This window comes from Vigna angularis, chromosome 1 (assembly GCF_016808095.1).
Source record: "Vigna angularis cultivar LongXiaoDou No.4 chromosome 1, ASM1680809v1, whole genome shotgun sequence".
In the NCBI taxonomy this organism is placed as follows: domain Eukaryota; kingdom Viridiplantae; phylum Streptophyta; class Magnoliopsida; order Fabales; family Fabaceae; genus Vigna; species Vigna angularis.
In genome coordinates this window covers 47,723,464-47,867,642 of record NC_068970.1, presented here as the reverse complement: position 1 = coordinate 47,867,642, position 144,179 = coordinate 47,723,464, and the positions used below count along the sequence as shown (strand labels likewise).

Genomic DNA, 144,179 nt, shown 5'->3' with positions numbered 1-144,179 from the left:
TACTATATGCTATGCTATCCTAAATACCACGGAGACCTAAAAACAAAAGGATTACTCAAGACATTTAAGGAAAGCAATAAAGATGCAAGAATGTAAATGCTAGACGACCCTAAGTGAAAGTGCAAGTGACACTTGGAGCCCCTTGACACACTTTCACACTAAGAAAACGAAATTGGACTATTACAATGTTCAATTGTGAGCTTGGAATTGCTTCAAAAGCATTTTCCCAAGTCACTTGGCACAAAAACAGAAATATAATTAAAAACTACAAGGTTCCATGATATGAGTACTCAAACAAGCTCAATTAAATGTGTAAAAACAGTGTGGACTTCAATCTTCAGCTGCTGCCAAGTGTATCTCAAAAACAGTATGCAAGTTGTTCAAATTCTGGTGGCAAATTATGCTGCTGTAATGTATTCTGCAGCTGCTGGACAGCAGAGTTGCATCTACTCAAGAGCTCCTAATTGCTTTTCATTTCAGCTTTCCCCTCACTTCCTAGTATGCTACCATTATAAGTAAAGGTTTCTGCAACTGGATGCTTCACAACAGCTATCACAGTACCTTAAATCCACTCAAACAAACCAAGCCAGAGTTACCATTCTGCACCATTTTTCCACACCAAATTCCATCAATAATTGACAATTTTGGAAGCCAAAAATGTGGTAAACAAATGAACTAGGTATGGAAAAAACAGCAAGTACACAAAAGGAACCTACCAAAGGTGCTAGAACAGATTAAGAAAGCAATTAAAAACGCAAACACAGTTCATAAATGATTCCAAATGCAAACTGTTTGATTATTTTCAAAACTGTTTGATAAAATGCCCCAATGACTTTCAGATTTTTGAATTTTGATTTTTCAGGGCCTGTAATCTGGATTGCACAGTTCAACAGCTTTTTATCACTTGATATTACTTCTTTGAGTCATCTATTTTCATTTTTAATCATGGAACCAGCTTTTTCACAATCCAGTAATGATTTTTGCATCAAAATTACCAAACAGCAGCTGGAAAACAGAACTGCACCAGAAAAATTAAACTGAATTTGGTGGTTTGAGATCCAAAACTATATGGAAATGTTTCAATCTTTGTTTGGACAGTTTCAACAATTTTTAATGATGATTTTGAACATGTTCAGACCTTAAAACAACTTAGGAACTGCCTATAATTCGAAATCATTGTTTCACTTCCATTTTCACTCAAAAATTGATGGTTTCAAATGCAAATTTGCATATAAGTCATGTTTTGACCAAATGAACAGTACTAGCAACTTTGAACCATCAATTGAAACTTGCTCAAGCTATAAAACAGCAAGGAAACAGCAAATTTTCGAAATTCCCTACTGCTGTACCACTTATGCAGTAAAATGGCACCAAAATAACCAACCAAATTCAGTTTTATGGAATCAAAGTTTGAATCAGCAAGGAAAAGACTCTAGGAAATGTGAATACATAGATCTAAGCTGGAATTAAAGATGCTTAGCATGACCAAACTCAGATTAAACTATGCAATGAAAATTGGCACGGTGATAAACCAAATTTAAATATGAAATAGCAAATGACTAGTGTCTATGCACAACCAAGCTATGCAAATTGCATTTCATTGCTTGTTATGGTTGGCTACACTCTTAGCATCATTCAACAACACTAAACAATGTTGTATCAAGCTTTAGAATCAACCACAACCAGCTGAAAACAGATTTGATGATTTAGAACAGCAAACAAAATTCTGCATCAGATTTAAACAGAATTTTAAAACCAGTTTGGCTTATTGGATGCTTCAGCCTATATTACCAAGGCTAGATCAATTCATCACTGCCTCTAATGGTAACAAACAGCTTGTATAGCACTGGTAAGCACAGAACTCAGCAGAAACAATTTCAAAACAGTGACAATGATAAAACAACAACAGTAGTTTGCACAAGACTTTAGACAAAACAGAATTTAAAGTTCAAAGATGGAATTGACTCAAACAAGAAATGATTCACCGTTTAAAATGAAAAATGGACATAAAACACTATAAGAACACAGAATTAAAGGCTGGAACAAAATTATAGAACCAGAATTAAAAGAACAAAAACTGAAACAGAATTAAAACAGAAACAGAAACAGAAAACAGAAATAGAGATGGAATTCAGCAGAATTAAATTGCAGAATGAGAAGAAATGCTTAGCTCCTTGGTGCGTGGAGAACCTAAGCTCTGATAGCACTTGATGGAGCCAAATTCCAGAGGAAACCAGTGGCCTGAAGCTCCCAGATCAGAGGTGTGGTAGATGTGTTGGTGTGCAGCGGAGTTGATGGAGTAAATAGTGATGGAGATGTTTGAATGAAGCAAGGTAAAATGAGTGAAGCCTCTCAGCTCAGAAAGCCTTCATATAATGGAAGGAAGCTTGAGAGAAAATGAAGAATTAGCAAGCAATTTTGACTTTAGAGCTATGCCCAAATGCTGAGAAATATATTCCAGTCTTGCATTCTGCTCTTGAGTCAAAATTGCTTGCTAATTCTTCATTTTCTCTCAAGCTTCCTTCCATTATATGAAGGCTTTCTGAGCTGAGAGGCTTCACTCATTTTACCTTGCTTCATTCAAACATCTCCATCACCATTTACTCCATCAACTCCGCTGCACACCAACACATCTACCACACCTCTGATCTGGGAGCTTCAGGCCACTGGTTTCCTCTGGAATTTGGCTCCATCACTACCATAGAGAGCTTATGGATAAACTCCAAAGGCTCCAACAAAGAACCATGAGTGTGGAAGAGTATAGGCAAAAGATGGAACTCTACATGATGAGGGCGGGAATTAGGGAAGAAGAAGGAACCACAATTTCTAGATTTCTAAGTGGTCTTAATCTTGATATTAGAGATAGAGTGGAATTGTTGCCCTATCAAGATCTCAATGATTTGGTACAAATTTGCATAAAAGTTGAGCAACAACATTTGAGAAAAGGTTTGAAAATTAACCACTCTAACTCTAGTGTTAAGAAAGACTATAGGAGGGAAGGTAAGCAAGTGATGGAAGAGGAACCCTCTAGGAATCTATGGAAGGAGAAAGAAAAAGATAGATCAAGGGAGGGAACATCATTACACACTCGTACTAGTGAAATTAAATGTTTTAAATGTCAAGGTAGAGGTCATATGGCATCACAATGCCCCACTAAAAGGACCATAATCTTGAGGGATGTTGACTCATATAGTAGTGAAGAGGATGAGGAGAAAGGCACAAGTAAGGATGAGAGTGAAGGAGAAGATTCCTACCCATGCGAGGGAGATCTCCTCATGATGAGAAGAGTTTTGAAGAATCAACCTAGTCCCCAAGTCCAAACCCAAAGAGAGAACATCTTTCATACAAGATGTCAAGTTTTAGAAAACACGTGTTCTCTTATTGTGGATAATGGCTCATGTTGCAATTGTTGTAGCACTAGGTTGGTTGAAAAGTTAGCCTTAACTATATTGCCTCACCCCCAACCTTACAAACTTCAATGGCTTAATGATGGTGAAGACATGATAGTTAATCAACAAGTGAAGGTTAAGTTTTCCATAGGGAATTATGAAGATAGTGTGCTATGTGACATAGTACCTATGGAAGTTTGTCACATCTTGTTAGGAAGGCCTTGGCTTTTTGAAAAGGAAACCATACATCATGGTCGTACCAATGAGATAACCTTCAACCATAAAGATAGAAAGTTTGTACTTCATCCTCTCACACCATCTCAAGTTGAAACAGACCAAGTACAAATGAAAAATAAGAGAGAAAAGGAAAGAGATGACACTAACATATACAAAATCAAATGTTCAGAGTGTCAAAGCAATACACACATGTCCAATGAGTGTCCCAACAAAAGAGCCTTCATGTTAAGGGCCACAAGCTTGTGTGAAGATTCAAAAGGGGTATTCTTTCCATCTTCCTTTAGTAGATTGGAAAGACAAGACCAAATGAGACTTGGTGGTAAAAAAGGAAGTCACTCCAAATGCATATGCATTCAACACAAGATAAGCTGGGACTTAAAGGGAAAATACATAATTGGGTTGATTATTCTAATAACACTTACTTTATCTCTTGTTTTTTGCAGAAAGTTATTTGACCCCGGAGGGTTTTGTTGATACATAAGTTGATCAATATGAAGAAGAGGGTTTTTGAAGAAACTTAAAGATTTGAGGACAAATCCTTTTTAAGAGGGAGGGTATGATGGCATATGCCCTAGCCATGGTAAAATTGTGTGTATTTTAGACCTTGTATTAAGGGTCAAATAGTATAGTATTTAATTTTAGGCCTTGTATTAAGGGCTAAGTATTGTATGGTTTGTAATCTTATTTTTAAAGAGTGTGTCCCACCATGGGACATGATGGCCACATGGCAAGCTCTTAGTGAAGACACTTCTTAAAAAGGAAGTGGCCATGTGTCACTTTCCAAGTGGAGAAACGCTTCCTAAAGTGGATTGCCACATGTCACTCTAAGAGTGGAAAGCTTTTGCAAAAGTGGATTGTCACATGGCACTTTAAGAGTGGAGGAACTTTGCAAAAGTGGATTACCACATGAGTGGAGAAGACTTTACAAAAGTGGATTGCCACATGGCACTCTAAGAGTGGAGAAACTTTGTAAAAGAGGATTGCCACATGTCTCTTTAAGAGTGGATAGTTTTTAGGGTTTCTTGTCTACTTTGGAGACACCTTTCTCTATAAATAGAAGGGTCTCCATCCTTGTAAAATCACTTGATGAATTTGAATGTTATTATGCCAAAATGTGTGCAAACATATCTTGTCTCAAGTCAAGGCTAGAGCATCCCATGAGGTCCCTCTAACAACCCTTCTCTAGAGTTGGCCCAACCTCTCCGGAGATCCATCAAACACCTCCATCCTACCACAAATACTCACCAAAAACCTCACCAAAATTGTGAGCCCACCACCATATCCATCGCTTCCGCACAAATCCCACCTCCATAGCTTCATCTTCGTGCTTTGGCCCAACCTAGCTCGAGGAGGTAGTCTTGTAACAACTGAAAGACGTCGAAAGAAATAATATTATAAATTATATAAATGCATTCATATAGATTTTTACACGCTAAATTAATTATGATTTTCATTTTTTTCAATTTTTTAATAACATAACTTTATGAAATATTATATATATCACAAAAAAACTTAGATAGAGAGACGTTTTATAAGTTTTAGATAGTTGTAAATTGTCCAAATCTTAACAAGATTGTGTGTTTGAGCTATTTTCATCACACTATTTATATAAATGGATAATGATTTCATACATATTCGATACTATCTTTATCTTTCATAAATGTCAATAAATTGATAGTCTTATAACAATTGAAAGACATCAAAAGAGATAATAATATAAATTATATGATTGCTTTCATATAGATTTTTATATGCTAAATTGATCATGATTTACATTTATTCAATTTTTATTAACATACCTTTATTAAATATTATATATATATATATTGGACTTTATAAAGTCATATATTTTTAAGTATATTTTTTTTTATCTTAAAGTAAGTACATATTATACTATATTATGATATAATTATTTTTTATAGATTTTATTTTATTTCTAAGACAAGATATTGTGATATAAGATCCCATGATAGAATAATTGATTATCTAATATCTCTAAAATATAATACTTCATTATATTTAAGTAACATAATTTGTTTACTCATAAATACAATACTAATCCACAAATATTCAAGTGTGAGACTCAACTTTCTTATATTCTCATATTACGTTCATTATCATTATACGGATTCTCACTTTCTTACTAAACTTAATCAACTTAAGCATTGAAAAATCTCTTGTAAGAATCTACTCTTTTGATTATATCTAGAATTTAGTCTAAACTACTTAGATATAACAACTTTCATTTAAGAAAGAAAACTATTGCTAATCAACAAAATATGGTAGGAAAGTAATACACTATTTTTTTTTTCATTTGAAAAACACACAATATTTACTCACACTTTCACATTTAATAAAGATATTTAAAATATTTAGTTATATCAAATAGTATCTTCCTTTATAATTTTCTTTAAGGTTCTTCTTGAAAATACCAATGTAACACATTTTCTTAAGTAAAATTTACTATTTTTATCATTCTGGTTTCTATATCTTTTTCAATCACTCTCTCTATACTATATTATATATATATATATATATATATATATATATATATAGGGCTTTGCTAACGTGCGTACGCCTGTTTTTCTTGGTACATTTTAGCAATGTGTACCGAGTTTTAGTAAACAAAAATACCTTATATATCATGGATTCTAAGTTTTAAGGTTAAGGGTATTTTAATAATTTTCATTCTCAAAACTTAAAAAAAAAGAAACCTCAAACCCTTGCTCACCTCCCTCAATCCTTTCTCTTTCATCTATCTCACTCCAACATTTTCTCTGTCATCCTATGGTAGTCCCAACAAAAAAAAATCAGAAAAACTGGCGGTTAAACAATCTTACAAAAAATAATTTTATAATGAGTTTTCATTTTATAATTTTTGTCTTATCTAATTTTATCCAATTTTCACAAGCATAAAGGAATTGGTAATTGACCTGGAAAAAATCAGAAATACTTGTTGTTAAACAATTTCTTACAAAAAATGATTTTATAATGAGTTTTAATTTTATTTGTCTTATCTAATTTTATCTAATTTTCACAAGCATAATAACATTAAAGGAATTGGTATTTGGCCTGAAAAAATCAGAAACACTCGTTGTTAAACAATTTCTTACAAAAAATGATTTTATAATGAGTTTTCATTTTATAATTTTTGTCATATATAATTTTATCTAATTTTCACACGCATAATGACATTCGGAGGAATTGGTAATTGGCCTAGAGGGTTTTTGTTTTAGAGATGATGATTCAAGATATGCAGATGCTGAAATTAGAGAGGTTAATGAAGATGGTGAAATTAAAGAGATCTTGAAAGAACGTTTGCCTGAAAGTGAATATGTCAATGACTCAACTCTTTACAAAGACAAATTGTTTAATGACAAGTGTTTCTGATTTTTTCAATTGGGGCTACAGAGTAGGGATGACAGAGAAAATGTTGGAGTGAGATAGATGAAAAAAAAAGGTTGAGAGGAATGAGAGATGTGAGTAAGGGTTTGGAGGTTTCTTTTTTTTTTTAGTTTTGAGAATGAAAATTATTAAAATACCCTTAATATTAATCTACTAAAACCTGGTACACATTGCTAAAATGTACCAACTAGAAAACAGGCCAACTAGAAAACAGGCGTACGCGCTTTAGCAAACCCTCCCCCCCCCCCCCCCCCCCCCCACACACACACACACATATATATATATATATATATAGGGTTAAATATGTTTCTCGTCCTTTAAGTATCACTGATTTTTAGTTTTAGTCCCTACTCAAAACATTGATGGCATTTAGTCCTCGTAGTATTAAAACATGTAAAAATAGTCCTTAAAAATGGACGGCGTCAACTTTTGGTTGATCTGGCAAACGACAATGTCACGTCCTCCGCGAGCTTCACTGTTCTCTATCTGCCACATCAAGTCACCAACACATGATGTCGTTCGAACCTGATTGGAGGTGTTGCCGAAGATACGGGTCGCCACCGCATGGACGTTGCTGCCTCAGCCACCACTCAAACAGCCACCATGCCGCTGTCCATGGTGTTACCGGTACTTGCGCCGAAAAAGCCACCGCCCTTCACCGTGGACCACCACCACTTTGCCCACTTCTCCTTCGCGCGAGAGGAAGACGCATTCACCCTCTGCAGCGCATCCAACCCATCTAAAAAGACACTAAATCTTGTTTATATAACAGAAGGGGAAATTAATGAAACTGCATGAATCAAACAAAAAATGGCAAAGGTGTGTATGTATGTATGAATGAAAATCATTGGATTTGGATAGAAAAAATTGAGTAAAAAGTTAAAATGAAAGAGTAATGTTAATTGTGAATGGCAGATGAAGTTCCTTTGTGAGAAGTTGCAATGAACCCTTCTCTCCTCATCTTATCTTCCTTGGATTTTCTACAGAAAACGACCCAAGAATTGACCTCCAAAGCAATGCAAAGGCCAATGAGAGTAGAGAGTCCTAGGCAACAGGTCAACTTGGCGTAGGACCTGCTTGCACCCATCACCTCAAATCCTTGAAAGACATTCACAAACCCAAGCACCACACGCGAGTACCCTACAAAGTGGTGATACGATTTCCAGTACTTTCTGAACTTGTTCCTTGTGTTAGGCCTAAACAACAGTGCTAGAGTCTGCAACGCCCCTAAGCAGAACACTCCGATTCCAAGCTTCCGGTGAAGCTTGTACTCCACTCTCGGCGACAGTTGTGTTGGAACAATCGGTACCGTTATAGAGTTGCGCAGCGGAATAAAATATTCGGAAAGCGTGTTACGGTCACAAATCAAGTTTTGATGGTTCGTTTTAGAAAAACAATTTTCTTAGAGAAAATTAATCAAACAGTTAACATGCGTAAAAGGTAAAGAGTATAGAGAGTAGAAAAATTGATACACTGGATTTTTATCCTGGTTCGAATCAAAAGATTCTACGTCCAGTCGTTAATCACTATAAATAGTGATTAACCTTTTTCACTAAAAATGGTTTCACAGATTACAACTAATAGTGAATAAAGCAGATAAATAAACCTTCCTTCGACGAACGAACAGGAAGAAGAACACTCTGCCAACTCGAAGAGAAACGCTCCGAATATCGACAAACGAAACGCGAGCTTCTCCTATTCACGAGACCAGGCAGAGCACCTTGCTAACTCGAAGAGAGCTTGCTCCGACTATCGACACACGACACACGAGCCTCTCCTGTTCACGAGACCAAGCAAGGGAACTTGAACTATAGCTTCTGATAACTTCCTCTGACAAACAGTATTCTACAAGAGCTTCTGTTCAACAACGTTACTATTGATCTTCACAGAAACCCAATATATAGCTAGCTGTTCTGAATATTTAAGGTTAAGTCTCAACTGCCACGAATAATCGATTATTGTAAGTGATAATCGATTATTTAAGTCCGTTACAGGGTTTTCAAAATGTGATAATCGATTATATGAAGTGATAATCGATTATTCCTGTATGACTCTGTGATAATCGATTATTGTCATTCCATAATCGATTATTGCAGTTAAAAATGCAAGTTTACAAGGTTTACACGAATTTCCTACTACATTTAATTTCTACAAATTGCTTTTAACTAATTCTAATATCTTCTTCAACTAAAACTTCTTGTAGCATCATCAAAACAAATTTCTTCAAGATTTACCAATACTCCTTATTGGTAACAATCTCCCCCTTTTTGATGATGATCAAAAATTCAATTTTAAAAGCAAGTTTGGCTTACCTGCAAAACATACAAGCTAACAAACAACAAGGTTAGCAATACCTGTAATAATTTATACTTCTCCCCTTGTATTATTCTTCTCCCCCTTTTTGATCAGAAGCAAAAAGACCGGATGTTAAAGGCTCCCCCTAAATATGATCTCCCCCTCAATTAAACAAAGGATGCATATGATCAAGAGATCAGTTTATTTATGAAAATAAAGATTACATTATAAGAAGACACATAACAGACAAAATTATAACATAGATGAAATGGCAAGTAAACAACAAAACAGTCTCCAAAAAAAAAAAGTTTTTTTTTTTTTTACGCTGTGACTTAAGATAATCGATTATTACTTTAAATAATCGATTATGTGCGAGCCAAAATGTTAAAATCCAAATTTTTGAGGACGAGATAATCGATTATTACCTTTGGTAATCGATTATTTACGTTAATTTCCGAAAAACACAAATTTGGGCCAAATTTTCAACTTTAAGACACATCTAACATTCATAAATCATTTCAAAGCTCTTAAAAAATACCAGGATACCATAGAGTCTTCTTTTCCTTTTGAAAAATTAACCTGCAAAACCAAACAATAGAGTTTTGGTCCCCATAATCTCATTTGGGTCCTTTAAGATTAGAGACAATTTACTTTATAACAGGAATCCAAGCATATTTTCCATTTGGAACATCAAAATGTTTAATTCTACATTTGTTAGAAGTGTGCCCCTTTTTCATACAATAAAAGCATGTGACAACATTTGGGTTTCTATAAGACACAATTCCTTTTTCAACCCATACCCTACGAGTTCTTATCACTTTAGACTTTTTGTGTAAATGCGTGTTTCCACTTCTAGCATTGCTTCTCTCAAAGTTTGTTTTGGCATGTGACTTAGACTTAGTTGCCTTTGCAAGTAAATTCTCAAGAATGTCAATATCAAACATATGACTTTTACACGATAAACATTCAACAGGTTGTACAACAACATCAGATTCAGATAACTTAGTTTCTAGATTACTAACTTTGTTTCTCAAAACAACTTCGTCATCTAGTACTTTTTCATACTTCAATTTCAATTCATTATGCTCTTTCTTTAACTTTTTATGAGCAACATCAAGTTTTTCAGATTCATTTAACAAATCAAGAAATGCCTTTTGTAAATCAAATTCATCACTTGACTCTAAGCTAGAATCACTTACTTGGCTTCCTGCATCTTCTGAGTCTGCCATTAAGCACAAATTAGCTTCTTCATCTGAATTGCTTGAACTTGAAGAACCAGAAGCATTGTCTTCCCAAGCTATGTAAGCTTTCTTCTTCTTTGAAAATTTTCTCTCCTTCTTTTCTTCACTTTTCCTATTATTAGGACAATCAGTCTTCATATGTCCTCTTTCTCCACATCCATAACATTTAACGCTTGATGGAGATCCTTGATTTTCTTTCCTTTCTCCACGGTATTTGTCTTTTCCCTTTGCTTTCATAAATTTAGCAAACTTCTTAATCATAAGACTCATGTTTTCCTCATCGTTATCGGAATCATCATCCTCAATTCTCTTATAACTTTTTCCTTTTGAAATTTCAGATTTGAAGGCAAGTGTCTTTCTTTTGCCTTGATCCTCTTCTGTAGTTAATCTTTTCAGCTCAAGCTCATGCTCACGAAGCTTTCCAAAGAGAATCGCCGTTGACATCTGAGTGAGGTTTTGAGACTCCGAGATGGCAGTCACCTTTGGTTGCCAAGACCTGTCTAATGATTTCAAAATTTTCACATTCAATTCATCAGTGTCAAAAGTCTTACCTAAACCTGTTAGGTGGTTCACAATGTGAGTGAAACGCTTCTGGACATCAGAAATTGGTTCTCCAGGTTGCATTCTGAACATCTCATACTCCTGGATGAGTGTATTCTTCCTTGCACGTTTCACGTCGTCTGTACCCTCATGTGTGACTCTGAGGACCTCCCACATTTCCTGTGCTGTCTTACATATTGAAATTCTATAAAATTCATCAAGTACAACAGCAGATGAAATAATATTACGAGCCTTAATATCAAATTGGGCTCTTCTATTTTCCTCAGGAGTCCAGTTAAAGTATGGTTTTTCTACTTCTACACCATCAACAGTTCTTTTAGGAATATAGGGACCATTTAGCACAGCTTCCCAGATGCCTCTATCAACAGACCCCATAAATATTTCCATTCTGACTTTCCAGAATGCATAGTTATCACCAGTAAAGAGTGGTGGTCTATTGATGGAAGCACCCTCGGCATATACTTGATTTTGATGACCGGCCATTTTCGAAAGAATTTGAAAAAATATCAAAGCAAGCTCCGATACCAATTGTTGGAACAATCGGTACCGTTATAGAGTTGCGCAGCGGAATAAAATATTCGGAAAGCGTGTTACGGTCACAAATCAAGTTTTGATGGTTCGTTTTAGAAAAACAATTTTCTTAGAGAAAATTAATCAAACAGTTAACATGCGTAAAAGGTAAAGAGTATAGATAGTAGAAAAATTGATACACTGGATTTTTATCCTGGTTCGAATCAAAAGATTCTACGTCCAGTCGTTAATCACTATAAATAGTGATTAACCTTTTTCACTAAAAATGGTTTCACAGATTACAACTAATAGTGAATAAAGCAGATAAATAAACCTTCCTTCGACGAACGAACAGGAAGAAGAACACTCTGCCAACTCGAAGAGAAACGCTCCGAATATCGACAAACGAAACGCGAGCTTCTCCTATTCACGAGACCAGGCAGAGCACCTTGCTAACTCGAAGAGAGCTTGCTCCGACTATCGACACACGACACACGAGCCTCTCCTGTTCACGAGACCAAGCAAGGGAACTTGAACTATAGCTTCTGATAACTTCCTCTGACAAACAGTATTCTACAAGAGCTTCTGTTCAACAACGTTACTATTGATCTTCACAGAAACCCAATATATAGCTAGCTGTTCTGAATATTTAAGGTTAAGTCTCAACTGCCACGAATAATCGATTATTGTAACTGATAATCGATTATTTAAGTCCGTTACAGGGTTTTCAAAATGTGATAATCAATTATATGAAGTGATAATCGATTATTCCTGTATGACTCTGTGATAATCGATTATTGCCATTCCATAATCGATTATTGCAGTTAAAAATGCAAGTTTACAAGGTTTACAAGAATTTCCTACTACATTTAATTTCTACAAATTGCTTTTAACTAATTCTAATATCTTCTTCAACTAAAACTTCTTGTAGCATCATCAAAACAAATTTCTTCAAGATTTACCAATACTCCTTATTGGTAACAAGTTGCCCTAGCTGGATTCCGATGCCAAACCCCACAGTCTGCAGTGCATCCAAGTCATTCACGCCGCACCCAGTTGCCGCCTCTCGGAGGATTTATTGGGTTAGGCATTTCTCTCGGAGGAAGATGGCCGTAGGGGATTTCACGATATAAGCAACGTGGCAGATAGAGAACAGTGAAGCTAGCAGAAGACGTAGCATTACCGTTTGCCAGATCAACTAAAAGTTGACGCCGTCCACTTTTAAGGACTATTTTTACATGTTTTAATACTACGAGGACTAAATGTCATCAATGTTTTGAGTAGGGACTAAAACCAAAATTCAGTAATACTTAAGGGACGAAAAACATATTTAACCCATATATATATATATGTATATATAATTATTATTATTATTGTTGTATAAAGAGTAAATATATAATTGACAAAAAAGATTAATAATGTTTTTAATTTTAAAAATAATAAGAAAATCATTAAATAACAATCAATTTTAAAAAAAATAATTAATTAAACCAATTTAGATATTATTTTATAAACTAAAAATTATTTATATTCAAAATAAATTCTATTATAAAAAATAATTAAAATTGGTTTATAAGACTAATTTAAATTCATAATAATAATAATAATAATAATTAACTAAAATCTTAATAACTAATGATAAAGATTAATTTATATTTTAATCGATAAACCAATTATAATGTTTTATTCATAATAGAATCTTGAATACCAAATAATTTTAGTTTATAAACTGGTATTTAATTTAATCAATATTAGAGTTGCCAAAATGAGTCACAACCCGCGAGGCAACCCAACCCACCACGGGTTTGAGCCGAGTTGGATTTGAAAAATTTGTGTTTTTTTTATGCGGGTCAAATTTCAACCCGGCTCATTTAAACCCGGTTTATGTGGGTTGAACCCATGGTGGGCCGGGTTGGTCCACCAACCCACCTACTTAATTTTATTTTTTTTAAATTTAATTTTAATTTTATAAAAAAATATTTATTATTTTGTTTTTGCTTGAAAAAATTATTTAAGTTTCTTATTTTCAAAATTAGTTAAACACTCATGTTGGGAGTAAAACCGGTTTAGATTTGAATTATAGAAAGTTTTTAATTTTTTTATTTAAAAATATTGTAATTAAGTGAGCTAGTGAGCCAACCCGTTTACCCCCAACCCGTGGCGGGTCGGACCGGGTTCGAATTTTTCTGGCTCGCTAATAAATGAGCCGTGTTAGATTAGCTCACTAAGTGACCAACCCGTGGTGGACCGAGCCGGGTCGAGTCGGGTGACCCGTTTTGACAGCTCTAATCAATATATTAACTAATTATTTTGATTTCTAAAATTGGTTGTAGGTGATAATTTTCTTGCAATGGGTGATTCATCTAAGGAAAAAATATAATGGAAGGAGTAATTCTTTTTAATCAATTGAGGTGTTATTTTAGTAGTTTCCTTTAATTTATAGCAATAATGAATTAAATGATATTGATTCCTTTAATTAATGTTAAAATTAATTATCTAGCTCATATTGTTTAGTGCATGTGTTAATTAAACCTTTTTATTTATGAATATCTGGCTGGGCAGCAATGATGCATGCATAGACTAAGGATATAAACAAAGTCTGTTAATTAGTGAGGACTTATCTTTTGAGCAAAGAAGGTAAAATAAATACCTAAACCAAACAAATACTTGAGGCACAAGCCAACCAAACGTTTACATTGGTACAACACAAGACAAGGTGGCAGTGGTGACTGGTGGGTGAAGCAGAAGCACACCACATGAAACGCCAAACCAAATTCTACACCGCCCTTTAATTCTTTTCAGAACCCCACCCTTAATACTCTGCGCAGCTTCGTTTCTTTTCTGTCACCCTTTTTCGATTAAACCCTTGCCCTCTTCTCCAAGCAATCACACCCTCTTCTTTCTGCTCCTCTGCGTGAAGCCTGGACACCCCTTTTCGCCTCTTCACTCTTTCCCACCCAAAGTCTCTACCTTTATCAGTTTACCCGTCTTATAATCTCCGTACAATGTACCCCGTGTCCCTTCTTTCGTCTAATTCCTCAATTTGAGTCACTGGGTTGTTCTTAGTTTTTGCTGATGGTTGAGGATGTTTGACTTGTGTTTCTCACTTGTTTGATTCTTTAGTCCTTTTTTCCCCTTTAATCCTTCAGTTTTTCTACCTCATAGACCTGGCTTGCTGCGCCTTCTTATTATTCTCTCTGGGTGTCGGAGGGTTTATTAAATTTAAGCAGATTGCCTGAAGGTGTTTCTGTGGTTCAATTTATGACTAATCGGATTAGACACTAGGTTAGTGGTTACAGAGAGCAGGGAATTCTTGTAATATAGTATGATTTTTTGTTTTATTCTGTGTCTTTGATTCAGAAATATTCATTTTGTTGGCCCTTTTTTAATGAAGCTAATTGCTTCCGGTGAGAAGAACTTGAGACTGAAATCGAACTCTTCATTTTTTGAGGGCACGAGGGGTTAAATGCAGACATTGAGGGGTATTGCTTTTTATTGAAGTTTCCTCATCGTCACCCAGCGTACAGTGAGTTTTGTACATTTGTACATTGATAAAGAGTGAACAGGTTCTTGTTGCAGTCTGCAGAACATCATCACTTTTGATCATTTGCAATTTGGGAATTTGAAGAAAGACCTCAGTTTGTGAGAAGTTAGTTATTTTAGCATCGATGATATTAACCAAGTGCTAATAAGAAGTATTGGATTGGTCATTAGGAAAAAGTGAAAGGAATTGCACTGATAATTTACACATTTAACGTGAAGCACAAATTAATTCGATCCTGGAAAAGGATTGGTGTATTTGATATGAAGAATGGAAGGAGGTGATCATACATTGGCACCGCAATGGTTGAAAAGCAGTGGAAATGACAGTAAAGTGACTGGTACAAACAACCAATTCACATCACCATACTCTGGTAAATGTTTATGCTTAGTGCTGAATACCCCATAATACTTAATAGCATGCTCTTATGTTTAAAAATAAAATTATGGAAAGTAAGGAAGAAAAAATTGAGATTCAATTGTTCTTTTCTATACGTTAGTTGAAAACAAAAGAAATGGTATGGGGCAGGAAGCAGCTTTAAGTTTGATCCATGATTGTAGCCAATTTTCCATCCATTCCCATGCCCATTCTGGAAAGAAAGGGAAATTCTCTTGAATCTTTTAATGCTTGACAGGGAAATTCTCTGCATTGGAAAGCAAATTTTATTGGTCTTTTATTTTCTTCAACAAAGTTTCCTATTAGGAACATTTATTCTTTTTCACCAACACATACCAGAGTCGTTATTTCGAAGTTAGGAGCGTTTTATGCCAAATGTGAAATCTTGTACTTTGGTTCATCATGTATGATATTTAGTCCCCAAATATTGTGCTTGAGAAGATACTGTCATCCGTGATACTGCATAACTGAAATGGTTAGAATTTTTATGGTTTTTGAAAATATGAGATATAGAAATATGTTCTATAGAGAAACTTGTTTTATTTTATTTATCTACTCTGTATATAGAGCATAATGTGTTAAAATATCAAATATTTATCATAGATTTTCTAAATCTAAATAATAACTGAATATTTTCCTATCATTATAGGAAATATATTTCTAAAACTGAAAGATTTCCTAAAAATAATTGAAATAAAAAAAGATATTAAGTAAATATTCTCAATAGAAGTAAACATCTATGAACAGTTTTGATAGTGTCAAATATCCTTCTTATGTCAGATCAAATGACTTACACCAGTCGGAATCCTAGCTTCTCAAGGCCACATAGTAGTTATGAGAGAAGCTGGCCTGGTATGGATGGGGAGAAAGATATTGACAATGACGGCCTGACCTCAGCATCACATGATATTCCTATGACAGTTGGAATCAGAAGCAAGGCTATGATGATGCAGCAGTATAATATTTCTTCAAGCACATCTTCTATGGGCCTCAGTATGGCTGAGACATTGGCTCAGAGTCCACATCACTCTTACTCACCATCACAAGTATGTTTGATGTTGAACTCTATTTTAAGTTTTGCAATTGTTGAAATGTGTTTAGTGCTCTTATGGTATATTTTCCATACAGTTATCTTCTAGTACTCAAAAGCTTGAAGAGTTGGCCCTTAAGCAATCTAGGTTATTAATCCCAGTTACACCATCCACACCTAGATCCCTGGTAAGTGTTTCTTCTGCTTCTTTTTTCTTAAAATAATATAGTTATCAAAGCATTAATTTTAAATATATTGACTTTTTTCATAGAACAATTTATGGGTTTTATGCACAATAGAAAACTTCATGGTACTGTTATATGTTGGATTGTGATTGATGTTCCACCTGAAAATCTGCTAAACCAGAAACATTTTACATGTAAAATATATTTTCTTCCAACTTTAGTGATCTATGTTCTAATCAATGAATTATTTTGGAAGTGTTGAAGTCATAAGCATCTGTTTGTGGTATATACTTTTGATTGATTTTAGTTATGATTTATTTAACTCAATATATTGCCATATGCCTTACTAGAAATAATTATTAGTCATATTATTCAAGTTTGGATAGATGATATCATTCTCCTCCTTGCTGTCTATGAGGAGGTATACTACACCTGACTCATTCGGCTTTGTACTATTATGGAATTGACAGTTGTAGTCTACATGGCATAAAATCCTTTTTTCTTTTATTGTTCGTTCCTTTCGATGCACAAAATGTGAAAACTCATGAAAATAGGTAAAAACTATATTAAGGCTGCCATGCATTTCTTCACCCCTTCCAACCTTTACCTTATTCTTAGTAAGAAAGAAAAATATCAGTGACCCAACTATGATGGGATAATACACCAAAGACATTTGTTTACTGATGCTGGAGGTTAAAAGATATGGTGGACCAATCGGATTGTAGTTGCACTAAAGTTCTGTCTACTTTGATGTATTTGCTTGCTTATTTTCATTTAATTGCTAAGAAGAGTTGTCTTTGAAGAATAACCAATAAAGCTTAACCATGAAAAGCTCAGAAGTACCTTCTGGATCAATTCTGTGTAATATCACGTTTTTCTTTAGGTATTGATTAGAGTTTGAACTACTGCAATGCAATAAAGGGAAAACACAGTCCGTGGTCTAATCCCTAAACTTTAAACTTAGTTATTTTCTTGTTAACATTGGTTATAAAGGCATATCTTTTGTTTCACTTCTGAAACATTTAAGATTTTTATATTTTCTGATTTGGATTGTATCATTTTTTCCAAAATAATATTGGTTTTTTGTACATGACCAATCTATAGCCGTTGAATCCTCTTATAGTATGCTTGATTGAGGACCCTCACCTTTGCTAAAGAACTTCTTATCTCTGTATTATCTAATCTCTGCTGTGCTTGGTGCATTGATGCTCATTTCTTAGAAGTAAACAGTAATAACTTGGAGTCTTGTACCTAAAAAGGAAAACCATTGTGCGGTTCAAACTTTCTTGGACTGAATGTGTGGCTTGCTTTGCAATTTAAGTTCAATAACTGTGAGGAAATTTAGCATCACTAACTAGCAGTTAACGATTGTTGGAAGTTTTTGATGTATTACTAACTTTGGAATATGAATATGGTGAAGGCTGCTAGCTCTTTGGAGAAATCAAAGGCCAAGACAGGGCGGCAGCAGTATCCCTTCTACTCACGGCGACTTGGTTATTCATTACAGGGTGCTCATCCAAACTCAGATATACAGAAAACTAGTTCTGTTAATTCCCATAATTTCAGTGCTTCAAGAGAGTTGAATGGTGTCTCTTCAGTAGTGAAAGACAACTTATTAAGTCCAAATAGTAGATCATTGGCCGCCCCAGTTGGTGCCACTAGATCCACTTCTATAGCTGCTCCCTCTAGAAGCTTAGGTAACAACAATTCAACCCCTTCTTCATGGATAACATTGGAGAAGAAACCAACTTTTCCTACCCAGAGCAGGAATGATTTCTTCAAGAATCTTTCAAGGAAGAGTTCCATGGAAAAACCTTCTTCTGACGTGTTGCCAATTGACATGTCTTGTTCCTCGGAGAAGTCTGAAGCCAGCACAACAAATGTCTCTAGTTCTCCCATTCTGAAATCTAGAGATGCTTCTTCAGTGGATTCCTCTTCTCTGAACACGGTGAGTGACTGCAGCTCCATAATTACAGTGAACGACAATGCTGCCAATGAACCTCTGAAACCTTCAAGCAGTGGAGAGAATCAGCATATCAGCAATCCATTTCCTTTTACAGAAGAGGAAGAGATTGCATTTTTACGTTCACTTGGGTGGCAGGAAAGTGCTGGAGATGATGAAGGCCTCACTGAAGAGGAGATACAAAACTTCTATGAACAGGTTATTATTCTTCTTGAACTGTTTCATTGCTGTAATTAATTTACAATAGTTTTCTTATGATCTGTGCATTTGTTTCCTCTTGCAGCACATGAAGTTACAGCCATGAACAATTATTCTGCAACATGTGCTTCAATGACAGAATGCACTGCTACTTGATTCCGTTGCTGGAAGATTAGGTGGAACTCCACAAGTAAATTATGTTTACAACTTAGAAGTTTTTCTATTTTTTACTGTTATTTGTTAAAGATACAAACTCTGCTACAGGTTTTAGTAGGCGAGTAGAACTAGTAGGACAATAGAAATGCTTCACCATACTTCATTATCATTAGAAATAGAAAAAGGGCAAGAAATTAGTTTATTTTGTTCTTTTCTTTTGAAACCCTAAACTTGATTTTGATCCCGAATTGATTAGGTTAAGGTTGAGATATGCTTACACTTGTACGCATATTCTGTGTTATAAAAGTATAAACTTCAAAAGAAAAGTATTTAAAAACCTACAAGTTATATATTGTATCTATGAATATATGGACACTTCTTGAATTAAATTACTTAATTATATTTCTTTAAATTAGGTAGGGTCTAAGATAAATGAATTTGCATGAAAACATGTGACTCCTTATTTATTATGAGTTACATTATTTATTCAATATTGTTAAAATCTTATTTTTACAGTAATTGTTTAATTATACAGTTACTTTCTTTCTTTCTTTCCATCTCTATTTATTATATAAAGAAATCAACCATTCATCATTAATTATTTTGCAGAAAGAAACCATGTGCATACAGTCAACGCTATCTATATCCATATGAAATTAGTATATTAAAGATCATATTAAAATGATATAAGTCCTCAAAATTTTCAATAATTGAATTTTGCATTTTTTTTGTTATATAAAATTTTAAAGAGAAAATTATGCATAACTACAAAAATAAAGAAAATTTCTAATCTTAATTTTTTTAGTAAATTTATATTTATCTCACCTCAAATAAATAAGAGTTAGCAATCCAGTTACATAAATTTATAAAAAAAAATGTTCTATAGCTTTCTTAATCAGTTATTAAAAAACTTTTAAGTTATTCACTTTTATATAATAATCTAGCGAGATGATTTTCTGATGACGTTCTTTCTCATTTTGTAGGACATGCCTTTTAAACTTATCTCAAGTCAAATCAATCATTTCAATCTTTTAATTACTTATTTAATCAAGCAGTTGGAGGTTGAGTTTATATTCAACTTCTTCCAGCATTTTAAACATTATTAATTGGAAGGTTTAATGTTTTGGTAGGTTCCTATTTTCGTCCAGAATCTCAAGTAGGTCCCTTTCTTTTTTTGCGTCTCAATTGGGTTCTTATTTTTGTAAAATTGAATCAAATAAACCCTTACCGTTAAATTTAGAAGACGCCGTTAGGAAGAGTGTGACATGGCATGTTGATGATGTCTTTTTAAATGATGTGGCATTAGAAATGTATGTGAAGTGTATTATTTTAATTTTTGAATTAAAAAATGGACTGTAAAAAGGGGAAATAAAATTTAAATAAGGACAAAGTAGTCATCTGCCATCTCCTCGAATGCCATCCTTCATCTTCTCCAGTGCCCAGCTTCCATGGCAGCCACCTTAGACTGCACAGGAACCCAATCGTTCGTTCAACATTTTAACCACTGCAAGACAAAATAAGAACTGAGAAAATTCCCAAATCAAAAACCAAAAAAACCCTAATTACAAAAACCCTAACTCGCACCTTAATCGCAAGTTTCTTCACGTCGTCGTAGATTGACCATGGCGTGAGTTTTATGTTGTTAATGAAGGTTGCGCAATCAGATGGAGAGGTTGTGACAGTGAGAGACTGACCGGGGAGCGTTGTCGGGATCCTTGCGCCGACGCTTAGGAGGCGGAGGCTGGACGAGGTGAGCAGGAACGGTGCGAGGTGGAAGCGGAGGAGGTCAAGGGACGGCTGACCAGATTTCTTGAACAACTTCTAGTGTTAAAGCCATAGATACGAACCTTGAATCCAAGAGGACATCGACGACGTCAAATGCGGCTTCGTGCGGTAGTGCATGGCATAGAGAGGATAAGACGAAGGAGGGGATGAAGAAGAGAACCGCGAGTGACGACGCCATTGATGAACCTCGAGATTTGGTGGGATTTTGGAACTTTCTACTATTGAACCTTACGAAGTAGTTACAAAAACACACCTTTCAATACCTTATATGTAAGTTAATCTGAATGGTGGTAGAATCGGAGGAGGGAGAGAAGTCTCCGGTGGAACTTTAGGAAAAAATTCTAACCTGTGAAAGAAGATCTGCGGTGGGTGGCTATCCCATGAAACTCTCAATTTTTTAATTTTAAAATAAACTAAATCCACGTCATTCAGCATCAGTTAGTTCACCGTGACACGTAAAAAAAAAATCAATACAGTGTGTCACGTTTATCAGATACTGACGCCATTAGGTTCAATTTAACGGTAGGGACCAAATTGTTGCAATTTTCACAAAAATAGGACCCAATTGAGACGCCAAGAAAGAAAAGGACCAAATTAAGATTCTCCTAAAAAATAAGGACTTATTGAATGATTAAACCTAATTGGAAATTTAACAGTTTTAAGCAACTTCAATAAATTTGAACGATTTTATTATTCTTTTTAGCTTTTTCATAAAGTAATTTAAATTATGAAGTTTTAACTTTCATACTGTTATTATCTTTGAGTGTTGGATGGAATAAAATAATTTAAATTTGATGAACTTACTAAGAATATTTTAACTACTGTCAAATATAAAATGTATTGTAATATTAAATAATATTTAAAAACATCTTTTGTTAGATTTATAACTAATTTTTGTAAAAAGTTTCCGACTAACTTTAAAATTATTTTAATTAATATTAATTATAATTATTTTTATGATGTTCTTTTATCAAAATTTTACTGTTTTATTTTTTATTAATATTGATAAAAAAACTATCCATTAAAGTAAAACATCAAAATTAACCAAAAGTCCATGAAAATTAGTTAAAAATAGATTAAAACAGTAACATCTCAAATTTCATCGAGTCGGATATATCTTTTTGAAAAACGAACAATGTACAAATTAATTTTAAGTCAATGTATACTGACCAAGTCAATAAAAAATAGTACGGAGAGAAACATGTCTATATAATATAAAAGAAAATATAAAAAAAAATTCAAATTCTTATATTTTATGTAACATCCACTATATTTATTAATTCATTATTTTTTATCAAATTCAAAATATATGCTAAGTCTAAATAAAGTATTATTAACTTTGTGATACAATTCAAATTCTTTAAACTTATTTAAAGTTAATCATATTTAAAATGAAAATATTATGAGTTGATCCTACCTAACACAAAAATTCTTCAAAAACTTAGAAAATATATTTTTTAAATTGTGAAATGTATTCTTATTTATGTAGAAAATAATATATTCCACACGTAATTTATTTACGAGATCATTGCAGTCATTACTAACAATAAAATAAAAGTAAGTTCAAAATCAAACACAATATATATAACTATTTATAAAAAAGATCATCTTACACAATATTTTCAATCTACATAATTATTTAATTAATTTATTTATTAATCAATTTTCAAAAATAAAAATTTTAAGTAAAATTTGTATTAAAGTTCCTTCGTACTATTTCTCATGAATAAAATGTTCTACGCAGTCTCCTTAGGTGGAAATTTCAGCAGTAATTAAACCTCCTTGATGCCCTCCTCTTCCTTCGGTCACAGTAAAAATGACAGCTCGGGGCATAAATCGACATTAAATTACTTATTTTTGAGACGACTCAAATAAATATGGTTTCAAAATTGTTTTTAAAGGTTAGTTTTAATCGTTGTTGGTAGCCTTTTTAGCTAACATAGCTCTCTATTCTACTCAGCTTTGTGTTGTTTAAAGCAAATTTTATATTAAATATCTTTTTTTGGTACTAAAAACACTAAACATATTCCAAAAGTTTTATTGTTGATGGCTTCAAAAGTGATGTGACAAATTAAAATTGGATTTGCATCTTGTTATAAGTTTTGTCTTGAACATTACATCTTCTATCAGATGAATGAATGTCATTTTAAAAGTAGATAGTTTGATATCTTCATAAAGATCGAGATTGCTTTCATTGATGTTTGATTCTTTATTTTACGAGAACACTTTAAAATTTAAGATTATTTATTATGAAAACCATAAAACAGTTTTTAATATGAATATAATTTATAAATATTAGATTATTCTTAATGATAATATTAAAATAAAAGCGTTTTGATAATTAGTGATGGTGGGTGTGTGATGGGAAAAAAGTATGGGTTCTGATATTCCGTTCGGCCCATAATAGGTTTTGCAATAAAAACGATAAAAGGAGGAAGTCAAGGTAGTTTGGCAATGTTTAGACTAATTTTAAGAGTCCATGGATGGTCCCAACCACGCATGGAGGCAAAAGAGGCAAAAGAAAGTTGAAAATAACAAAAATAATTACACAAACTTTAAAATTTTCTCTTCACGACTCACTTTTACCTATTCGTTGAAATTCAGTGTTTATAACTAACATTTACTTATGTTCAATATCAATATATTTTTCAAACCCCAAATGTTGACTTCCTCTTTCCTAAAACGTTTTCATGGATTTGAAGATGAATTTATATGAGAGTAATTTGAGTAAATTTAGAAAGAAAAAGAAGTGATACATATGTGTTATGTGAGATTTATATGTCACGTGTGCCATTTTTCCATTTTATTTTTATGTTTTTTTTTCCTTCTCTTTCAAACAGCATAAATATAATTCAAATAACAATCTGATTTCATGTGATGAATGTGACGTTTTTCATTATAGAAACATGGGAGTAAAAGATAAACACAAGAAAAATATTCAATCTTTGATCTTTTTCACTCCCCATTTTCTTTCTTATATATTTTCATCCTTTCACACTCACTCCCTTCAATTTAATTTTTCCCATCTCTCTCTTTCTCCATGGAGTGTATATTATAGATCCACGTGTAGTCATGAGAAGTATATAAATGTATATAGTTGAATCCATGAGAACAAATCCGACTTTGACAGAAACATGTGTTACGAATAAAATTGAGCATTAAATTTCAAATTCATATGTCAAATAAACCTTTTTTATGCAAGGATGGAGATGGAAAAATCTAAATTCATATAGTCAAGATGGGTGTGGAAATTTTATTTAATGGAAACATAGATCTATATGTTCACAATAGCCTGAAAATTGGGTGGGCAAAGAGGATTATCCTGACCTTCCATTTTTGTTTAATAAATTAAAAATCAACCTCTCTCTCTCTCTTTAAAGAAGAAAGAAGTAATGTACAATTGAACATCTTTTTGTTAGTTGAGTAATTAATAACAAACAATACAGTTTTTAAAAGTATTTCCTTTTATTTCAATGGTTAAATTATCTACATGGTTTACCATGTTCAATGTTCTTTTTCTGGTTTTGGTGTATTCATCACGTAACTTATCTTTATGTATCTCGTTAAATTTGACCTTGTTGGACTAATGTATTTGGGTTGGAATACCATTTCTACTCTCTTTTAATAATATTTTGTTCACAACTATAAGAAAATACGAAACTATATATATATATATATATATATATATATATATATATATATATATATATATATATATATATATATATATATATATATATATATATATATATATATATATATATATATATATATATATATATAGATACACCTTATTCTTTTATATCATTAAATTAAATTCTTTGTAACTTCTGCAGCCTACAACTATATATAATTATTCGGGTGTTATCAATCTACAACATTTAAAAATAAATCAGAAACAAAATCCCAGTATACAACATAAAGATAATTGGCCAAGAAGAAGAGGAGAAAGTTCGTTCAAAGTACAAATATACTTTGTTGAAAAGAGTGACGAACGGTCAACTGCATCAACGAAAATAAAATAAGCAAAAAATCAAAACCCAAAAACGAAAACAACACAAATTTAAACACCACATGAAAAATCCAAAGTCAAACCCAAAACGCAATGAAGAAAATGGAGGGAGAATGCATTTAGCTTGCTCGAAGACCATGGTCACCGAAACTTGCCATTTCGCACAATACCCTCAACAAACAAGACCATGTTGACCAAACAAACAGATGGAACGAAAACGAAGATCGACAATGACAACGAAGAATGAGAACGAAGAAGGAGAGCGAGAACGAAGATGGAGAATGAGAAGGAAGAACGAGAACGACAAGGAAGAGGGAGAACGAAAACGAAGAGAGAGAACGTTGATTTTTAATGAAACATGGCAAGGAGTATCTTTGAAATTCTAAATTTATGAAATCCTCCTCAATTTCAACGTCACATTTTAACAATAAAAATAAAGAAAAAACGGACCAATAAGCTGCTGACACGTGACGTTGTAAAAAATGTGTTAAAAATTAGTTGTGAAAATATCGGGACCCTAAAGATAATTGGCCAAGGGAAGAAAGTTCGTTTTCTAGTTAAAGTTCGATGAAAGAAAATAGTGCGTGGGACACGATAGCATGATGTAATAAATAAAGAGCTAGAAAAGTGTGGTGTGTATGTTTGAAGGTCCAAGAAAATATCATAAACAACTTTGTATATAAATAGATTAATGTATAATAAATAAATCTGTTTACTTTACAGAAAGAGTTTACTGCGAAAAAATGGATATTTTTTTTGTTGATTATTAAAGTATAACGTGGGAGGTAGTATAGAACTAAAGTATATATTATATACAACTAACTATAAAGTAGGAGCTGAGATGTAAGGGAAGTTAAATATGGTCTTAGAGTTGACAAAATCAAGATCTGATCCCAAGGTTTTTTTTTTTTTTTTCCTTCATATGGGATTTCGTACGGGGCTCATATTCCGTGGTAATAGATGATGTAACATTAACTCAAATATTATAATTAATCAGCTGCATGTTAAGGTTTAGAATAATATATTTTTCTGTATTTTTCAACTGTATAAAAAAGCTGGAATGAATCTCGTCAAATTGTTCGCCATTAGCAGGCACATGCAGCACGAGTGCCCCTTCAATGTTGAACAAATGGCTTCTCTTTTCCAGTGTAAAAGGGCATTGGTTTTCATGCGAGTCATGCCCTAACATGCACAGATAGAGATAAAAAGAGAAGCATGCAATTCATGATATAGTGCATGCCCTAGCGTGTGCCCTAGTGTTAGTAATGAAAAAAGGTTTGTATTATTAGCACGCTGGCTTCAATTAAACATGATGTTAGGCGGCTTAATTACGTGGTCTAAAAGGATAAAAATAAAGCCTATATATGTTATTTTATGCTATGTAATAATGTCAAAAAATCACCTTTTTTTCAGTGCACTGGTTGATTTGATTCTTGATCACAGAAAGGGCAATTATAAAAGGTCAATGACCCAGGATGGCAATGGTTATTTTTGTCTTTTTGGCATTGGGAGAGGATTCACTTATCAAATATAGTAGGGTGCCCACTTGCCTGTTTTTATTAAATTTTAACATAGAAGCTTATAGAGTGATTAATTTAATTGGAGGTTCATTAAGAAGCCAACTAAAGTCAAATCATAGATGCGTCCTTGTGTGTCCAAGATATAAGAAACGTCTTCGGGACGAGGGAATTGACTTTGGTGCCTCAAAAGTGGCGTATATACTTTTTATATATAAATCATAAGAGAGGACAAAGGAGGAGATTCTTCAGAACCTCTCAACCTTGTCCTAATTCATGGGTAGAAGCCAAAACCCCACAAACATGGAAATTGATCTATCTTTGAAGATAGATGCTGATGATGAACAAAAACCACAACTTGATGAGCAAGTCAAAGAGTATAACCACGAACAAAAAATGCCACAGATTCTTGATCATAACAAGGAAGAAGTCCCTGAAGCTGCAGCTGGTGAAATAGAAGATGATGCATCAGTGGTACAAACATCTTTTCAAGATAACACAAAAACAAAAGAGGTACTTATAATTATATTTTCATTATCAATAACCAGATCCAAAACCATATCCTCTTTCTTATACCTCTTCTACCTCCTCAATTTCATTATTCTGAATGAGTAAACAACAGCTAAAAATGAATCTTTTGACTATCTATTTTCTCAGTTTTTCTTATGCATATGCCTGTGTAACTGATCTTGAAAACACAGAATTCTTTTGATAACTTTGTTTGAATAAATACCATATATGATACATATGCTAGACCTGTTCGATTAGAACGTTAAAGAGTATGGTATTTTCCTCCAGTTAAGTGTCCTACAAATGGAGATGGAGAGCATGAAAGAGGAAAACAAAGTTCTGAGGAAAGTTGTAGAACAAACAATGAAAGACTATTATGATCTGCAGATGAAATTCTCAGCTATCCAGGAAAACAATAAAAGAAAGGTAAATCCTATTATATTCATATTTTGACTTTAATCTATATTTATTTTTTCTATATATAATAATACACAGATCCCATTTTTATAGGATCATGAAATTTCTCTCTCCCTTCAAGACATTGCCACCACCAGCGGTGAAGGACCATCGAGAATTCTTGAGATCGTGAATAAGAAAATTCAAAGGGCTCCATCTCCACCAAACACTGATGATGACAGTTTAAGCGAGAGTGAATTGGGTTTATCACTGAGGTTGCAGCCAAGCACAAGTCAAAAAGAAAGTGATGTGGGAAACAAGGAAGACAGAAAAGATCAGCAATTGGCAAGTTTTGTGTCAGTGCAGAACAAACTACAGCGGACACATGAGTTGCCCGGTATGACTACCCATGCTATCTCCCCTCCAAACAGAAAGGCTAGGGTTTCGGTTAGAGCAAGATGTGAAGCTGCCACAGTGAGTTCAAAATCTATATATGTATTCATAATTAATGCAGTTTTCATGATACCATCATTGTCTGCATGATTGGATTCACATTGAACTAATCATCTTAATGTTGTGACAGATGAATGATGGGTGCCAATGGAGAAAATATGGACAGAAAATTGCAAAGGGAAATCCATGTCCACGAGCCTATTATCGTTGCACTGTAGCCCCAGGCTGCCCCGTTAGGAAACAGGTAATTCTTTTACATGCACACTATCCCCGTGTTTGTTTTCGACATTAAACTTTCACACTTTTCAAGAAAAAACACATTCTATGTATACCTTGTTAGGGTTAATTTAAGCACATGTTTCAATTAAGTTCAAGCCTTGTCCTTTTTTTTTTGTGAAGGTTTCGTGTTATTTAATATCTCTTCAATTCTTGCGTTTGTTAAATTTATATGTATAGGTACAAAGATGCATAGATGACATGTCGATTCTTATTACAACCTACGAAGGGACACATAATCATCCACTTCCTGTGGGTGCAACTGCCATGGCTTCTACAGCTTCTGCAGCAGCTTCCTTCATGTTGCTAGATTCAAGCAACCCTATTTCAGATGGCACTTCTAGTTTCACTCAAGCACCCCTTCCTTACAACGCCTTCCACCCATTAAACTCAGCTTCGAATTTCAGGAGCATAAACCCCAATGATCCATCAAAAGGGGTTGTTCTTGATCTTACAAGCAATCTCAGTGAACCACTACGTTTTTCAACCGGTAGCTCCTCAAATACCACAACTGACACCCGATTTTCTTGGATGCCAAACAAATACCATGGTGGTGGTGCAATCTCAATGAACAACAATTTTCACAAGCCTAGACCAGTGGACATTCATGATAGAATGTGGAAAGGAGAAGAAAGCAAGCAACTTGATGAGAATGTTTCTGCAATTGCCTCAGATCCCAAGTTTAGGGTTGCTGTTGCTGCAGCCATAACATCTCTCATGAATAAAGAGAGCCACAATGCTAATCATCCTATAGGGACTTCATTTGGTCCTAGGAGTGGCCAAAATGGTAGCTAGCTTTAGCTCTAGCTGGTAACACCAACTGGGTCGTAGAAATCTCTTTCAAAAATTGATAAGCCACACTTGATTTTTCAGCTTGAAGATAAGAGTAAGTTGAAGACAAAAGGGAAAGTTATACTTTAGACATGTTCAATAGACTTATCAGACATTACATTTTATATATGTATCTTCGTATAAATAACATACAGGGGTGGTTTCTTCTGTTTTCCTTGTAAAATTTTTGTGTTATTAATTGTTGTTGGTTGTTGTGAAGTAAGGTTTGGGTAATTAACTAGTTGGAGGCCATACACGTGGAAAAGGGCTTTTAACTAATGCAGTTAGCATGGCTCAATTATTAAACTATTGCACAGTCTTTCTTAACTGTGTTTTAAGTCTATATAATTGCACTAATGTGGTTTCAAGTTGATAGTTAAAGATATTTTATTCTTGTGTATTAATTTTTTTTTTCTTTTTTGGAGGGATCCGTGATATATAGAAAATGAATATGGTTACGCGCTTCAATTAATTAATTGAGAAAAATTGCTACCTTAAGTTCAAATCCAGTTTAAAAGCAAGTGTTAATTAATGTGCATGTGTTCACACAGGTAAAGTAATTATCTGTCACTAATTAGTTCTTTGTATTTAGAATGTGAAGATGATGATGAAAGGGAAGACTAAAGGCGTATTTGATTTTTATTTATTTATTTTATTTTATATAATAAAGAAAACAAATAGTTATACTATAGTAAGTATTAAATTCATACTATCACTTTGTTATGAAATCCGTTCTTCATTATTAGAAATATAGTAAGTGTTAAATTCATACTATCACTTTGTTCTGAAATCCTTTCTTCGTTATTAGAAAGAAATCATGATAAACTTACATACAAAAATAAATTCGTAGGTAATAATATTCGTATTGTAAATTTTAATTTAATTACAAAATTAAATTCATAGGTAAATAACAGGAGTTACAACTTAATCTCTTATAGTGAGATGATCACTAGAAAAAATAATTTGTGATATTAGACATGCTTCCTTCCCACATGCTCATGATAATTTGTGTAATGATACGGAAAGACTTTTGTATTAAGAATGTATTAAGTTAACTCTATCATCAATAGTATTAAAATTGTTTAATGTGAAGACAAAAAATGAGTGAATTAATAAAAACTTCACAAAATTGTTTGTGTTATTGAATGATGTGTTTCCTAAAGGTAACACATTGTCAACACACAATTATGATCCGAAGAGATATTATATCTAATGGGTATGGAGTATCAAAATATTCATGCATGTCTAAACGATTGTGTCTTGTACAAGAAGGAGTTTGACAAATTACATCAACATCTCACAACGTGGAGTATCACCATACAAATAGAAAGATAACAATTCTAAATCTAATAGTAAGAGTTCTCCTACAAAAGTCTTGTGGTATCTTCATGTAGTCCACGATTGGAAAGTTTATTCAATAATACAAATGATGCAAATCTTAGTAGATGGCATGTAGATAAACATAAAAATGATGGTCACTTTAGGCGTTCGACGGATGGTTTGCAATAGAAGAAAATTGATTCCATGTTCCCAAAATTTCTTCAATGATTAAAGAAATATTAGGTTTGGACTTGTTACAAATGAATTATGTCAGAAAAGGCTTTTTATATCGATTTTTGAACAAATATAGAAACATGAGATATAAAAAGTATTTGAGTTTTTATACCAATTCTAGGACAAATATAAAATATTTCACTTTTATATTGGTTATTTCTATAAAAGTCACTTTTTATAATTGTTATTGTCAGAAAATATATAAAAAGTCTCACTTTTTATACTTGTTATCAGAAGATGACAATAAGAAGTTTTCATTCACAAAAGTAAAATTATCAATGAGGTTTACGTTATTGTTTAAATAAAGTACAATTCTTGTAATCTAACAACAAAAAAAGAGCAAGTGCAAAAATAAATAAAAAACATCTTTATTATAAAAGCATGGGTAGTGATATAGAGTTTTATTGTTTTCCTTGTCCATGCCAAGAATTTCTCATTCCTTGTGATTTTTATTGTTTTTCAATGGAAACTTGCAATGCTTTATTCTCAAACAAAATATTTTTCGTGAGTTGTCTTTCTTGATGAATAATAGGAGAAAAAACCTTTTTATATTAGGAACATCAAAATGAATCTGAACTTTAATAGTTTCATATATTTCTCATAACCTTTTCAAAAATCACATTACATGTTCAAAGTATCTGGATTTAACAAAATCTTACTTAGAGCACAAGAACAAGGAGTTTTACAAATACAACATGGCTATAAGTCTTAGAGATTTCAATTCTTCCCAAATAATTTTAATTCCAACATGGAATATTAAAGATTTGTGCAAGAAAGGAAATACAAGACAAAAACAAGTAAAATTGGGCAAGAAACTAAAGGAACTTCAAAGTTTTATTAAAATCAAGAAATGTAGTACAAATTGTTATCAGAAATTACCAAAGGAAGGCTCGCGACAAAGAAAAGGAAAAATTCACTCTCAACTCTGATCCTAAGCAAGAAAGAAGACTAATTTTGCCAAAAAAGAACTGAAGAAAGATAAGAACTACACTACTCTTCTCAACAACCAGCATCTAACTCTGAGTAAAGACTATGAAAAGTTAGCCTAAGAGACTATATACACTTATTTTTATAGGAAACTAAAGAAAAGAAGAAAAAGGAAGGATCAAACCCAAACCAAGCTTCGCGCACACCCTTCTCTTCTTTCTTCGAACCACTCGTTCTTCAATCACGCACCACTTTCTTTTGTTCACCCTTTGATCCATTTCAACTCTTGAAAATAACCTCTAATCAATTTGATTTAAGCCTCAGGTGCATATTCTCAAAGCTCCTCTTCGCGTTTTCTCTTCATCACCATGAACCCTAGCTCGAAGGGTTTCAAATTTGGGGGAAAAATCCAAATGCTTGAGCCATTTTTTGCCTCTTGCCTTCAATTAGCTCCCTCATCACCTAAAACTCATCGTTTCATTAACACCAAAACGCTGTTATTTTGCTCTAGGGCATTCAACCCTCTTTGGTTAACCAATTTCAACCCCTTTGAGTAGTGTCTTATTTGCAATAAGAGGAAAGTTAGAAAGGTCAATCAACAAATATGCAAAGAAGAGGCCTACTTAAGCAAAAAAGGATATTTTTATTTAGAGTTTGGCTTAATGTCATTTCTGGTCCCTATATTCGTCAACTTTGTTTGATGTGAGACTCATTTTATTTGAATGTTCAATGTAGTCCCTAATTTCATAATTTATGTTCAATTTGGTCCTCTTTTGCTGACGACGTCTAAATCGTTAACGACGTAGAATCCACGTAAGAAAAATAGAATAAGTTGTTACACAATAGTGTTCATAGTGGCTGACTCATATCATCATCTCGTCACGTCATCACATCTTCCCTAAATTAAAAACCCTAATTTATGTAGGTTGTGGTTGATTCTGATTTCTGTAGGTTTTTGTGATTTAATGGAAAACGATTTGGGGGTTTCGCTCCTTGCAGATGGTTTTGCATCATCAATGGAGGTTGAACGAGTTCAATGGTGGTGGAATTTGGAATTTTGCAAGTTTTCTCATAAGAGGCGTGATTTCGCGAATTAAGGGTTCATTTCGAATTGGGTTTTTGGAATTTGTGTTGATGATGGTTTCACTTTGCAGGTTCTCACGAAATTGAAGTTCTCTAGTTCACGATAGAGAAGATCAAGATGGTGAGATGTTGATGGTGGTCCTCATGGTGCATAACTATTTGGGCTCACAATTTGGGTTTGATTGGTTGTAGTGGAAGGTTTCTTTTGCAGATTGGGTTTCTTGATTGATTCGTGGTGGCTCGTGCGGTTGTTAACGGTGAAACTCATGGTGGTCTAACAACGTGAAGAAGATGATGGCATGAGTGTGGTGCACACCGACGCGGTGGTGGAAAGAAAATTATGATTCTGTCTTAGGGAAGATGGTGATGACGTGGCAAGATGTGTGACAACTCATTCCATTTTTTTACGTGGACTGTACGCCGTTAGCAATTTAAACGTCATCAACGAAAAATACTAAATTGAACACATTTTACAAAATAGGAATTAGTTTGAACATTAAAAAAATGAGTCCTACATTAAACAAAATTGACGAATATAGGAACGAAAATGATATTAAGCCTCATAATTTCTTTCTAAAAATGTAAAAGACAATTTATTTAAAAATATTTTAAGCATCTAAAAACACACAATTAACAACATTTTTACAAAAATCAAGATTTAAATCAAAAACTCAAAACTAATCTAATTCTAGAAACTTAACTAAAATGAACTAAAAAAGAATTCTAAGACTAGAAAAAGAGGGAAATGTGGAGAATTATCATAGGGTTCGTGCTTCCAAAGAAAATCAAGGTGAATCCTTTGGAGGGTCCGAGCAGAGTTGAACCAGAATTTGAACCTTGAATGAAGCTGGCTATAAGGGTTTTCCAATGGGTGCGAGCTAAGGAGTTGAAGAAGGCTGGCTCGGGTTCTCTTTCCTCCCTTTTTCCAATTTTTGTTCCTTTAAATAGATGTAGAGAGTAGAGAGTGAGGTGTGTGTGATGAAACTTCTTGTGTGTGTAATCCGGAGTTGTGTAGTATAGTGCATAATGTAGATAGAACATAAATGTGATTCATTTTCTTCTTTCAATATTTTTCATAGAAGTAGGATAAAGTTCTCCATTTGAGAGGGGTGTACAAGTGAATCTTGTTTTGTATTGGGTTCAACAGTTTGATATAATGAGAGTGCAAATGCATGACTGCAAAGTAACCTTGCAAGTGTTCTTGACCTACTGTATTGAGGCTTAACATCATAGGATCTCTAGAGTGAAAAGTAACCTTGAGAGCCTCAATGTAATGTTCTGTAGTTTTCATCTCAGAATTTAATACAATACAATACAATCTTTATTCTTTATCTTGTTCTTCTATTCAAGTTTTTGTTATTTCCTTTAAATTTTATGAGTTTCTTTTATTTTTCTTGCCTCTTTACATGTTTCAATCTTGAGTTTTGATGTATCCAGTGCTTTTATGCGTTAGTGTTCTTGTCCATTTTTAATTAGTTTCTTTCATTGGATTTCAATTGTTGCCTTGTTCTTTAGTTTTCTCTAGAAAAATGAGCAGTATCTGATTCATGTTTAATGCAGCTGTTATGCCTTGTTCTTCCTTTCATTTTTCTTGCCTTTTAATCCAAACTAAACCTTTTGAATGATTGGAAATTTGAATTGGTAAAATCTAAACTTTTTGGTCTCTAATCAAGAACCTATACACTAGTGCAGAAAGGGCATTTAACGTTTGTTATTTTGACCTTTTAACGTCAGCTCTAGAACCGATGTCTTTGTGGGTGACGTTAATTAAACGTCGGACATAAAACAGGCCCGACGTCTATAAAGACGTCGGTTACTACATGACCCGACGTCTAAAGGGCTTCATAGACGTCGGTTACTATATGACCCCGACGTCTAAAGAGCTCCATGGACGCCAAACATTGCATTAACCGACGTCTACTGCACCTCGTGTCTTTGGGTAGCGTAGTAGCACCTTCTTCCCTTTGCTAGTTTCGTCATAGAAAAGGTTGCGTCTTTTGAATCTCTTATGGCATTTCAACCGAAAACCGAATCTGGGTCCTTGCCTAGTTCCATTAAAACCGACAATGAAAACGAACGGTGACAATAAAACTAGGCAAGCACCGAAGTTCGGTTTTGGGTTGAAACGCTATAAGACATCCAAAAGACGCAAGCTTTTCTTACGAGGAAACTAGCAAAGGGAGAATGCGATACAACGCTACCCAAAGACACGAGAAAAACAGCACCAAAACACAACAAAAATTCATTTTAATCGGTTCAAATGAAAGATAATCAACCAAAGACTAATATAATCGGAATAAAAGTACGTTTAAACAGTTCAAAAGAGACAAAAACGCACCTGGAAAAGCAATGCCGCGGAGAGAAAAGGAGAGAGAAGGAAGAAGATGAACTGCTCGTAACAGCGGGTTTCATGTCTCATTTAACAGCAAACTAGACGTCGGCTCCCCAGGTGAACCGACGTCTATTCTAAACTAGATGTCGGGGCCCTCACTAATATGACTTCCAAAACAACTTTCATCTGGCCATTTAGATGTCGGTTGGCGTGATCCGACGTTTGTACGGCGGAAAAAAATAACTTTTCATCTTCTTGTCAGACATATACACGTCCGTTAAGAGGGGCACCGACATCTATAATCGAATGTCTCTAAGGCGGAAAAAAATGACTTTTCACCTACCTATCAGACATTATAGACGTCGGGGCCCCTCCTAACAGACATCTTAATGTCCACTTATTTACGAAAATGCCACCGGTCAATAATTTACGTTGGTTATTTAGTTGTCCGACGTCTACGGAGTGACGTTAAAGCCCAATTCTACACCAGTGATATGACCTCAAAAGTGGGCCTTTCATACCCAAAATGTCTTTTTGAGAAAGATTTCAATCTAGCAAACCAATTAAGTCAAAATTTTAGTTCTGGTTTTGATTTGCTTTCTCTGTTTCTGTAATATCTTGTTATTAGTAGATTATAGGTTCTGATTTATTTTTAATTTCTACTACAAGATTAGGATGATTTGGTTTCAATCTTATTGTAGTGGTAACCTAAGCCTAGTTCATTGTGCATTTCAGATTCATTGATAAGTTTCGCATCTGCATTATTACCCATGATTTTAATTACTTTGCATAACATATCCACAATGCATAATCTCCATTTTCCATTCTAGGATTGGGCTGTTAGGCATTGGTTCTGTTTACTGTTATTTGGTAGGTTCATTTGGTGACTTTGATAATCTAACCCACTTTCATATCATGGCTATAGCATTGCACTATTTTTGTACAAGTCCGTGACAGCACATGCACTTCATTAGATGAGGCCCAACAATAAATATTTACTTTTGCATATACCCACTTAATCATCTTGCATTTTCCATTTATTCCATCTTGTTGCATTTGTTGAATCATCCCTTACATGTTCTTTTGCCTACTTGCATCATATAGTCCATAACTTTAGACATTGATGCATCATTCATGGTATTGCATTAGCATATGCATACATTTAGAACAATTTTAGTAAATTCTTATAGATATTTTCATTCTTGCATTCTGTTATTCTTACATTCATTTCCATTCCCCCAATGCATTTTCTTTTCTTTTAGAACCTAGGTTAACTTAGCAAATCTAAGAACTTAATAAAGATTTAGATTGATTCCGAGGTTTTTTTCTATCCTACATTAGGGGATACTTTGGTTTGTTGGTTTTTTCAACATGAAAAAGATTTTCAACACCCTTGAGACTCTAATAAAGTTTTACTAACCATCCTTTAAGTATCTTTTTCTCATTTACCATCATAATACCTTATTAAGTTTCACTAGTCACTATTGACGACTTGAAAAACATCAAATAAATAAAGACAAGTTAAACTCAAATAAGATGAAAATCTTAAATATCTTAAGTTTTGTAATTTGATAACTAAGTTTTAATAAGAACAAATAAAGTTTTGGCATATCTAATATGTTTTATCTAGTATGCAACAAGCTTAAACTGAAAATCTAAATTAATACTTAATCAGGAAAAAAAAGTCATTATTTAAGGTATAAGTTATGATCAAAGTAAAAAAGAAAGAAAAAGGAAAAACAAAGAACAGAAGAAACCATGAAAGATTAACTTCACAAAGAAATAGTTGAGTGCTCCAATAATACAAGAAGCATCTTTATGCTACTTCAAATAAAATAAGAAGTGTTAGACATATGTTATGAAGGAGTAGAACAATGCTAGATGATAATGTAATCTAAAGACGGTCATATTCTTCCTAAGCTTGAAGTTATCCTTATGATATAAAATGTGTCATTTAAGAAAAAAAAAGAATAGAAGTTGTAAAATCCATGATAAGACAAGTTTCCATCAAGAAGCATTAGAAGAACACAAGTTAAAGAAGCAATAAGAAGATTATGAGAATATGTTTTTAAGCTTGTAGAATGATGTAATGATAAACACTAAGTTACGGACATAAAAGTGACCATCTTTCAAATGGCACAAGTCCGGTAGAATAGATACAAATTGAAAAGTGTTTTTCATTATATGCATTCATAAGATGTCATATAGTTTACGGATTATAAATATGTTAAAAATATTCTTTCGTATTGTTAGTGTTTCGGTAGGGTTGGAGGTTCCTTGCTCAAAACACTCCATGTTGTCTTTAAGAACGGACGGATCTTGAAGACTGGATGGACGTTGAAGACTGGATGAACCTTGAAGACTGGATGAACCTTGAAGACTGGACGAACCTTGAAGACTGGATGGACCTTGAAGACTAGATGAACCTAGAAGATCGGACGAACCTAAGCACTCTAGGTTGTCCTGAAGGCCAGACAGACCTTACTCGTTGTCTCTAAGACCGGGCGGGTTCGTTGAAGGCTGAACAAGCTCCCTAGTCGTCCTCGTACTCCAAGTTATGATGTTTGTTCTCCCTCCTCCTTCTTCAAGCCGAATGGGCAGGTACCTGCTAGAGGCATTCCGACGCTCAAGTTAGCAATGTAACAGAGCGATTGGCACAACAAGTAATGCATATATATTGTGCATCATGGTCTAAAGTCACACCTAAGACCTTTATTTATACTAGTTGTAATGGGCTTTTACCTTTTAGTGGCCTAATAATGGCCCAATCCCACCTTAATCTGTCTTTAGGGGCTTAATGAGTCATTACTAGTGGGCCTGGCCTAGGTGGACGACCTTGGGAGGACGGTGGACGACCTGGGCAATCAGATTGGATGGTTGGTGGGCCTGGGAAGAGACGTTCGACCTGGATGGTCGATCTGGATGTCGGTTTTGATGGTCGGTTAGTGGGCCTGGCCTAGGTGGGCGACCATGGAAGGACGTCCTAGGAGGACGATGGACGACCTGGGCAATCAGATTGGATGGTTGGTCGACCTGGGAAGAGCCGTTCGACCTGGATGGTCGATCCAGATGTCGGTTTGGATGGTCGGTCAGCTTGGATGATAGACCTGAAAGGTCGGCCTAATGGTTGACCTGAATGGTCGGCCTAAGAAGAGCCATGTTAGAAGGACCATGCGGTATGTCGGCTTTGAGAGAATCGATCTTGGGAAAGCCATTCAATTCACGAGATTGAGAGAATCATCCAGTATAGTTAGTAATACGAAAACAATTATAAAGACATAAGTGCATGTTTCAACTGTCTCAAAGTATTACAAGTTAAAGGATATCAACAACAAATAATGATCTCTAATAAGAAAGTTCTAACAAGCAATATCAGTAAAAAAACATTTTCCTTTTTTAGTAATTTTCCCATCTAATTTTTCTTCACCATCATCCTGATTTCTCCACACTTGGAATTAGATAGTGTACCGTACGGTACCTGGGTACCGCACGGTCTCGTTCCGAGCCGATCGGCCGAGCCAACCATCAGGCCAATCATTCTGGCAGACCGCCCATGATCAAACTACAAATGATAAATGACTCATTAAAACCCCTAATGGAGAATTAAGGTACGATTGGGCCGTCATCAGGCCCACGAAAGGTAAAAGCCCATTACATCCAGTATAAATAAGAGTCTCAGGTATGATTTCGGACAGATTGCCCACGCTGCATATTATGCATTACTTGCATCCTTCATAACCGTTCGGTCATTTTACTAACTTGAGCGTCGGAGCATCTTTAACAGGTACGCCCCCGCCCCGCTTGGAGAAGGAGGGAGAGCGAGATACGTCCGACCAGGCCTCAACACCTGTCCGTTACAAGAGCCGTCCGTCGGCTTCAACGTTCGTCCAACTCCAACGATCGCCTGCTTGGAGCAAAGCCCGACCAGTCTTCATTCTGAAGCGCTTTGAATAGTGTTCGCCCGTCCGGTCTCTAGCATCCACCCAGTCTTCAATACAATCAGGAGTGTTTTAGCAGGGTCACACAAACCCGACCTAAACATTTTGGTGCCCACCGTGGGGCCGAGCTAATATTCCCTATTGTACCCACAAGGAACCAATGAGTGGTGCCTCAAAAGAACGTCAACTCAACCTTTCGGCCTCTTTCGCTCGGCCTCGTCAACCCTACAACTCGGTCTCGACCGCTCGATCACTTGGCCTCGTTCGCGCGGCCATTCGGTCTACACCACTCGGCTTCATGGCCTCTCAACTTTTATGATTGGCCATTCGAATTCATCCGTTCGGCCATACCTTGATCTCAGATAATTCCTCGAACCTAGCCTCGCAAGTACTTGGCCAAATTTGTGATCAAGTGTTCGGCCTCGCAGATACTAAGCCGACCACTTGGCCTTCTCGGCCTCCATAGGCCTCAGCCGCTCGGCCGTAGTAATTAGGTACTTTCTTAAACCTGGCCTTCAGGTACATGATGAAAATTGGCATAAATGTCAGATCATTTGGCCATGCGGCCGCAAGTACATCCGCCATCCGGCCTCCGCCATCCAGCCTCGCCAATTTGGCCTCAACAACCTGGGTAGTGAACGGCGAGTTCTTTATTGAACCACTACTGCCCGACTCCAGACAAAGACCAAGTTGATAAACGACGAGTTCTTTAATGAACCACTGTCAGCTTGGCCGGGGAGTGAACGACGAGTTCTTTGCTGAAGCACTATTGCCTGACTTCAGACAAAGACCAAGTTGATGAACGACGAGTTCATTAATGAACCACTATCAGCTTGGTCGGGCAGTGAATGACGAGTTCTTTGCTGAACCACTGCTGCCCGACTCCAGACAAAGACCAAGTTGATGAACGACGAGTTCTTTAATGAACCACTGTCAGCTTGGCCGGGCAGTGAACGACGAGTTCTTTGCTAAACCACTGTTGCCCGACTTCAGACAAAGACCAAGATGATGAACGGCGAGTTCTTTAATGAACCATTGTCAGCTTGGCCGGACAGTGAACGACGAGTTCTTTGCTGAGCCACTACTGCTCGACTCTAGACAAAAACCAAGTTGATGAAAGACGATTTCTTTAATCAACCAATGTCAGCTTGGTCGGGCAGTGAACGACGAGTTCTTTGCTGAACCACTGACTCCAAACAAAGACCAAGTTGATGAAAGGGGCGCCATGTCAACTTGGCCTCAACCTCTCGGCCTCCAATGGTCCCAATCGCTCGGCCATTTCTTGGCCTCAACGTGGCCTTCTCGGCCTCAACTACTCGGCCTCCAAAGGCCTCAACAACTCGGCCTCCAATGGCCTCAACAACTCGGCCTCCAAAGGCCTCAATCGTTTGGCCCCCTCGGCCTCAAATTGGCCTTCTCGGCCTCAACTCCTCGGCCTCAGCCTTCACAGGTCTTGACCGTTCGGCCACGACTTGGCCTCAACTTGGCCTTCGTATGGCCTCACCCGTTCGGCCGTTAAAGGCCTTAACTTGGCCTCCAAAGGCCTCAACATCTCGACCTCCGCGGCCTTAACATCTCGGCCTCCGCGGCCTCAACCATTCGGCCTTGAAATGGCCTCAAGTTTTTGGCCTTCAAAGGCCTCCACTTGACCTTCACAAGTCTCGACCGTTCGGCCTCCTCGGCCTCAACCTCTCGGCCTCCTCGGCCTCAACCTCTCGGCCTCTAATGGCCCCAACCATTCAGCCATTGTTTGGCCTCAACGTGGCCTTCTCGGCGTCAACTACTCGGCCTCCAAAGGCCTCAATCATTCGGCCTCCTCGGCCTCAAATTGGCCTTCTCGGCTTCGACTCCTCGGCCTCCAAAGGCCTCAACTCCTCGGCCTCCAAAGGCCTCAATCGTTCGGCCCCGTCGGCCTCCAAAGGCCTCAACTTCTCGCCTTCCAAAGGCCTCAATCGTTCGGTCTCCTCGGCCTCAACTTCTCAACCATTTCTTGGCCTAACCTTGGCCTGTGGCTCGTTTTTGTTTTCCATCCACTCAACAAGCAAAAAGGACTCAGAAACGAAAGCAAAAGAAAAAAACCCGTCCTTTCAGGAAGGCCATGCACAAAAACCCCTTTGCATCATTAACATCATGCTTGGGCTTGGGGGGCTGATGTACCGTACGGTACCTGGGTATTGCACGGTCTCCTTCTGAGCCGACCGGTCGAGCCAACCATCAGGCCAATCATTTTGGCCGACCGCCCGAGCCAACTATGAGGCCAATCATTCTGGTCGACCGCCCATGATCAGACTGCAAATGATAAACGACTCATTAAAGCCCCTAATGGAGAATTAAGGTACGATTGGGCCGTCATCAGACCCACGAAAGGTAAAAGCCCATTACAACCAGTATAAATAAGAGTCCCATTCAAATTTTGTTAATAAGAATTTCACAATTTTTTTTTTGTTAAACACTACCAGTTTCACTTTTTCTTTTTATATATTTTTTTTCAATTTAAAACTTTAGTTTTCATATAAATATATAAATGTAAGAAATGAAGATCAATATACTTAGTAATAACATTAGTATATGTATTTATTAGCGTCGAAGAAAAAAAAAACAAAAATGATAAGATAACACTTGCATTTCAAAGAATTGAATTCTGATGTCAAATAATATAAATATAATTTATGGATCATATTGAAAACAACAAAAAGAATGATATAAAGATTAAAATAGATTCCAATTTGTATGTCAAACTAGATAATCCTCAAGACAATTAATATATTTCCATCGATCATCTAACTACACATTCATTTCCCATTTACCATAAAAAAACATTAAATCATGACATCATTTGAAAATTACATAAATAAAAGTAGAAAATGATATTAACTTACTATTCTAAATAAGCACCATCCCGTAAATATTTATTGTTTTGTAAGTTTTCCTTTTTATATTATATCAATCCAATAGTCTTCGTCCACTTGTAAAAAGGTGATTCTTTGTAATATAGTTTCTAATTCACCATAAACTTGCTTTATCTTCAAACTTATAAATCTTATTTCATTATAAGTTCTAGATTTAGTCATGAGACCTCGATAATATACAAAGTGTTTTTAAATTGACTTCCATCAATTATTAAAATTTGAAACGCTAAAATTATACAATTACAAAAGTTGGTGGAGTGAAAGTTCCATAAACACAAAATTCAAAAACAAATTCATATTTTCAAAATAATTATATCATCAGGAATTAATATTTAATTTAATGTTTTGACACTTTATATATAATTACATGACGTAAACTCACAATTCCCACATTCTTAAAATTAAAAATTATTTTATTAGACACGTCCTGTTTAATCTAAATTTAAAAATTCAGTATATAATACAAAAACAAACAGAAAATTTATTAATTAAAATAAACAAGAACATGTCCTTGACTTGGGTATCCACAAAAGAAGATAGTGACGAAGAGACTCAGAAGCTTTTTCTTCTGTTTTTTCGCTGGCTGCCACTGCTTCCTTCCATCATCGAGGAAACATCCTTTTGCATATGCGTCCAAATCCAGCTAATTTCTTGTTTATCATATGCTAATTTCAAAGAAACTCTAAATATCGTAAATTTCAAACATTACCCCTTTTTATTTGACTTCTCATTCTCCAAATTCAATGACATAACACCATTCACAATGCTAAACATTTTTCTTTTATGACAATTGCATTCCAAGAGTTAAGTTTGATGTGATTGGTGAAGTTTAAACAAAAATAGTTTCTCATTTGTGTGATTCATGATAAAAATAATCACTTTTTTTTTAAATTAAGGGTATGTTTGGTTGAGCTTTTTTCTTTAATAAAAAAAGTGGTTTCAAAGTAAATTATACATCTAGAAATTATAATTACTGTGTAAGTTTACTAGAAATTATTTAATTTTTTTCCTAAGAGTCCCTACTGATAGAACTTTTTGAGGCAGCTTATTTATCCGTTTTTTATAGATGTTTTTTTTTCATAAGTTAAAATTAAAAATATATAAACTATTTTTACCAATTAGTTAATTTTAGTTTATAAATTAATGATTTTACTTTTATTCCTTTTCTTGAAAACAGTTTATGTAAAGACTCGACCAAATAGGTCGTGAAGTTAATTTCGATCAGAACTGAAATAAATAGATGTTGTCATGTTTCGCATTAAATTTCGAAGTAATTAATGAAGAAGGTATAGATAAAAAGATTAAATGCATGCAACGTGTTGAAAATATGAACATATACATTATATTTGTATTTATTAATCGTGATTTTGTTAAAATCTTTAGTTTACATGAATTGGCTGAATAATTAAGAAGAAAATAATAAAATTGAAAAAGCTAAACTATGATTTAAAAAAAAAGTGTTGCGAGTAAAAATGGAACTAGATAAAGCCAAAAGAAAGGGTATAAAAACAGTATGATTGGTTTATTCATTATAATATTAAAAGAAAAAGAAGACTGAAAGACCATAAAAAATAGAAAGAAATAAAATAATTAAAAAGGAAAAGAAGAGAGAGAAGTAGAGGAATATCAATTGGGTGAGGAGATTCGTTTTCAGTTGGGAGCATCTGAACCAATGGAGTGGAGGCGTCGGACCAAGAAGCAGGCTCAGGCTCAGCCGCGGTTGCAGCGCCTCAACGCCAAAAAGGGCTTTAATTACCAACCACCACCGTCTCCGCCGTCTCCTTCTTCAACCTCTTCTTCCTCCCATTTCGATCGCCAAACCAGCTTCCGCCTATTCGGCATCGAGGGCGAGTTCGACCGCATCTTCCAGACCTTGGGTCTGTCCGGCCCGGAAGACTTCGCCATCCCAACAGCAGACTGGGAAGCCCGCAAGGTCCGCGTTGCTTCTTCCAAGGCCCCCGGGCCCACCCCTACCCCTAACGCGCTTATCCACTCTTCTACCGAGATCCACCCTCTTTCCGTCACCACTACTTCTGCGACTACCCTCCAAGACGATGTCGTTTCAGTTCACGTTTCCGTTATGGGTTCCTCCCCTTGGTCCTCCGGGGAGCATGACGCGGGTAGGGGTAGTGTCGGCAGGTTGAGGAATGGAGAAAGGAGCGTGCTTTTCACCGATTCAGGTTCCTTCACCACTTCCCACGATGATGACAGTGACATTGGCGGCGAGAGGGTTAGTTCGGTTTCTAATTCCGCCGCCCCGGATGAGCTGGTTGTGCCTTTTGTTTCCTCCTTTTCCTTTGAGTGGTTCAGACAGACTTTCTCATCCTGGCAAAAAGGTGACGTCTTGGGAAATGGGTCTTTCGGGACCGTCTATGAAGGCTTCACTGAGTAAGTGTTTCCTTTTTTGTACTTCACTCTTTTATTAGTTGGTGGCTTATTTAATGACTTGGGTTAAACCCTTCTTCTAATATCCGTTTGGGGTAGTAGTTTTTTGTCGGTGTTGTTTGGACTAACTTCCACTTTCAAGGAAACCCTGATGACCTTAGTTTCTTTATGGTTGTTGACATGATTTAAATACCATTTTTGCGCTAGGGCTGCATTCAATTTGCAGAGAATGTTCACCAGTCAGAAAATATTATAGATGAAATCTTATAATTGCTCATAAATTCTTGCGCACCATTTCATGCTTAATTGTATTTGCAAGAGTTGTGATGGAGATCCCACTACATATATGGTCAAGTTATAGTGAATAAAATATGCCCAAATTTTAGTATATAAATATATGGTCAAGTTATAGTGAATAAAATATGCTCAAATTTTAGTATATAAATGGGTGTAAATCTTAAAATCAATTTTATATGATTAGTTAGACTTAAATTTCGCTTTAGTTAAGATGGAATGATAGTTTTCAGAATCTATCTTAGTAAAGTTTGTTGAGTTTATACTATCATTCACTATTGAGCTTCTCCTAGTTTCACACTAGGGGTTGTATTGGAGATTCCACTCGACAAGAGATATAGGAAAACACTTCACTCAATAAACCCCCTTAGAAAATTTGACTAACCATGCAAGGATATATATCTATTGTATAGTAATTAATCACCAAATGGCTATTTTTGGTTCAGCTTAGCTTTTTCTTAAGATGCACTTTTGATCAGTTGGTCAGCTTTTAGAAGTTCTTATAACTTGATACGACCTCCTAGTGAGTTTGTTGCTTATCTCCGTTTAGAAATGTGACTCTTTATAGATGGCATATGATAAACCACAACTATTGGTGCCAAAATTAGGACAGGAGACTGTTTGGAAATTATCTAAGGATTAAGGAGGAGTTAAATATGTTGGAAAGTAGGTTTACCTGGTTTAATGGTGTGTCAGCTCTATCTTTGTGCTGGCCGTTTGTAGGATTTGGTTTGCAAAATTTATTTGTGGCAGATACCGCAGTGGAATCTTATGTCGGAAACAAAGAATCCAATTATTTTATTATCCCAATTATTTTATTATCAAACTTGTTTCCAACAGACCATCCAGAGGTCCAGTTTTTTAGTTTTATAGTTTACATTGTTTTTAGTGTTAACATTTTCATTTTCTTTTCCTGTAGTGAGGGATTCTTTTTTGCGGTAAAGGAGGTGTCTTTGCTGGATGAAGGTAATCAGGGAAAACAGAGCATTTTCCAACTTCAGCAGGTTAGGGCACCCGAGATTTTCATCAAGACTTATGATTTAATCATTAATTCTTATATGGAAGTATTCTTATATATGATGTCTCTGGCCTTCCTTTCAGGAAATATCTCTTTTGAGTAAGTTTGAGCATAAAAACATAGTTCGATATTATGGCTCGGACAAGGTATGCTGTGTTGTCTAGGAAGCAAGTCTCTTTTATTCTGAAAGATTATGAATTCTAGGAAGAACATTTGCGTTTCCATCACTTGGGTAAATAAGCATATACTTGTCTGAAAATCACTTTGTTCATTAAGCATCTTGGGAATTGTGGCAAGTCTAACAAATTGCTTTTTTCCTACTGATATGTATGTGGAAGGAGGAAATGAGACCATTATGTTACAAAAAAGAGGGAATGAGATATAACGTTCTTTTGGAATCGTACATGAAATGCAGCAAAACATAAAATGTTTCATTCCCCAATCAGTTTAATGTCAGTATGTCACTAAGCTTTTGTAGACCAAGTCGGGCGTTCTAATTATTTTTCAAAGAGTAAATTAGGGATTTACTAAATTTTTTGTTGTATTTTTAAATGAATTATTTTTCTTATGTTTTTATTGATTCTCTTTGTTATTTACATTTGAATTTAATATTTTGCAGGACAAAAGTAAACTATATATCTTCCTTGAGCTTATGTCAAAAGGATCATTATCAAGTCTCTATCAAAAATATCGTTTAAACGATTCCCAAGTTTCTGCATACACAAGGCAGATTTTATGTGGCTTGAAGTATCTTCATGATCATAATGTGGTCCACAGGTAACTTGGATGAATTTCCTATCATGATACTGAGCAATAATTGTGCCTATGATAACAAAACTATCATTTGATTGAGTTCCATGAGTAAGTTTTATGGTTGGGTTAATGATGTTAAAAGTGATTTGTGGAAAAGGGTCAACATGTTTTTGTTTCGTTTATAATATTACAGGGAAAAACCCATTTTAAGAACTTATTACAACTTAATCTAAGAATTTAAAAGTTTCAAAGTGAAATGGGGATGTGTAAGAAGAGTAACTTGGAGAAAGTTGGACGCAGTGCTTGGAAATTCACTTCTGAAATATCTTGAATTGCCCTTGATTTGCTATATTCTGAATATTTCAATTCAAATATTGAATTTTAAAGGGACATCAAGTGTGCTAATATACTGGTTGATGTAAGTGGGGCAGTCAAGCTTGCAGATTTTGGGTTGGCAAAGGTAACCTTAAACAAAGCTAAATTTCTCTTTTAAGCTTCTAATCTTGCACAATCTAAATATGTTGCTTGTAAATTGTAATAATTTAATTTATATTTTTCTGGTCTTTAACCTTCTCAGGCAACAAAATTTAATGATGTTAGATCAAGCAAAGGCTCCCCTTACTGGATGGCCCCTGAGGTTTGCCTCTGCACTTGTATCGTTTATCTAATACAGTTTTAGTCTGTCGTACATATTCCAAATGTGCCAGAGTGCAGATTCATCATTTGTGATTTCTGAGATATGCTTCAGTGAACTGGCAAATGAATGTTTATACTGGTGAGCTTTTTGTGTGACAGGTTGTTAACTTAAGGGACCAAAGTGGTTACGGGTTAGCCGCCGACATATGGAGCTTAGGGTGTACAGTTTTGGAGATGTTGACACGCCAGCCTCCTTATTCGGATTTGGAAGGAGTATGTATTATAAATAACAGCACTTCTTAAGTTATCGTTCATAATCTTAAGTTTGTTACTTTCCTATTTTTCATTAATATTGATTTATAGAGACTGTATTTACCCTCCTTAATTTTTCACTCCTTCCAATCATGTGTGGATATTCAGGATTTTAGTTTAGTTGGTTACTGCGCTAGGCAATTGGATAGCTGGTAATACTGTATCTAAATGTCTTTTCTGTCGCAACAGATGCAAGCATTATTTCGGATTGGCAAGGGTGAACTTCCAAGCATTCCGGATTATTTATCTAAGGATGCCCAAGATTTCATTCGTGAATGCTTACAAATTAACCCAAATAAACGTCCAACTGCAGCTCAGCTATTGGATCACCCATTTCTAAGGAGAACATTACTGTCTCCCTTAAGTTTTGCTTCTCCTCAGAGGAAAATGTCTCGGTCATAATTATTAGAGTTCTCAATGACTATCGAAACTGGCACTGCGAAGTTCAAGTTTATCCATTCTCATCTTGGGTCTACTGGTGGAATGTCCAGGAAAAGTTTAATGGGTTTGCAGATCTACAGTTGCATCTAACAACTCTCTGTCTTGAATGTTGATCCCATGTTGAATTAATGGAGGGAGAATGCATCATTATCAGAGTCTCACAGAGGTATAAGTTTGACCTCTATGCAAAATGAGAGAGCAACGGCTCTGTAATCCAACAATGTGGATCTCTTACTAAATTGGGAAATGGAGTATTGAGAAGTGCCCACTATGGCGTTGCTATGGCCAAGTACAGTTGTTGGTCATCTGATCCTGTTGCACCTACTCACTAGATTCTATCAGGAGCTCATGTTCTTGCGGAAAAATTGTACATCACCACCTCATTCTCTACTCATCCTATCAACATGTAAATAGATGGGAAAGGGGCAGGTGCAAGCATTGTGCTATGATAGAGCAACAATTAAAGTAGAAATTTTCCACTTTTTTTTTTTCTTAGAACAATTAAGCAGTACATAATTGCAGCACTACTCTCCCCACCCACTTGTATTTATACTCTTTTGTAAAATGATGACACGTGTAATATTTTTGTTATATGTGGCTATTTCTAGATGTATATCAAATTTTGATAATTACCTAGGGGTGTCTGTGTAAACTTTTATTTATATGTATCAAAAGAAATTGTTCACTTAATCATCACGTAAAATGAGTTTAAGTTAAGAGAATTAAAATGGTAGGTTAAGTTGGATTTTAAAATTTGCTATTCATGAGAGAGTGAATATGATTAAATTAATATTTTTAACTTCATTTGTGGTGAGCCAACTTAAAGGAGTTGTAATGACTTACTTTCATACTTCTAATTACCAATGTCAAGTGTCAAATCTCATAAGTTGCAAACTTTGAAAGAAAAGAAAAATGTTGTATAAGTTTGGTGGTGTTTATAGTGGGAAGTATGGTAGTTGCAAACACAATAAATATTGGATGTGTTGACTTGCTAGTCATTGGTAGGGAAAGACCAAAACAAGCTAGTGCCACAATTTGACAAATTTGTGAAATTCAGGATTTCTAACATTTTGGCTACGCGTAGAAAAAGTTTCAACTATTAAAAATTACAATAGTATTTTACGGAAAGTAGCATACTGTATCTTCAAGTTAAATTAGCTACTTCTTTTTAATTTCCTTTTCTCCTTTCACTATTTGCAGCTACATCCGAAGGTTTATGTATCCATAAGGTGTAAAAAATAATGAACCGTGACATTTTCACATAATATGTAAAATTGTGTCTATTTTTTCTTTCACGAAAATTAATATGGATGGAGTTATATTAAAATTTGTAGAGAATATATAAGTAGAAAGCTTTTATGATTATATAATAATATCACAATTCGAGTTGGGAATTTGGGTTGGATAGAAAGGAAGTAAAGAAGTGTTTGGAGAGTGAAAGAATAAAGACAGCGCATTCCGGTCAACGCGGAAGAATATTACGTTATAATGACAACATTTGCTTCAGTTCACTCGGTTGCACTTTTTTTTAATGAGATAATCCATGTTAAGATGTAAAACCTATCATTTATATATATTTTTATTATGATGTTGGAAGTTGCATGTCGATTAGAGATAAAGTCAATTTATGATATATTAGTCGATGTAAACCTCACCTTACAAGTCGGTTTTGCGGGATTAAGTTAGGCTTAAAGTCCACTTCTTAACATGGTATCAGAGCTATATTAGAGTCTATCCTATCTATTTGTTATTTGTTGGGCATGTTGTTCCACCCGCTATCGGGTCTCTATTGGACCACCCATTAATGTCTAGTCTTACGCTCGAGATGATGTTTATACCTCGGTGTGAGGGGGTGTGTTGAAAGTCCCACATCAACTAGAGATAAGGTCAATTTATAATATATAAGTGGGTGCAAACCTCATCTTTACAAGCCGATTTTGTGAGGTTGAGTTAGGCTTAAAGTCTACTTCTTAACATAGTATTAGAGTTGTTGTTAGAGCCTATCCTAGCGATATTTGTTATTTGTTGGGCATATTGTTTCACCCATTATCGGACCATCCATTAGTATCTAGTCTCACGCTCGAGATGTATATACCTCCGCGTGACGAGGTGTGTTGAAAATTCCACATCGACCAGAGATAAAGTCAATTTATAATATATAAGTGGGTAAAAATCTCACCTTACAAGCTGATTTTGTGAGGTTGAATTAGGCTTAAAGTTCATTTCTTAACATATGACATATATAAATATATATTATAATTCATTTTAGTTAATTTTTAATTTTCGTATATTATAAAAATGTGAATACTCATATATTGGTGTATGTGTGTTCCAACAAGTAACAATGAAATTAAATTATCACATTTTAATTAAAGCTATTGAATTTATGTTACATCAAAGAAAAATCGCTACTTTTCTAGTAAGCTCTCATTCTTGTCTTATTATCACACACACACACACATATGGTGTTTTAAAAATGATGGTAGTCTAAAAATAGTGAGACTCGACTATTTTAATGTTAAAGAGTTTTATTATAAATAGTTTTGTTATAAACGAGTTTCATTATTTTAAAACGTATAATCTTTCTAGAAACCATTTTTCTAGAGTTCTCTACCTTCTCTTTAAGATTCTAACTCTTGAGTCATCTCTTTGACGATCAGGAGGTGCCTAATCGACCACGACGACAAGGTCTACATTCCTATCCGATCAATTTCAAGAATAAAGCAAGTAAGTTTTGACTCATTTTTCCCTTCCGTCCCAAATCTATTTTAGAAGAATCTGGTACTGTTGCATGTGTAATCCTACATCTTCTACTCGTTCTTGGTTCATCTAGAGTTGTAAGGACTCTGTCAATTTTCAATTTTGGTGTTTCGTAGGTTTGTTTAGGTATTCCTTGCAGTTCAAGTAATCGGCACAGAGCCTGATTTGAGTTGGGGTTGTTTCTTGTGAGGTAAAGGAAGCTAGAACTTGTTTTAGATTATTGTGTTGATCTGAATTTAATATATTTATCTAGTATAAAAAGAATTGCATGTATTTGTATTGGTTGTTGTAGTGATGTTTGAGTTTAAATGATGATCCAAGGTGGTTTGATGTTTGAATACTTGGTGTGATATGTTTAGATTGTCTTACTATTATAATTACGTGTTTGGAGGTTGTATTGTGGTTTAAATGGTGATCTTAAAGTAGTTGGAGTAATTGAGAGTGAATTACTTGAGTTTCAAGCTTTAAAGAGAGGTTTTGGTGAGTGAAATTGAGAATTTGATATTGGAGTGAGATGGCAACTGGTTTAGCACTGTTATGTTGTTAATTGGGACTTGTTAGAAGAGTTAGATGGTTGAAAACTGATATGGAGCAAAGATTGGGGTTCATTCACTAGTACAGAAACAACGTATAACATCACGCGTTTAATGTCCAACCATTGAATAGCCAACTTTAAAAATGAGCGGTGACATTTTTGTAAATAAATTCAATTATTAAAGGTCGTTTAGAATTGTAATTCGACGTATAAGGATATAAAACGTCAAATGGCTTTTAAATTCGATGTCAAAAGGTTAGTGAATTCAATAAAAAATTGAGCGAGAGATTGAAAATTCATTCACTTTATCTTAGCACACGATACCCTCTTATCTCTTCAAACTTTTCTCGAACGAAGTTTGACGAGCATCACATGTAATCTTTCTTTCATTTGATACAAATGCAATTTAATTAATTACTTTATGTATGATTTTTGTTTGTTTTAACCGATTATTTTTGTGCTCTTGTCCTTCATAGGTGCATTCTGCTTTCTCTCTCACTAGTGACGAACCTTTATTCCAATGAACCCACCTTTTGAATGTTAGTTTTCATTTTTGTTTTGAAGAACTTATGTGTTGAACTTGTTTGTTGTTGTTGTTTGGTTGAACTTGTTTGTTGTTGTTTGATTGAACTTGTTTGTTGTTGGTTATTATTGTTTGTTATTGATACTACACTACACGTTCATAGTTCATGCTTTATAAGATACCAAAAACTGAAATTTGATGTTTTTCTACTTTTCAGGTTTCGTAGAGTTGTAAAAAAAGATTACAATTAATTAAAAAAAATTAATTAACGCCGAATATTGACAAGATTGGATGTTAATGTTAATGTCGTATATTGAGAAAATTCGACATTAATAGTTAGTCTTGTGATATGACGTTGTTCGCGATTTCTTCGTTAAAAGCCCAAAATATTTGATGTTGTACACGATTTTTATACTAGTGATTGTTGATGTTTTGAAGTGTTTTAGTGGAAAAAAGACAGGTTTTGAGTAGTGAGAATTGGAAGTAAGAGGTGTTGACTGTTTTGGATAGTTGGGAGTGTGTTAGTAATTAGTTTGGTAAGCATTGGTATAGCAAGGTTTGAGAAATTAGTTTGGTTTTGTGTGTCAGTAATGTTAGAGGTCAGGAGAAAGGAAGGTGTTGGTGAGTAATGGAGTAGCAAATGGTTGAGAAGGAAACATGGTTTGGTATATTAGGGATGTTTGAGATCTTAAGAAGAAAAGTGGTGGAAGGTTTGAAGCTTAAGTTAAGAAAGGAATTGGAACTCTGAAGTGGACCAAGGGAAATTGATATCTAGAAATGAAGTAGAAGATGAGTTTGAGAAGCAAATGTGTAGGACATAGAGCAGATTAATGAGAGTTTAGTAGAAGGTAGAATTTTCAAGTTGAGAGAAAATGAAGTCTTTAAGGAGAACTAAAGTGTTGTTAGGGTTTTAAACTTAGTGATACTTAAAAAGAGATGGTTAGATATTCTCAACAAGTGGATGCATCAGAGTCATGTTTTGAGGGATGTTTCAAGATTAGTGACTCGCATAAAAGGAATATTTGATCTTGGGTTGAGGTGGAAGACTTCAAGCATCGAAGGAAGAAGTGCATCAGAAAGTCAATTTAGTAAGAAAAGGTAAGGCAAGAGTATTGAAAGCATGATGAATCAAGAAAAGAGAAGAAATATTTTTGAAGTAGGTGAAAAGGGTGTTTGCAGTATAATCGGCTAAAGCGGTTATTGAGACGATAAGAGAATTTGGGTTGGTTGAGAGCTTTAGGGATATTAGGTTACACATTAAGTTGAAGTTAGTTTTCATCGGGTGTGGTTTTACGGCGGTGTTGAGTTACCGACCGAATTTGATCAAGAGAGAAGTAGTTGTTGAATGTTGAGTTATAGAAGACAGTGAGACTGTGGGATTCAGAGCAGGTCAGAAAGTTGGTTTGAGGGCTGACGGTACTCTTTGGTTCAGAGGTTCAGAGGCAATGTTTGTGTTACTGAAGATTTCTATGTTATGTGGCATTTGAAGAGGTGATAAAAGTGCTTTGGTTAAAGGTTTATGTGAAGTAATTTCTTAGTAGGGAAGGAAAGTGATGGTTGTGCATCAGTGTAGTTGAGCGAAAGACGGGAGCAAGTGTTATGAGAATCCAAAATGTATGATAAACACAAGTGAAAAAGAGATAATGTTTTCCTTCATCAATTTTAGGGTGTGATCACTAGGGAGGTTTAGTTGTTTTCAAATAGTTCCCGGTGGATTATGGTCTTCAAGAGAAGCCTTGTGTTTCAAGAAGGAATGTCAGTGGTGATACATCAGTCATGGATCAAGTTAGAAAGTGAAGAAATAGGGTAGTGAGAATGAAAAGAAGTTAACACGGATATATGAAGAACAAAAGATCAAGTATTGATGGCATAAACTGTTTTTGGTTGGTGTTTGAACCAGAGCTAAGGGTAACAATTCCTTTTTGGATAATTTCTGTGGAGGATGTGGAGTACAAGAGGCAGGTGATGGTTGGTTGAAGAAGTAGTGGTTTGGACTTAGTGTAATCGTCGAAAGAACTATAAGTTTGGTATATCTCTGAAGAAAAATAGGTGACCAATTGGAATCGTTTAGTGTAAGTCTGGGTAGCTAGAAGTGGCTTTTGGAACATACGTTTTCAAGGGAATAGGAACAGTGTTGAGGAAACAAAATGATAAGGTTTTTGCAAAAGAGAAGAGTTCTCAGGGTTTTAGCAAGATCATAGCAGTTTTGAAGAGAGTATCATTTTCAATAAACAGATGAGCAAGGAAGTATGGAATCAGAGTAGCGCAACGGATGATGGTGGACATGTTCTTATCTAAAAGTGGTATGTATGAAGAACTTTCTTAATCATGGGTTGGTGGTTTGTGAGGGATGAGTTTCTTTAAAACAGTATTGGTGTTGTTATATGAGAACGAGTTGAGAGTGTTTGATGATCTTCAAGAGTCAGATGTGAGTTTAGGTATGGAAGAAATAGGTATGAGGCAGAGAAGACAAGTGAGCCTACAATTTCAAGATGTAGTTTCAACCTTGAAGTGAGAGTATAAATGGACGTTGAGCATGGGAAGCGGGTTAGTGGATGAAGGAAATGAATCAGGATAAGGTTTCAAGTTGTAGCGTCAATGTTGAGGTGAGCAAGCGTTACTTGTTGAAAGCTGAAAGAAGATTCAAATTTTTAGTTTGGTAAGGATTAAGTAAGAGTTGGTTGAAAAGTATGAAGAATGGAATCTGAGGTGAAGTTGTAAAGAGATTTTAGTGGTATAGTGGAAGCACTATAACTAGTGGGTTTCTCAAAATGGTTGAGAAAGGATAGTTGAGACAATCTTAGTTTGAGATGTATCATGTTAGGTATTGATCAAGGTAGTGATTTCTAGTAGTGAAGGATATAGATTTATGCATGTTCACAAGCTAGTGGGTCAAGAAATGCAAATGATTCAGGTTGGCAAGTTAAAAAAGTGAAGATAGAGAGTTCAATTTGGTTTCGTCGTTGCAACGGTTGAGAGAGTTCTACTTTAGTAGTTGGAGAACATAGTTGGAAACTATGTTATTCAAGTGTGGAGATTAGTAAAACAATGTAAGGTCCTCAAAATGATTGCGTTTAAAAGCAATTAAGAGTGATTAACAGTTGGCAATAAATCATAAGTTGTAACGATTAAGTTAGTGGTATGGTGTTTTTTAAAGAGACCAATAGAAAGTCAAGAGAGATCAGTTAGCTGTTGATCTAAAGTCAAGGATATCAGAAGTTTTAGAAGAGGTTCACAAGAGGCACTAAAAGTCAGATGAGAGGTTGGCAGTGTGGCAGACAAAATATGGTTGGTAATGTGAAAGAAAGATTTGTAAGAGTTGAAGTTAAAGGTTGAGAATTGGTGTTGAGGGTACTGGGTAGACCAATCTACACTATTAAACACTAGAGCATTTTAACACAGAGGCAAGCTTCTTATCTCAATAAAGTTGTTGGGGAGTAGTATATGTTTTCAATAGGGTGAGAGAGAATGAGGAGAGAATATCTTTTGTCTATTCGACGAGTGAATTTTCGAGGACGAAAATTTTTCTTGTTTAGGAGAATGTACAACCCCAGAAAATGGTATTTTAGAAATGATGGCAGTCTAAAAATAATGAGACTCGGTTATTTTAATATTAAAGAGTTTTATTATAAATAGTTTTTTTATAAACGAGTTTTATTATTTTAAAACGTATCATCTCTCAAGAAACCACTCTTCTAGAGTTCTCTACGTTCTCTCTAAGAGTTCCACTAGTGCAGAAAGGGCTTTAGACGTCCGTTCGTTGGGCTTTTTGACGTCCGACGTTCGACCGACGTCTTTGTGGGTGACGTCTATGTGGACGCCCCTTGTGTCAGGCCGGACGTTTATATAGACGTCCGCTGTGAACCTCTCGGACGTCTATACACTAATGCAGAAAGTGCTTTATTAGATGGGTTATTTAGGATTACGGGGTTTGGACGTTTGTTTGTGCACTGCAACACGTCTGAAGAGCATATTCGAAATGAAAATGGAGGGAGACGGAGGAGTAAATGACCTAAAACGTAGGCCAAAAAACGCCGCCTAAGAACACGCAACAAACTGCACCAAAATGCACTGAAAACGATTTTTAATCTCGGTCCAAATGAAAGATATTTCATCACTGAACAATTTAATCGGAATAAAAGTAAGATTAAATGGTCCAAAACAGATAAAAACCAACCTGGAAATGCAAGGCGCAGAGGGAACTCTCACAGGTTCGCATAACTCCTCGCGGGTTCGCGTTTTGGTGTGTATGTCCTTATTTTAAACATCTTTTGAACGTCCGTTATGGCGGGGGACGGACGTCTATATATAGTAGACGTCCGTCCCCCTCCAGGACGGACGTTCAAGAGGCTGACAGAGTAGTTGAACCCGTCAGCCTCTTGAACGTCCGTCCTGGAAGGGGATGGACGTGTACTATATATAGACATCCGTCCCCCTCTAGGATGGACGTTCAAGAGGCTGACAGGGTAGTTGAACCCGTCAGTCTCCTGAACGTCCGTCCTTGAGGGGGACGAACGTTTACTATAGTACACGTCCGTCCCCCTCCAGGACGGACGTTCAAGAGGCTGACGGGTTCAACTACTCTGTCAGCCTCTTGAACGTCCGTTCTGGAGGGGGACAGACGTGTACTATATATAGACGTCCGTCCCCCTCCAGGACAGACGTTCAAGAGGCTGATGGGTTCAACTACCCTGTCAGCCTCTTGAATGTCTGTCCTGGAGGGGGACGGACGTTTATATATAGTACACGTCCGTCCCCTTCCAGGACGGACGTTCAAGAGGCTGACAGAGTAGTTGAACCCGTCAGCCTCTTGAACGTCCGTCCTGGAGGGGGACGGACGTGTACTATATATAGACGTCCGTCCCCCTCCAAGACGGACGTTCAAGAGGCTGACAGGGTATTTGAACCCGTCAGTCTCTTGAACGTCCGTCCTTGAGGGGGACGGACGTTTACTATAGTACACGTCTGTCCCCCTCCAGGACGGACGTTCAAGAGGCTGACGGGTTCAACTACTCTGTCAGCCTCTTGAACGTCCGTCCTGTAGGGGGATGGACGTGTACTATATATAGACGCCGTCCCCCTCCAGGACGGACGTTCAAGAGGCTGAATCTTCAACTCTCCCGTCAGGCTTTTGAACGTCCGTTAGAGGGGCCGGACGTCTACTATATTATAGACGTCCGTCCCCTCTAGGACGGACGTCTCCACACTCAATTATTTACACTTATGCCACCGGTCAATTATTTACGTTGGGATTTTGGTGGACGGACGTCTATGGGGTGACGTTAAAGATCAATTATGCACTAGTGTTCTAACTCCTGAGTCATCTCTTTGACGATCAGGAGGTGCCTCGACCATGGCGACAAGGTCTACATTCCTATCCGATCAGTTTCAAGAATAGAGCAAGTAAGTTTCAACTCCTTTTTTTCTTCCATTCCAAATCTGTTTTAGAAGAATATGGTATTGTTGCAGGTGTAATAATGCATCTCCTACTCGTTCTTGGTTTATCTAGAGTTCAAAGAACTCTATCCGTTTTCAATTTGATGTTTTGTAGGTTCGTTTAGGTATTCATTGCGGTTCAAGTAATTGACAAAGCGTTATTTAAGTTGAGGTTGTTTCTTGTGAGGTAAATGAGGCTAGAACTTGTTTCAGATTATTGTGTTGATCTGAATTTAATATATCTATGTAGTATAAAATGAATTGCATGTATTTGTATTAGTTGTTCTAGTGATGTTTGAGTTTAAATGATGATCCAAGGTGGTTTGATGTTTGAATGCTTGATGTGATATGTTTAGATTGTTTACTGTTATAATTATTTGTTTTGAGGTGGTATTGTGGTTTAAATGTTGATCTTAAAGTGGTTGGAGTAATTGAGAGTGAATTACTTGAATTTCAAGTTTTAAAGAGAGCTTTTGGTGAGTAAAATTGAGAATTTGGTGTTGGAGTGAGATGACAACTGGTTTAACACTGTTGTGTGGTTAATTGGGACTTGTTAGAAGAGTTAGATGGTTGAAAACTAATATGGAGCAAAGATTGGGGTTCATTGTTGAAGTTTTGAAGTGTTTTAGTGGAAAAATGAGGGGTTTTGAGTAGTGAGAATTGGAAGTAAGAGGTGTTGACTGTTTTGGGTAGTTGTGAGTGTGTTATAAGACCCATTAGGACTTGTTTAGGTTGTTAAATGAGAAAAATCTGGTATAGGACTATTGGTGTCATCTTAGGGTGAGTTCTTAGAGGTTTTTGGCTCAATTTGAGGTTTTGAATGGTGAGATCTTGAAATAGTGATTGTGAGCAATCTGAGGTGTTAGGGTGTACTAGCAAGTGTATTTGGACCTGATTATGCAGTTGGGAAACTGATATGAGGGTTAGAAAGTGTAGATTTGAGTTTGGGTAGCTTATAGGAGTGAATTTGGGTTTTCATAGGACAATTTAGGTTTGGAGTGGTTAATTAAAGTTAGAGGTCTGTTTTTAGATGTTTCTCAACACCTAAGAGGGTCACCAAATTCAAAATAGGTGTATATTAGAACCTGGTGCAGCGCTGAGCGCCCCCTAGGTTACCCTGTTCCGGGGGTCTGACGCCCGAGGGACCCTCTTGGGCCACTGTTGGCCACTTAGGTTTCGGTTATCGTTTTTTGAAGTTCTTTAGGTCGTTTTGGGGGTTTTCGACCCTTTCGGAGCTGTTGGTGAGGGTTTCAAAGCTGTTTTTCTTACCAAAATGTGAATACTAAGATGCCATGAAGAAATGGTGTTATTGTGTGATTTCTAATGACTTGTATGAATGTTTTTATTTTTTAATGTATGATCGATAATCTCATCTATTGGTGTACTATGTGAATGTGAAGTGATCTTAATGGTTTCAAAGGTATTGATGAGAGTTCCAAGGGGGAACTTCTCAATGGTGGTTTCAAGTATTGTAAGTATAAATATGGGAAGCTCAGTCTTGGAGTTCATCTTGACATTCTAATGGTCACCCATTCTCAAGTAGAGAAGGGTGAGGCATGTCGTGAGAGTAGCAGAGGTCCTAGTCTAGGGGTTTTACCTTAGCCTAAGGCGAGTGATAACGAACTAACCTTGTGTGGTAGCTTGGGGTGGGCCAACTGTTTCACCACAACAAGTGCATGAACTGACATAACTCAATATTCATATTAATCTTGATGGTCATACATAAAGTATGGTCATACATAAAGTGTTTGTTTGGTTTGATGTATTGTGCATCTTAGGTGAATGTTTAACATATATTAATATATCTAATTATTTGTATTCTAGCTTATTCTTGTTTTTGTGTTGTCTTTTATGTGTTGTTTTCTCTTTGCAATGATCACCTTAATGGTGTAAGCTTAGGGAGACAGTCTTTTCATTTGTTTTCAGTAAGAGGTGAAAGTAAAGCAATTGGGAAGTTAGATGATTCTACATGTCTAGATCTTATCTTTCGTAGATTTGTTTTCTTAATAAGGTTCAATTTTCATATGTGTAATATTTTGTTTAGTAGTATTTTAATTAAAAATGGGATGTTAGTATGTATATTTAAATAAATATATAAAATTAAAATTAAAAATAATATAAATATTAAGTTTTAAGTCATTAAGATGAGGTAAAATAAAATTTAAAAGATATTTTAATCTTTTATGCACGCAGTTAAATATTTTTACTTATTTTATTTTTGTTTGTAGGTTGATGTTTTTGTTTATCTCACATGTTTATGAGCATTTTGAGTTGAAAACTACCGTCTAAGAAAATTATTTCATAACTAAATTAAATTAATTAAGGACATAGTTTGTAGTATTGATTTAATTTTAAATATTTGCAAAAAATATAATGCATCTACTTTTGTTTGTCGGAAGTTGAAGTTTGTTTCACCTAAAAATATATTTCTTAATAAATATTTATAATAATAAATAATAAGTCTCCATTTTGTACTCATATTTATTCTTTAATATACTTTAAAATTATATTTTTGTATATACAATAATAAATAAAAGTAAAAAGATAAAAATAGTAGATATAAATAATTCATATAATATCAATAATATTTTCACACTCAAAATAATTTTACATTTCATATTATCTTTTATTACTTTTTAAAGAATTATTTTAGACCAATTATTACCATTTAACAATAACAAAATTTAATTTTTGTATTTGTTAAAAGTAAAGTAAAAAAAAGTGTCAAATTGAGTGTAAAACAATTGTAACTATATTCATGTAAAATAAAAGTATGTCCATAAATACAATTATACTTCCTCCTTTTTCTTTTTGTAAACTTTTTAAAACTTTCATTTAAATTATACATGACTATGGGAACATTGCGTGTTTGTTTCCAACAATAAATACGAGTTTGGATATGCAAAGAAAATATAAAAAATCAATGTATAAAAACACGAAAAATGATGTAAATTTGTTTTTGAAAACTTTTTCTGCAACCTTGGAATGAACGTCATGAAATTCAACATATTAAAGAAAGACATAATTGGTTATAATAATTAAATAATTAATATTAAAATATTTAAAACAATAATTAAAATTAATTTTATTTATTTGAATTTTGATAATATATTTTGATTAGACTTACATTTTTTAAAGTTTAGTTTTTACATTAAATTATTTTGGAAACTTTTGTTTGTAAATTATTATTTAAATATATTAATATATCAATCAAAATATTCACAATTTTTTATACAAACAACACTATTTTCCACTCTTTTTTTCTCTCAAATCTATTATTTTTCACTCTCTCAAATTTCCACTCTTTTTCCTCTCAAATTTATTATTTTTCACTCCCTCAAATCACTCGTAGAAATAGAGCAAGCACGACTTATCTTTATGTTTTAAAACAAATATTAATAAAAATGATTGAAAAGTAGTGATGATTAAAATAAATCATGGATAAATTGTAAAATATCAAACATAGTGCCGTAAAATGGGTTGAAACCCGTGAGTCAACTCGGTTCATCACGGGTTTGAGTCGGGTTGGGTTGAAAAAAAAATGTAAAAGTTTTTATACGAGCCAATTTTCACCCGGCTCACATAAGTTGAACCCGTGGTGGGTCGGATTGGTCACCTAATTTTTTTTATCAAATTAATTAAATTAATTATTCAAATCCTATTTTTTATTGAAATCAAATTAATCAAATTAATTATTTAAAACACACAACCTTTACTTAGCAATAGAGCCTTTCGCCTTGCTGTCTTTCCAAAAGTTCCCCTTTGCAAATAAAACCCTAAAATTATAGATTAGATAATATTATAGATGGAGATAAAGAAGAAGATGCTTCAAGAGAGCATAATAATGTGGATTTATCCATTTAGGACTCCAATTTAATAGATGGATAATATTATAGATTGGATAATTCAGGAATATATCATTTGTTTTATCTTGTTTTTGTTGTAAAAGCTGACAAAAGTAGAATAAAGATCACGAACAAAAATACTTCCTGAGGCGTGTAGGTCACTGCCCTTAAGGACTTATCCGCGGTGTATTGCGCAAGCCCCCCAGGATACAACAGGAACTTCTCAGAATTTCTGAGGATCTCAGAACTAGCAAGGAACTCTAAATAGAGTATAAGAACAACCCAGAATAATTTTAGAAGAGAAAAAGAGCTAGAGAATGAAACTCAGAAAAGAGGAGAATAAGAAAGAATGAAATTTTGTGTGTATTGGAATGGAGGAGGAGCTCCCTATTTATAGAGTTCATGGATCAAGCCCATGATCCCAAAAGTCCAAAATATCTTTTAGAAAAATAATATTTTAATTAATTTAAACGTTGCAAAACGTTGGAGCCCTTTGCTTGCGGAAAACGTTGGCAGCACGTTGCATAACAAAAATAAATTAACGTTGGCAACTGCACGAAACTTGCGCAACGTTATATTTATCTTTTGCAATAAATAATAACAATCCCCCACATATTGCAAAAGATAAGAAACAATGATTGAAAGAAAGAAAGAAAAAATATCCTGGGTTTTATAAGATGTAATGCATCAGAGCTGGTATAACAAGCTATATGAACCAATCCTAGAATGAAAAACTTAACACACAATATAGTTGGTATAGCAAGCTATATGAACCAAAGATACTTGAGTGTGTTAGAGGTTTATCAATCACATTACACCCCCACAATCCTTGCTGTTATCGCTGTGATGCACTTAATAGGCCATGCGCGTGCCCGGTATTCATGAGTGCTCTAGAGATCATGCCAAGATCTTATGCAAGCGGCCCCACTTGACACTCATATAGGTGATTTCATCAAGTGTATGCTGCAATTTATACACCACCCGTAAGGGATATGAAGATCATTAAAAACTTTGTTTAATTACAAAGTTTAACCTCTCAATTATGCAGTCTCTAGCACTTTCACACACACCATAGGAATGGACATATTTGATTTAAAATCAAATTAGTGCTATCAGAACTAACAAATGACTTGTTTTTACCCATATGAACCTTATTCATGGGATCTCCAGTCACAAAGGTTGGGTTACCATCACTTGTTTGTTTGCTAGTGGCTTAAGTCCCATTCCCCTCGATGTTTCTAAGATCATATTTCTTCCCAAGGGTTTTGTCAGAGGATCGGCTAGATTCCGTTCTGACTTCACATAGTCAATGGAAATAGTTCCACTCTTTAGCAGTTGCTTCACCAAATTATGTCTCAATTGAATATGTCTATTCTTTCCATTGTAATTCTTGTTTTTAGCTATAGCTATTGCCGATTGGCAATCACAGTGTATTGACACTGATGGGGTTGGTTTCATTCCTAGTGGAATGTTTGCTAAGAAGTTTTTCAACCACTCAGCCTCACTTCCAGTCATCTCAAGAGCGACAAACTCAGATTCCATTGTTGATCTTGCAATAATAGTTTGTCTCGAAGATCTCCATGTAATCGCACCACCCCCAAGTGTGAATACATAACCACTAGTGAATTTTGTCTCATCTGAATCAGAGATCCAGTTAGCATCACTATACCCTTCTAGTACAGCGGGAAATCCACTATATTCAATGGCATAATCCATTGAACCTCTTAAGTATCTCATAAGCCTGGAAAGTGCATCCCAATGTTCTTGATTTAGACATTGAGTGTACCTACTTAGTCTACCTACTGCATAAGCAATATCGGGTCTAGAAAAGCTCATCAAGTGCAGTAAGCTCCCAATTATCTGGGCATACTGAGGCTGAGATAATGATTCTCCTCTATTTTTCATTAATTTGGAGTTAGCATCATAAGGGGTACTCACGGGTTTGAAATCATAATACCCAAACTTCTTAAGAAGCTTCTCAATGTATTGTTCTTGGGATAGTAATATACTATCTCCCTTCCTTATGATTCTAACACCTAAAATTACATTGGCTTCACCCATGTCTTTCATTTCAAAGTTCGATCCTAGAAATAATTTAGTTCTAGTAACAATCTCATTGCATGTACCAAAAATTAACATGTCATCCACATACAAACATATAATAACACAATCACCATTTTCAAATTTAGAGTACACACATTTATCAGCATCATTAGGTGAAAAACCATCACATAACAATACATTATCTAGTTTTTCATGCCACTGTTTTGGTGCTTGTTTCAATCCATACAAAGATTTTAAAAGTTTACATACCTTATTCTCTTGACCAGGTACAACACACCCTTCAGGTTGAGTCATATAAATTTCCTCTTCTAAATCACCATTTAGAAAAGCAGTTTTAACATCCATCTGGTGTATCACTAGCTTATGGATTGCTGCTAAAGCTAACAAACCTCGAATAGAGGAAATCCTAGTCACAGGGGCAAAAGTATCAAAGTAATCTATGTTGGGTTTTTGAGTAAAACCTTTTGCTACTAATCTTGCCTTATACTTCTCTATAGATCAATCAGGATGATACTTTTTCTTAAAGATCCACTTACAACCAATGGGTTTTGCTCCTTTAGGCAAATCTACTAAGGTCCAAGTATTATTTTTCTGAATTGATTCAATTTCAGTCGTAATGGCTTTATCCCACTGTTTTGCATCAGGAGCACTAATGGCTTCTACAAAGTTACTTGGATCATTATCAACTAGATAGGTATAGAAATCATTACCAAATGAAGTTTCCTTCCTCTGTCTTTTACTTCTTCTTAATTCCTCACACAAGGCATCACTATTATTATTATCTTCTATAGGTTGAGACGTCTCACTAACCTTTAAAGGAAAAACATGTTCAAAAAACTCAGCATTTTTCGTCTCCATTATAGAATTTCTTTCAAGTGTATCACTTTTAAGAACTAGAAACCTATAGGCAGCACTATGTTCAGCATAACCTAAGAACATACAATCAGAGGTTTTAGAGCCTATTTTCCTTTTCTTAGGATCGGGTAACATCACCTTAGCTAGGCACCCCCACACTCTTAAATATTTAAGGTTAGGTTGATAACCTCTCCACATCTCATACGGAGTTTTACCAGTTTTCTTATGAGGTATTCTATTTTGTAAAAAACACGCAGTAAGCAAGGCTTCTCCCCAAAGGTTATCAGGTGCACTAGAACTAATAAGCATAGCATTCATCATCTCCTTAAGAGTTCTATTCTTTCTCTCAGCTACTCCATTAGACTCAGGTGAATACGGTGGGGTTACTTCATGGATGATACCTTCTTTAACACAATAGTCATTAAATAACACATACTCACCACCTCTATCTGATATAATCCTCTTAATTTTCTTATTCAATTGATTTTCTACTTCTGATTTATAGGTAAGAAACACATCAAAGGCTTCATCTTTATGTTTGATTAAGTATACTTTGGTGTATCTAGAATAATCATCTATAAAGGTCACAAAATAATTTTTACCTCCTCTAGACATTGTTTGTTTCAAATCAGCTAAATCAGTGTGAATTAACCCTAACAATTCAGTTTGACGTTCTACAGTAAAACATGTTTTCTTTGTTATTTTAGATTCTACACATATATCACATTTACTACTCTGTTTATCATGCATATTAATTAATCCTAGTTGTTTTAATTTCATAACATATGAAGAATTTAGATGTCCTAATCTAGCATGCCATATATCATATGAGTCAATAATATAAGCAGAAGAAGATAATTCATTAATATTTTCAGTAATGTTAAGTACAAAGAGACTCTGATCACAATATCCCTTCCCCACAAAAACATTATTTTTTGTCATTACAATCTTGTCAGACTCGAATGACACTTTAACCCCCACTTTTCCCAGTAGTGCTACAGAGATTAAATTAACTCTGATTGATGGCACATGTAGCACATCACTCAAGGCCAGAGTCTTTCCAGATGTGAGTTTGAGAAGAACTTTCCCTTTTCCCAGAACAGGAGTGGTCCTGGAATCACCGAGGTAAACGTGTTCTTCTCCATCCCCTACACTAGTGTAAGAGGTAAAAGCACTTATGTTTGCACAGATATGCCTAGTAGCACCAAAGTCTACCACCCATTTGCTCACATTGGTCATCAAATTTACTTGAGAAACGACCACAGCAATAATATCATCTCCTTCGACTATATTAGCCTTAGGAGGATTGTCGTTTCTTACTCTACGTCTGCACTGTGGTGCATGATGGCCTGGCTTCCCACATACGAAGCAATTTCCTTTCTTCTTAAAGGTGGGGTTAGATGTGTTGGGGCGAAATTTTCGAAAATTATTTTTCTTATTGTGATCAGGTTTGTGTTCGTACCTTTTTGGAGCAGGTTTGTCTTCTACCATGTTTGCTTTTGCAGACAATGCTTTGGCCCTCACAGCAGCAGATTCTTTCCTGTTGGTATCTTCAATAATTATGTGAGTGATTAGCTCTGAAAGTGACATTTGCTTGTGCCTATGTTTTAGTTGTTGCTTGTAATCAGTCTAGGAAGGCGGCAGTTTCTCGATCAGAAGCTCTGAAAGAAACTCATCTGGAAGAAGAACGTTCTCCGCTTTGATATCTTCGAGTAGCTTGTGGTACTCATTAATTTGCGACTTTATGTCCTTATCTTCAACCATTTCCCAGCGATAGTAATTCCCTATGATGAATCTTTGCCTAACTATATCTTCAGCAGTGTATTTGAGAATCAACGAATCCCAAATTTCTTTGCATGAACCCAATCTTCAACTTGTTTTGAATTTGGAGGGAGACTGGAGTCGGGTTTTGAAGATGAAAGAGCAAAAGCGACTCCGTACATGTCTAAGAGGGTCGACACGCGTTCTTGCCAGCGCCGGAAATTCTGACCAGAGAAGACTTCAATTTTTGATACATCCGGGAAAGGTTTCGCGAAGACCGTCTGAGTTCCGGAAACATTATTCTGATTCTCCGGGATTGAGTTGTTGTTGTTGTCAGTCATTAGTCCTTAAGATTGTTGTAAAAGCTGACAAAAGTAGAATAAAGATCACGAACAAAAATACTTCCTGAGGCGTGTAGGTCACTGCCCTTAAGGACTTATCCGCGGTGTATTGCGCAAGCCCCCCAGGATACAACAGGAACTTCTCAGAATTTCTAAGGATCTCAGAACTAGCAAGGAACTCTAAATAGAGTATAAGAACAACCCAGAATAATTTTAGAAGAGAAAAAGAGCTAGAGAATGAAACTCAGAAAAGAGGAGAATAAGAAAGAATGAAATTTTGTGTGTATTGGAATGGAGGAGGAGCTCCCTATTTATAGAGTTCATGGATCAAGCCCATGATCCCAAAAGTCCAAAATATCTTTTAGAAAAATAATATTTTAATTAATTTAAACGTTGCAAAACGTTGGAGCCCTTTGCTTGCGGAAAACGTTGGCAGCACGTTGCATAACAAAAATAAATTAACGTTGGCAACTGCACGAAACTTGCGCAACGTTATATTTATCTTTTGCAATAAATAATAACAGTTTTTAGACCTATCTACAAGCATGACGGTTTTATCTTGTTATCTTGTGCTATATATTTTTGTTAATGGTTATATGTGTTTCTTGGTCAAACGGTTGTGTATGTCTCATTAAACTAACTTGGCAAAATTTTATGCTTGATAGCTTAGAATATATATAACAATATATTTCTTTTGTTTCATTTTCTTTTATATCAATTGGTCCAATTATTACTGTTTCAATTTGATCGATGAAAATAACATGTTATAAGAATCTCAGAAGAAGAGGGTGAAAAAAAAGTTATTTAAGTGCCAATGAGCCAACCCGTTTAACCCACCAACTCGTGGTGGGTCGGGTCAGGTTCGAATTTTTTCGGCTTACTAATAAATGAGTCGGGTTGGATTGACTCACTAAGTGACCAACCCGTAATGGGTCGGGTCAAGTCGGGTCGGGTTACCCGTTTTGACAGCTCTAATCAAACATTTGAAGTTAGCTTTTCTATTTTCAGCTGTATTTGTTTTTTTAGTTTTGTTTTCCAAAATAAGCTTAATAGTGTAAACCTTTACTTTTCCTTTTAATAAAATTTTCAAACTTACTTTCTTTCTCTTTCTTAATGTGTTTTTTTTTTCTCTTGTGCATTTTCTTTAATTTACTCTTATATGTATTCACGATTAATCTCTTTTATGTATTCACGATTAATATCTTTTACCACATTAGTGAAGATATGATATGATATCATAACTTTTTTTAAGAAGAGTTCTACTACACATACTCTATATTATTCTATATATTTTTTTCTCTTGTGTGATTTTTTATATCTTTTTCTTTTTTTTCTATGTTTTTTTCATGGTAAAGAAGGCTTTGACACACAATCATTTGTACATGTATCATAGTGAGTACCTTTTAATTCATGTTGTCTCACACGTTCTTCGTGTAATAATTAGCATGTTTGAAGTATATATATGGAGAAATAAATTAAGTGTTAAAAGTAAACTGGAGTTCCTTGACAAGAGTATGGAAAAACTAGAGAAAGCGAATAAATTTTATGCAGCTTGACAAAGATGGAATAACATGGTGGTTTCGTGGATCATTTATTTGGTTTCTAAGTTGATCCGTCAAAGCATTATATGATTGGACAAGGTTGGAAATATCTAGAATGAATTGAGATCAAGATAATTCTGAGGAAATTTATTTTGCATATTTGAGTTGAAGATAAACTCAATGACTCTTAAGCAAGGAGATTTATCTACCACAAAGTATTTTACCAAGCTTTACATCATGTGGGACGAATTGGAAAATTTTCCGCTCTAGTTTGTATATGCATAATTAAGTGTTCTTGTGGAGTTTTCACTATTATTTCTCAAAAGAAAAAGGAAAGACTAGGCCATGCAATTCTTGAATGGGTTAAACTAATAATACTCGAATGTTAAATCTCATACGTTGGTAATGAAGGTTATACCTCCCATATCATATATTTCTAGTAAGAGAGGGAAATAAATGGATATCTTGTTCAAAGTGAATCAAGGATTAGCAACACTAAATCTACTAATTCTATTAGTGTTATTAAAAATTGCAAGTTTTGTGGTTGTGCATGACACACTGAATTTGTGTATTATAGAAAACATGGTTTTCTCTCAAATTAAGAAAATAAGGGAAGAAAGTGTGTTATCACTGTGGAAGAAATTGTCACACTGTTATAAAAGCACAACTTTCCTCCTAGACATAGATTTTACAAGAGTAATGTCAATAACATTGAATCTATTCATTATAGTGGAGAAGAAAATGTGATACACAATATTGGTGGAGGGATTGAAAATAATGACTTAATTCACGTTCAAATTAATCAAATGGATTTTGTAAGAGCATCATTAGGCAAGCATTAAGGATGAATGCTAAGGAAGAAGGTAATATAACTTTTATTAATAGTTTTAAACAGCATAAACATGTAATTTCTTGAATTATTGTTTTTGGAGCAATTGATCATGTTTCATGTTAAATTGTCTGATGAAAAACATGTTAGTGCCACTATAAAGGGATTGTGAAAATTGTTGGAAAATTAGTTTTGCATGATGTTCTATACATTCTTGAATTTAATTACAACTTGATTTTCATCTCTAAACTTATTTCAAATCACAATTTTAAACTTATTTTTGTTTCAAAATCTGGTATATGTAAGATATAAAGACTAAAAGGAGGATTGGTACAATTGATGTAAGAAGTAGATTATATGCTTTGTGTTTGTAAACTAATCTCACTTGTTGTGTAAATACCACTATAGCCTTTAAGTTGAATTTCACTATTAGCAATAAGAAATATCTCTTTTTCTTGGAGTTTTCTTTAGGTAGTGTAAAACTCTCATGGTAACTTGATGATATAAAGTAGTTAGATTATAAAAAAAAATTGATTAACAACTTAAGTGATATTCGGTCTGGTGTTGGTTAAGTTGATGAGTTTTTCTATAAGTCTCATAAAAGTATAAGGTTGATACATAATTTCTCCAAAATCAACCAAAAGCTTATGGTTAATGGGAGTAGTAGCTGAAACAAATTCCATCATTCATGCATCTTTAAGAAGATCTATAACACGTATTTTCTTTTATACAAATGTATTCCAATTTTATTTCTAGCTACTTTAGGACTCAGAAAATAGGTTAAATCTTTGAGACCTTTTAGTTTAAAAGTTTTAAAAAATGATTTTTAGGGCATAAATTATTCTTAAATGTTATAATGTTTGTTGATGCAGCTAACATTAGAGTTTAATTGATTCAAAGCATGAAAATAAGTGGCCCAAATTACAAAATAAAGCCAAAAATTAGTTTATTCAAGAAAAGGGGTTGAATGCACCCCTGTTTTTACAATCATGCACCACTCTTTTATAAACCAAGCCCAATAGTAAGCCGAACAATAAGTCTTTTTCCTACACCCCCAAATTTTCCTATATACACCCCTAAAGATAATTAATTTAATCTAAAAATATCAATAGAAAATATTTATCAAATATTCAAAGTCCAAGCCCAATCAAGCCTAAATAAAGAGACCTAGGGGAGGTAGAAATCATAAATAATTGATTCACTCATACTCCTCCACTAGAACTAATCATCCACCACTCCTTTCACTTTTATTTGACCATGTATTCCACTCCATTCATAGAGGGCTAAGCTTCTAGGGCTATTCCATTATAATTTCATTATGGATTCTAAGGTTAAGTTGAATTAATGTATTTCTCTATTTTGATTATTGATTTGAGTTGTTCTTCTTCTATGTCTTTCAACTTTCAATCAAGTTACAAGTAATGATTTCTACATCATAAAATGTTCAAATTTACATGCATATTGATCATATGAGTTTAAGGGTTTCTAAGTTTGATTGAGAATGTACTTTGATTGAATTTAGGAACTTTCATATGATTAAATGCGTTTTTGCTACTAATTGAGAATGTACTTTGATTAGTGGTAAGAATTTCAACCATAATTAATTGAGAATTTACTTTGGTTAATTAACTTTTAATTTGGTTAGGAGATTTAAGAATAGACATGATTAAACACAATAGGATTCGATTGAGGATGTACTTTGGTTGAATTCATTGTGAATAATCTAGAAAGATCTTGCATTTGATTGAGAATCTACTTTGGTTAATTGTATGATTGCCCTCAAGTTAATTAAGAATATACTTTAATTAATTTGATGCTCGAACAATAACCAATTGAATAATGATCTGTGGATAGCCGATAATGAATTTATCTTGGAAAAGCAGTGAAATTAATCTATTTCATTATAATTGTTTCTAAGTTTATGATTTGTTCTTCAATTAAACTCATGACATTCTTCAACATCAAATTCATTAGGATAATTTTCATTCTTATTTTTAAACATTGCATAGCGTTTATGAACCTTTTCAAAGTCTACATAAGAGTCAAGTATTGGAAAGCAATTCCGTATTTGTTGGGAAACAACTCAAGCTTACTTTAACCCTATTTACTTTCTTGACTACTAACTTGGCAATATTGAAGTTTCCTTATAAAGTAGTATTAATTTGATAACTTCGACGACAACATATCAATATATTACGCATGTGAAGAAAAAATGATAGCTAAGAAAAGATAGCATATATTTACAGTATTATCATCACTTTATCGAGTCATAACATAAATATGATTATTAAGGTCTAAAGTTTTTTAGCTTAATCTTGTTACTTAGTAAAAATGAAATGATTCATGTTGGTCTTAGAAAGGAACGGGGAGTCATAGATTTATCGTGAAAAAATTATTGAAAAACTTTTTGAATAAATTATATATAGAATGAGTCAAAATATAGTGTCCCATAAAAGTAAAAAGCTTTTACTTTTAAACAGTTAATTACATACGGATAAATGTGTAGGTAATTACATACGGATAAATCCATAGGTAAGCATATGAATAATCCATAGGTAATTACATACAGATATATTCGTATGTAGTTACCTATGGATTCATTCGTATACAGATTTACTTATGCATTTATCCGTATGTAATTACTTATGAAAACAATTGTATGTAATTACCTAAAAAAAATTGTAGATAACATTATCTATGATATTTTACTTACGAAATTTTGTCCACAGATAATCCGTAAATAACATTATCTTACCTATAGATTTTGAGACTTGTCTACAAATTTTTGCTATAGATAATGGGAAATTTTCTTGTACTGTTCATCTATGTTGTTTCTAGCTAATATAACATCATCCCAGATACACTAAAACAATAGTATTATGATGGTCATTAATTTTTAATATCATAGAGTGATTGGCATTAGACCAATTATACCCCCATGAAATGAGAAAAGTAGAGAATTTTGCATATCATTGTCTACTAATTTGTCTAAGTGCATACATGGATTTATTTAGCCTGCAAACCTATCCAAAATAATATTTGTGCATACTAAAAGATATTTGCATATATACCTCTTCATACAATTCACCATATAAGAAATCATTACGGACATATAATTTCTTAAGGTACCAATTATTACCAAGAGCAACAAATTATAATTGTCAGCTTAGGTACATGATAAAAAGTATCAAGAAAATTTAAGCCTTCTAATTTGAATATATTCTTTAGCAACTTGTCTAGCCTTATATTTATCTATACTTTTCGTTTAATTTTATTTATCCATCTATTTCCTGTGATAGCTTAATTACTAGGAAAATTATTCAAAGTCCATGTTTTGTTATTTTTAAGAGCATTTATCTCATCAGCTTTTCTTCGATGTGTTTATTTATAAGTTTCTTCATAAAGTTTTGGTTCTTGATCATTTTTCAATAGTAACCATAACTTGAAATTAGAAGATAACATACCGTAATTCATAAATTTAGAGATGGGGTACTTATTGTTGTTTGATGGCTATAAAGTTAATGGTGACATGATAATTTTTTAGATAAACTGGAGGTTACTATGGGTAGGCTAATCATTAATTGCATTAACACCATTTATGTAATTCATATACACTAGTGCAGAATTGGTCTTTAACGTCACTCCGTAGACGTCGGTCCACCAAATAACCAACGAAAATTATTGACCGGTGGCATTTTCGTAAATAAATGGGCATATAGACGTATGTTAAGAGGGGCCCCGACGTCTATAATATTATAGACGTCGGGACCCCTCCTAGCAGACGTCTATATGGCTGACAAGGTAGGTGAGAAGTTATTTTTTTCCGCCATATAGACGTCTGTTAGGAGGGGCCCCAACGTCTATAATATTATAGACGTCGGGGCCCCTCTGAACGGACATCTATATGCCTGATAGGGTAGGTGAAACGTCCACCTAGACGTCGAGGCCCCTCTAAACCGACGCCTATAAGCCCTACGAATATGAATTTTTAAATTAGAAAGATGTCATATTAGTGAGGGCCCCAACGTCTATACTATTATAGACTTCGGACCCCCCCAGCGCCCGACGTCTATAACCTATTATACAGGAAAACGCGAACCCGCAGGGAGTTACGCTTACTGTTCATCGTCTTCCTCGCGTTTTCTCTCTGAGGCGTTGCATTTCCATGTAGGTTTTCTCTCTTTTGGACCGTTTAAATTTACTTTTACTCCGATTAAATTACTCTTTGATGAAATATCTTCCATTTGAACCGATTAAAATTCGTTTTCGTTGCGTTTTGGTGCAGTTTCTGGCGTGTGCTTGGGCGACGTTTTTGACTCTTTTTGGCCTACGATTTTGGGCGTGCATTACTCCATTTCCCTCCATTGCTTTTTTAATTTGCTAAAAAGGTTAGCTTGTTTGTTAAAAACTTTTGTTGTATGCATGTTATTGGCTTTTGTGTATGCATTTTATTGGCTTTTACATATGCATGTTTTTTGCTTTTAGGTATGCATGTGTTATTGGCTGATGAGTCGATATTTTATTAACTTTACTTAGTTTATTGTACTAAAATTAATCAGGGAATTGTGTTTAAATGTTCGGTATTATTCTGTTTTTGCTAATTATGATTAATTTGATCAGAAATTCTAATTTTAGTTAATTTGAATTATCTGAACTAATTATTTATATGAGTAATTGCAGGAAAAATATTGAATAATGTTTTGGGACTGAAAAGGGAAATTTCTCATCACTTACATTTTAGACTAAAATGAGAAACAAAGTAAAAAAATTATTTTGTAATTTTGTAGAAGGGATGGCTCCTGGACCGTCCAGCAATATTCAGTCCACATCCAGAAGATTTGTTAAATCATTTTTTGTTTCGAAAACACAAATCCACGTAATGCTCTCATGTTGGAAAATGCGATTAATTGAAGAAGCTTATTTCATTTCTAGAACGGTGCAGTGGGCAAGTTCTATTTTAGCGTCAATTAGACTTGGTCTAGGCCCACACACAACTAATTTTCTCAACTATCACACATGGAACCAGCCACCACTCTCTCGTGGTTAATTTCCTTTTACAAACTCTGTACCAAGTTGCTCTGAGAATGAAGCTGAAGATGTCACGACATGGGACAGTTGCATGCAACCAAATGTTTGAAGAGTCATTTGCCTTGAAGAAATGGGAGCAGCTTGGACTTGGTTTGTACTGCACGGAATGTATGGAGGCTATGGCACGGTGCATTCAATTTGGCCTTGAAAGAAGTATGTCCATGTAAAGGGTGAGTGGCTGGAAGAAGCTTCCATACAGAGGAGTTCACGGTTGCTACAGGTGAAGAAGAGCTCACGGTTCACATAAGGGTGCAGCTGGAAAGAAGAAATACGTGAGCTGATGGGTGTGTTTTAGGAAGCATATGAGTGATTGACTGACTGGAGAAGGAGCATACAGCAGCTTCCACGGTTCAAGGCACACATCCAAGGAAATAGTATTATATGCACTTAGCTGGAAAGCTGAATGGTGTGCACGGTATACAGAGGTGTGCATATGGGATGGGGCGCTAATTCATACTTCAATTTTATTTTGATGAATGAAGGACTTATGTGAAAGTGGTGTCACGTAAAGAGGAATGCATTCTCTTTTCTTGGTTGGAATGAAAAGCATTAAGAAAATGGACTGCACAATTTGGAAGTCACGGCCAACAAAAGAGAATCTTCTTTCTCTGATAAGAAGTAGTACTAAAAAATGATCTACCAACACTACATGGCAGCAAAGTGTCCAGCAACAGCTCCCACTTAGCTTCACCACTGTCCAACAAAGAAGAAGGTGCACAAGAGGAAATGGAGCTCTCGGTTTCATCCAGCAGAGTTGGCAGCATCTGGTTCAAGCTTGGCTTCAAGCAGAGAGCATGTACAGCAGCTTGGTTGCTTGCCAGCAGCCTCCACAGTTATACAAACACATCCAGAATGAAAAAGAAGCACACGGACAGTCAAGGGGCTGGAAAATACAGCAGCTGGAACGTGAAGAAAAACGCACGGAGATGGAAGGCTACGGTTGAGCAGTGTGTACATTAGGTTCCAATTTTAATTTCTTTACTGTAATAAATTCATGAACAATTTAATTTCAATTTAAAGTTTGGTTTCATTTACTGTTTCTGAAATTTAAATTCTGTTTTTCTGTTTTACTGTTTTATTTAACTGCTGTAAATTAATTTCGGCTGTATTTTAATTTCTGTATTCTGTATTTCTACAATTTAATTTCTACTGCTGTTTTTACTCTTCTGTTGAATATTTCACTTTCAATTATTTACTGTAATTTTATTTTTTGTATGCTGGTGCAGTAATTCTGATTCTGTTTTCATATTTTGTAATTTATTGTTTTCTGTATTTACTATTTTTCTGTATTACGTTTTTACTGTTTCTGTATTGCTATAATTTAGGATTCTGAAAATCTGTATTTTCTGTACTGTTATTATTATTTACTGTTGTAATTTCATTTTCTATTTTTACTATTTTCTGTTTACTGCATGTAATTTAATTTTTGTTGTATTAAATTTTTTACTGTTTTCTGTTTTTACTGTTTTCTGCATTTTCTGTTTTTCTGTATTTTTGATTTTACTGTTCCAGAATTATTTTTACTGTTTTGTGTTACTGTATTTTAATTTTTACTGTACCAATTTCGTTTTTACTATTTTAAATTCGTTTTTACCGTTTAGTTTTATTTTTACAGATTGTGTTTACTGATGCTTTTATTTTTGCATTTAAATGTTTTACATTTTCTGTATGTTTTAAAGTTCCCGCGTTTATTTTATTTAACTGTCTTTTACCGTTTAAAGTTTTTACCATTTTGAATTTTATTTTAACGCTTTTTAATTTCCAGTTTATTCAATTTTTAAATCGCAACCACAAAAACAAACTTAAAACCCCCCTTTTCGTGTTTGATCTAAGACTGAACCTACACAAATTGGTCCTTGTGAGACGACCTAGGAGTCACATCCTAGCTATACTGCATTCTTTCTATGCACATTAAATTTGTATGACCGCGACAGTCGTATCATTGGCCTTTAGGTATGCATGTGTTATTGGCTTTTGAATATGCATGTGATAGTTGTGTTATTATAATTGGCATGTTAGATTATAAGTATGAAATCATTGAGTGAAACTTAGTTCCCGTTTAAAATTTAACACAAACGATTAATCTTTTAATCGTTTGTATTAAATTTTGAATTGTCCGATTGGACAGTTTGGGAAAATTATTTTTCATAATTTGCTATAACATGTATGTTGGAGTTTATGGATAAGATTGATAAAGTTTCGATTCAGTATTTGTGTTGTTCTCCGGATGCATATTTGATTGTGGTCATCCTTGACTACTCTCATTTCGTGTATTTCGGAGACCAATGCGAAATGCTGCCGAAATCTTATCAAATTTATGATGTAGACTTCTTTGCATGTGTCTTAGCAATTTATGAAAAATAACTTTTCTGAGTGGGTAGGGCCTAACCTTGTGAGAGTTAAAAAACTGAAACTGATGAAGTATGTAACGAACATAGTATGGATCGAAGCTGGATGAATGAATGTCGCATCAATTAAGAGTATGAGAAGGGTGTTTTAGAGTTCTTGTAATATGTTGAACAAAATGCTAAGTTTGTGCACCCGACATATTTTTGTCCTTGTGTTCGTTGTCTTAATCAAATATGACAAGACTTAGGCAATGTGCGTGACCATCTATTCATGTTCGGCATAATGAGAACTTATACCATTTGGACTTGGCATGGAGAAGTACTGGACCAACCTACCATGTCACGAGGAACAAATTATGTGGAAGAATGGATGAGTGATCATTTAGAGGAAATGATACGTGATGTCGGTGAAGATAATTTTGGAAGAACTAATTTGTATGATTCTCTTATAAATGATTCAGAGCAACCGTTGTTCCCAGGATGCTCGAACTTTACACGTCTGTCTGCAACTTTGAAGTTATTTAGTTTAAAAGCAAGGAATGGATGGATCGATAAAAGTTTCACAAAGTTGTTGGAGTTGTTAAAGGAGATGCTTCTAGAAAATAATATTCTATACTAGAGGATCATGTTCTGCTGTAGAACCTACTCAGTATAGCGGTCAGTATGAGCTGTTGGTTGATGGGGTTCCCCCACGCATTGTGGCTGTCGGACGAGTGCTTGAGGGAGGGCAGACTATTCATGGTGTTCCCATATTACCCCACCCACGTGCGTGTGACGATTAACGAGGTTCGGGATTCCCAGGGTCAAGTCCCTGTACCCACTCCAGAAATTCATTTTGTGGGGAGGCCATAGGATCATTTATAGCCTGGCCTAGAGCATTGATCATGTCACACATTGCTATTGCACAGGTATAATGTCTTTGTTATTAGTATTTCTATGTTAAATTTAAAAATATTTATTGATAACTTTAAAATTCTTATCTTCAGTTCACACGTCCTCAAAAGCAGTCGATTCATGATACAATCATAGATGAAGATGATGAGATGGCTGAAGCGGAGGATGATCCTCTATCAAAGCTAATGACAAGATTACCCAGGTTGAAGAGAGCACCATTAAAACTATACCGCGATTTGAAAGTATTTGGTCTCCCCCTGTTGTGTCAGTATATATCACATTGACTGATGCATTAGAGGTAATTGGGGGAGACAGGATGTTGAATATTTCCATCATTCAACTATGGTGCATGTAAGATAGTTAATTTTGTCTTCCATATTAATTTTATTTAGATTCCTAGTTTCTAACAACTTAACTTTGTTGTTTTAGGTACATGGACACAATCGTTGTAGATCAAGGTCAGTCTTCCATGTACGGATTTGTTGAACCTCAGACCATTCAACCTTCTGGTAACACACTTGAAAGAAAACAACATTATTTGCAAACATGGATGAATGAGTCAAAAAGAGACGTATACCTTGTGCCATACATTGATGGGTAGGTGTTGTTATATGTAAAAGTTCATTAAAGTTTACTTAATTAGTTAACTAACTATTTGTGATTTGTGATAGGTCGCATTGGCAGCTGATGGTCATCATTCCCAAACAATGTAAAATTATATGGTTTTGTTCACTACACAGGAAGATGAAAACTGACTTGAGAACCATGCTTTAAGGGTAAATGTTTCTCCAAAAATGACTTTGAATTTGATGTTCACCTTAAACTTTTATGATAAATATAGTTATATTAATTTTACTTTGTGTTTTCAATCTAAATAGAGTTATTGGTAAATCCCGAGGTCAACTAGTTCAAATTTTGTATCCAAGGGTAGTAAGTCATTTATACTTCTAATTCATTTTCTATGTTATTGAATGATCTAAATTCTTGACTATTTAGTTTGTCATTTTAGTGTAACAAGCAGCTAGATTCACGGGAATGCGGCTTCTATGTCATGTGTTGGATTAAGACCATCATTCGAGCTATCATTACAGATGACTGGAATGAGGTAATGATGCATACCTTGAATACATTACAAATCAAATTCATCTTTAAACATATATGAAACCATAATGAATCTTTCTTCATTTTGCAGCGCTTCAAGAGTACATCTCCTATACCAGAGGACACACTTAGGCAGATAAGGCAGGAGTGGACAACTTATCTTTTGCAAAGATGGAACTAGGAACACTTATATTTCTTGTTGAACATTACTTTGGTTTAGTTTAAGTTTATATTTTGATAATTTTGGTATTGGATTGTTTTTTACATTAAGTAGAACTTTCTTTATATGAAACAGATATATATATATATATATATATATATATATATATATATATATATATATATATATATATATATATATATATATATATATATATATATATTATAGTATATTGTTCTGGGACAATTTTCTGTTTTTCAGGTGTGGTTTTATTGCAACAATAAATTAATTTTTTTAAAAAAAACACCCAGTAGATGTCGGTTAATGCCATGTCCGACATCTATTGACGTCTGTCAATGCACAAACAGACGTCCAATGAGTTACAGTGAGCAAAACGTTTCAGGACATATAGACGTCGGATGTCTCCATATCCGACGTCTATATAGACGTCTGGTATATCCCACATCCGACGTCTATAGAGACGTCCGATATACCCTGTCCGACGTCTATATAGACGTCTGGTATACCCTGTCCAACATTTGATTAACGTCACCCACAAAGACGTCGGATATGTATCCGACGTTAAAAGACCAAAATAACAGACGTCTAAAGCTCTTTCTACACTAGTGATATGAATAAACACCAATAATTTAGTTTTGAATATAAAAAAAAAACACAAAAATGTGTTTCCGCATTGTCATTTTGAGCAATATCACAAACATAATAAACAATCTCATTATCAATAAAAGTATTTTTAAATTTGACAAGCAAAGTTAGCTGAAAATGATTAATTTGTTCATCTCATTGTTGTATGCAAAATTGTTTTCATAGAAAATCATATTCCTAGAAACCTTTATGTTATGATTAATCTGGTTAAGCACCATAAAACACTTAGTAATATTGTTGTTAGGTGAGCTCTGAAGTCTAACTTATTTCTTTTAGCATTAATGGTATTTATATAACAAAAGGTATCCAAAAAAGTTTATATTATCAATATTGCTTAAATTTTTCATAAGGATTTTCAGAGAGTGAAATATTATCAAGATAAGATGTAGAATTTCTATTATAAAGAATAATTTGATATTTTCTTTCAATAGTAATATATTGATTAGGTGTTTCAATGCAAGTAGCTTGATGAATGATGCCATGAGAATCACAGAAATTATACATCCTAAATTCTAAACCATTATCCAAATTCTTATGCATTTAATGTTTTTCTAAAATTAACTAACAACAAAATGAACAAAATCGATAAAAATTCTTCTAGCCTCAGAATTAACACTAGTACAAAAACAACGTATAACGTCACACGTTCAACATCCAACCACGGAATAACCAACCTTAAAAAAGAGCGGTGACATTTTTGTAAATAAATGCATATATCAAACGTCGTTTAGAATTGTAATTCGACATAAAATGATATAAAATATCGAATGACTTTTAAATTCGACGTCAAAAGGTTAGTGAATTCAATAAAAAATTGAGCGGGAGATTGAAAATTCATTCACTTTATCTTAGCGCGTCATACACTCTTCTCTTCTCAAACTTTTCTCGAACAAAGTTTGACTAGCATCACATGTAATCTTTCTTTCATTTGATACAAATGCATGTTAATTAATTACTTTATGTATGATTTTTGTTTGCTTTAACCAATTATTTTCGTGCTCTTGTCCTTCATAGGCGTATTCTGCTTTCTCTCTCACTGTGACGAAACTTTATTCCGACTAACCCACCTTTTGAAGATTATTTTTCGTTTTCGTTTTGAAGAACTTATTTGTTGAACTTGTTTGTTGTTTTTGTTGAACTTGTTTGTTTTTGTTGTTTAGTTGAACTTGTTTGTTGTTGTTATTTGATTGAACTTGTTTGTTGTTCGTTATTATTGTTTGTTATTTATATTACACTACACGTTCATAGTTCACGCTTTATAAAATACCAAAAACTGAAATTTGTTGTCTTTTTGTTTTTCAGGTCTTGTAGAGTTGTAAAAAAGGATCACAATTTAGGTTTAATTGATTCGGAGGTTGCTATTTCTGCAGATTTGCATCAATTAGGTTCCTCTATTTTGAAAGAGCTGAATTGGGTCCCTTTTTACGTAAAATTGAATCAATAATGTCTCTGCCGTTAAATTTTGTGGACGGCATTTAATGTGAGACGCATACTTTGAACTTAAATAATTACGTGGACATAAGGACCTCATTATGTAGACTCAAATGATTTTTAATTTAAAAAACATTCTTTGAATTTCAATAACTTTAAATAAAAAGAAAAAACAACGTTAGAAGAACAAAGGAAGAACGAAAGTTTCCTTAAGTGTAATTAATTAAGGATGGGTTTCCTATTAATCCTAATTAAATTCTTTAATTATAATTGATTAGGATTTCTTTAAATTACTATTAATTTTTAATTCTAAAATCCTAAATCTAATACAAGTGAACCCTAAATCTAATTCACGCAACTCATACTTTTCTCCCCAAAGTTTCTTTTTGGTGCCTCTCTCACGAACAATAGGACCCCTTCCTCTTTTTCGTTTTGATTCCGTAATCAGAAGCTTCAAGCTTCTTGTCCTCTCTGATCTCGCTGACCACCCAACCTTGAGAAACCCATCCATGGCTCGCGCATACAGAGAGGCTTCGTGGGGTTGAATACGAAGGCGTGACTGAAGCGCAACAGAGCCACAACTATGGCGCGACGAGAGCTTCTACATTTCGCGGAGAGGGCCTCTGCGTGTTGCGACGAGGGTGTCGTTTGGGGATTTCTTTTGGGTTCTTTGTTCTCGCTTCAGGCTAATGATTTTGGGTGGATGATTTTGGTTCCCTTTTCAGTAGATTTTGATTCACGGCGAAATCCTCCTTCCCCTTCTGATTTTACGATTTTAGGGTTTCAGTTGTTCATCAAATTTTGGGGATTTCTGTGATTTCTTCTTATTTGAGATGTAGGGTTCATTCGAATTGAAATGAGAATTTGCGTTTTGTTTCTATGTATGGGGAGAGCGTTTTTGGAAATAAAATTAACTAGAAATCAAATTAATTTACTGGAGAAAGAAATTAATTTGGTGTAAAAACGAAAGTAATTGATTTTTAAATTAATTAGAATTAATTATTTAAAGTTATTGAAATCCAAAGAAAGTTTTTTTAAATTAAAAATTATTTAAGACCATGATGTCTTTATGTGCCAACCACCTCACCATGCTACCAGGCAATATATTTAACGCCGTCCACAAAATTTAACGGCAGAGACTTTATTGATTCAATTTTACGTGAAAAAGGACCTAATTCAGCTATTTCAAAATATGAGGACCTAATTGACACAAAATCTACAGAAATAGGGACCTCCGAATCAATTAAACCCACAATAACATCGAATATTAACAAAATTTGACATTAAGTTATCGTCGTATATTAAAAAAAGTTGACGTTAATTTAAAGTCAGATTTTTTAAATTTGACGTAAATTTAATGTCTCCTGATATGATGTTGTTCGTGAATTCGCAGTCAAAAACCCAAAATATCTGATGTTGTACCCTATTTTTTACTAGTGTAATATGCCTAAGATAAAAATTCTTCTAACCTCAAATTTAATATGCATAAGAAATGTTCATGTAAAGCAAGTATCATCATCAATAATGATTAGAAAATATATATCTCCATAGAAAAGATGGACACAGACACATATATTAATATGAACTAAATAAAAAACTATGAGCAGGGTTAGTTTGACTATTAACAAAATGAAGATTTCTTTATTTTTCTAAATGACAAGTATTACAAATAAAGTTTCTATTGATAATAATAATACATGATAATTCTTTTTCATTATTTCAAGTCTTTTAGTTGAAATGCTCCCATTAAACGAGATATATTATATTTTTTGGTGTTCTAAGAAGCATTCAACTAACTTAAAGAATTATTATGAAGCTAAATACACAATCGTTAAATTTTTTACTAAATGATTTAATAGTCATCTACAATATGTCTTACTATATTATATTATTATAATTATTTTGTCATCCAAATTGCATTCAATAAGTTATACATAAATAATTAAACACATTAAAATTGATTGCACATTATTAGAGAAAAATTTAATATTGAACTTTTTAAATTTCTTCTTGTTTCCACCAACGTGCAACTTACATATGTACTTACAAAACCTTTATCTAAAGGTTTGTTAAATAATATTTGTTACAAACAAAAGATGTTTGTTTTGTACTTATTAAAAGACTAGTTTTTTTTTTACTTTTATTTTTTTAGTTTTGTTTTCTAATATAAATAAACCTAGATGCAATTTTACTTTTATCTCTTGATAACATTTTCAAACTCACTATTCTTTTTTCAATGTTTTTCATTTTTTTCTCTTGTCTCTTTTCTCTATTTTACTCAAAATAGGACATGTAACATCTCATTCAATAATATAAAACTATTAAACATTAAAAGTTTGATAATACTTATTTTCTTATATTTTTTTATGGACTTCATATTTTTTAATTTTTTAAACTAAGTACTGTGTCATATTATATTGCTGTCTTTGTTGTTTTGTTTATCTATTTTACATGTTAAGAAATTATATTCCTATTAATATAATTTTCATTAAAAATTTGTTAAATGATAAGATGGTTATATTTTTCATTAGTTTTCACATATTAGTTATAGTGATAAAAAATATATTTTGTCATCATTATTAATAATGAGATTTGTTCTTATAATTTAACAAATTTTCAACTAAATTAATAAAGGTAGTTTATTTTTATATTGATCGTAACATTATTTTATACTGATTATAAAATTTTATATTAATAATTAAAAACATAAATAATAAAAATAAATAACAGAATAATAATTACGTGATTATTATATCACAATAATCTAATTAAAAATACAAAACTTTAAATTTTAATAAATAAAAAAATTAGTAAAAATTTAATTAAAATACATAAATTTAAAAATTAATTAAATTTTAAAAATTTATGAATATAACATGTCACTATCATTTTTTGAAGGTATTTATAATTTTTTATTTTTCGTAAAAAAGAAAAATAAGGAGTTAAAAAAATGGTACAACGGAATATGCCGGTTTCTTCCTTCGATTTGGTAACATGAGAAAGCACGTGAAGGCGCACTTTGTGGCACGTCACCACGTTGAGACGAGCGTGACGCACAGTCGCTAGAGAAGGGCGTATTGAGAGGTTGGAGATGCTTAATGTGTTGTTTGTGTAGCGTAGAAATGACTCCATCTTTTAGACTCTCAACTTTCTCGCTCTAAAACATGAGGAATAATATGAGAGAGAAACTTGTTTGCCCTTCGATTTCCCTCTCGATTCCTTCGCCTTTGCTTTCGATCCTTTGCTAGAGAGAACCTTATTCCTTTCTCTCTCCTATGTTTATCCCTTCAAAATCCTTTTCTATTCCTCCATTTTCACTCTCTTCCTAGCCGTCAGGTACGAACACAATCCCCCCACTTCCTCCATCATTTCAATTATCGCTTCAATTTAATTTAATATCTATGTTAATTGTTTTCCCCTTTGCCTATTTTTCGATCCGTTTATGTTAAATCTCGACATTCTTATTTTTGCTGACCTAACCTAGTTATTTTAACCGTCAATTGAAGAACAGATAAGGTACCTAGTGGCTGTTTTTCCTTGCTCAAAATCCCATCTTCCTTTGTTTTCTCTGTTCCCAAATAGATATGCAGTTTTGTTTTAGTCCCCATTTGTTTTCTTAGTTTTAAAATAAAATTATTTTTTAGGTGGGTTGATTGGATCTGTAAGATGGATTGATAAAGTTTAGCGGCATGTGCTTGTTACCTTAGCTCCATGTTCTGGTTTAATATTATAATAATGTTGCTTTGTTAGTTGTCTTTGCTTGCGGTTGCCCCTCACCACCACGTTGTTTCCTTCTGACACGACTTGTATAAATAATCCTTTTTACCTTGGTTTCTCTCTTGCTGTTTAAATTCACTTAATTGTGGCCAGGTGCACTTTGGTTTTGCAAACTAGTTCGTTGGTCACTAATTTACTTCGATTGTGAGCTGGTGAGTTTTTCCTTAATCCTTTGCGGTGGTTTGATGCTTGACTTGCTTTGTTTTCAGCAATCAGAATGTGAGGCTTCTTTGTTGGCCAATGAGGCTGTTTCCGGCAGTTGCCTTTCTATTTTGTTTTATATGTGATTCAATTGCTTTGAGTGCTTAGTCCATTGTGGCACTGATGTATTCTTCAGTGTGTTGACTTCGGTATGTTTGGGATGTGTTTTTGCTGTATTAAGTTTGATTTAAGAAAAATAAATTTTTGATGAGTTTCTTAAGTTCAATTATAAAGCTTTGTTTTTTTTGTAAAGAACGCATCATTATTGAGTTGGTTTAATTCATGGCTAAGTTTTTTCCTTTACTCTCTCATTTAGAATCTGTAGTCTTCCCATTCAAGAGATTCTTAAGTTTTCTGAAGTCAATTTTGTAGCATGGGTAAACTTAATTAATAGAATTTTATACTGTGAATGTATGATGTCACTTGATTGTCAGAACTATTTTTGGTCATATGCTAATTTGCTAGTGGAACAGGACTGCCAGTCATATTTTCCACAGCCACATAATGTAATGCTAAATTGACTTGAAGTCTTCTCTGGGTTGTTATCCTAACTGAAATGAAATTGGTATCATGGCACCTGGGCCCAGCATGAACCTGTCTCAACTGTTTTCAAGTTCTAATAATACTACCAAACTAGGAAAATTAAATATGGTTTACCACATATTGAATGATTGCAACGTTGATTTAAATAGAAAAGTGCATTTTCTCTGGCATCTTCTAATTGGATATTTCATCAGCTAATTCTTTGTTATTTCTCCTATATAATGAAGCTCTTATAAAAAATAAATAATAGATTCTCCTAGATCTAATACAGATACTTGTAATAGCACTGTAAATTTAAAGGTCCATGTTGTATTGCTATAAGCTAAAGGAAATCTTTTTTCCTGTTATTTTCTGTCAGGAGTTTTTTGCTTGTTTGGGTAAATCAATCTACAGTTGTTAGAGTTTCATTTATTGTCTACCAACTTTTTGGAATTAATTATGGAAACGTACTTGCGAAAGTTTTAGCCTTAGTATTGAGGAGCATCATATCATATCTTCTACTTGATTGAACTTCTTGCGTTTATCTCTAGCTGTGTTTCATTTTTCTGTTGCCATTCTAGTTTTGGGTTGGTCATCCATTTAGTGGTTTTTAATGTTTGACTAGCAGAGATGCCCTTGTATTGCTGTGAAAGAATCCTTGATCCTGAATTGCACAATTTTTCTTTCTTTCTGTATTTGGTAAGGATGTTATGATCACAGTCATTCTTGAAATATAATAATTTAATAAACAGATGTATAAAAGTAAAGTATAAACTGGATATTTCAATTTTGCAGCTCCTGTTTTTGGAAGTGTTCAATGAGTGGTTCAAAGTTCAAATTACTGTGTGTCAAAGAGCTGATTTAAGTATTATGTATGCATTTTTTATTGATGTTTTTCTTTTTGAAGTAGCTGATCAGTAAAAGAAGGATAACTCAAGGGGATGGAAGTATTGATTTATGGTATATGTATATAGTTGTATACATCAATATGAACAAGTGCCTTTGTTTCTATACCCAATCTTTTGTTGTATAATAGCTGAGAGGAGTGCTAGGAAGACACTCTTGCACACTCTTTTTAATGCATTCTCTGCGATTTGTAAAACTTATTGAATGTAAAATGTTGAGATTCATTAAATAGGAAGAAGACCTACAAAATTATGTTATTTCCTATAAAATTCTGGTCAATAATAGGAGCCTGTTCTAAATATTGGGTTATTTTAGTAGACTTTACATTTCAGCTACTATTTTTGAAGTCTATGACGAATAGTTAAAATAGTTTGGATAGAACATAGTGCCTTGCAGCTTGATCTAGAATACATAAAATAAAAGAAACTTGTTGAAATTCGAAGGATAAGATCACCAGTGTTGAAATTCGAAGGATAAGACCTACAAAATTATGATTATTTGCTTTTTGGTTTCAATTCATACCGCCATTGGAGAATTACCTTGTTTAGGATTATCTTCTTCAAACTCAATATTCATTGGGTCTAGTGTACATGGTTCCATTACTCCCTCAAAACATATAGTACTTAAGCACTGGTTGAATTGGTTAGTGAGTAGAAATATAAGTCCTGGTACGATAAACTTATGCACTAAACTTGGTTACAAGTGTTTTGCACAATGATCTGAGGGTCAGATCACCTTTTATGATGAACTGAATGAGACAAAACTAGGTGACATTGTCTGTAATGAGGGGACTAAATAGTATGTAGTCATCTTAGAGTCTCTCCAGTGGGAGTTGCTTACATGAGGTCATTGTGAAGAAAAATAATATTTTAATGTTTAAAGTATTATTTTTTTTTGATAATGAACTAATGCAAGCAAATCCAGTTGGAGATGCTCTTAGGAAGACAAGTTCTTCTATCTTGGTGACATCCTCTGTAACGAGTTTACTCTCTCCATTCTAATATATATATTTTATATAAAACCCAAAGGCTTACTACATGTTCTTGCAATGGGTTGAGGTTCACTGCAGAAAATGAATAAATATATGTTTGTGGAATGTGTGGAAAAACCAGGTTTTCTGTTCATGCTTGTTCAGCTTTCGTGGGGAACTTGACAGTTGGAGGAAATACTGGTTTGGCCATCATTTTTAATCTCTTGTATGTCAACGCATACAAGCATTGTGGGTATACCCACACAATTGCAACTAGAGACCGTTTTATTTTATTTTGAATCATTTCTGAATCCAATGACAAATTTCTGCAAGAATACATGAAAAATATATGAATGCATTTGTTGTTTGAAAACCTAATGTCTGGATCGATTTATGCAGAGTTTCCATTATAACATCCTGGACTTTTAAATTCCAGGTTCTGTTGGAATATTGAAAATGGCAAAAGGTAGCAGGGGAAGGCACAGGATTGGTTCTCGTCACTTCAGAGTGACTCCATACCCACTAGCCCCTTGCAAAAGGGATATTTGTGAAGACATGTGCCAAAAGAAATGTTCCAAGGCTTTGGAAATGAAAGAGTGGGAAGATGTAACATGTTCTGTGTGTATGGAATATCCACACAATGCTGTTCTTCTTCTTTGTTCTTCTCATGACAAGGGTTGCCGTCCCTATATGTGTGGAACAAGCTTTCGTTATTCCAATTGCCTTGATCAGTACAAGAAAGCTTATACTAAAGTAATTTCATCTAATGGGCAACCTGTGCAAGGCACTGCAGGTGTGCTACAAGACACAAACTTGTCTCCGGACAAGAGTGAAGCCACAGAGCTTGCTTGTCCTCTGTGCAGGGGGCAGGTGAAAGGTTGGACAGTCGTGGAACATGTTCGGGATTTCCTCAATGCTAAGAAAAGAGGCTGCATGCAGGATGGATGCTCATATGTGGGGAACTATAAGGAGTTGAGGAAGCATGTGCGTGCAGAGCATCCCTCGGCACGCCCTCGGATGGTGGATCCCGCTGATGAACAGAAATGGAGATGGCTTGAGTGGGAACGTGAAAGGGAAGATGTTATCAGCACAGTAACATCTGCAATGCCTGGGGCCGTAGTTTTTGGAGATTATGTTATAGAAGGTCACCATAATGAATCTGATACGGATGAAGAAGAGGGTGCCGGTAATGCAGAAAGAAATGGAAGATTTCAGATGGGTATTGAGGCAATGAATTTCTTCCTCTTGTTGCATGCAGTCCGTCAAGGGAATGAAATTAACAACCTTGGTAGGCGGCTAAGGCCTGAGCTGACCACCAACAGGGTTGCAGGTCAGAATGTGACTGACGTGCTGGATATTTCAGATGAAGACAATGATAATGAGGGCAGGTACAATGAAGGTGATGGTGGTGGTGTATCTTTGCTTAGTCGTCTCCAACGCCATGGTGGTGGCAGAGTTTTATTGGGTCGTTCCGGTAGGAGGCGTAGATGTAGAGAAGCACGTGCAAGGATTGGAGATAGTTGAAGAACGTGCATGAAACAGGAGGTTGGAAAAAAGGACAAGTTTCATAGGGCATATATCAGATTAGGAAATTTATCACCATGTAGTGGTGGCTTAATAACATTTGAAGGGCTTTCTTCACCCCGAAACAGAAATCAAAGATGGGCATTTTTAATTTTTGAAATCATGTTGTAATTTCGTTTACATGTACATTCCTACCTTCCTCCTATTTTGCACATTTCATTGTGAATTCTCGTGTAAACATTTGATTTTATGAAAACTTTGACAAGAAGTTGATTGTCATGTGATGGTCCAGGGATAGAACAAGTAGCCGTTTCACTTATCTATTGACTATGAATTCTGTTGCAAACCACATCCAATACCCTGTGCTCAGTGCTTGTTATAGGAGGACCACAGCTCCGGTGGCTCTTTCAAAACTCCAAAAGTTGCTGGAGAAGTTTCATGCACTTAAAGTGAATTATGCAATTGTTTATGATTTTAAATGCTGTGCATGTAAAATTACTCAAATTTCTTTCCAAAGGTGAATTGAGGAAGGTTAGTGAAATATAAGAAAAGGAATCTGCTTTTGTTTTCACCGCTTGAATTTGTGAGCAATTATTAGTTGCATCGCTAGCTTGTGTCTCGGAAAAGACAATTAGAAATGGCAAAAGCAAAAAGGATGTTTGAAGGCAGAAACTTGAGGTACAAGTTATGTAATGATGAGCTGTAGCTGCAAAAGATGAAGACAAAAGGAGAATCGTTATTGTAACGATTACGTAATTATGTTGCCCCTGCTACAAAATTCTTTTGCTAATTGTTGTGATGGTAGTTAGTTGCATGTGGTGCTCCATTTGTTGGCAAAGTGATCTTCTGAATCACTTTCAATGGTTATGCTCTTTCTTACTGCACACTCAATTCCTATTTGCAGTCTTATAATTTTTTAAATGACCCATTTACCTTCTCTAAAAGTGACTCTCGGACAATTTTATGAAATTTCTGGAACATAATTTATCAAACCTGATTTCTAGAATAAAATATATGCAATGAGATATTTGTATTTGAAACGGAATTTCGGAAATAATATTTTTGGAACACCTAAAATATATTCTGTAATAAACTTTCTCGAACATAATTTCTGAAACACTTTCCAAAACATGTGATAGTTTTTTTAATGAATTGTCAAGAACACAAAATGCATTATGTAATGAATTTTCCCAAACGAACTTTCTTTTCTAATTTGTCTTCTCTTTGCGGCTGCCATACCACTACACAATCATGATAACAAGGTCAATCGTAGTGTAATGCAATGAAAAAGGGGTATTTAAGTCTTTTTATGTTAATATGAAAAATGCAGTTAGTGATAATGGAGTGCAGGAAGAAAAATCCCAAAAGACAATGTTTCACTTGTAGGGTTCAACATTTCATCTTGGGACTTACTTCCTCTACCACCCCAAGTGATCCTACATTTGCCCTTCTCTAAAACGGATGTCAACATCCGTTTCATCTTCAACGGATGTTGACATCCGTCCGTTCATATATTTTATATTTTAATTTATTTATTTTATTTAAAAAGAAAAAAAAATCTTCAACGGATGTGGCGACATCCGTTAACGGATTGCCACATCCGTTTTAATAATGTTTTTAAAACTATTTGATTATTATTTAAATATTAATATATAAAATAAATTAATAATTATTATTTTATTAAATAAAATAAAATTAATTCATAAATAATTAAGTAATACTTTTAAATTAATTAAATAATATTTATATATTAATTTAAAATATAATAAATTAAAAACTAAAAATTTAAAAAGAAAAAATTTCATGTTACAACGTCCGTTTTAATAAATTTTTAAAAACTATTTTATTATTTAAATAATAATACATAAATTAAATTAATAATAATTATTTTATTAAATAAAATAAAATAAATTTATAATTAATTAAATAATAATTTTAACAAAATTAAATAATATTTATATATTAATTTAAAATATAATAAAATAAAAAACTAAAAACTTTAAAAAGAGAAAAACTTTACGGATTTAATAAATTTTTAAAAAGTATTTTAATTATTATTTAAAATAATAATATATAAATTAAATTAATAATTATTATTTTATTAAATAAAATAAAATTAATTTATAAATAATTAAGTAATAATTTTAATAAAATAAAATAAAATTAATTTATAAATAATTAAGTAATAATTTTAAAAAAAATTAAATAAAATTTATATATTAATTTAAAAACTTAAAATAAAAAAAAACTAAACGGATGTGGCACATCCGTTGAAGAATTTTTTCTTCAACGGATGTCGACATCCGTTCAAGAAAAAAGGAGGATGTGTAGGATATTTTAAAGTATAAAGGATAGTTTTGGAATTTAAAAAAAGTGAGGTGGTGTAGGAAGCAATGTGTGGTGGTGTAGGGAGTAACCCCCTTTTTCTTATTCCAAAAATATCTTAGTTATAATTTTTTAATTTTTACCATTTAATTTTATTTACCTTTTTTAAAATCTTAATTCATTCTCTCACTTTTCTTTTTTTCTAATTACACACAAATCTTACCCCTTCACTTTCTCTTTTCCTCTCTTCTTCACACAAAGAGTCCCCACCCCCTCACTTTCTTTTTTCTTCTCTTCTTCGCACACACAGAGTCCCAACCCCCTCCCTCTTTCTCTTCGTTTATTCTTTCTCTGCATATTTTTGTGGTTAAAACTTCCTTCTTTTTGTTCTTTTCGTATATGTGCTCTGTAAATGAATGTATGTGGTATGCTGTGTAAGAGGAAGAAGAAGGGAAACGTGAAGGCTTGAATGGATGTGGGAAATCCGTCCAGCATTCAACGGATCTTGAGATCCGTCCACGGATGTCGATATGCGTTGAAGGCTGAATGGATTTCCAACATCCGTTCAAGCCTTCACGTTTCAACTCTTTTATTTTTTCTTTAGTTTTTAGTTTATTATTTTTTTTTGTAGATTTTAATTTTTGAACATCGTAAATGTTTATTTATGTAGATTTTACATATTTAATAATTTTTGTAATATTTTTTATGTATAAAAAAAATAAAACAAAGTGTTGAAAGAGAAAAGTGAAGGGGTGGAGGCTGCAGAATTAGGGTTTTAAAAAAGTGACGGGGTGGGAGGTGCGTTGTTCAACGAATCTTGATTTACGTCAATCTTCATAAGAAAAAACTTTTAACTACAGGGCAAAATGGGAATAGGGAGGTGTAGGGAGCAACATGTGGTGGTGGAGGGAGTAACCCTCTTTCATCTTATGTCCAATATGTAGATTCTCAAGAATTAGGGGACTTTTCCCTGCACTTTCAATTGTTTTTAAATGTCAGAAGTGGTCTTTAACTTTGACTAGGGTGAAAACCTTAATATATTCTCCTTATTCACCCACCCCTCTACCCACATCTTGCATGTGGTTCATTTCTTCACCCATTCCTTCCACCACCTACAACCTCCTCCCTTGCATCTTGTTATTAATTTCTTTTTCATTTTTCAACTGCACACAACGTACCTCAATTTTCTTCAATCCTTTGTCCAATCTTTGGTCCATCTTTTCCCTTAAGCTAAGTTTAATTTTTTTTATTCTAAGAATCGTGATTTGGGGTGGGTAATTGATAAGTGTGAAAAATACTTGTTTTCATACTTATTAATTAGCTTAAAGTTGTGATTATTCATGAATGATATGCTTTCTTTATAGAAAAAATGTAATAGTTATTAGGAAAGTTTGTGTAGTTCTTTATACAGAAATCTTATACATCATTGAAGTTTTGTTAGCATTTTCTCACTAAGTCAATCATCATGCGCTTAACTACAAGGAAGACTACTCACTCAGCGCACCAGTATGACTCACTCAGTGAGTGGGATCAATTAATAGAGGATCAATTGAGTTTTCTCTCAACACATGCATATTTATGCACTGAGCGAGTTATATATTTTTGAATTGGTTATTAGTTCGAGAAAAAACAGAAAAGAGGAGTTTTGGTCTAGGAAAAACATGAAAATATTCTAGGAACTTTAAGACGTCAAGACATCATTTTTCACCAATTTGCATCAAACATGTATGTTTTAAATGACTTGGAGTAGCTAGATTTCTCTTTCGTTGGAATTGGATGTAATGAACTCACTATGATGTAATTTTCTTGTTCAATATATCTCAGTGTTCATATGTTCTTCTTGCTTTTACTATCATTATATGCAAGTATAATGAAATTCTGAATGTTTGTAATTACTGGAAAGTGAACTATGTAGATATAAGATAGAATAACCAAAAGGAACGATCCAAGAAATAGTTTCAATTCTTTGGGTCATTCTTTAACATCAAATTTTAATGCAAATAATATGTTAAATTAATTAAGGAATTAATGGTTTAACATAGATATTTAGATCCTTCTTTAAGGAATTAAACCAAATATACATTAATGTGAATGTTTGAACGCATAATATGTTTTACAGAATATTACTTTAACATGAGTCATGAAACCCAATTCCAATACACCTTCTTTTAAACTTGAAATCGTAAACCTTAAATTCTTGTTATTTTAACTTAAATTTAATGAATATGAATACCATTGTTATCATTTCTAAATTGATTTTGGTAAATATTTCTAATTAGACAACAAAACACAAGTCCCTTGTAAGAATAATACTTTTGACTTAAACTTACTACTTGAAACAAATTGATTCACTTACCAAAATGTTATCAGTAATCGTAGTTCGGGGATGTGAAATAGATTTCAAAATCCAGCTTTCTAGATAGTTAACCAATTTATGAAATCCAATTTTCTAGATAATTAACCAATTTATGAAATTCAATTATGGTGGTTTGATAAGGAGACTAGATTTAGAAATTTGGTGCACTATATGAGACCCATTGAGGTGGTAACTGGATTTTGAAATCTAGTTCTATGCATGTGTATACCAGATTTCAAAAGTCGGTGTTATTTGAAATTTTATGGTTGGTTAGTGAATTTTGATATCCGATTATGGTGGTCGGATAAGGGAACCAAATTTAGAAATTTGGTGTAGTGTATGAGATTCGGTGAGGTGGTAACCAGATTTTGAAATTGGGTTTTATGCATGTGTATATTGAATTTCGAAAGCCAATGTTATTTGAAATTTTTTGGTTAGTCAATGAATTTCAATATCCGGTCAGTGTTGAAGTCTAGTGAACTGAGCATCAGATCACAAAATTTTATTAAGGCTAAAATCAAGTGAGAACCAAATTATGAGATTTGGTTTATGGGGTCTTGTTTGATTTGTTATGGTCATCAAATTTTGAAAACTAGTTATGAAAATGCACTGAATTTCAAAATCCAGTTTTCTTAATTTTTATTTATTTATTTGGCATGTTGGTTTTAATGTTTGTTGAAAATGGTTTGCTGCAGAAATGAAAAGAACATATGGTGCTTCTACATACTAGGAAAAGAGCTATGCATAGGGTGATGCTATAAGGAGATCCACATATATGATCTTAGAAGAGGTCGTCAAGTTGGTGATACTGGAGAAGATGCACCATTAACTTGTCATGATGTTGATTAACAACACGAGGATGTTATTGAACAACAAAGAGACACACGACACTTCTTTGCTAACTAGCTATGTAGATAAAGTAGCATTTGCATTGTGTGAAGACCAGATTAGTAAAATAGATGTTTTTATTTTTTATGATTGATGATGTGTTTAAATTTATATGTTTTGATGTGAAACTATTTTGTCTAGGACAAAGGAAAAATAATGTTGGTCTCCCATGGAAAAAAGTTAAATAAATTTGGAGCATGTAATGTGAATGTTGAGAACTTTGTTTTCAACTCTGTTTAATGCCTATGTGTGATATTTCATACTGTTATGCTGTTAAGGGATTGATATTGGCCTTTGTTGAAAGGTGGCATAGAGAGACAAACAATTTTCATGTTCTTGTTAGTGAGATAATTGTCATATTGAATGACGTGTCGAAGCTCTAACATCTACCTTTAATGGGATAATTTTGTCGAAACGAACTCCAAGACTTTATTGTTACTATGGAAACCCTTATAGATCTGTTGGGTGTGGACTGCATGAGGGCTACATCTAAGCTTAGGCAGTGTAGGGGTCGTCACATAAGAACAAGTTTATTGAGAGACATATATAATGAGTGTTGTGAGAACCAACAATGGAAGTATGCCACACAAGTTTATTTGTTGCATCTTGTTGGATACATAATTTTCAAGGATAAGAGTGCCACGTACATCAATGTGTCTCACTTGATGTTGTTTAGAGATCTCTGATCATGTGGCAAATACACACTGAAGTTCCTGCACTTGCACACGTGTATGAACAACTACGAGATGCTAGCTTTGAACAAACAAAGAAATTAGCTAGATATCTCACTCTTTTACAAGTACACATTTTACATGCATCTATACCCATAACGACCTTTAAAGACGACATCAACAATGTAAGGATGACATGTCCGATGGAATTGATTTAACATAGTTATTTACTTTTGTTGCATACATCCAAATTTAGAATTCTCCTTACATTGTATTGTTTTCTTTCTTGAACAACTATCATGTCTGAATTGGAAAAAGTATACATGCTTGAAATATGAAGGTTCACGCTTTGTAGACCTTTCAAATCGATGAACTTTAGTCTTATGTGCACCCTTTGTTTTAACTTTATACAATGAAGCAACCAATGATGTCATATCAAGACAAACAATTTCACTTAACTTGTGTGTTTGATTTTTTTCTTTTTTATAGTGTCCACTTCTTTGAAACGATTCACATGATATGAATTTTAGGTAGAGGAATCACCCTAGGGTCATATGTATCTAATTCACAAGCACATGGTAGACCATATGTTCATCTTAAAATGCAACTACAATGTTGACTATCAAATATGCTTAAACCGATCAAACTCCTCAACAATGAGTAATAAAACATGTTTTGATACAAATTCCACCAATCTTTTATACCTGTTATGCTTAAAAGCATGACTCATCAGATGTAGAGTTTTTTCAAATGACATCTTTATTTCATTATATTGCAGGATCTTGACGTTATGTATTGCATGCCAATACAAACACATATCTTTCATACTATTTTCCAATACCTTCTTTAGACTCAAGTGAAGAAACTCAACCTTGCAACAAATGAAATAAAAAGTATTATATCATATCAAACAAAAATAGATGTAAACATACCTACTTGAAGTTGTGTTTTCTAAATGCATAACTTTGTTTGTCCACGCCTTCACAAAGTTTTTCTTATAAGGACTTATTTATGAGTCATTGATATATTCAAAGAATAAAGGAGATAAATTACAAATATAATCAAGGTGATCACTACAAGGACTTAGGATATTTTGGATCCACCCTCTATTCAATAATTAATTAACTTGTTTCTCTATCTCTTTTGTTTTATTGGGGTTGGTCCTATAGGCTGGCCTATTAGAAAGGCTTGCCCTAGGCACTAAATCTATTTGATGTTCTATTCACCTTAAAGGTGGTAATCCACTTGGTACCTCTTTAGGAAATAGATCATCAAATTCTTTCAAAAGTTTTTGCAACCTTTTGGTAGAGAATCAAGTTCATAATTTACTGAAACAAGTGCCACTTTACAATAGAGGAAAAAATGAGGTTATCCAAGCAAAAGGTTTATGGAAGTTTTTAAAACTTGTGGTTGAACAACTTTGGTCGAGACACTACTCACCAAACTTAAACAAAGTCTTCTCTTTTTTTACTTTTCTATTTTCCTTTTTTTTCCTCCAACCAACTTCTTCATAAGAATCATTTGGTCCTCTCTTAGTTGTGAAGGTGTACGAGGACATAAGACAATTTTCTTTCCTTTGTGTTGAATGGTTATTTTGTTAGTGATGCCATCATGAAGAGCTTGTTTATCAAACTGCCAAGACCTGCCAAGTAATATGTGCCCATCTTCCATTGATACTATATCACAAACAATTTTATCTTCATAATTTCCAATGGATATGGATACACTCACTTGCTTTTTTACTACTATTCCTTCATCCTCTTTGATCTATTGAAGTTTATAAGGTTTTGGATGAGGAGTAGCAGTTAGACCTAGCTTCTCTACCATTCTTGAACGACAATAATTATAGCAAGAGCCATTATCCATAATCATTGAACAAGTCTTTTCTAAAATTTTGCATCTGGTGTGGAATAAGTTCTCTCTGTGTGTTTGTTCAAGTTCAACATGTTTGTTCTCTAGAATTGTCCTAACCATGAGTAAGTCCTCATCACAAGGTAAAACTTCTTCTTCTTCAGAAGGAGATGTGTCAGACTCACTATAAGATGAACCCTCACTTTAACTCTCATGTTCAAGGATATAAGTTGACCTCTTATTGCGACACTCAGAAGCATAATGTCCCTTTTCCCCACACCAATAGCATTTGGTCTCCCTACTCCTATTCTCTTTGGAAGGTTCCCTGACTTGAAGTTTCTTTTTCTCTTCCTTTTTCTTTTTCCTGCCCCCTAGCCCCTCAAATCTTGGCTTGGTTAGACTTACCTCCCTCTTATATTCTTTCCTATGGGTAGAGTTGGTAAAGTTATCTTTCCTAGTGGATTTTTTTCTATTAAGTTGTTGCTCCACTCTCACACAAAGCTAGACTAACTCATTGAGATCATTATAAGGTAAACGTTTTACCTTATCTCTTCTTAAATCATAAATGAGTCCACTTTGGAACCTAACAATTGTTATCTTGGCTCCTCTCTTATCCCTACTCTCATAATGAGTAATTCCAGTTTTTATCTATACTTTCAACACTCATGTTTCTTTGTTAGAGTTTATGGAGCATGTCCATCAACTCCTTATCATAGTAGGTTGGTGCATACCTTAGTTCATTCCAATACCTAATGGTGAGTAGGTTTCTCAATCTTAGGTCCTTTGACAAGGTTGTCCACCAATATAAGGCATAGCCTTGAAAACTCAAAGAGGTCATAGTTACTCTTCTCTCATCATCTATTTGGTGGCCCTTAAACAATTGCTCTAAATTCATCTCCCATTCCAAATACTTCTCAACATCATCTTTACCATGGAAGGGAGGAAGATCAATTTTAGGTTCCCTTGGATAATGCTCTCTTGTCCTTCGGGTTCTCCTAGGGGGTGATTGTAATGGTCATAATTGTGATGACTGTTATAAAGCTCTTGCTCACTAAGTGGAGATGATGTGTCTCCAAGGTATTCTTTCCTTCTATGTGAAGACCCTATTTTGTTTTTGCCTTTGTTTTGATTGATCAAAAGTTGACCAATCATATCTTTAAGCTCACTAATCTCTTTGTCTCTTTGTTGGAACTTTTGTTCAAATTCTTCCCTCAATTCAAAGCTATCATTGTTTCGTCTCACACTACCTTGTATACTAGATCGACTCATGCTTGCGAAGTATTTTAGAAATTATTTTCACAAAGTTTTCAAAAACTTGCACAAGTTATGAGTGAAAGAGATTTTCACAAAAATTACTTGTTTTTATAATGAAGGATCTCTAAAAAGAACCGAAAGGTAAAATTGTTTTAAGTAGCTCCAAAGAAGGAGAGGTGAGTCAAAAATGGACAAGCTTAAAAACCAAGTCCTTTCTAGTCAGAGTTTCCTCATATTATCTTTACCTAAGCTTCTAGGTAAAAATCTTTCAAAAGCTTTTTCAAATGTAAAATGAAATTCTCCTAAAACCAAAAGAAGGTTTAAACTAGATGTTATGTTATCCTATATATCACGGAGACTTCAAACATAAAATTCAATCAAGTAATAAAGAAAATAATAGAGATGTAAATGAAAATGCTAGACGGTCCTAAGTGAAAGTGCAAGTGACACTTGAAGCCCCTTGACACACTTTCACACTAATGCATGGATTAAAGCTATTACAATTTTCAAATGTGAACTTGGAATTACACCAATGGCATTTTCCCAAGTCACTTAACCAAATAACAAGAACTACTCTAAAATAACAAAGTTTTCGTGATATGGAAACTCAAATACACTTAAAATGTTGCCTAAAACTAATATGTGCTTTAAACTTCAGCTTTTGGTGCTTGCAACCTTCAAAACAGATAGGAAATGAGCTTTTCAGGTTCATTTTAAGTTGCTGGAACACCATATTTGACCTTGCTGGAAAGCCTTCTTTGTATTAAACCATCTTGAAACTGTTTGATAAAATCAAAAGGTGTTTGATGAAATGTCTCAATGAAAACCAATTTTGATATCCTTTTGCTTTTTGTTGGCTCTAAACTTGACTGCATGGTTCAAAAACCTTTTTAACACTTTGCTTTACTTCTTTTAATCATTTAATTCCTCTTTGAAACACTGAAACAAGTCTTGCTGCAATCCAAATCAAAATTCAAAACAAAATCATCAAAACATAAACTAATTTTTCAATTATGCACCAAAAAATGACTCAAAATGAGTGGTTTTGGAAGTAATTTTGTGCACAAGTGATTCTGACACTTTGAGAACAGATTTAATAGCTTTAATTCATAAATTTAAACTTGTTTGAACTCTAATTAGGTTCAAAACCAAACTGCAAAACAGATTCACCCTTCTACTTCCCAATTTAACTCAAAATGGGTGGTTTGACATACTATTTTGCATACAAGTCAATCTGACTTCAAATGAATTGTTCTAATAACTTGAATACATCAAATAAAACTTGTTTAAACTATCAAACACCACAGAATCACAGTAGAACGAAAATTGGTCTATAATAACTTAAATTGTGCAGATTTTGTATCAACCACACCATCAAAATCAAGTTTAACAGATTCAAAAGTTAGGACAAAATGAAATTGACTAAAACAACAAGAGGCTACTAGTTTTGAGAAAGTTTAATAGGTTCTAATACATTGATCCAAGCTAGAACAATGAAGCTTAGCATGAGTAAACTCAGATTAGACATTCAATGATATTTTGCAACTGAACAAGAGGCTATTGGTTTATAGCAACCAAGCTATGCATATTGCATTTCATAGCTTGTTATGCTTTTGTAAACCTTTAACAATCTTGAACAACACTAAAAAATATTGTACAAAGCACCAAAATCAAATTACACAACTGGAAAACTGATTCAAAAAGCCTAAAACAGATTTGGTATTTTAAGCAGAATTCAAAACCAGAATCAATGTTCTAGTGCTTCATTTCATATCACCAAGGCTAGAACATGTTCTCATTGCCTTAATTGGTTGATTTATGGCTTTCATAACATTCTAAACTCAAGCAAACCAAAAATTATGGCAGAATTAGATTAACTGAAATGAAAACAATGATAATACTACAACCAGAAGTGCACAAGACTTTGACAAACTCAAATTGAAACTTAAAGTTGGAAATGACTGCAACAAATGAATTTCACCGTTTAAAATGAATAACAAACATGATCACACACTAGAAACAGTAAAACAACAACTGGAAACACAAACTTAGATTAGAAACTCAGAAAAAAAAAATAGATACAATGACTGAAACAACATGAAGAATAGAACAACGAGGATGAAATAAAATGGAAGAAAGGCTTAACTCTTGAAACGTGGATGACCTGTGCTGTGAATACCACTTGAGGAAAGCTCTTCCAAGCATGAAACATGAAAGAAGCAACTCTAATTCAAAGTCGAATAGTAGTAACAAGTAGTGCAGTAGAAAATGGTTTTGATGGATGTGTTTGAGTGGAAGAGAGGTGTGTGTATGAAGCCTCACAACGCAGATGGCCTTCCTACTAAGGAAGGAAGCTAGAGGAAGGAGAGAAGTCGAAATTGAAGAGAGACTCAAGAGCATAAAAAGATTGAATTCAAGTCTGCAGCATGACATTAAGCTCAAAAGTTAAGAAAATACAAAGACAGAGCACATCTATTTATAGGTTGGAGGGAGCCTCAAGCTCTGATCAATTTTCCCTCTAAAAATTCAAAAGAACCAAGCTAGAGAGGCTAGCTGTCATTGCACAAGAACCCGGCCTGATCACAAGGGCAACCATTCCTTCACATGTAAAATGTCACTTGCATAACTAGGCCTCACAGGGTTTCGGCTGGGCACGCCCTTTATTCCGGAAGCCTTTTCTCTTCAAAAAACCAATCTAGAAGCCAAGCTTCCCAATTTGGAATGCAACCAAAATTTTGCACTTCCTTTGCTCTTTTGCTTCCTTTGTTGGTTGGTCTATGCTCTCCTAGCTTTATTTACCCTATAAAAACAACAATGGAGAAGAATATTAGAAGAGAAGGAAGGATTAATAATTGATTTGCCATAAGATTAAAGTGCTTTGTAATCCTTGTTCCTATTGAATTCTCCTGGATATGGCTCTTGTTAAAGGTCCAATGTAAGTCCTTGATGGTTCTCCATCACTTAGTCTTGGATTTCATCTTGACATTCTAATGGTCATCTATTCTCAAGTAAAGAGGAGTGAGGCATGTCGTGAGAATAACAGGAGGTCCTACTATAGGGGCTTTACTTTGGCCTAAGGCGAGTGATAACGAACTAACCTTTTGTGGTAGCTTGGGGTGGGGCAGTTGTTTCACCACAACAAGTGCACGAACTGTCATAGCTCGATATTCATATTAATCCGAATAGTCAGTCAAAGGGTTGTCATGCATAAAGGGTTTGGTATGATATATGTATCTTGTGTAAAATGTTTAACATGTTTTTGATGTATTATGAGTTGTTTGTATTGGTAGTTTACCCTTTTGTTTGTGATTTGCTTGTATGTTCTGGTGCATTATTCTTGGCTATGATCATCTAGTGGGTGTGAGCATAGGGTGATGAGGTTTCTCTAGAGCAAGCTCTTGGTGGAGGGATTACATATGCTTAGTTTCTGTTTTAGACTTGCCTTTGTCTATAACATTTGGTTATAGATAGGTTGTATATAACTATAATAACTTTTTATAAATAGTTTGGTTATAGATAGTTTCTTTATAGATAGTTTTTTTATGGTTATTTTGATGATTATAATAACTTTATATTTCATTTTGTTGACTAATCTATTGTATTAAAATTGTGATGACTATTTTATAATATTATATACTATATTTTGGGATACTACAAATTATGTATCATAAAATTTTAACTGAGCATTTACAATTATTTATTTTATTCAATTTTATTTTTTATTTTTGTTTATTTAATTTAACTTGATCGTATGTTCAAATCTATTTCAAAATCGATCGGATAAAAATTTTTTGTTCGTCCTTCATCAAGACTAAAACTGTTAATAAAAATTATAAAAAAATACTAAAAATTTTATATAATAACAAAATGATTTCAAAAGGTTTGGTACAAAAAAAGAAGAAAAAAAAATACTAATCAGCCTTATTTTTAATTAGTTTGATTCTCGCCCATCAAATACTTTTTAAACGTATATGGTCACTTCAGTACAATCTGAATGAAGATGGGCTTTTTCTTTATTACCTAATATTGAAATTAATTCAATGAACTGATTTTTTTTTTATTTAAGCTTATTATTGAATTGTATTTGGATAACATATTTAAGATTAAAAGTAAAATAAGAAACTGACAAGAATATAAAAACATCATATATATGAAAAATAATTTTTTTTTAAAAAGGACAACATGAAAAACAATTTAAAATTAGCTAAAAAAGGGTAATATAATCAAGAAAATAATTTTTTGTTATTCATGGAGTAGTTTCAGTTTTATCTTCATTTCCACTTAAGAGTGTGTTCACATGATATGATTTGTGGGAAATGATTTGGGGGAGAGTAATTGAATAGATTTGAGGGTAATTTTTGTTGTTGTTTTTTTGAATGGATTTGTAGGTAATTTAGAGTGGATTTGGAAGTAAAATTTGTGAAAATTAGTGTAGGATTTGATTGATGTGATAGATTTAAAAAATTTGTTTAATTTGTAGAAATTAAAGATTACCAAAATGCTCCTAGTTATTAAAGTAATATAAAATGATATTTGTTAATGTTATATTTAATTATAAAAATGTTTATAAAGAGTAAAAATTTTAAAATAATTATTAAAATTAATTTTTAAAAAAGTTAAAAAATTATAATTTAATAAAATTAATTTATTTTTAAATGTAATATTTGTTTGTAATATAATTTATTACCAAATAGTATGAATTTAGGTTTAATGTCTCAATAGGTCCCTATTTTCACCCAGAATTTCAAATAGGTCCCTTTCTTTTTCGGCATCTCAATTGAGTCCTTATTTTTGTAAAATTAAATTAAATAGGACCTTTCCGTCAAATTGAAATGACGCCGTTAAGAAGGGTATGTTGGCGGTGTAAGCATACCCTTCTTAACGGCGTCATTTCAATTTGACGGAAAGGTCCTATTTGATTCAATTTTACAAAAATAAAGACTCAATTGAGATACCGAAAAAGAAAGGGACCTATTTGAAATTCTGGGTAAAAATAGGGACATATTGAGACATTAAACCTATGAATTTATTTGTTATGAAAGTAAGATTGACATAGGTAGTGGAGGTGTATGGACGAAAAAAAAGGGTGCATGAAAAATATGCTTGGTTTAATCCCTCACAATACCAAAACATGCAACATGGGGTGTATGTATGAAAGCCATGGGTGCCACACACAATATTCTCGGTCCAAGCCCAAAGCCTCTTTACCTTCTTATTCGAAACCTAGGGTTTCTTCTTTTCTCTATTAGAACCATAGCCTACAACAATTTTTCTCGTGTGTCCTTCAATCCCCTCTCACAGCAAAAGGCTTGCTACACTTTCTACACCCAGAAGGCTTGCCACATCTTCGACTCCCACTACTGTTCAACCAACACCTTCCAAAGATGCTTCCACTTGAATATATCACCATTGGAACAATTAAATGCTTCATTCCGCGCATAGGGGTCAATAGCGGCCCAAATATGCTGCTCCGCAATCAAATCCGCATAGGAAGAAAAGGAATAACCCTCCCTGGTGCCGGGAAATCTCAACGGAATCCCTTCGTGCTTGCAAATTGCGGCGTAGACGTAGAGACTCCAACCCAGGTTCATCAAACTATAGGGAGAAAATCCAAATATTGTTCTGGGCCTGTGTACGGACCAATGCTAGTGGTATGAACACACCTCCATCCTCTGTGGCCTTCTCCTCAACCCCAAAGCCACCATTGCTTCCATGGGAGGCCAAGAACATGTTAACGGCATCAGCCCATGCATGTTGATAGCGGCACAAAATCGAATAAACGTTGCATGGAACCGGATATGCCAAGTTCGTAACCGAATATGCCTACTTTGCAATTTCTTCCAAATGCTGGAACCGGATACGGTATTATGTGGAACCGAATACACGCCCATGAACATCTCTTCTTCAAGCTTTCCTCATCTCCATGCAGTTGCTCCTCATCACCAACCGCGTTCTTCTTCATCCATTAACCACTCTCTTCGTCTTCAACTTAATCACACGGCTTCAACCTGACTTACTCGCATGGTTGGAATTGATTATTTAACTGAAGAATCGAATAATGTTCAAACGTTAATATTTTCCTTTATTTATATTATGGATGACTGAATATTGTCGTGGAATTGATTAAATAGTACAAGGCATATAAGTCTTTTGTGTCTAATCATCACAAATCGTGGAATTGATTAAAATACCGAGATGAACCGCACAGTGAAATCTCACAAATCGTTGCTTTTCTTTCTTTGCAAATCAGCGCAAACGAACGTCACTTCTCTCACAAATCCATCCGTGCTAATTACTGTAAACAGAAAATCACCTTCAAACGAACACAGCGTAAAAGTTGAAATTTGAAGTGAACATTGTTAGAGAAAAAAGTGCCTATAATCACGTGGTGGTGCTATAGGGTATATGTCACATATATTTCAAACTATATTAAAAGAAAAGTAAATTGATGAAAGTGACATGCTAATTAATTAATCGTACGCAACATAAGTTTACCAAGCATAAACGCACAAACTTGACTTCTGTCACATTTTGAAGATTTGACACCAAATTTCCACACACAATATCTCTTCATTCAATTCACATATAACATTTATCACAACCCCTCTTTTAATTCTTTTTTCTTTAACTTGTTCCTTTTTGAATTATTTTTTTAATATAAAAATTTGAACCACGAAAGAAAGAGAAAAGAAAAGAAAAGGTAAATAAGATTATCAAATGAAAATAATAGAAAGTATTTCTACGAAAGTAACATAAATATTATTATTGATTAAAAATCTCGGACGTGTTTAAAAATCTCAATTCGATCTTTTTGTTTTAAATAATTTCAATTGGATCTTTAATTTTTTATTTTAATTTTTAATTTTTTTAAAAAAGACTTTGGAGTATCAAATAAAGATAGGCAAAAATAGTGTAACGTGTAGTAACAATAACACATGTCACGTTTTGAAAAGTATCATTTGAAAAATTTAAATTTAATTATTTTATTTGTATATAGTCTCACTTTAAGCTTATTTTTTTAAATTGGATCAATTTCATTTCTCTCTAAAATAAAATCAAATTTAACTTTATACAGATATGTAATGATATTTTTATTAATTATTTATCAAAATATTTTAAAATTTATATTTTATACTAAACTTTAATTAAATTCTGTTAAAACTTTAATGAAAATATCATTATAATATTTATTTTAAATTGTTATAAAACTATTTTAAAATTTTATATTTAAATTTATAATATTGTTATTTTTAAATAAAATTCTACGTAAAATATAAATTTTATATTGAACCTTATTTCAAAATATAAATTTTAATGATATTTTTATTAAAATTTTAAAAAATTAAAATAAAGTTCAAATGTAAAATATATATTTTGAAATATTTTTATAAATATTTAATAAAATTATCAATTTTAATGAAAATATGATTATACGTCTACATAAAAATTAAATTTAGTTTTAATTTAAACAAGGATAGAATTGTTCCAATTTTAAAAAAAAATAAGACTAACCCTATATTTTCACATGATATTTTTTCTAACCGTAACATGTGTCATTATTACCGTCACATCACACAATCTTTGTCACATGATAGATCCTCTTCATTTGATACGACATATTTTATAAAAAGATTAAAAAACATTAAAAAGTTAAAAAATTAAAAAATTAAAAAATATTAAAAAAACTACATACTTACATATGACACTGAATTAACATTATCAATTATGTATTAATGAAAATAGTCAAATTACATCACATTTTCAAAATTGATAACCCAATTGATACATTAAAATGAGAAGATCAAATTAAAATTCATATACAAACACCACGAGGATCCAAGAATTTTAACCTATCATTTTTCTACTTCATTGCATCCATTATTTTAAATCTTATTATACCTCGTATACCAACCCTATAGCTCATATTATACCTATCATTTTTCTACTTCATAAAGTACTGTTTCATTGAGGTATTAATGTATTATTTCATTTAATATATATACAGCTTCAATTGTCTAAGAATTTTATAAAGTAAAATACGTTAAAAAGCTAACTTATTCCTTTTACGTGGTAGGTTTAATGAAAGTTATAACTGAAACATGATATGTTAATAGAAAATTGGCATCTTCAAATGTGTTGTTATTAATATTTTAATTTTTTTACTTGGTTGTTCGAGATGATATCTTTTTTTTTTCAAGATGTTACACTCTGTTTTCTTGTTCAAGATATTTCCTCCTCAGATTAAGGTGTGAGTGCATATTATTAGAAAAATTTTATCTTAATAAATAATCTTTTTTATGTACCTTCTCTGATGTGCCTCTACATCAACGGATCTGATTGAAATACATTATCTATTTTACGAATGTTCAGGATATGGATATCACATTCATTTCCATATCATAACTTATCTTGTTATATTATTGACGATAAATGCATGTCGTGCAACACCATTTCGAGATGTTTCTAAAAAGCTTAAAAAATTTTCGTGCATATACTAAACGTAATTACTTTTCATCATAACATAAAATATTTCATTTATTTTGTTTCACTCAATTAAATTTATTCCAATAATAAGAAAACATTTAAGAATACTTAGGGAGAGCAAAATTAACTGAACTACACTAAACTATAATTAACTGCACTATATTGAGCGTCTCTAAATTTGGAACTTAGTTTAACTACTACTGATTAGACTAAACTTTGGTTAAAACTGACTTAGCTGTATTCAATCGATTTTCGGCCAGAACTGGCTCCACGAATTCGATCGATTTTTTTAGTAAGGGTTGACTTAGTCGAATTTTTGGTCGATTTTCAGTAAGCGCTTTTTGGTCGATTTTCAATCAAATTTCGATTGATCGAATTCGACCAATTTTTGCTTGGGGTTGACTCGACTGAATATAATCGATTTTTGACTAGGATCATCTCGACCATTTGTGGTTGTTCTGGCCAAATAGTGTTAAAAGTGTTCTTATATTGTCTAACGCTCAATATCTTTTGAGAGAGAAATCTTTGTAAAGAGAGATAGTTGATGAGTCATTATTTTCTACTGCTAACTTAACTTTTCGCACCATATTGTGTTAGTGAATAGTGTTTAATTCTCCATTTTTATCTCATTTTCACTATTCAGACTTAATTTAAAGAATAATTATTATTTTAATTAATTTGAATTATTTGGGCTTAATTATTTCAATCATTTTGTGCAGGACAATCACTGTTGAAAGGTTGAGAAAGGATCTACTGAAGATGGTCGAACGATCTGTGAAGTAGTGTATAAAACGGTAGAGAATTCGCCCAACTGTATGGTCTGCTAAAGCCTTGACTGAACGGTCTGCTGAAGCCTTGACCAAACGGTCTTTTGAAGGCTTGTCCGAATGGCCCGTGAATGAATATCGAACGGTCTTGGAAGCTTTGACCGAACGACCTGTTGTGAGCCTGCAATGGATGACCAAGCATGGAACGGTCTACGGAAGCCTCTACCGAGCGAAAAAACATCATTGCATGAGAATGTCTTGACTGAACGCTTTGACAATGCTTGACCGAATAGAAAGACTTGACCAAACGGAAATCAACTATTGTCTGATGACCGAACGGTCTGTTGAAGTCTGCACCGATCACTAGTTCCTAACCTGCATGATTCAACCAAACGGCCTGCCAAAGTCACTGTCGAACAAACTGAGAAAGCCTTGTTGGAAGCCTTCACGAAACGGTCAAATACTAGTTGAGCACTGTTGAACATAATGACTGAATGGTGTGAACCTTTCATGACCGGTCGGTCAGATGTAGTAACTAGAGGAACTCAGCAGCAGTGTTGGAAGCACATTCTGGGACTTCAAGAGGGTGGCCACATGAGTATTAGAGTTTAATTTCGTTTTAGAATGTCAATGGGTCAACCTTTAGGACTTTGGGCCCAATTTTAGGTCATTTTGTAGGACAAGCCCATTAGAAGGGCAGTTTGGTCTTTTGGGGTCTATATACCCCAAAATCACTCTCACTTGAAAAAAGAGGTCTCACTGTCGCCACTTACGTTTATGTTCTTTGGGGAACATTTTCTTTTTCCTCCCCTTTTGGGGAGGTTTAGGTTTTTTTTTTTTTTTTTTCCATTTCCATGTATTGAATCTTGTTTATAGTGCAATTCAAGAGTTAAAATCATTGCTGCATCCACTTCTCAGTTTCATTTTATTGTTCATTGTCTTCTTCACTGTTGCATTTTACTGTTCATCATCTCTTTCAATGTTGGTTGCGTTTTACTGTGCTGTGTTTTTACTGTTCATCTTCATTCTCCATTGAGTTGAGTTAATGTTCCACATTAGCATGTTGATTCCCAGTACTGTTTGCGCTTGTGGTTTTCATTCTCCGTTCTTGCTTTGCCATTTTCGTTCTAGCCCTCTCTTTAAGTTACTATTTAATGTTCTCAATGATTTTCGTCTTCCGGTTGTTACCTCTACTACTGTTTTCGTTTTAAGTTCAGTTGCATTTAGATTCTACGTGTTTTACTGTTTCTGCAATTGCTTTAGACCGTTCGGTTTTATATTTATATCGTTCGATCTTTAACATGCTTCATTGTTAGAGACCGTTCGGCCTTGTTCTGCATCCAATTGTTTAGTTTTCCAGTTTTAATTTCCATTCGGTCTTGCTTTTATTCAGTTTGGCTTTCTTATGTTTATGTTTAATATCGTTCGGTCAACCTTAACATTGTTCGGCTTGTTTCAGATGTTCATTTTCATTTCCATGAGCTAGTTTTAGATTCACACCGTTCGGTCTCCATGTAGAACCGTTCGACCTTTCTTGTATTGTCTAGTTTTACTTTTACTGTTCGGTATTCATGCTTTAGTTTCCATGTTAGGACCGTTCGGTCATCTGTAGGACCGTTCGGTCAATTTTAGTTTCCAATTGTAGGACCGTACGGTATTTATGTTTTACATATTTCTTTCATTGCTTTTAATTATGTTTGGTTGTCTTTAATTTCCAGTTTTAATTTAGTTTAATTTTTCCTTTCAAAAACACTTTCAACCCCCCCCCCCCACTACGTGTTTGACCTAAGTCTCGAACCATATTTGGTCCTTGAGAGACGACCTAGGAGTCACTTCCTAGTCTATACTGCATTCTTATTTGGACATCAAATTTGTGTGGGCCGCGATAGCCCCATCAATAGTTTCAAGTGACACAGATTGTATTGTATTTGAACATATATCCTTTTAGTGAGAGTCCTTCATTTGTACCTTGTAAAAAATCCATTTTTGGATTTATTGTAAGTTTTGGAGAGAACTCACAACTTGGTTGTTCAACTCAGAGTCACGTAGATGGCATGTTGATGAGCATAAATGTGATAGACTACTTCGACATCCTTATATGCAATGGAATAATATGTATAAAGAATTTCCTACATTTGGAAATTAATCAACAAATTTAAGGGTTGGAATAACTACAGATGGAATGAATCCTTATGGAAATTTAAGTATCAATCATAGTTAATGGTTTGTTTTGTTAGTGATTTATAACTTGCCCCATGTTTGTGTATGAAGAGAAAGTATATGATGTTATCTATGATGATCTATGGTCCACGACATTCAGGGAAGGACATAGATGTTTTTCTTAGTCCATTGATTGATTACTTAAGGTTGTTATGGGATGTTGAGGTTGAAGTCTTTGATGGGTTGAAATCTTTCTAGATGCATGCAATGTTATTTTGCACTATCAATGACTTTTTTGCATATTAAAACTTGTTAGGCTATAATGTGAAATGTCACCAAGCATGTTCAGTTTGTAAAGAAAACACATCATATGAGTAGTTAAAATATGGAAGGAAAATAGTCTATTTTCGACATTATAGACTGAAAGAGGCCTTTAATGGACACCAAGAACATGAAAAAACTACAATTCCATTAATTAGTGTGCAAATTTATGAGAAGGTGAAAGATCTTCATGTAGATTTTAGGTAAAAAGGAAGGGCAACTTTGACTAACATATGAAAGAAGTGGTCAATATTTTTTGTTCTTCCGTATTGGTGCAAGTTAGATGTATGACACTATATAGATGCGATGTATGTTGAAAAGAACATGTGTGATATCTTAATTGGAAAAGTTCTAAATATAAAAGGGAAGACTAAGGATGACATCAATGCTCATTTTGATATGATGGAAATGAATATACAAGAGGAGTTAGTACTAAAAAAAGTTGGTAAGCAAACTTATTTGACTGCAACATGTTACACCTTGTCCAAAAAAGGGAGAAAAAGTTTCTATCTATGTCTTAAAGGAGTTAAGGTACCACAAGCATACTCTTCAAATGTCAAGAGTCTTGTATCTATGCAAGATCTGAAACTAATTGGCTTAAAGAGTCATGACTATCATGTTTTAATAAGAGGAGTCTTGCCAAAAAAATGCGAGGCTTACTATAACCCGATTGTGCTCATTTTTCAATTCCATTTGTAGCAAATTTATTGACCCTCAAAAGTTGGATGAACTTCAATAATAGATTGTTATTGTTTTTTTTCCAATTAGAGATATTTTCTCCTTGGTCATTTTTTGACATCATGATGCCTTTGAGTGTTCATCTTGTAAGAGAAATCAGATTATGTGGGCCAATTATCTACAAGGATGTACCTAGTGAAATGATATAGGAGAATTTTGAAGGGATAAGTGAAGAATACATATTGTCTAGAAGCTTCTATTATTGAAACATACATTGTAGAAGAAGTTATTGAGTTTTGTTCGAAGTACATGTCAAAAGAAAATTCTATAGAAGTGTTGACCAATTTTTGGCACTCCTGTAGAACAATGGAAAAGTCCTCAAAAGGTGTATATGTGGAAAGCATATCTAGACAAGAGGTTCTACAAGCACATTTGTATATACTAAATAAAACAAACAAAGTCATACCATATTTAACTAGACACATGGACATTGTCAAAGATAAAAACCCAAGACAATAAGAGAAATAAATGTTGATGAAGGATAACAAAACTTTCATGACTTGGTTTAAAGAAGAAATCATGAAGGATCTGTCTGCATCTTAAACATTAACTTGGCTTGTAAATGGATTAAAATTTGATGTTTTATGTTGTTCTAGCTACAAAATCAATGGAACTTTATTTGATACAATTCTCAAGATGATAAAAGCACTACGTAGAATAACATAGTCACTTTGGAGGCACATTCATTACAATTCTAACCTTCAAAAGATCAAAATCCTATTACGGGATCCATGCCTTATTACAATGCCATAGAGGGGATTTGGAAAGTTAGTTATACCAAGTTTTCTGTACCTATTTTCAAATGAAAATGGGTTGACAATAAAACTAGCGTGTAAGTTGATGAACGAGGATAACATTGGTTGACTTTAAAAAGGTAGCATATCAAGATGAAACATTTATTACTACATATCAAGTTGCACAAGTCTTCTATATCATCAATCTTGCATTTGAAAACTGGCATGTTGTGCTACATGTGCTACATGAAATTTGTGAGATTGGATTATTTACCCACACAATGATCAACAAAGATTGTGATGATATCGTGGATGATGTAATGTAACCTTAAAAGATCATGATGAAGGAAAATACATATGTATATATATATATATATATATATATATATATATATATATATATATGTATGTATGTATGTACGAGTTGTTGTAAATTTCTAATGTTATTAATTATATATGTAGACTTTGTTATATTTAATGTTATTAATGTTTATCGTTTTCATTTCAAAACAGGAACATGGCTGATGATCAAGGTCCTCCCAAGAGATCTGGTGGAGGAATTACTAGATTAAAGGCTCTTACTATGAGGTTAGCTAATGGTGACAGGACATAAGTGATTATTGATGTTTACATTGGTAAATCACCTTGGTCATTTGCAAAATCTTTTAGTACCTATCTCAGAGTTGTTGCTCTAAGATGATATCTATTTTGACTCCATCTTAGGATCATGCTAAAGAGTAGGAGAGAAACATTATTTCAAAAGATATATTTGTAAGACATTGTCTAAATTGTTTGCCTTACTATGATTACTAAGCAGATGTACTTATGTTCATTTTTCTCCTTGTATATGTAGACAGTTTTTGATATACCTAATGTAAGGATGCTAAAGTTAGAGGTTTTGCCTTTGGTTGCAATCAAATGGTGTCAATTTAAATCAAAATTGACCACAATTTATGTATATGTTCAAGAAAAGGTGAAATTCTTATGCCAAGTACAACTACATTGATGAAGAAACTTGGAAACAATTTGTACAAATTTGAGAAATTAAGACATATATATATATATATATAAAATTTTAGACTCTTATTTTAAACTTAGCTTTATCAATATCACAACAAGTTAAAGAGAGCTCAAGATTAAAGCATTTTGTTCATAAATGCACCGAAATAATTAATTATCACATAGGATAATCGATTATCCCACTAAATATTAGAAATGAAAATATTCTCTAGAATATTTGATTATCACTTGGGATAACTGATTATCCTAGAAGAACAACTCTTGAAATGGCTCGCAGATAATCAATTATTACTTAGGATAATCGATTGTCTCAAGAAAATTATCTTTTGAAAAGGTTCACAAATAATTGATTATTCCTTGTGATAATCGATTATCCACAATAGTTGCAAGAAGACTCTTGATCTTCTAACCTAATTTCGAGCTAAGACTATATATACCTCATTTTGAAGGTCTTTTAAAGTTACGAAAACTTAAAACTATTTTGAGAACTTAGTGCACTATCTGAACTCTCTATGTGTTAAGTGAGCTTGAAAAACTTGGTTCTAAGTTGAAGGACGTGTTGGTCTTTGTGTGTCTAAGTGTGGTAGCACATCTGTTGAAAAAAGTTAACTTTGTTCATCCTTATGTGTATCAAAAGGAGCTATTGTTAATCTCTTGTCCATCAAGAGACGTGTATTCTAAACATTTTCTCTACTTCATTTTGTAAGTTGTTGATTAATTCCTCTTTTAGAGAGATTAACAATTGGACGTAGGATGTTTTGATCTGAATTAGTATAAAAATCACTTGTTCAAGCTTTTCTTTCTTATACTCTTTTATTTACTTGCTATTATTTTCTGTTATTTTTCTATTTTGTAAAGTCACTTTATAAAAAGGGAAGAGTTTTTAAAAGAAGTTATTTTTAACGGAAAATCAATTTGTCCCCCCTCCCTCTCTTGGTTATTGTCCGAACACCAAACATTTTGCCGTGCATTTCTACAATAATGGGACTCCCAACTTACTTTCTCATTTCAATTATTAGAAGTTAGAGTAGAAGATGATTATAGAAAATCTTCAATTGAACATCCATCCCCACCATCCTTCCATGAGAAATGAAAGTCAGAATCATGGACTTCTCACGAATCGTAGTGGGTAACTGAGGGGATTATAAGTAAATATGTTTCAATAGTTTAATTTAAAAATTGTAATTCAACTTAAAGTCGTCTAATTATATATGATTCCTTGCTGTAGGATTCTCTAGTTAAGTAGTAGACTCAGGGTGGTTTCAATCCTCATGGTCAAAAATATACTTTTAATACTGCTCTTGGATTACCTGAACACCTTGGATGTGTTTGTATTGATAGATACAATGTGGATTCGAGGTTACTTTGGATCCTCATCTCAATGTCAATCTTATTCATCCTTTAATGTGCCTATAAAGGAGTACTTATGAAATCTGACTTGGCACAGGAGATGAGAGAATAACGAAAGTAGATAAGAGAAGAGCGACAAGAGATGAGACAAAAGCGATAAATGATGTTGGAAACATTTGACAAGCGGCTAGAGATCTTACTACTCTTTTAAAATCTCTCCACTATAGTACAACTTGACCTTTCTCTCGGTGTTAGAGTTAGCAAAAAAGGAAGTTGTTTAGCTAGAGTTGAAGTGAGGGGGGATATTGTCTTTGGTTGCCGATATGAGTTGTACACATTGGTTGATTATGTATCTCCCACCCAATTGGTGGCCCATGGAAAGTGCGTTTAAGGTCCCACCTTGTTAGTCATAGTCTACCCTCTCATTTGGTGAAGGTTATGTTGGATATTGTATGTCACGATGATGTTGTAGTTCCTATACTAACATCGAAGGGTTGTTGTATCACAAGCATTGCAAACCTTCATCGCTTGGCTGAAGCATCTCGTGAGGATGTTACCTACAATGAATATGTTTGTATCTCCACTAGTATTATTACATATGTTGTATATAGTATCCTACCTAATGCCATGTTTGTTTTGTGTGTAGAAACATGAAATAGAGTTGCATGCGGCTACAAATCTCGAGGATCCACTAGCCATATTGAGGGAAGTTGCTACAACCATAGGGACAAACCTAGTGGTGCTTTCTTGGGATGCCATTATTTTTGGCAAAGATAACGAGCTTTCATTGTACATATATAAATATGATTTGATAGATCTTTCATTGTACATATTTGTTTTGCAATTATGGATTATGTAAGTTAACTTTTAAAATCCTTTTTATTTGTTACCTTATTACACATGTGTTATTAATGTATCAGAGTTAGGTTCTTGCACGATTTATGTCTAGAAGCGGGAAATGGTAATAAATATGAGTTTATAGACCCTCCTTTCATGACTCCAACGGATAACAAGAGAGCAGAGATGAAACATTACATCATTAATTCCATAATGTAGTAAAAGAAACAAGTTTACCTTGCTCCATATATGGATAAGTTTATCCTTATTTAATAACTTATAGTTTTGAAATTTTAAATATGTTTTAACTAATTTTCAATGCAATTATCATTGGTTGATGCTAGTTCTATAAGTACCAAATTGTATTATTGTATGTGTCAACCAGGATCGCGACGGGATGGCGAACCGAAAACAAACGGGTTTGAGAAAAATATTTTGGGAGTCGCCACTATAATTTATTATGGAAAAACTATGGAAAACCATAAAATAAGGCATGGTCTACGAAAACTAGATTTTAGGTTCGGGAATCGGTTACGCGTAAGGAAGGTGTTAGCACCCTATCGCGCCTGCCCAAAGGCAGTACCTTTAATTAAATGTATAAAGTTGACATGGTTTTTTAAAATGTTTAATTTTCCTTAAAAAAATAATATAAATAAACAAAAAATATTTTTTTTGTTTTATGAACCCGACAAGGATTGACCTTGCTCCTACGTATATCCATTTATGATGGACAATCAGGGATCACGTAGTTCTTTATCTAGAAAAAGGTTTGTGAGTTTGTTTGAAAATTATTATGGATTATTTTGGATTTTGGAAAAGTGAACTCGATTAGAATTGACATCGTTTTTTTTTTCATTTTGAAGAAATTCTTTTATTTTGAAAATGGTGGGAAAAAAAGGAATGAAACTGGCCATAAGTCGACGAGTACTTATAGAATTTATTTTATGACTTATTACTTTTTTATAGGAAAATACGTGATAAGAAATATTTTTTTATTTATTTTGAAGTTTTTTATTTATTATTTATTTTTAAATAAAATAAATAAATATCACGTGATGCGAGAGATATAACCAATACCAAAAGAAACGAGAGAAGATATTCTTTTTTATGAAAAACATTATTGGTGTGTAGTAAAAAAAATAAAACCTTTAGAAAGACCTTCAACGAAAAGAGAAAAAGAAGGGTACAGAGATGACATACCTTTTGAGCTTTCCATACTCCCCTAATTCTTCCTTGATAGTTTGTGTTGGCAGAGTCCCTTTAGCGTGAGAACTTACTTTTCTCTATACTCTCTCGTACTTTTTCTATCTCTATTATTTCAGAGTGTCTCTCTCCATTTTTGTCGTCCCTTTTTTCATGACAGTATGCGTATTTATATACACACATTGTAATATTATCGTAATTTTGCCCTTAATTGTGAATTAATTGGCAATGAAAAAAATAGGGAAAGAAAATGTTTTGGCTCCAAGAAAAAGAAATCAAATAATATTCAAAACATTAATTATAATTATAGTCAAAAAATTTGTCCATTTTTAAAATCATGCTTTCCTCTTATATACTATTTTAATTATTGTTTATAATTACTAGCATAATATTGATTCAAATTATTACCATATTAAACTAACATTTCAAAAATATTGTGTCTGGTATTATAATTATTATTTTATCATTTTTACCCACCATTAATTATTATTCTCTTATTTTATTTATTTATTTACTTACCCCGACAAAATTGGGTGTTGACAGTATGGTTTGCTTTTTGCATAGAAAGTCTCCCCTTTACTTGAAAAGTATTGTAAAGACGTAAGTCTATTTTAAGAAATGCATACATTGACCTTGAATATACAATGTCATGTTTTCTAATCTTGAATGTTTTAATTTTAGTGATTTTAGTGGACATAGTATATTAAGTTGTAGATCAATTGCCACAACTCAAAAGGTCACATGGATTTCCCTATGGATATTTATAAAGTATCACTGATTTATTTTTTGTATTATTTAATTTATCTAAATAACAAACTGAGAATTATGAGTATGGCTATTACGTCATGTAATAGATGGAAACCATTGAACAAACCAATTATCAAAGTGATGACACTTTTGGATTTATGCTTCAAAGTTGATTTATGTTACATTGGATTGATTTATGCTTCTAAGAAGTTGATTTATGATTACATTGAATGTATTTATATTTTAATATAATTTTCATTCAAAATGTACGCTTCTAGAATATTTTGGACTGTTCTAGTTGTAAAATTATATGCAGGTCTATTTTTGCAGTTGGGAATGTAGCAGAAACAGACCTAATTCATTTTAAAAAAACAAGAAAATATGCCTCTGTTGAGACCATAACTGAGGCAGAAAAGCACCCTATGGCATCGGTTAAGGTCACAACTGAAGCAGAAAAGCTGGCAGATGAAAAAAAAAACAAAAAAGGACTCTACTGCCTCACTTAATGTCCCAACCGAGGCAGTAGAGAGGGACATACTACCTCGGTTCCATCTGAACCGAGGCCTAAAGTCCTGCAAAAAAAAATTCAAAAAATTCAAAAATCTACTACTTCGGTTAACTCTAAACCGAGGCAGTATCCTACCCTTTTATGTCTCGGTTCAGAATCGAGACAAAAAGTGGTAGACTTTTTGTCTCGCCTGGATATGTCTCGGTTTAGGAACCGCTGTCTATTGGTGAAAATAACCGCTTTCGTTTTTCCTTACTGCACTAGTATGAGGATGAGGTAATATGTTATACATAATCTATTATGTACTACTTTTAACTTGAACTCACTTTTTCATAATTTCAAGACCCAATTAAATTGGATTCAAAAAAAACATTAGCTAATGTTCTACAAGTATTTTTTTTTCTTAAATATAATAATATATAGTAGTTGAAAAGTTATAGTTACTTTAAAATACTTTTGTATATATGTCTTCCTCAACATCGTTGGAAGATTAGTTAGATTTTTGTTTTCAAAATCACTTGAATTGTCTGTCTGCATGTGTTATAAAGAATTGTCTGGATGTGGTCTATGCAAATTTTTGACATATTTGAGGTAGAACTAAATTGTAAATAATACATTTAAGAAAAACCACATTTTTAACCACGAATAGAACAATCCTAATTTCTGTTGAAGAACTGTTGTTATAAATCTTTTTCATTGTTTTTATTTGTTTTAAATTTGAATTTGACGACGGTCTTTTATCTATCGTGTTTTTTTTTAAAAAAATTAACGGTTAATCCATTCGTTACAATTTTTATAGACTTTTAATGACGAGTTTCAATGATGGGTCAGAAACCGGAATAAGAAGTCTGTTTTAACTTTAGAATGACTTTTCTGAAGTAGTAACTTGTCCTTCTTTTGTTCAATGTCCACTGCGGTTGTAGAGTTCTGCATTTAGTTATGGAAAACGTTTCTTTAACAACAATATTTTGCCAACTTTTTGACAACGCCACGTGACATTGTTTCATTGGTTAGTTTTAAAAGGCTTTTCTAAAATGGTGGAATTTGTTCAAAAGGGTAATTTTGGAATGAATTTGGATAGAAACTCCTTTTAGCAGTTTATTTTTTCAAATTCACTTGTAGTTTAGTTTTCTCAACTCTCTCTCCACCATTGAAGCTTCCATCTCTCTCCACCATTGAAGCATCCATCTCTCTCCACCGCTTGGGTTCTCTTCGTTCCTCGCTTTTCTTCACTCTTTGTCCACCATTGAAATGTTGTTTCTCTCTCCCCTTTGAGTTTGAGTTCGACTTTTCTTACTTCGTTTCTTGGGTCATTTGTTCACTGTCGAGGATTTTGTCTCTCTCTTTATCCATTTCCCCATTTTTTGATGTTGTGATTGTGGACTCATTGGCGGTATATATCCCTCGTTTTGGAATTTTGTTGATTTTGGCGTGCATTGTTGTTGGCAACATTTTCGTGGTTATGTAAGTCTTTGGCTTTTGTCTCCCATTGTGGTTGGCGGTATTTCTCCCAAGGTTTGGGTTTTTTCGCATACACCGTAGAGGTTGGTATCACCAAGGTTTGGGCTTTTTCGCACACACCATTGATTCATTACCAAACTTCACATTAGAAATTGTAGAAACCATCAACCATGACCAACAAGGGTCCTTCATTCATAAAATCTTAAAAACACTCATAACAAACAAAAAACAATCATGGGGAGCGCGGTTGTCACACCTGGGTAGCACAGATCAGCTTTCAGTACAAAACTACAAATTTAACCTGGTAATCGATTACAACCTTTCTGTAAGCGATTACAAGTGCATGTCTCCAGTGTGTATGGTGCAGGACCTAACCTGCGTTGCTAAGACCACCCAAGATGGGTCTTCCCTACACAGAAGACTTACCAAACTTCACACTACAAGTTGTGAAAACCATCAACCATGACCAACAAGGGTCCTCCATTGACAATATCTTAAAAAGACACTCACAACAAACAAAAAACAATCATGGGGAGCGCAATTGTCACATTTAGGTAGCGCAGATCAAATTTCAGTACAAAACTGCAATTTTAACCTGGTAATCGATTACAACTTCTCTGTAAGCGATTACAAGTGCATGTGTCCAGTGTGTATGGTGTAGGAACATGTTAGCTCATTGAATTGTTGAGAAAAAATGTCATTTAGGTTCTTTCATGTAAGTTAGATGAGCTCCATAAGCATTTTTGGTCAATTTCTTCCCTGGTAATAGATTACAGGGGTCTTGTAATCGATTACCAGAGGAAAAAGGGTATTTTATACAGAAACTTCAACTATACTCCCCAGCTAGATGAACAATGCTCCCCAACTCTGTTTTTCTGACCTTTGCTACTTTTTTTGTTCTTAACTTTCTCTACAAAACTCTAAATGACTTGATTCTTGTTTTGTTGGAATCTAGACTCAAAGAACTTTCCAACAAAACAAGAATCAACTCATTTGGAGTTTGGTGGAGAAAGTTATGAGTAAAACAACCAGCAAAGGTCAAAGGTGGTAGAAATATATAAAACGTTAACTTTAAGGAATTAACTGCACCTACTCAGGTGTCCAAAAATTATAAATTAGTAGTCATTGGAAATATGTTTGAGTCTACTTTCTAATAAAAAAAGAATAACATCATTTGGAGGTTTATGGAAAAAGTTATGATTAAAATAGTCAGCAAAGGTCAAAGTTGACAGCATGGGTTATGCACCTCACCTCAATTGGAGAAAACCACCTAAATGGACATTTTTATTTTGAAGAAATCAATGACCTAACCTCATTGTTGGTACAGTGAGCTCACCGAATAACATTGAACTCACTCACCCATCTCAAAAAGGAAAAATTCAACAAAAGTAGAGAATGGGGAGCAATGTTCATCTAGCTGGGGAGTACAGTTGAAGTTTGTGTACAAATTACCCTTTTTCCTCTGGTAATCGATTACAGGGGTCTTGTAATCGATTACCAGAGGAAAAAGGGTAATTTGTACACAAAATTCAACTGTACTCCCCATGTAGATGAACACGGCTCCCCAACTCTGCTTTTTTGACCTTTGCTACTTGTTTTGTTCTTAACTTTCTTCACCGAAATCCAAATGACTTTATTCTTGTTTTGTTGGAATCTAGACTCAAAGAGCTTTCCAAAAAAACAAGAATCAACTCATTTGGAGTTCGGTGGAGAAAGTTATGAGCAAGACAACCAGAAAAGGTAAGAGGTGGTAGAAATATATAAAACGTTAACTTTGAGGAATTAACTGCACCTACTCAGATGTCCAAAAATTATAAATTAGTAGTCATTGGAAAGATGTTTTAGTCTACTTTCTAATAAAAAAAGAATCATATCATTTGGAGGTTTGTGGAAAAAGTTATGATTAAAATAGTCAGCAAAGGTTAAAGTTGACAGCAGTGGTTATGTACCTCACCTCAATTGGAGAAAACCACCTAAATGGACATTTTTATTTTGAAGAAATCAATGACCTAACCTCATTATTGGTGCAGGGAGCTCACCGAATAACATTGAACTCACTCACCCATCTCAAAAAAGGAAAAATTCAACAAAAATAGAGAATGGGAAGCAGTGTTCATCTAGTTGGGGAGTACAGTTGAAGTTTCTGTAAAAATTACCCTTTTTCCTCTGGTAATCAATTACAGGGGTCTTGTAATTGATTACCAGAGGAAAAAGGGTATTTTGTACACAAACTTCAACTGTACTCCCCAGGTAGATGAACACTGCTCCCCAAAGTCGTTTTTGTTGTTTCATGAAATGTCATTACGTTTTTTTATTAATGTATGTGCTTTTTAATATTGTTATAATTTTTCATTACTCAATACCCTTCATTATTTCGTTTATATTTGTTTAATATTGAAGTATTCCAACTTTAAGTGTTCCTTTAATGATCCATCCATAAAACCTTCAAAAGACAGTCATAACGAATCCAAAATATTCTTAGGGAGTGCTTAAGCCATGTATGGGTAGCACTCTTTAACTTTCGGTACAAAAGGAGATTTTTCTACTGGTAAGCGATTACCAGCTCCCTGTAATCGATTACAACAACATCAGTTCTTTGTCAATCGTGCATGAACTCACTTCTCAACCCAGAAACACCTTAACTTGGTCTTTCAATGATGACGAACAAACAACTGCATAAATGGAGGAGGGAGAACACTCCTATGAAGAGAGAAGTTGAAATGAAATTCAAATCCCTAAAATGGAGAGAGAAGACAGTGATAAGGAGAGAAGATAGAGTTCGAAAACGAAGAGGGCACTTTCGGAATTCAAACTTCAACCCATTCCAAATTAGATTTTAAATTTAAAAAAACATTCAAATTCAACCAATTAAAACTTGACATGTGGCGTTGTCAAATTTTTGTCAAATTGGCGTTGTTAGAATATCGCGATCGTTAGTTATAGATGGATGTGAAGTGATCCTTGCATGCTCGACTAAACAGCACTACTAGTGTTTTGTACCTGTTATTATTATTATTATTATTATTATTATTATTATTATTATTATTATTATTATTATTATTATTATTATTATTATATATATATATATATATATATATATACTTAGTACGTATTTTTAATAAATTTTATTGACTATTATAAAAAGAAGTAAACGAATAAAGACGTAAATTGGTTTATTATTTTTATGGTGAGGAATTCATTTGATTTAAATTGTAGTTAAAGAGGTAGGGCTAAAGAACTTGGGTAGTTTTGTTTTGTTGTGGAGCTTAAAGCCATGGAGGAAGGGAAAAGAAGGAAGAGAGATGAATGATTGAGAAATGAGAAGTGATATTCAAAGTGTCATCACTTGGTTCTCTAATGCATGGACCCCTCTTTTGTCTCCCTATAGCCACCTAAAAAACTTGCCTACCCCTACATAACCCCATTACCATTGCTTAAGCTTTCTAAATTCTTCCTTAGCCCCATCCCTCACCCTTCGATTGAGTAAATCCCTCGCTAACAAACCAACAATTTCAACAACACCATCTTCCATCTTATCAAAATCATGCCAAACTCCTACCTCTTTCCCTTTGACCATACCTCAACAATTCATAACCCAATCATTTTTCAAAATCACCGACTTCAAATTTCCTTCAAAGCCAGCTAGCTATCAGCTTTAGACAATCCTAACCAAACCCACCTGAACTACAGTACCCTAAATTCACCAAAATATACCATCTTTATATATAAACCCTAAATACATTATAAACATCTCTTTAACATTTTTCTTTTCTTCTTATCTTCTTTCTATATTAATCACATCACTTATCATCTTTGCACACCACTTGAAGTCGACGTTTTTCATAACTCTATATATACACAGATCTTCCACCAAACATAAAACACATCTTGTACTAAAATCACTCACACGCACACCCCTGGTCCCAACTCTAATCTAGGAGAAAAAAATACAAAGTGCAACCCGTAACATCACATCCATAGGTGCTACTTCTTACCCTAGAATCAAAATCCCTCCAAAACAACAACTACAACATGTCCGCCGCCGTGGCCGCCGCCGCCGCTGCCGCCGCCATGTCGGGGTACCACAACTCCACTCGGAGACAACACACTGATCACGACTTGCCCATACCGCCGCAGCGAGTGTGCGTGCCGCCTCCTCTGAGCAGGTACGAGTCCCAGAAGCGGCGCGACTGGAACACCTTCGGCCAGTACCTCAAGAACCACCGTCCACCCTTGACCCTCTCCCGCTGCAGCGGGGCCCACGTGCTGGAGTTCCTCCGCTACCTGGACCAGTTCGGAAAAACCAAGGTGCACGCCGAAGCCTGCGCCTACTACGGAAACTCCCACCCGCCTGGTCCCTGCTCGTGTCCCTTGAAGCAGGCCTGGGGCAGCCTGGACGCGCTGATCGGGAGGCTACGCGCTGCATTCGAGGAGCACGGCGGCGCTCCGGAGATGAACCCGTTCGGGACACGCGCGGTGAGGCTGTACCTGAGGGAAGTTCGCGACGCGCAGGCGAAGGCGAGAGGCATAGCGTATGAGAAGAAGAAGAGAAAGAAGGCTGAAACGCACGATGATGTGATGAGCATGATGGGTTCAAGTGATGGCGCTTACTGTGGTTATGGTGGTGCCTTTCTTCCTCAGCAGGTTTTGTCTGATTCAAATGGGACAACTTCTTCTTCTATCCCTGATGGCCTTTCCTATTTCTCTTCCCACTGTGGCTTCAATTGATTCTGAATTCTGATGCGTGCTGCAAAATCAGTGCTTGATTATGATAGGATATAATAATATTATTATTATTCTATGCTTAGTGAGGTGTGGTAGGGTTCAGAGTTGCACCAACTGTGGTCATTCTTAGAAGCTTTTCAGAATATTGTCTCATTAATACATATAGCAGGATTTCGTTCTATACATGGTTTGCTGAAAAAAAGTTCTAATCAATTCCTGCATTGTAGAACCTGCAAAATATTTTAGAATATGTCTGAATTTCATTAATAATAATACCCTTACTCTTGTTTATTCATTTTGAACTCATGTAATGGTTATTGTTTGTTGATGAATATATAGTTTTTCGCTCAAAATAAGCTACGCATTCGTTTAAAACTGAGATTTTTTTTTACAGAAATTGGTTAAGGAACTGGTTTAGTATTTTTCGATTTTAACAGATATTATCGTCTCATTTTATTAATGTTCTATTCCATTTTTCTCGGAAAGGTAATGATACAATTGAAAGAAAAGAAATAATAGTCAATGTTGGTTTTCAAATATAACAATAAAATCCTAGCTTCTTAATTACAATTAAAATCAAACAGATGATGTAATTGGTATCAAAAGTCGACAAGAATTATAAGTGGATTGCATGTTGTGGTTAGGTAAATAAAGTTTCATATCAAATCCACAAAAAGAGATTTGCAAATGATTATAGCCTTTAGTAATTATTACTTATTTATTCAGTAGAAAATACTTTTTCATTTTGTAAAACTTAAAACCACTAACGTTTCTCCCTGATGTAATTATTTCAACACTATTTAAGCAAGGCATATGGTAAGTTTGGTAGGATTCAGATCCAACATTTTAAATTCAATACAATCCAAACTTAATATTTAAAATTCATGATCATTTAACATATAGAATATATTGAATTTGGATAATTCATAGATAAATATGAATGAATTTGTAGGTAAACAAAATAATATAATTTAAAAAAAAATGGTTACACATTAAAATAGTCACTACAAGAATTATTGAAATTATTAACAGATTATTATCAATGACTAATGATTCGTTGATAACACATTTAACGACAGATTTTCGATGAAATAGAGAACATATAGTTACTGACGAGCTATGGTCATCAGTAATGGACTTCATACTTACTGATGGATACATCTACTGGTAATACCGTCGATTAATGTCATCAGTCATTATCGAAGAGCGATGACCGTCGGTAAGTCCTTCAACTTTATGAAATCAGAAATTGTTTTCCCTTCTCTCCCATTTTTGTTTTCTAGAAACCCTCTCCCCCAACCTCCCCCAATCTGAAACCTCCCCTCCCCCCCCCCCCCCCCTTCCTCAGTTCCTCTAGGCCAACCGCCAACCACAACTGTAGTCAACCCCAATCGTCGTCAACTCCAACCTTTGTCTCCTCCGTCATTTTTCCTGCAAATCGCAATTCCTTGGTCGTTCTCCCTTGTGTGGCGCAGCATTGACCAACTCTTGGTGGGTAGTGGTGGTGTCCGACGGTTGCAGGTGGCTCTAAGTGTTGCTAGGTGACAGTGGGCATTGCGTCACGATGGTTGTTGGCAGTGGAGGATTCGTGATTGTCTAGAAGCCCTAAATTGGCGCTAGAGGTCTGCTGGAGGTAAGTTATGTTTAAGTTTGGTTTTGGAAGGGTGTTTAGTTGTGTTATTACACTTAGGTGTGTTGCCAATTTGGAATCAATTTATTATTTATCTTAAATTACTTACTTTACATGTGTTTTAATAGCAGTTGTTATAGGTTTGGTTTTTGTTGCTTTCTGCATTTTTTTGCACATCATATGATCACATCATTCATTATAGGATTACCATTCCATGCATTGCTTCACTTTTATCATGAATTCATATTTGTCTTGCATTTGTTATCATGCCATAGTTTGACTTTATTAGTGGATTTGAGAGTCTAGAATGGTTTTAAATCATTCATTTCATATAAATTTTCTTTTCAACATTGTAATTATACATTAGGCATTGTAATTGCAATCTAAATTTGTTTCTCATGATTTTTTATTTTGTCAAGGGAAAGTTTGTGGTTGTAGTAGCGTTCGTCGAGGGATTGTTGCTATCAAATGTCCGTTCTTATTGCATCTTTGTCGAGGTAGAGTTTGTGGTTGTCCACAAGTCTTAAACTATTAGCTGCCTCACGGATCATCGAGGTAAGTTTTGAGTCCTTCTTTGTTTGTATATGAATATATTTGTGTGTCAATGTTTATGGAATTGGATATGCATAATTGCATTTGAGTTGTTTTGTTTAAGTGCACAAGGTCTAGGTTTCTATTTAACTGTCACATCTAAGCTTTTAGATACTGGAGTAGTAGATAGAAATTGAGCAATATTTATTCATAAATACCAGTCTAGTAGATAGAAATGGAGCTACACATTTTAGTGGAGCGACCCAATAAGTGCAAGCGAGTGACCCGACAAGCTGCACATTTTAGTGTAGCTTCACAACTAATTTTAGTCCATATGTGTCACCAACGAGCAAGGTTGCCAAACGTATGTCAAACAAGAGTGAGAGACTGTTAAACTGCTTTTTAGTCGCCTAAAGCAAAACAAATTTTGGTCCCCACTAATGTAACATAGGGTTGACCAGAATATCAATCCTTAGACTCGGTGAAATTAAGTTTAAAGTGTTTGGTATTTACTAATTATCTACTGGACAAGGTGGGGCCAATTAAAAGAATGAAATTAAAACAAAATGACTAATTAAAAATGCATGGTTCTATCTAAATGAAACTAGTGAATACAAGCAGAACAAGTATGAAATGTATTAATATGTAAAACAAATAATGCATGAGAACAGATGATCGCAACCCCTTTAGGGACTTTCCAGCCAAAGAAGTATCAACTTCAATCTAAGACCAAGAAAAGGAAGTTGAATAAGGACTTAATCTTTTCTTTCTAAGTCTTAGCATGTTCTTCTTTAACTAATTCCATTGTTTTGTAGGACAATAAAAGTTGGAAGGATACTAGGAAGGTTACCAAGTAAAGGAAAGAAAAGGAAGCAAGTAGAAGTGCATGTTGCAGCCAAGTTGTGGAGCTTCTTCTTTTTGGAGCATGTTTTCAACATTTTCCATGTGACATAGGTCCAACCGTGTAGCATTCTTCACGTGTGCACATTGTCCACATTTTCCACATGGAACACACGGCCAACTTCTGTTGCACATGTCATTTAGTTCATACACGTTTTGATATGTATCCAGCACGTTTTAAATGAACTTTGTGTAGCTTTCTCTGCACGGATCATAGCTCTTCTTCATCTATAAAAGAAAGCTTGATCTCTTGTAAAATCCAACTTGAATGCCTTACTGAAATGCTGCTGAGATTTGTCCAGTCATTCCTTGCTTCAAGTTCAACCTTTGTGCCTCTTTAAGCACGTTTTCCTCTAGCTTCCTTCCCCTTTGAAAGGCTTTCGGAGTTAGAGACTTCACTTATACCACATACAACACTGCCAACCATTCCATCGAACACCTGGCATGCACCGATAGCTTCAACCTTGCTTTCATTCCGCTGTCACTTCTGGACCGAGAAGCCACTCCATTCTTCAAGGTGGAGGTCGCTTCTATCAACAGATGTAAAGAATGGGAAGAGTAATGCAAACTATAATGCATAATCAGTAAAAAGTGGAATGCAAAGTAGATATATGGTAAGTATGATATACAAGAACATAACATAATATGAGGAGGATAATTCGAAATGAAAAATTATATTTACAACTTCTACAACTACTTTACAAAACCTAAGAAGTAATAAAGACATTGCAGAAATCAAATATACAAAGAAATTACTACAACTAATCTCTACACTAATTTTATATACTATTAAGTATCTAAAAATTACTTTACTTTCGAAAGAACTAATAATATCAAATCACACATACTGAAAATGACAAACAATTAAAAGCCACAGAGTTTGACATGAATTGAACTTCAATTCTACTTCAAGAAGACATCTTGATTCAGTCATGCCCACTTTGGGTCATGTAATCTCCATAAAAGGAAACCAATATGTGTAGAGTACAAGAATTCAATTCATTAAAAACAGCCTCCAATACAATGAACAAAAGAACTGCAATAAAGAATCAGAATCACTAAACTAAAGGTAAAAGGCATCAAATAAAGTGCAATATAATCATAAAATTGAACAAAAGCAATAAACTGAAAATGTAAAGATTCATTAAAAGTTGAAAATGAAATTACACAATACCAGAAATCAACAAGAACTCTCGCGGCCTGTCACCCTCATAAAATACTCCGTGAAATCCAGAAGGGAAGTAAACTCTACTCTACAAAAAGTGAATAAACCCTATATATGCAGCGTCGGTCACCCACTACGTTCTCTACTCTATATTCTACAAAACTAAAAACTCGAAACTAAAGAATGTAAGTTATAGAGTGTAAAACTGTATATATTACATGGTAGAGAATCGCCTTTTATATAGGGTTGAAGAAGTAGAGGAAAAAGAAAGAAAAAGAGGAACCTTGACTACACTTGAATCTTATCTTCGACACTTCCTCCAAATCGAACGACTCTCATTGCTTCTTTAACTTCAGCCCTCTGATCATTTGCCATCTTCACCGGTCAAGGTCACGTGCACGAGCTTTATGTAAATGACGTGCCGATGAAGCTCTCCTCTTCTTCTTCTCCCATTCGTTCTTCTTTGGAAACCCTTTCTCGCATCACTCCAAGCCTTAGCTTCGAAGGAGTTTTCTCCAAATGAAATGCTCGAGAGAGTGTTTCTCTCAAATGAGGTTCTCGAGCAATGATCCCCAAGGCAACAAATACTTCCACAGCCACAAAACACACCGCATCACTTAATCTGCATGTCCAAAACAGTGCAGCCCAACTCATGTCAGCGATAGCTCAACTATGCACATCAATTTCACTTACAACAGCTCAATGTAAAAAATAGTGGCCCAAATTCAATGCAGTAGAGCAGTAGTGGCCAATTAGAAACCAGGGCCCAATTTAATTACATCAGCCCCAAAACAACCCAATCTGTAGAAAGAAAAAAAATGAATTTAAAGAAGGGTTAAAATGAAATTAAAAGAAGATAACCTATTCTAGAAACTATTTTTATTTTGGTTTCTAAAATTTTCTTCTAAAAAAAATATATTTCTTTCAAAACTAATTTTATTTACTTAAAAAGAAGAAATTAACTCTATTTTTATTTAAAAACTATTTTTAGGTATTTAAACTAATCTATTCTATTTCTAAAGAGTTAAAGACTAAAGAAACCTAAGAAAAGATTTTTAACAAAGAAAAATATGCAAATCTAAAGTGTTATCAGAGATTGTAGTGTTTGATGTTCTATAAGAATGGTGAATGGTGTGACCTTCCTAAGGAGGTTGTTGACTTGGTTAAGAAGGATCTTGAAGTCAAGAAGGTAGTTGTAGAGATAGAGTTAAATGTGCAAGGTGTATCTCACGACAAACATTATAATACCAACAAATAGGAAAGTGGAAAAAGTCCTTACTCGTATGCGTCTAACGACATAAAACTACATTTAGAAGTTGAAATAAATAGAGTGGATTAGTCCAGATTAAGTGAGTGTGATAACAACCTCCTTAGCTAGGTTGGGCTAAAACTAGGAGATATTCATGGAGAAGGTGTTTCCTTGATCATGAATGCGGAAGTAGAGTGGGAAAAAGGTCCAAGTTTACGTAGTTAGGGTTGGACAAGGTGATATGCATACAGTTTTGGTGTATATGGTGATGGTGCAGTGTTGTTTAATGGCTCCAAGAGAGGTGAGGCCAACCCAAGGAGGAATGTGATTAAATGGGCCTCTAGGGTTGCTTTAGTCTTGATCTAGAAAGTGTATGGCCATAATTTGGCAGCATAACATTACATTAATCCAAGATGAATACATGAGAGGAGACACCTTTATTTATAGGGTAAGGGTGTATCCTAAAAACCCTAAAAGAATGATCTTCCACCCTTGCACTCATTGGCCAAAAATGAGGCCTTCGAAGGAGTGGACAAGTGTCCATAAATCCTCTCCAATGAGGGGAGGACAAGTGGTCACTCATAAATCACAATCTTCTCCATTTCTAGAGTGTCATGTGGTCACTACTAAAGCTAAATCTTCTCCAATGGAAGCATGAAACATGACACATACTTTTCACATGGTTTGGATGTCTAGCTTAAGGAAAATCCTATACTATTTAGGCCCTAATATAAGCCTTAAACAAACCTACCTACTTGGCCGAAATACATGGCCTAAAGAAATCTACACTACTTGGCCAAAATACATGGCTTAAAGAAACCTATATTACTCCAAGCTATGCTCCATGATGGCTCCAAAGGTGGTCCAAAAGGTAGAGTTCAGACCACTTTCATGGATGACTTCAACTCTTATTGTAGATTCTTGATCATGGCTAGGGGGTATGTCATCATCCTCTCTCTCCTAAAAATTATTTGCCCTCAAATCTTCAACTTGGCTTAAGGCAAACTTCTGTATCTTCTTTGGAGTCATTATGTCTCTTTTCCATTGAGGTCAAATACTCATCTTATAACATAAATTAGAATAAGTGTTATGATAATGAGTAAATGAAGAATTTAGCTCCCAAGAATGATACACCTTAAATCAAATGAACGATCAAGGTCTTGGAGAGTAGGAGCATCTTTAAAGCTTTTATTTGTCTTGTGTTGGATGCATATGTTTGAAAGAATATCCATTCCAACACATGAATCAACTTTTAGGGATATGCCATCATATCTCCCTTTTGAAAAGGATTTGTCCTCAAATCTTCATGTTTTTTTATGACAAAAACCATTTTCTTATTATTGGTTAATTTGTGTATCTTTCCATCGGGATCAAAGATCCATATGCAAGTGTCATCAAACATAAATCCAATAATCTTATAAGTCACAAACAACATGTATCTAGATGAAATATTTGAAGAAGACCTTATGTTAATTTCAAAAGATTTTACTTGAAAACTTTGAAGTTCTACTCCAAAAAATTGTTTGTGTTTATTTTGAATTAGTTGTATCCTAGAAGGTAACATCAACTCAAAGTTTGATTTGGAAAAGTTTGAGGAGCTAAAAATAGTGGGAGGTGAAAAAGAAAGTGAAATTTTTTCAAAAGTAAAAGTTGGAGTTATGAAAGATGGATAGATGTATTGAGAAAAGTTCAAGGATTGAAAAACTCCCTTCATCATCTTAGTCTCAACCTTAATTATGGGAGTAGTAGGGGGCTTTAGTAACTCTTCCTCTTCTTCTCTTCTCTCAATCTCTTCTTTTTCTCTCTTTTCTTTCTCATTCCTTTCTTTTATACTTTTCTCTTCATACTCTCTACTTCTTTCCTCCTCCTTTTCCCCTCTTCTTACTTGCTCCTCCTTCTCTCTTTGTTCTTTCTCTCTTTTTTCATGCTCCTTATTTTCTCTTTGTTCTTTCTTCCTTCTCTTGTCTTCCTTTCTTCTTCTCTTAATCTTCCTTAAATATTCTTGGACTTTTTCTTGTGTTTCATTAAAAATTCTAAGTTTTTCTTCTAAGGTAGCAAGATATTGTTTTCTTTTAACTTTTTCTTTCTTTTCTATCTCTCTCATTTCTTCATCTCTTCTTTGAATCTCTCTTTTTCTCTTTTTCTTCAAACTTCATCTTCTCTTTCAAAGAACCCATCTACACTTTTTAGGAAAAAATTCCTCTTTTAATGAGTTCTCTAATCTCACATGTTTGCTCTTGGTTTCTTACAAAGGAAGAAGGAACAAATTTTCTTCTCATGAATGCTCTCAAGTCACACCAATCTTTAATTGGAGATTTTCTACCTCTCTCAACCTTAGATTGATTTTTTTTCCACCATTCTCTTGCACGTCCTACAAGATTAGAGATGCATAAACTAAGTATATGATATTTACCATGCCTAACCAAGAATGGATGAAGCTATTCTATTCTTTTCTCCCATGCTAGGTGTGATAGTGCACTAGTATTCTCACCAAAGAATGGAAGATCACCCTTAACTTTATAATGTAACTCATCCTTACCATGACTTAAATGCAAGCTACTATAAAAACTCATTTGTTTGAAAAGAATTTTGAAAAACAATTTTCACAAATACTCTTACACATTTTTAAGATTTTCGAAAATGACTTATGCAAACAAACTTAGTATATTGATAAACAAATTTTTAATCCCCGAAAACGGAGTCAAAAACTTGTTAAGACCTCGGCAAGTGTACCAAATTGTATCAAGTAATAATAAATGGTAAGACCAAGTATCGTTTCCCAAGAGACTCACGACACTAAACAATTATGTGATTAATCAACTAATTAAGACTTTAAAGGACAAATTTTTGGGTTTTTAGATGCAAATAAAATAAACATGAATGCAATTTGATCAATTGAGGCTAAACACAAGAATGAATGGATGAAGTTGATGATATTGTTGTTGGGTTTAGATTTCACCTAATTTACTCTCATGCATATATGAATTCAAAGATCATGAAATTGAATGAGTTAAATTAAGCATGCATAGAGTATAGAGGAAAAACCCTAACAATTAGTGAAGTAAAACATATATAATCAAGAATCAATTCAATACATGAGAGTTTAAGAGGTTACATCTTTCGCAACAACAAATAAGGTTTAATTCTCCATCGTCATGGAAGAACTAGATGAACAATGGAATGAAAGAATGGAAGAGATAGAAAAACCCTAGAAAGAGAAGAGGAGAGTCATCACCATCTCCAAATCTACCCCCAAGGGGTGAAAAGTGTGTTTCTGCGCTCAAGCCATCAAAAGATACAATCCCTAGGACGTGCAAGTCCTTAAATAGCATAAAAATAACAGAAAACAGGTCCAAGCCCATAAAAATAACAGAAAACACCTACGTCGTCGGCGCTCAGCGGTAGCTGCGGCACTCAAAACTAGCGCTCATCACAACTTTTCCTGCACTCTGGTTGACTTTTCTACACTCTAGTTGACTTTTCTGCATTCTTATTGACTTTTCTGCATTCCAACCATTCGGTACTTTAACTCTTCTTTCAAATCATTCCAATAGCCTACAAAATCAAGGGAATCTAGCACAAAATCATTAAATTCACCTTCAACTCTCTTATTGACAAAACTAAAGCAAAAATATGAGTTAAAGCAAGTTTCTAAGTCATAAAGTGTGTTTTTAATATCAAAATTAAATATAAAAATAACGATTTTTCAACCGGTATCATATATCAAATAAGAGAGTTAAGGAGACAAAAGGATCTTAAGCTCACTTCCAGGAAAGACAGGTGAATCACTGAGGATTACTTAAATACCAAGTATTTCCTAGCCAAAGTTAACTTTAAGTCCTCTTGTACCCTAATAGTTACCGATAGGGAAATTACCAATGGAATTGTCACCGTCAAGAAATCGTTGAAAATTGTTTATTACCAATGGATATTGGTTGTTTTTTATGGATTGTGTTAGTTGGTATTTTCGTTTTTTTAGTGAGTATAGGTGGGGATATGGTTAGGACGGGGATAAAGTCATTGTCGAAGCTGCTAATTTAACTTTCTCTAATGGAATTTCCTTTCTTAGGGTAGATTTCAAATACCTTAAAATTTGCGTGATTGCCTTCATATGTTGCTCATCGAGGTTATGCATGTATTGACTTACATTGGTTAATGCATAAGCAACATCAGACTTTGTGTGAGCTAAGTACATGAATCTTCCAGCAATGGTATCACCTTTTATTAATAGGTACTTGATTAAGATCTACACACAACTTTAAACCTTCCTCTACTAGTGTATCAATAGGTTGACATCTTGACATTCTAATTTCTTGAAAAAGACTTGAGGAATTTTTTTCTTTGAGATCAACAGATCTTTGCATTTGATCGAGATACTTCAATTCCAAGAAAATATTTAAGAGGACCTAGATCTTTCATTTTAAATTTCCCATATAAATAGTCTCGTAGAACTTTCTTTCTTCAATGTCGTTTCTTGTAACTACCATGTCATCCACATATTCTCTTTTGGACTCTTTGCAAATTTATTAGATAGTTAACATATACATTAGTTTTTAAAGGGTTAACGTATCCCACAAGTACTCTATATTTATTAATTTATTCTTTGCTAATAAAAAAAGTACTTTTACACCACAAGTATAATAGTTATAAATAATGTGGTCTACAAGATAATTACATAAATAATTAAATCAATAAAATGCACGAAATCAATATAATAAATTTTTAAGAACAATGTAAACAATACTTATAATATGTAGTGTTAGATATATTATTTTTATTTTATATTTATCTTTTATCTTTAGTTATTTTGTTATTATTTTTTATTTGTATTTTGGACTTAGCTCATATTTATTATATTATAAATAGAGGACTTATGTGTATATTTAACACAAGGGAGATTAATCACATACATGATTTTCACTATATTCAACATGGTATCTAGAGCTTAAGGTTCTTTTCAGGAAAAAAAAATTGTTGCCTTTGATACTACACTCACATTGTTGGCGGCGGCGTTATCTACCGTTGTCGGTGGTGTCATCGTCTATCGCTACCACTATAGGAGTTCTAGTTTCGACTGATGATCACATGGTTTTTATTGTCTCAGCCAAGCGACAACATGCCATCAACGACGCCTTCATTGGAGCTCTTACACGCTCTTAGGTCTTGTTCACTTGAATGAATTTGGAGGAGAGTAATTGAGGGGATTTGAGAGGATTTGAAGATAAATTTTTTGTTGTTTATTTGAGTGAATTTGGAGGTAAGTGAGAATGAATTTGAAAATACAGTTTGTGAGAATTAGTGTAGGATTTGATTGACGTGACAGATTAAAAAAATTTACTTCCAAATCCACTCTCATTTACCTCCAAATTCACTCAAATAAACAACAAAAAAATTTATTTTCAAATCCCCTCAATTACTCTCCTCCAAATTCATTCAAGTGAACAAGACCTTAGTGCCTTTTGAAGTTGTGGATCTGCTCCCTTTTTCGTCGTGCACGATGGCATGTGTACTCGTAATTTAGAGCGTCAATGTCGCTCGTTTTCCTCTTTCAGGTTCATTGTGCATTGTCGCACGTCCCATCTCCTCTCAAGTAGCTATTCAAAGCATCGATGTTACTTTTTTTCCTTTTTCAGGTGCTTTGATTGAAGAATCTTAAATTTTTACGATTTCTCTTTCTTGTTCATCCATGGCTTCTTCCACTATCGTCTCTTCTAACCTCTCTTTTATCACCATTGTGTTTGACCCGTCTATATATGTTTTTTCTTCCACAGAAAATATGGCTTTTGTTAGTTTATTTATAGTCGTGGTGGCTCTCCAACAATGATCTCTTTATCCATTGGATGTCAACAATGCATTCCTCAACGGTGATTTGTAAGAAGAAATTTACATTGAGCAACCTCCCAGATTTGTTGTTCAGGGGGATTCTTTTGGGTTGATATTTCGTCTTCTATGTTGTCTTGCAAATCATTAGCAATTCGGTGTTACTGGAGTACAAAAACATATATTTTCACTAAGTATTTATGAATTATATTAGTAACAAGTTTGATACATACAATTTGTATGCACTAGTTTGTAGGGGAGTGTTAGATATATTATTTTTTTTATATTTATCTTTCTATCTTTAGTTAGTTTGTTATTATTTCTTTTGTATTTTGGACTTAATCCATATTTCTTCTATTATAAATAGAGGACCTATGTATATATTTAACACAAAGAAGATTAATCACATACATGATTTTCATCATATTCAACTTTTAATGTGAAAATTTGTATAATAAAAAAGTGTTCAATGTATGAAAACAAATATTTCATACTTAAAAGAACTAAACAAACAAGAAAAATTGATATTGTTTTCACATATTAATTATCTCGTTCAACAATTTTCTCTTTAGGATGATCTTAAGTCAATATTGACTTGAATCTTTTTTGCCAAGTGATTGTTACCAACAATCAACAAGGATAAACACTACATGAACTTACTCCTTGAAACATGTTACGTGAACATATTTTCTGGATTCCCTTTTATATCAAACTTTTACAGCTTAGTCCTCTTATCGATTCTAATAAATTTATATTTGATGATAATATGCTTGGTTTTGTTCAGGATAAACTTCGTTAATTGACAAGTGCACTAAAATTATCATAAAATACGATACTGAAAATCCCAATCAGTAGACCCTTCATAATGACACGTAAAGCACGTTATAATATAAATGACATCTTTCCATTGGTTTTGTTGTGTAGAATGATGTCCTTGTTGTCTTTTACTCCAGTTCCCTAAATCACTCCTTCACATTGCCCATGGAGAGCTTCATAAGTTAGCTCGTTAGTTAAACAACAAGATCTTACTAGTAATAGCAGTTGTACATTTGACCTATGTCAATATGCTTTTTTTATCATCCCAACCATTATTGATTCACATTCTATCATTGGGTTTAGGATTTATTGATTCTCATTCTTTACTTTAGAAGAAAGTCTTATACAGCAATCTTCTCTTGATTTTGTCCTAGTAATTATAATAATGTAATTCTTGAATTTCTTTGTACATAATTAACTAACTTATTTTGATTTATATAAGAACGTTATTGAAAGGTTATATAAAAATAAAAGCAATTACAATAAATATATGTATATATATATATATATATATATATATATATATATATATATATATATAATATCGTCATTTGTGTCCTTTTACATTCATTATTTATTGCAAGAGTTCAAAATTGATTTTGCATAAATTCTTTTATAAAGTACTTTTAGTCATTGCTAAAATTATTAAACTCTATATAGAAAATTTAAATGTATTAGACCTTATTTTAATATTTAGTTAACTTCTTGTTGTGTCTTTAGCATATAAAATTGATTATGTATGTAGAAACTATTAAAAGTTGTTCACAAATTATTTACTCATTGGCAACTAAACACCTGAACCATATGTTATTTTGTTGTGTTCAACGTATACATATAATTTATATATCTGGACAGAATAATAGAAACACTAGAGAAGTGCAAAAAACATTAGATATATTATAAAGCACATGGAAAACTCTCTAACATAAAAAATATTACCTTTGGTAATATTTAAATTAAAAGTATACTATCCCAAAATCACACTGATAGTAAAAGTCATCTCCGATATTTGACTCAGTTCATTGATGGGTTATATAGACAATCTCTTTTAAGATGTCTATAATGCATCCATAGCTGTGGAAAGAAAATCAAATTATCTGTACGTTAAAAATATTTCAAATTGTATAATAAATAATCAAAATGTATTTTGAACTACACAATCTAAATATCCACAATATATTTGTAGATTCAAAAAAATATATTGCAAATTTTGTGATCTGGAATATTGAACCATGCAATGCAAAACGTATTTTTAATCCTGAAATTTATTCTAAATTACGCAATTCATGTTTTAAAATTCTACGATTCGAAATCTAAAGTATAAGCATTCAATACCCCCAACAAAATAACCACTATATATTGTTGGTTTTCTTAGGGTATATTATTATATGTTGCTAAATAAAGGTACCAATTTGAGCAAGCGGATTACAAATGAGAAGGGAAGTGAATTTTACATGCTCTGTGCCAATGGAAGTACATACCTGTTTTACATGCAGCATTCATCAGTGGGTATGTGTAACACAAAGCAAACTGAAAATTTGCTTGTTTGCAATGCACGGAAACTAAAACACGAAATAGGTAATAGGTAATAAGATCACACTCAAGCTGAATCTAAAATATGTAAGTAACAAATAAATGAAATATGATTCTGTCCCTAAGCATTGAAGTAAAAAAAGCAAGGGTAGCACACATTTATGAGTCAAAACGCGTAAATGATACATATACTACTAATATAGACACCCCAGCCTTGAAGATAAGCATTCAGGGGACAAATTTAATGTCTTTGAAGTATTCATGCTCAAGAGCGCTCCTGCCAGTAATTCTTTTGCTGGGATCCAAGTGAAGCATGCGCTGGAACACAACATAAATGCACCGAAGTAAGCATCACAAAAAATCTATGTAAAATATTTTGAGGAAGGACATAAAACTATTAACAATTGGAATAAAAAATTTATTTATATAAATTGCCAACAGTTAAGAATAAACTTATATAAAAAATTAAATTGTACAAATAAATCAGAATATTTATCATTATAAATTTTCATTACAATATATTAAAAAAAATTATTTATTTTAATTTAATCATATAAAGGTATGCATTTTTCCAGTATAATACACAAGCTAAAAATAGTAGTTAATATCTATTAAAAAGCTCATTCAAAAATACGAATAAAGATGGGGCTTAAATGTCACGGGACCTTTCACTAAGTTGAATAAAGTACAAAATAATCACACCATACAGGTGGTAAAGCTGGTTGGTGTGATTAGAAGAGACAACTAATATTGGGTAAAGCAAGGTGGCTATCCAGAGGCCATTCATTACTATCTCCATTTCAAATTAGAATAGGAAAAGGATAATCACGACCTACGAAATCCAGTAGAATTTATTTGAGACAAATCAACATTTGGCATGGTTCGCCTTTCCAACTAATTTGAAAGGTTTCTAAGCTATAATCAGATTTGTTGGGGCAAATATAGGTTGTTCTCACCATCTAGAACCTAGTGAGAAAGATTACCATCTAACACCTATGCTTACTATTACTGCTTCAAAATGCATTTTTTTCTGTTTTATGCCGTTTCTCAACAGAAAAAAAAATATTCATTTCACCTCACTAATGACGAAATATATAACTAATGGTCACATCTTATCAGCATAATGGAGAAAAAAATACTATTTTATTATTTAAAAATGATATACATGATGTTCGACTTACAGAAAGAAGATCAAGACCAGCTGGATCAAGATTTGGAACGACAGTTTTCAGGTCCTGCAAACCACAAAATAAGACTAAATTCAATATTTAGTGATGACAAAATTGGGAATGATGAAATCTATTTAATTACCTTCGGCTGCCACTTGGGAAAGGCTGATTTAAAATCAGGCAATGATGTCACTCCAGGCCACGTATCTTCATTTGGTGTACCCAAGATTCTTCATACAAGGAACTATGTGTCAAAATATAAGCATACATTATGCAGCTTTGTTTATTTATTTGTTACATGCCTGTTTGGAAGCAAAAGAATGTATTGTTTGCATTATATAGATTCCAATATATAACAGTTTCTATACTATAAACTTTAAATCCATGTATTAATTGATAATTTAAAGGAAGCATTGATTAAAAAAGAAGATATCGCAGGTACAAACATTTCACACCTATGGCAGATGATTAATAATCACCTACCTTAAAATATTGTGGCTTCACCCGTCATGCAGTAGTGGTAGACTGTAGATGGTCCGACCAAAAGTATGCAAAAATAGTCCAGGCCAGACACAACTAAAACCCCGATGGGTAAAAGTGTAGAACAAACAAATATATTATAACTGAGGCTCTAATTATTTGAATATGCAAAAAAGCATATAAATAAAAAGATGACTGAATATACAAGTGGAGAGGCTATTTCCTTTCCAGGATTTGAACCTGTGACCCACAATGCAAGCAACCTTACCATTGTACCAAGGTCTTCAAGTATAATATAAAAAGGAAATTTTCTATTTATTTTATTTCCTTGATTGACATGGGTGCTTGAGGCTTGTGCCCAATTTAACCTACAACGACTTCAGAGATCCAATGAAGCTATGAATCATCCCAAAAAAGTATTTATAACGGAAACCCAGAACAGAGATCCAATAGTATTCTTAATTGTCTTTCAAATCTGAAATCTACAGTTCCCAGAGGGTGTAATGGATTAGGTCAACGTCAATCCAAAAAACCTAATGATCTAAAGGAAACCAACAAAACATGTTCAGTGTTTTACACAATCAACTCCGACGCAAACCAAACCTAATGATCCATCACTCACTGTCACACTTGCTTAAGCAAGCTGCCCATAAATCATCAACTATAATACCAATTGATAAGATCCTACTTGAGAAATCCACCCTCTAAAGCTAGCTATTAGAGGGGGAACCAAATGCTTGGATACCTCATGGAGCATCTCGTACTATTCAATGTGGGACATAGGCATCTCATAGTACGTATTATAGTACTTGGGCCTTTCAAAACAGCCAAGACCCTATCACAATACCACCGTTAAGAATTGGCATTTCAGCGAACTTCACCCTACAAAACTTTACTAAGTGACACTTCACTCAACTTCCTAATGATCATAATCCTTCATAGGTATCCCTTTCTGAGACATACACAATTGGTGCTGATACCATGTAGAAAAAAAGAACCCAATCAAGAAGAACTATATATTACTTTTCTTTTGTGTTGAATGAATATACAACTGACAACCTCTTTATATAGATAAAGAATTTGTAGTTGTTAAAATGAAATAAAGGAAATAAAAATTATTTATTCTAACCAATGTAGGCACAAAAGACGTGTTGCTAATATTGCTTAATACAGCAATAAATAAACTATTAATAAGTTAGAGTCGACTAATTCAAAAGTTAATATGTAGAAACGGTTTTATATAACATCTCTAAGTTCTTATTTTTAACTTTTGCATAAGATAATTTCAGCTTATAGAGAAAGCTTTTCTTCTTTTTTTTTCCTCATAAAAGTGCTATGAAGAAATTGTTCACGCATGCCCATGATTTCCAAAGGTATTGTATATCTTCCAACGTTGACCACATAGTGCTAGGTTGGGATTTTCCATCAACATTCACTTTGCATTAAAAAATAATGATTTCCACAGAACAATAGAAATTATAGAAAGAAGGCTATTCACCTGAATATTTTAAACAATTCATCAATCTCAGAGTCCCCAGGGAAGAGAGGTCGTTGATTTACCATCTCTGCAAATATGCATCCCACTGACCAAATATCAACTGGTGTAGAATAACGAGGGGATCCAAGCAAAATTTCCGGAGCTCTGTACCACAGTGTTACTACCTGCAAGCAATTGCCAAAACTATAACTAAATATATAAGATAATTTCAAGTACTAAATGTCCATCCACAATTATTCCTGTTCACAATATTTATATTCTTTGAAACAATCTACTCCCATATATATCTATCAATGTAATAAAATTTGAATATCCCCACTTAAAAGTAAATAAATACTACACAATGTAGCTGAAATAGCAAGAACATGTTTCATGAAAATAAGTTTTCAAATTTATAAGAAAGGAAACATTTTGACTATAAGATGGATAGATAATACAAAAAGACTGATAATCTTTCAAAGTTGAATGAGGCAATTTCCTTGTGTTAATTTGCAAAATACTGAAGAAAAATCACTTTTTACAACTCAAATAACTATCACAAGTTATTTCTAGTAAAAAAAGTTGAAATTAATAAAAAATATTAATAATCAACAACAATCAAGCATCTATAGTCTTCTCACAAGGCCAAACCACCTTATTTATTCTCTACCATCTTATCCCCAATTGAATACTAAATAAATAATGAGTCAGGAGAAGGCCAGATGCAAACACATACTAACGAACCTTAGATCAGGACAAGAAATAACAAACTACAATCTTGTGTTCAAGATGTGTTGCATTTTAGCCTCTTAGAGGCCAGTAAGTAAAGTTACGATTAGAGTTCAAAAACATTCGATCATAAAATTCTGTATGAGTAATTTCTTCTCTAGTATATAGCAAACAAACCTCATGTGTAAATGTTCTAACAGGAATTCCAAATGCCCTTGCCAGTCCAAAATCTGCAAGCTTCAGTGAATTAGTGCTGCGATCTATCAACAAATTCTGTGGTTTTAAATCTCTATGAAGAACTCTATGTGAATGACAGTAAGCAATCCCACAGAGAATTTGGTAAAGGAACATCTGCATGAAGCATCATTTGAAAATTTAAATTAGCTCATCTCGTTGTGCAATCACATAAAAATAAAATATATTCAATTAATAATAGGATGATAATCCTCGTATACTTCAATATTGAGTAGGCAGACTATGAGCAAAGGAGACAAATTCTAACGAAATAAAAAAGCTTGAGGCCAGTTCAACATCATTATTGTCAAACTGTAATGACTTGAACAAACAAAATAAAGCTTTTTTTTTTCTGATCACTATATTAGATAATATATAAACATGATACTCAACTGAAACATATGAGAATAATTAACCTGTAGATGTAGCTTATTGTTCCTAGGATTACTTTAGCACCTTCAGTTTTAAAAAGCACTTAACAGCCCAAGACAAAATGCTGGGCCAAATTTATTGTACACATCATTTGTCTTCAAAAACAAACTTTTATGGACAAAGTAATACCAACCAACTGCTATCCACATAATTGGTAATTCATCACAAATTCATGAGAAATGCATAATATGTATGGAGCTGCATTTTGACAGGCCATAGTTATGTCAAAACCATAAGCTTATTTAATCATCATTAGGTCTTACGTTTGCTCTATTAAATTTATGCCAATAAAAGAAAGAGGATAAGAGAATCAGGTGTTTGAGGGCTACAATTAGTTCTTCCTGTCTCTCATAAATATAAATTCAGTTACAGAAGGATTGAAAATCTATAAAGAAAAGACATGTCACATACTTTTACTTGTCGTAGGTCTTTTGCAAATTCTGGTGATGAATCCATGTGCTTCTTTAGATCTAAGTCAAGGTACTCAAAAACCAGATACAAACGCTTCTCACTGTGTACTACATCCTGCAACCTGTTACCACAATTTGCCAATGATAATAAGGAAATGACTAGAGACTAGAGAGAAAAATAACAATAGGACAACAACGATGAACTTAACTAAGCAAAATAATTTAAGAAACTATAGTCAACAGGTTTTCTGGGGCCACTTAATCATAATTTTGATGGCATACACAACAGCCGCCAAGTAGGTCTTTGGTAGATCTTATGAAACAATGCAAATTATGCTGGGACACTTAACCACAGGGACATTAAGTACAGTTATACATCATCTATGCATGTCACCTAAATGAAAAATTCACAGTTGTACAGTTTGTCAGACAATATATCAGTACCAGTTGACCAAATATTAAAATTAGTCAAAAGGAATAGAGTATCAAAAACAGGTTTTGTCCAAAGACACGGACAAAACCGTGAAGAATATGAATAACATGAAATGATATCATTGTCTATATGCAGTTCAATCACCAGAGGCACAAATCAACAGCAACATCATCCTACACAAGTTTAGCCATGCCGAAATAATCAGATTCCTATTTCACCTCTGTCATCTACAATAACTGAAATTCTTAATTAAACTATTCAACATTGGTGCTCTGTGCAGAATAAAACACCTTAAAATGAACACTATAATGAGACATTGAGACTCATAGTGAAGAATAATCTTCCTAATTTCCTAATTTCTATCTACAGCCATATAATATTCTTGGTCAGCACATGAATTGCTCAAACAACGACCGCCACATTCCTGAGAAACGCATGAATTGCAGATATATACCTAACAATGTTGCGGTGCTGCATTTCTTTCAAGAGAGAAATCTCACGAATGGCGGTGCTGGGAACCCCCTCATCCTCCTGCTCCAGGCGAATCTTCTTCAATGCGATGGTCTCGTTGGTGACGCGGTCACGAGCCTTATAAACGACGCCGTAGGTTCCTTCACCTATCTTCTCAACCTTCTCGTACTGAAAAAATTCACATACACAGATTAGAGAGAAAGAACCACGGATATTTTCGTATTTCTAAGACGAACTGAAACTGAAACCGAAACTAAAAGTAAAGCTTCAAAACGCAGAGCGTTTTACCAACCTGTTCCATGAAACAAGCTCTCTTATGCTCTGACAATCGCCGAAGAGGAAAGAGGAACCGTAGACGTTTGACGAGGAAGAAGACGATCTAAGAAGTTAGAAGTGGAAGAACCGGTGAGAGGTACAGTGTGTGCGGTTGCTCTCTCGGTCGCAGCCTCCTTTCTGGCGATAGACTATGGTCTCTCTCTTTCTCACCTCTTCCTATGCTGGCTATCAATTTCTTCCCTCACATCCCTATTCTTCCAGCATTCAACAATTTTTTCAACTGTTTTTTACTCTCTTTTTTCACACCTAATTTTACTTTTACTTATTTTTCTTTTCTTTCAAAACTAGTTCTTAAAGTTCTTAGTTGACATTCGAAATAGCAGAAACATGGGTATTTTTTTTTTTTTTGTAAGTTTTAAGATAAATGAAACATATGCTTCCAGGAATGTTAGCATATTTTCTTTTAATTAAGGTAGTTAAAATGCAAAATTATGGTAACCATTGCAAAAAACTTACAAAATTGTAATAGGAATCTCTTGATTTTATTATATATATTTTTTAATTGGGTTTTATTTCAATTGAAAATCCATTCAACTAAGAAGACAAAAGGTAAAAATAAATACCCTTAATTTTTAATTAGATTGGTTTGAATTTTATTTTTGAAATTTCATTTCATCGAAAAATTATTTAATTGTATTAATTTTTAATTGTTGGTTGCTCCAATGACAACACATGCAACAAAGAATTGCATTGATTTATAATTAGGTGGTTTAAGTTTTATTTGAATAAGAGAAAGTGTACCAAACAATTTAAGAAAAACGATGATTTGTATGACTTTTGTAATACAAGAAAATTCTAGAAAAAGATGTTTGAGTTAAGTTTTAAATCTTTTTGTAAAATAGTGTTTAATATTTTTTGGAGGGGTTAGACAATTTATAATAATTATTAAACACTTAAGTATTTAGAACGTTTTTCACCTTTGAAAAACAAAAGTAGTAAGACATGCTTAATTTTATACTAGTTCACTTCAAACTGAGTTAGTTCAATTCTTCTTTAAGCACTCTTAAGGGATTCCACTAATCACAAAGAATTACAACGAGTTTAATCATTCCTAGTATACAACTAACCCTATTGGTTAGAACAAGTATAAACACTCTTAGTATGAGTCAATCTAACTGACTAGATGATTTAACTTCATTAAGTTAAACTTACAAGTATTTTACTTCACTTATGAAAGAAAATAACAAAGTTCTTTACAGATTACAAGAGCAAAATACGTAATTCTCGTAGAGAGGATTTGAAATCAATATAAAGAGATTTTGAAAAACTTGTAAAGAACTTTTTCTTTTTCAAAGCTTTAGACAATATAAACTTTAGAGAGATAGCAGCAAGAGAGTATGCATAGATAATTCTTGATTATCTATACTTGATTCTTCTCTTCATGCAGTCCTCTTTATATAGGTTTCTTTGAAAAATATCAGTTATTTAAAGTTCTTTATTTTTTCGTAGAGATGTAGCATTTTGTACTAGGTCAGAAGCTATGTTGTGTCTTGTAGAGACAATTGTTTTGTGTACGGAAGAGACAGGCAGAAAGAATAAAGAGAGCACAACACAACAGATAAAAAAGTACTCCAACATACATGTAATAAGGCAATAGATGATCCTAGTCGTTTATACGTGTACTATCGCTTAGACCTTGTCTCTTTGAGTAACTTATAGCGTTTATGATATTTTAAATATAGTGTTTAGTGCTTACGTTTAATATCCTAGATGGTTCACGTTTTTAAATGTTATTTCATTTAGATGTTTTTCTAAACTTCAAAACTAGGTTTGCTTATACGATCCACTAGTCCAGAAAGGGCTTTAGACGTCTGTTCTTTTGGCTTTTTGACGTCTGACCTCCCCCCGACGTCTTTGTGGGTGACGTTAGTCAGACGTCGGGGGTACACATCGGACGTCTATATAGACGTCCGATGTGTCAGCCCCGACGTCTATGCAGACGTCCGAGGTGTATCCCCCCGACGTCCATATGCCTGAACGGTTTTATCAATCTTATCCATAAACTCCAACTTACATGCTATTGCAAATTATGAAAAATAATTTTCTCAAACTATCCAATCGGACAATTCAAAATTTAATACAAACGATTAAAAGATTAATCATTTGTATTAAATTTCAAACGGGAACTAAGTTTCACTCAATGATTTGATACTTATAATCTAACATGTCAATTATAATAACACAACTAAGACATGCATATTCAAAAGCCAATAACACATGCAGACCTTAAAGTCAAAAACATGCATACACAAAACCCAATAACATGCATACAAAAAAATTATGAACAAAGAAGCTAACCTTGTTAGCAAATTCCAAATCAAATGGAGGGAAAAGGAGGAGTGCACGACCTAAAACGTAGGCCAAAAACAGTCAAAAACGTCGCCCAAGAACACGCAAGAAACTGCACCAAAACGCAC

At 33.8% G+C, this 144,179-nt stretch overlaps 6 protein-coding genes across 15 annotated transcripts; 5 read left to right on the top strand and 1 right to left on the bottom strand.

The window, feature by feature from the left end:
- The first annotated feature begins 14,316 nt into the window (after positions 1–14,316).
- LOC108321006 (adhesin AWP3b) lies at positions 14,317–19,320 on the top strand. Of its 5 annotated transcripts, none has more exons than XM_052881002.1 (7): positions 14,319–14,923; positions 15,033–15,120; positions 15,218–15,552; positions 16,356–16,621; positions 16,704–16,793; positions 18,211–18,951; positions 19,037–19,320. In XM_052881002.1, exons 3-7 carry the CDS (start codon positions 15,450–15,452, stop codon positions 19,055–19,057), a joined length of 1,221 nt encoding a protein of 406 aa, XP_052736962.1. In that variant the 5' UTR covers positions 14,319–14,923; positions 15,033–15,120; positions 15,218–15,449; the 3' UTR covers positions 19,058–19,320. The 5 variants fall into 5 exon arrangements, with proteins under 5 accessions (XP_052736948.1, XP_052736962.1, XP_052736957.1 ...); XM_052880997.1 differs by having other exon boundaries at positions 14,319–15,120; positions 15,218–15,287; positions 15,401–15,552; XM_017552628.2 differs by having other exon boundaries at positions 15,033–15,552.
- Positions 19,321–26,676: 7,356 nt separating this feature from the next.
- Positions 26,677–29,055, top strand: LOC108321024 (probable WRKY transcription factor 9). The gene is made up of 5 exons (XM_017552646.2): positions 26,677–26,934; positions 27,220–27,357; positions 27,442–27,801; positions 27,911–28,024; positions 28,237–29,055. Exons 1-5 carry the CDS (start codon positions 26,698–26,700, stop codon positions 28,849–28,851), a joined length of 1,464 nt encoding a protein of 487 aa, XP_017408135.2. The 5' UTR covers positions 26,677–26,697; the 3' UTR covers positions 28,852–29,055.
- A 14,131-nt stretch (positions 29,056–43,186) lies between these two features.
- LOC108321034 (mitogen-activated protein kinase kinase kinase 1) lies at positions 43,187–48,101 on the top strand. Its single transcript, XM_017552662.2, has 8 exons — positions 43,187–44,018; positions 45,229–45,313; positions 45,411–45,473; positions 45,947–46,104; positions 46,468–46,540; positions 46,658–46,717; positions 46,876–46,989; positions 47,218–48,101. Exons 1-8 carry the CDS (start codon positions 43,303–43,305, stop codon positions 47,428–47,430), a joined length of 1,482 nt encoding a protein of 493 aa, XP_017408151.1. The 5' UTR covers positions 43,187–43,302; the 3' UTR covers positions 47,431–48,101.
- Positions 48,102–82,665: 34,564 nt separating this feature from the next.
- On the top strand, positions 82,666–87,826 carry LOC108321027 (uncharacterized). 5 transcript variants are annotated; one of them, XM_017552649.2, is made up of 4 exons: positions 82,748–82,983; positions 83,518–83,576; positions 85,058–85,107; positions 86,460–87,826. In XM_017552649.2, the coding sequence occupies exons 3-4, from the start codon at positions 85,089–85,091 to the stop codon at positions 87,545–87,547; spliced, it is 1,107 nt and encodes a 368-aa protein (XP_017408138.1). In that variant the 5' UTR covers positions 82,748–82,983; positions 83,518–83,576; positions 85,058–85,088; the 3' UTR covers positions 87,548–87,826. The 5 variants fall into 5 exon arrangements, 4 of the variants coding, with proteins under 4 accessions (XP_017408138.1, XP_017408139.1, XP_017408140.1 ...); XR_008248011.1 differs by lacking the exons at positions 85,058–85,107; positions 86,460–87,826 and adding an exon at positions 84,776–85,048 and having other exon boundaries at positions 82,666–82,983; XM_017552650.2 differs by lacking the exon at positions 85,058–85,107 and having other exon boundaries at positions 82,750–82,983.
- A 32,860-nt stretch (positions 87,827–120,686) lies between these two features.
- LOC108321019 (protein LIGHT-DEPENDENT SHORT HYPOCOTYLS 5) lies at positions 120,687–122,160 on the top strand. Its single transcript, XM_017552641.2, has one exon. The coding sequence runs from the start codon at positions 121,255–121,257 to the stop codon at positions 121,948–121,950; it is 696 nt and encodes a 231-aa protein (XP_017408130.1). The 5' UTR covers positions 120,687–121,254; the 3' UTR covers positions 121,951–122,160.
- Positions 122,161–135,637: 13,477 nt separating this feature from the next.
- Positions 135,638–141,969, bottom strand: LOC108321035 (cell division control protein 2 homolog). Of its 2 annotated transcripts, none has more exons than XM_017552663.2 (8): positions 141,719–141,965; positions 141,410–141,594; positions 140,524–140,644; positions 139,624–139,797; positions 138,739–138,902; positions 136,903–136,990; positions 136,773–136,826; positions 135,638–135,909 (listed from the first exon to the last, which is right to left on the bottom strand). In XM_017552663.2, exons 1-8 carry the CDS (start codon positions 141,725–141,727, stop codon positions 135,820–135,822), a joined length of 885 nt encoding a protein of 294 aa, XP_017408152.1. In that variant the 5' UTR covers positions 141,728–141,965; the 3' UTR covers positions 135,638–135,819. The 2 variants fall into 2 exon arrangements, 1 of the variants encoding a protein (XP_017408152.1); XR_008250682.1 differs by lacking the exon at positions 135,638–135,909 and adding an exon at positions 137,244–137,336 and having other exon boundaries at positions 136,808–136,826; positions 141,719–141,969.
- Positions 141,970–144,179: the final 2,210 nt, after the last annotated feature.

Excerpts from the sequence above, each read along its gene's own strand:
- LOC108321024 (XM_017552646.2), top strand. The coding sequence starts at position 26,698 with ATGGGTAGAAGCCAAAACCCCACAAACATGGAAATTGATCTATCTTTG. Across the intron at positions 26,935-27,219 it reads ATAACACAAAAACAAAAGAG|TTAAGTGTCCTACAAATGGA; the intron begins GTACTTATAATT and ends ATTTTCCTCCAG. Across the intron at positions 28,025-28,236 it reads GCTGCCCCGTTAGGAAACAG|GTACAAAGATGCATAGATGA; the intron begins GTAATTCTTTTA and ends TTATATGTATAG.
- LOC108321006 (XM_052880988.1), top strand. The coding sequence starts at position 15,450 with ATGGAAGGAGGTGATCATACATTGGCACCGCAATGGTTGAAAAGCAGT. Across the intron at positions 16,622-16,703 it reads ACTCTTACTCACCATCACAA|TTATCTTCTAGTACTCAAAA; the intron begins GTATGTTTGATG and ends TTTTCCATACAG. Across the intron at positions 16,794-18,210 it reads CATCCACACCTAGATCCCTG|GCTGCTAGCTCTTTGGAGAA; the intron begins GTAAGTGTTTCT and ends AATATGGTGAAG.
- LOC108321035 (XM_017552663.2), bottom strand. Across the intron at positions 136,991-138,738 it reads GAATTGTTTAAAATATTCAG|AATCTTGGGTACACCAAATG; the intron begins GTGAATAGCCTT and ends CCTTGTATGAAG. Across the intron at positions 136,827-136,902 it reads TTCCCAAGTGGCAGCCGAAG|GACCTGAAAACTGTCGTTCC; the intron begins GTAATTAAATAG and ends TGTGGTTTGCAG.
- LOC108321034 (XM_017552662.2), top strand. The coding sequence starts at position 43,303 with ATGGAGTGGAGGCGTCGGACCAAGAAGCAGGCTCAGGCTCAGCCGCGG. Across the intron at positions 46,105-46,467 it reads GATCATAATGTGGTCCACAG|GGACATCAAGTGTGCTAATA; the intron begins GTAACTTGGATG and ends TGAATTTTAAAG. Across the intron at positions 46,718-46,875 it reads CTTACTGGATGGCCCCTGAG|GTTGTTAACTTAAGGGACCA; the intron begins GTTTGCCTCTGC and ends TTTGTGTGACAG.
- LOC108321019 (XM_017552641.2), top strand. The coding sequence starts at position 121,255 with ATGTCCGCCGCCGTGGCCGCCGCCGCCGCTGCCGCCGCCATGTCGGGG.